The sequence below is a fragment of the Castanea sativa genome, chromosome 4 (genome assembly GCF_040712315.1).
Source record: "Castanea sativa cultivar Marrone di Chiusa Pesio chromosome 4, ASM4071231v1".
Lineage (NCBI taxonomy): Eukaryota > Viridiplantae > Streptophyta > Magnoliopsida > Fagales > Fagaceae > Castanea > Castanea sativa.
Window position 1 is genome coordinate 43,470,232 of NC_134016.1, and position 144,179 is coordinate 43,614,410.

At 33.9% G+C, this 144,179-nt stretch overlaps 9 protein-coding genes and 2 long non-coding RNA genes across 16 annotated transcripts; 3 read left to right on the plus strand and 8 right to left on the minus strand.

The window, feature by feature from the left end:
- Positions 1–5,360: 5,360 nt before the first annotated feature.
- Positions 5,361–12,197, minus strand: LOC142630670 (uncharacterized). Its single transcript, XR_012843396.1, has 3 exons — positions 12,078–12,197; positions 11,499–11,575; positions 5,361–5,499 (listed from the first exon to the last, which is right to left on the minus strand). It is a non-coding gene; the product is annotated as an uncharacterized LOC142630670 (long non-coding RNA).
- A 17,780-nt stretch (positions 12,198–29,977) lies between these two features.
- LOC142632969 (uncharacterized) lies at positions 29,978–39,782 on the plus strand. The gene is made up of 11 exons (XM_075807278.1): positions 29,978–30,328; positions 30,812–30,959; positions 31,101–31,363; positions 31,847–31,961; positions 32,239–32,425; positions 32,657–32,799; positions 32,930–33,096; positions 36,766–37,068; positions 37,164–37,207; positions 37,586–37,800; positions 38,119–39,782. Exons 1-11 carry the CDS (start codon positions 30,122–30,124, stop codon positions 39,273–39,275), a joined length of 2,949 nt encoding a protein of 982 aa, XP_075663393.1. The 5' UTR covers positions 29,978–30,121; the 3' UTR covers positions 39,276–39,782.
- A 939-nt stretch (positions 39,783–40,721) lies between these two features.
- On the minus strand, positions 40,722–49,432 carry LOC142631575 (glutaredoxin). Of its 2 annotated transcripts, XM_075805772.1 has the most exons (5): positions 49,381–49,432; positions 49,221–49,286; positions 43,166–43,254; positions 41,113–41,211; positions 40,722–40,971 (listed from the first exon to the last, which is right to left on the minus strand). In XM_075805772.1, the coding sequence occupies exons 2-5, from the start codon at positions 49,250–49,252 to the stop codon at positions 40,886–40,888; spliced, it is 306 nt and encodes a 101-aa protein (XP_075661887.1). In that variant the 5' UTR covers positions 49,253–49,286; positions 49,381–49,432; the 3' UTR covers positions 40,722–40,885. The 2 variants fall into 2 exon arrangements, with proteins under 2 accessions (XP_075661887.1, XP_075661886.1); XM_075805771.1 differs by lacking the exons at positions 49,221–49,286; positions 49,381–49,432 and adding an exon at positions 43,840–44,086.
- Positions 48,964–50,722, plus strand: LOC142631576 (uncharacterized). Its single transcript, XR_012843635.1, has 2 exons — positions 48,964–49,437; positions 50,060–50,722. It is a non-coding gene; the product is annotated as an uncharacterized LOC142631576 (long non-coding RNA).
- Positions 50,723–56,416: 5,694 nt separating this feature from the next.
- On the minus strand, positions 56,417–63,651 carry LOC142630721 (rsm22-cox11 tandem protein 2, mitochondrial-like). Its single transcript, XM_075804754.1, has 12 exons — positions 63,430–63,651; positions 62,365–62,633; positions 61,979–62,052; positions 61,769–61,863; positions 60,730–60,827; positions 60,331–60,414; positions 60,082–60,162; positions 59,857–59,943; positions 59,666–59,761; positions 57,579–57,661; positions 57,115–57,203; positions 56,417–56,968 (listed from the first exon to the last, which is right to left on the minus strand). Exons 1-12 carry the CDS (start codon positions 63,560–63,562, stop codon positions 56,628–56,630), a joined length of 1,530 nt encoding a protein of 509 aa, XP_075660869.1. The 5' UTR covers positions 63,563–63,651; the 3' UTR covers positions 56,417–56,627.
- A 1,090-nt stretch (positions 63,652–64,741) lies between these two features.
- LOC142631920 (uncharacterized) lies at positions 64,742–70,405 on the minus strand. Of its 3 annotated transcripts, none has more exons than XM_075806277.1 (5): positions 70,096–70,405; positions 69,415–69,481; positions 68,286–68,419; positions 66,382–66,752; positions 64,742–65,470 (listed from the first exon to the last, which is right to left on the minus strand). In XM_075806277.1, the coding sequence occupies exons 2-5, from the start codon at positions 69,439–69,441 to the stop codon at positions 65,412–65,414; spliced, it is 591 nt and encodes a 196-aa protein (XP_075662392.1). In that variant the 5' UTR covers positions 69,442–69,481; positions 70,096–70,405; the 3' UTR covers positions 64,742–65,411. The 3 variants fall into 3 exon arrangements, with proteins under 3 accessions (XP_075662392.1, XP_075662390.1, XP_075662391.1); XM_075806275.1 differs by having other exon boundaries at positions 66,309–66,752; positions 70,096–70,371; XM_075806276.1 differs by lacking the exon at positions 69,415–69,481 and having other exon boundaries at positions 66,309–66,752; positions 70,096–70,260.
- Positions 70,406–75,166: 4,761 nt separating this feature from the next.
- Positions 75,167–88,612, minus strand: LOC142632314 (protein MODIFIER OF SNC1 1). 3 transcript variants are annotated; one of them, XM_075806752.1, is made up of 11 exons: positions 88,323–88,612; positions 84,347–84,422; positions 82,661–82,762; positions 82,518–82,562; positions 81,980–82,355; positions 80,403–80,484; positions 79,878–79,958; positions 78,425–79,754; positions 78,067–78,325; positions 75,467–77,993; positions 75,167–75,381 (listed from the first exon to the last, which is right to left on the minus strand). In XM_075806752.1, exons 2-10 carry the CDS (start codon positions 84,364–84,366, stop codon positions 75,549–75,551), a joined length of 4,740 nt encoding a protein of 1,579 aa, XP_075662867.1. In that variant the 5' UTR covers positions 84,367–84,422; positions 88,323–88,612; the 3' UTR covers positions 75,167–75,381; positions 75,467–75,548. The 3 variants fall into 3 exon arrangements, with proteins under 3 accessions (XP_075662867.1, XP_075662866.1, XP_075662868.1); XM_075806751.1 differs by having other exon boundaries at positions 79,872–79,958; positions 88,323–88,462; XM_075806753.1 differs by lacking the exon at positions 82,518–82,562 and having other exon boundaries at positions 79,872–79,958; positions 88,323–88,462.
- A 7,476-nt stretch (positions 88,613–96,088) lies between these two features.
- On the plus strand, positions 96,089–99,252 carry LOC142630586 (putative apyrase 7). The gene is made up of 2 exons (XM_075804601.1): positions 96,089–97,796; positions 98,511–99,252. The coding sequence occupies exons 1-2, from the start codon at positions 96,650–96,652 to the stop codon at positions 99,056–99,058; spliced, it is 1,695 nt and encodes a 564-aa protein (XP_075660716.1). The 5' UTR covers positions 96,089–96,649; the 3' UTR covers positions 99,059–99,252.
- Positions 99,253–100,988: 1,736 nt separating this feature from the next.
- Positions 100,989–102,995, minus strand: LOC142630442 (uncharacterized). The gene is made up of 2 exons (XM_075804437.1): positions 102,728–102,995; positions 100,989–101,662 (listed from the first exon to the last, which is right to left on the minus strand). Exons 1-2 carry the CDS (start codon positions 102,922–102,924, stop codon positions 101,209–101,211), a joined length of 651 nt encoding a protein of 216 aa, XP_075660552.1. The 5' UTR covers positions 102,925–102,995; the 3' UTR covers positions 100,989–101,208.
- A 1,117-nt stretch (positions 102,996–104,112) lies between these two features.
- LOC142630782 (CRAL-TRIO domain-containing protein C3H8.02) lies at positions 104,113–108,516 on the minus strand. Its single transcript, XM_075804834.1, has 7 exons — positions 108,283–108,516; positions 107,300–107,452; positions 106,757–106,903; positions 105,963–106,115; positions 105,245–105,367; positions 104,744–104,868; positions 104,113–104,415 (listed from the first exon to the last, which is right to left on the minus strand). Exons 1-6 carry the CDS (start codon positions 108,415–108,417, stop codon positions 104,791–104,793), a joined length of 789 nt encoding a protein of 262 aa, XP_075660949.1. The 5' UTR covers positions 108,418–108,516; the 3' UTR covers positions 104,113–104,415; positions 104,744–104,790.
- A 23,166-nt stretch (positions 108,517–131,682) lies between these two features.
- On the minus strand, positions 131,683–132,906 carry LOC142632970 (protein ASPARTIC PROTEASE IN GUARD CELL 2-like). The gene has a single exon (XM_075807279.1). The coding sequence runs from the start codon at positions 132,904–132,906 to the stop codon at positions 131,683–131,685; it is 1,224 nt and encodes a 407-aa protein (XP_075663394.1).
- Positions 132,907–144,179: the final 11,273 nt, after the last annotated feature.

The following is a 144,179-nucleotide window of genomic DNA, read 5'->3' on the forward strand; positions in this document are numbered from 1 at the left end:
AATAGATCAGATACCGTAGCAACTCTAGTGGATTCCTTGACGTCTAGCACAAGTTTTCATACACATGGTGATGATGGGATCATTGCCTCCAACATAGAAACTAAAGATCTTTGTCCAAAAGCAGAAGAGGCTTTTAGGGAAAATGTTTTGAGAACATTAGGGACAAGGCTTGACTCGGCTCCACAAAGTTCAGTGCAAAGTACATCCCATTCAAGTAGACCAAGTAATATTCCCTCAAAGAGATCAGATACCGCAGCAACTCTGGTGGATTCCTTCACACCCAGCACAAGTTTTCTTGCACTTGGTGATGATGGGTTCATTGCCTTTGATGATGAAACTAGAGATCTTTGTCCAAAAGCTGAAGAGGTTTTTGGGGACAATGTTGTGAGAACATCAGGGATGAGGCTTGACTTAACTCCACCAAGTTTAGCACAAAGTATGTCCCATTCAACTCAACCGGGTTGTATTCCCTCAATGAGATCACGTACTGCAACAACTTTGGTGGATTCCTTGACGTCTAAAACAAGTGTTCATACACATGGTGATGATGGGATCATTGCTGTTGATGGAGAAACTGAAGAGCTTTCTCGAAAAGTTGAAAAGGTTTCTGGAGGCAGTGTTGTGAAAACATTAGGGACAAGGCTCACCTCAGCCCCACCATGTTCAGCTCGAAGTACGTCATGGTCAACTCAACCGAGTCCTATTCCCTTTACAAGATCACGCACCGCAACAACTCTGGCAGGCTCCTTGATGTCTAGCTCTAGTGTTCATCCACATAGTGATGATGGGATCATTGCCTCTGATGACAAAACTGAAGAGGTTTATCCAAAAGCTGAAGATCTAGAGGTTTTTGGGGGCATTGTTCATACAAATTCAGAAGCACCTTTTAACCAAAAGCTGTTTGGGAAATTCAGATTATACTACACATTGCTCGAGTCCTTAAGACGCGTTGTGCTAGGGACTATGACTGGTGTCTATAAGGATCACTGGCCTTCTGAGATTCCCACTATAATATTGCTATGCATCACTTCTTTTCAGCTCCTATTCCTTATTCTCAACAAGCCATTTATTAATAAGGCAGTTCAGTTGGTTGAGATCATTTCAGTTTCCAGTGAAGTATGTGTATTTGCTATTTGTTTAGTTCTCTTGGAGAGTCCGTCTGCAGCCCAGGATGAGACTATAGTTGGAGTGTTCATGCTTATAATTTTCCTATTGGGATTTTTACCACAGATAATGAATCAATGGTATGCTCTCCAAAGACAGATAAAGCAACTGGACTCTAAAAAGAAGCGTTTCCTAACTGGTTTGAAGATAGTTTCAATAGGATTAGCTGTACTTTTCATCTCACTGGATTTTTTGGAAAGCGAGTTCCCAGGAATTTTTGGGGATGGTGACCAAGGGCCAGAAGAGGATAATGTCAATATTGATGACGAAGGAAAGGAAGAGGCTAATGACACTGGTGACCAAGCGAAGGAAGAAACTAATGACAAAGGGGAGGAAGAGACTAACAAAAGGAACTCTAGGAGTAGTAATAGAAGGAACTCTAAGAGAAGGAACAGGAACAAGAACTCTGGGAGTAAGAACTCGAGAACAACTGTGCCAGAAAAATCATGGTTAAACCAACTAAGAGAATTGGTAAAGGCTGTTACGAACTGTATGGGATTGCCTAAGATAATTTGAAGATGGCAGCCAGCAACGTGACCCGTTAGAGATGTTATTTGATTTAATATTAGGTGTTATCTTAGACTCTTAGTTGCTTAGTTGTTATATGAGAAGCGTATAAGCTATTATAAATGCCTGTGAACAATATATTATACTAGTTGCAGATCCACGCGATACGTGGGAATATATTATTACTTTGAAATTGTGGTACGATATATAATATGTTCTCTCTAAAAATAAAAATAAAAATTCTAAAATTATTTTTCATTTATCCATCTTTACATATATATCATTTTAATATTTTAGGTGTGTTTGATTGAAATTATTTCTTTTTGAGGTGGTCCGTATTTTTCTAAATTATATTATGGTACGTTGTGTTTTCCTTTTTTTTTCTTACAACTAAATTCTTTAAGTTTTTTACTCAAAAAAAAATTCTTTTAAGTTTCAAATATAATATTCAAATTTCTCATTTCTTAAATAAGATATCATGATTTTCAAAAATCATCTCAAAATTACACCTGATATTACTCAAATAGTTGAGAAACACATTCAAATACATAGCGAGATTGTATTTTTATAAATTCTAATTTTCACTTTCAAAATAAATAAGTATTATGTCAAACAAAAATCAAACAAAAACTATAAGAGAGCGAGAGAGAAGGCTTGTGATCATGCACGGAGCCATTCATGGACTAGGGGGGGGCAAGGCCCCCCCCCCCCCCTAATTTTTTCTTTAAATAATATAATTATATAACTATATATTTAGGTACTAATTTAAGCAATTTCATTCAATAAAATTACTTTTTGTCCCCCTTATTGATCATTATAAGAGAAACTAGTAAGTTTCCCGTGCGATGCACGGATACTATTGTAATGTTTTATGTAAATTTGATTTTGAAAATATTAGACATATATTATAGCATATTTATTATAAAACTTTGTTAGTAATGAGTTCATCATAAAAAGTAACAATTATAAATTGCTCACATATATTTATTATAATTATTTTGTTCAAGTAATGAGCAATAATTAAAACCACTTGGAGTAATATTGTACAATAAAAGTTGATAAAAGCATATTAATTCATTCTATATTATTGATTTTTATTATATGATGTAATAAAAAGCTTCATTACGAAATCTTTTTTTTTTGTTTTGTTTTTGTTTCTTCAATCTTTGTTATTAAGGTATGGTGATACTTGTTATCATCATCAATTTCTCTATCTTCAATGTTTGAAGTTTAGTCCGTCCATATTTGTTCAATTTTTGAGCTTTCATCATTTTTTTTACTTTTGTTACATCATTTGTGTTAATCACTAATGAATTGGCATCAAGAGATTCTTAATTGGATCTTATAAAGTTTGGACTTTGTCGCTAAGATTTTTCATAGTATTTGCATTTATATTAAATTTCACTGATGTTACAATTTTTTGTAAATATTTTTATTTTTTATTTTTGTTAATTTTGGAATAGTGCAGCAAAAAGAATTAATATAGCATATTGAATTGTGTATTTTTTTTTTTTCTTCCATAACTTTTTATCATTTGAAGGTGCATCAAGAATCTTAACAACTATGTAATTTTCAAAACCATCCTTTAGATTGAATTAATTCAAATGAAGTAGAGAAATACATTTTTTCCTAATTTTTTTTTTTCAAATCACGTGGAATTCGTTCTCCAATATCAATATTTTTACAATAATTTAAATAAGTTGTACCTTAGTTTATTTTTCAGCAAAATATCTTGTAGATTCAATTAGGATTTTCTCGACATCTCAATCAAATATCACAAAATTTGTTTTGATAGTTGTATCAAAAACTTCAATTTGAATCATGTATCTAAAGTAGTTTGCAATTGTATATATATATAGTAGTTATAGTGAGATAAATATATTATAAATATTTGAAGGGTATATAGTTAATGTGAGTGCCTCTAACTTTGAGATAGAAAGATTTATTTTTGTTTCACATTTTGCATACCAAAATGATTTTGCTAGTGGTTTGACATTCCTTTCACAAAGTACGCATAAAATGTAATATCAACCTATTGTTGTATCAATATTACTTATTATTGCAATACCCTAGTAGTTTACATCTTGCAATGAACTTTGAAGTTAATATGCATTCTTTTTTTAATGTAAATAATATGATGTATGATTTTTTTTTTTACGTAAATGATGAGTATAAATTGAAATGATTAACAAACCTGTTTCGTAGGATCTCATTCAATGCATTTTATTTTTACTATTGTCTTCATAATATTTAAAGATAAATTCTACTATGAATTTTTTTTTTTTGCATGTATTTTTGGTATTTCTTGTATAAGATCATGTTTTTTACCATTCCTATCATTGATTTTTTTAAAAGAAAATATTAAGTTAATGGCATTTTGTGAGATAGTATATGATATTTATTAGACTTTTTTGTTATTATAAATTTTAGAAATATGCACTTGTCAATTATTTCAGCAAGGATCTTAGGATTTATATATATTTTTGTTGCATTGGTTGATGACAGAAAATTTGTCTGCATAAATTGCATAGAACATTATTAATAAACAAATGCATATTGAATTGAAATTGGGGAAAAATGAAGACATGATTTCATGAGGATGAGATTTTCTAGAAGTATCACCTATACGTGGGGAAGGAAGAAGAGAGTTTGTAAGAGGGTAAGAGTTTTTCTTTTGATTTACACGTGAGAAGAGTCAAACTTGGGTCATAATATGTAAGGTAAGAACTGGCTTGAATTTTTCATAAGGTTTGGTCTACTTTTAAAATGTAGTTTATTTTATAGTGAATTAATTTTGGTCTAATTGTCAAGAACAACCCATATTTTATATAATAGTAAAAAGAAGTTACTATGATCTATTGGGTAACAGTAAAAAAAACTTAATAAAAAGAGATAAAAAATGCTAAATTTATATAATAGTAAAAATAAGTTACTATGATGTATTGGGTAACGGTTAAAAAAACTTAATGAAAACAAGTAAAATATGTTAAATGCAATTTTAGAATGCCACGTGACAAGACAGTAAAAAGAAGTTACTATGATCTATTGGGTAACAGTAAAAAAAATAATAAAAAGAGGTAAAAAAATGCTAATTTATATAATAGTAAAAATGAGTTACTATGATCTATTGGGTAACAGTTAAAAAAATTTAATGAAAAAAGGAAAAAAAAGTTAAATGTAATATTAGAGTGCCACGTGGTAGCACCTCATGCACTCTCACATGAGGTCTCTGCTTTTATATATACTAGCATTTAACCCGCGCTATGCACGGGATCATTTTATGAATTAGAAAACAATCAACTTAATATATTATACTTAATGTGATGGTAAAATATAGAAGGGGGTGGATGGTTAGTTGTTCAGATATTTATTTTGCTTGAAGGTACTATGGTTTTAAAATGGATAAAATGACTTTCTTTCTTTTTTAATTTTTTAATAAACAACAATCTTTACTAAAATGTATCTAAGGACACAGAATATCAAACAAAGGAGTAACTACACTAAAAATACATTTGTATGAATGTATCTACATGTTTGGAATCTCTAACCATACATGCCTAAAAATGTTTCTAGATTGTTGGAAAAATAACAATATTTTGAATTTGCTTAATAGAGACACCTTTTGTGTGTGTGTGTGTGTGTGTGAATAAAACTATAGTGTATACTTTATTAATAATATTATCATTAAGTAACAGGTACATCACTGTCTATTAGACTCATAATACATGGAAGGGACTCCTCTAGCCAATATATTACATCAATATAGTACTTTGCTTCATATGCTGCTTCAAGGAAGATGATAACAGAAACATTAAGGATCTGGGCAATCTGCAAATTAGTGGACCAACTGATTTTAGTTCATCTATCAAATTTTTTACTACACACTATACTTCAACTTCTTGAAGCCCCAAATTCACAAAGCACTACACTTTGTAATCTTATATCCTGCACTTCAATATGGTCATTCCCTACTTCTAATTTTACACACATTGCTCATATACATTGGCTTGCACTATCACGAATAGCTACCTCTAATCCATACAATCTATTGTTATGCGGTCCACACAGATAAACATGTAAAGATGATGCAAACTCAACAAACACACAGTAAAGTCAATGCTTATTACACATTACACAAACACAATCTCTAGATAAATGCTAAGATAGATGATCTATCTTTTTTCTTTTTCACAAAGCTCAACACATCATACTTATCACTTTTCAGCAACATCACAAAAGGGGAAAATGTATTTATTTTAATCATTTGATCATGCTGTTAAAAATGACAGCAAATTAAGTATCAAAAAAAAAATATTGTACATTTGTACAATAGAAATACAACTTCACATTTTGATTCCAACTGAAAAGCTTAAATCAAAACTAATTCATATTTCTTAGTTCATAACCAAATCAAAGGGAAAAAAAACTGTAACATTCAATTTCAATTGAAGAAAATGCTGCTTGTGGAGGTAATAAACTGAGCCTATTAGCCTGAGCAGTACAGAAATTAAAAGAAACAAAGTCTAACAGAACAATTTTGAAATATATGAGACATTATTATTAACACAAAAGGAAAGCGTAAGATGCTCCAAAAAAATAAAACATAAACAAATAAGTACTCTAGTAAATCAGAGACGTATATCAATAAAGAAATAATAGTAAAATTGAAAATCAAGAAGGAAAACAACAAAGGAAAAGCTTCATTTATTATTACCTCCAAATCATGTCACTCTACACTCTACAGGCACTCATATAAAAATGAAAACAAAATTTGACCTTTCAAATTAATTCAGTAATTCTTATTGAAGTATAATAAATGGTCTTATCATTGAGAGGACCCTTTGTAGCATTAAGTAGTTAGAAATCAGAAGTTCAAGACTTAGATAAACTGGGAAAAAAAAAAAACTTTGATTTAGTAATCCCTTTAGCATGTAGCCATCGACAAAACATAATCCGTTCAAGAAAACTAAACAAAACAGAACTCAAGAAATTGGGGAAAAAAAAAAGGAAATTAGGGAAAAAGGTAGCCAAACCTCAACCCTTAATGGACACATATAATAAATATAACCTCTGTTAGCAAAGAAAGTAAAACCTAATATGTGACCCCTTCTTTTGATTCAAAATGTCGTATTGCTAAAGCACATCCCTAAGATTCAATTACTCATCAATAGAAAATCAGTCCACTACAAAGAAGGCAGTAAATAATTAAAGAATATAATAATTCCAAATTGTAATGTTAGTAAAGTAGAAAAAACAAAGATTACAATTTGAGGCCAAAACATTGAAAGAGAGAGAATAAACATCCGGATTTAATTCAAATTCGAATAACAAAAAGTAGCGGTAAGGATGTGAAATAAGTAAAAGGGAGAATTGACTTAAGAAAGTAAAGACAGAAGCTGGCTAAAACATGCAAATCAAAGCCAATTGAAACAGAAATAGAGAAAATGAACAAAATGTAAGCCGAAGTATGAGATAAGTAAAAAGAAAATCAGCATTCAAGCAAACTATAACAATAAAGATCCATGAGCAAATAGAAAACATTAATTGAAGACAATTAGTGAATTAGTGGATCAATAGAAGTATGTGGATTTTTTTTTTTCATCTTCATATCCTTCACGTTTTGCTAGATTCTATTTAATTTGTCTAATTATTTAAGCAGTTGACTTAATTTAGGTTAGTTTGGAATCTTGGACAAATGCAAAAACAAATACTATATTGCCTAAAAAATTTGGGCCTGCTATAGTTTTAATCTAAATGTATAACTGCCCCACTTCATTTTATATATATTTACTATAACGAATCATTAAACAGATAAATACAAAAATAAAAAAGTTTAGAAACTCTCATTCAATGATGGCAGGTTCATGCATTTTAAAGGGTTCTTGAGGCTTTCACAATAATTTTGTATGTTATATAGTAGCTTCTAATTGCCACAAAATCTGAAGCATTTAGATGGCACTTGCAGCTTTTACTGGACAGCTATGGTATATAAACTATAAACTAATAGCAGCAACTAAAAGTCCATAGCTTTGAAATTTGGAATTAGAAGATTGCATAGCAAAGATCACTTGCTAAACCTCTGTTTCGAAAATAACATAAAAAATACCAACATTATGATCAAATCAAGACACAACAAACAGCCCTAATTTTTTTAGAAGGACCTGCAATTATTTGCACAAAGCTACCCTTTATAACAATTCCTAAACCACCAACATTAGTATTTTGCAGAAAATGAATAGCCCAATATACTTTAAATCATATAGCAAGTGGTAGATTCCATCTACTCATACCTAGCACTGGTAATAAATTAGTTCTGCAATCTAATTGTGATAGCCACCACTATAGTAGAATGTTATAAGTTATGGGGAAACAGGGACCTTTTTTTCAAGCAACTAATGATATTGTAACATTAACATTTTCTTCAAATAAACTTTGTGCTTATGTTGCTTCTTAACACAAATAAAGTTTATTCACGGAATTAGAAACAGCCATAACAAAATATAATTTATCATTGAAACTGTGCATCTTTTTTTGAAGTATTGAAGGAACTACTTGAAATTGAAGTATTGAAACAAACAACATACCTGCAGAGAAAATTACTTCAATCCCAGCCCTAAGAATATAGCAGTTAAGCTTAGCACTTTTTCATGACAAAACTTTTATGGCACCACTACTAATTGACAAATAATAATTTATAAACTAAGGAATCATTTAAATAGCAACAGGGGAATCTAATTGGTGAAGATCACTTGCTACATTGTTGCCATATGTTACTTTGTACCATAATGCAAATATAACTAAATCTTATCTTTTATAAATCCATGAAAACTAAAGTTATGTCACTTCTAGAATATAAAAATGTTTTGTATGAACCAGAGGACAAATGATCAAAGACTTCATTACATATTCGTTCCCAACTGCCATATATGCAATAAGAGAAAACACACAATAAAGCAATGCAACTCAACCACCAAATACCGTGCATGTACATATTAAGTATATACAACTTATGTCAACCCCATTACACCTTTATTCGCCTTGATTAGATCATGTTCCAAATTCCAATGCAGCAATGGAAACATTAACTAAAGCAATAATATAGAACAGTACCAAATTCATTTGGTAGTGGAGGATACAGAGAATTTACTGTGTTGCATGAGTAGAGAAGATTAAATTTAAATAACAAAAAGTTATTTAGAAATTATATTAAATAAATATGCAAATTTCTAGCATAGGAAAATAAAATTTAAAAGTGAAAAGGAACAGAAATGTAAATATAAAGAGAAGGAAAGCAAATTGATTGAAATGAAGAAAGGGACTAAACATACGGCTTTTCGGCATGGGCTAAGGAAGACCAATAGATAGCAAGCAAAAAACCCATTGCCTAAGTTTTCTTCTCTGGTGTCTTAGAGTTCTCTAATGGTGTCCTTTTTTTTCTCATCTTTCTAACTCTCTCAAAGGGGGTTAATCTCATTACCAGAAAAGATTACAATCACAAAAACCATCAATTTTCCCTTCTTTCTTTCCCAATGTCAATCATTAAGCCTGGGCGTAAATCTGATTATCTTTGGCCACAACCAAGCAGTATAGACTCAAAAGTGCTAATAAGTTCTCAACCAATTTTGTATGATAATGCTTTTACCTTCAAATATTTTGTAAAAAACAAAAAAACAAAAAAAAATTGTTCAATGTCATATGACCAGTGACTTTTATGAATTAGTAAACTTAATATACATTTTCACTCATTCTAAATCCCAGCAACAACCAATAGCCAAAGGTAAATTGTATATGCCAACCTCTTAAGTTTTAAATCCAGTATCATAACACATACAATTACATAAAATATGATTTGACCATGTCTATTCCATTTTTGAGAGTTCAGTGCTTTAACTTAATTCCATGAACTTACAAATAAATGTAGTCACTATTCTACTAACAAATGTGCAATTCAACAATTAGGAAAGAAATACACCAAAACATCAAAACAAAGAACCATAAACTTTGCATATGAAGAAGAATCCAACAAATTTACACAATATTTATACATTTTCGTGAAGATAGATTCAGCTCTTACAAAAGATGATCTTGAACAACATTGAACAAACAATTATAATTATGAAAACAAAGAAAGTATTTTAACAATAAATAAACAAAAGGCAGTTGAACCAACAAAACAAAATTGCATGTGAACCGCTCTAACCAAACAAAGAAAGTATTTACACTAACATAACTGCTTAATTCATTATTCAGTTTACATCATCCCACTTCAATGACTCGTCTTAGTCTGAGTGAACGAAGTATGAGATAAGTAAAAAGAAAATCATCATTCAATCAAACTATAATAATAAAGATCCATGGACAAATAGAAAACATTAATCGAAGACAATTAGTGAATTAGTGGATCAATAGAAGTACGTGGATTATTTTTTTATCATCTTTATATCCTTCAGGTTTTGCTAGATTCCATTTAATTTGTCTAATTATTTAAGCACTTGACTTAATTTAGGTTAGTTTGGAATCTTAGACAAACGCAAAAACAAATGCTATATTGCCTAAAAAAATTGGGCCTGCTACAGTTTCAATTCGAATGTATAACTACCCCACTTCATTTTATATATATTTACTACAACGAATCATTAAACAGATAAATACAAAAATTAGAAACTCTCTTTCAGATTCAGATGATGGCAAGTTCATGCATATTAAAGGGTTCTATGAGGCTTTCACAATAATTTTGTATGTTATAGTAGCTTCTAATTGCCACAAAATCTGAAGCATTTAGATGGTACTTGCAGCTTTTACTGGACAACTATGGTATATAAACTACAAACTAATATGGAAGGGAAAATATGCTAATTTGGATTATTGAGAAAACAATGACTTATTTTTGTGCAAGTGCATGAAACTGTATTAGGAAGAAATTCCCCAAGTTTAAATCGTGAAGATCATCATCTGGTTTCCCAAAGTAATTCCAAAGTATGTGTTTATCGGCTGGTTAAGGCTAACAGTTGACAATAGAATGTCCACAATAGATTAAGTCTGTAGTGATGGGGTACTAATCTTGATACTCAGTGTGTTCTTTGTAAAAAGATAATTGAAAGTAGGTATCACTTGTTTTGTGATTGTTCATTCTCGATGAATATATGGTGAACCATAATAAGCTGGTGCCTTAAAAAAATCTCAAAGTTCTGTTGGCAAGAGATTATGCTCAAGGATAAGAATTGTGTCTAGATTGGCATTCTGCTCTACTATGTATCATATTTGGTTTCAGAGGAATGCTAGTATTAATCAAGGAAGACTACCTTCTGAAATGGCTATGGACAAAATGATTAGGTGGGAAGTGAAGAACAGAGTTGAATGTAACAGTTATTGAAATTCTATTCAAAACAGAAGAATAAAAAGTTTTATTCTAAATATTAACAAACTAATCGAAACATTAATGTGTACACCACACAACAGTCTTTAGGAATTAATCCCTAAATATTTAACGACATAATTTTAAGCAATATATTGGCTATTTAATCAAATACAATAAGGGAAAAATAAAAACATAATATACTGTCAAAAAAAATTCACTGATTCTTTAAAACAAATATACATTCACAATCAAACAGGGAACATGATTTTTTAGCACAAACAGTAAAGAGAGAGGAGAGGCGGCAATTCAAAGAGCTTGAAAAGTCATTAATTAAGTAAACGAACGTTCAGAAGCACAAAGATTAAAAAAGAGATAGCGGTCTACATAGGATGCATTTGTGATTTGGTTCTGTCAAGTTTAAAAAGTTTTCACTATTATGCATTTGTGAATACAGAGAATTGATACATACCTTTCATTGGTCTATGTTTAATTCCGATTATGCTGGTCACTGAGTTGCGCCGATCTCTATCTACATATCTCGAATACCTAAATTGACAGCAAACCCAAAGAAGACAATAGGGTAAGAGATTAAACCAAAGCTAACCGTCTATTTACATAAATTAAACAAAACTACTCCTAACCAAAAAACCTAAATCGTAACAAATCAAACCAAGTTGTATTGCTTAATAAGCTTTTTCCAGACTTATAAACATCCAAGTTGAAATTTGGCTATTAAAATCAAGGGCGAAATCCCTTATGTTACCAGTACTTAAAACTGGAAATTATAATTTTTGCATAAAAAAAGAAACAAACCAATCTATATTTCAAAAGGAATGAAAGAAGAACCCTAGACAATTCGGTATGAAAAAAATTTGAAATATAGATATATAGAAAAGGAAGATGGTAATTCTTAAAGTATAAACATCTGGTGTTAACCTAAAAACATATACATATAGGAGATTTAATATGCTAATTCGAAAAGGAAAATCAATGGTGAAAAGTTTCAGAAAACCAAAACAGTCTTTGAAGAAGCAAAGAGTATGCTGACCTTTAGAGAAACTTGGTTGCAGAGGAGAGATGAGACAGAGCAGCAAATCATATAGCGATGGTCAGCCGTACAAATCTCCACCAGATCGCAAGTTTTTTTTTTTTATCCTTCCTTTCCTTTCTCTGTGTCGCAATATTGGTAGGCGTTTTCTTTTAGAGAGAGAAGATGTGAAGCATAGACTGATGAAAAGAAATGGCTAGGGTTTTTTTAATTGCAACGTGTTTTTTATTTTTTATTTTAACTGTTTTTTTTAATATACCCAAAAAAGCAATGAAACGGCGTTTTTTTTTTTGCAAGTGTGAAAGAGTTTTTAAAGACCAAACATGGTGATGTACGGCTGCTCCACTTTAAAATTGTATACGTGGCTAAATTTTAGATAGGCAGTTATCTTATTTGTCAACACGTCTTTAAATGCAGGAACTAACTTTTTCTTAGCTTCGTCTATAGATATAGATATAGATATTGATGTCACAGTTACAGACTTTTATACAACATTTTTACAGACTATTGAGGCAGTAAATTCTTACTGGTTTGCATCTGGGTCCATCACTTACATAACTTTTTTGCTTACTAATAACCACTAATCACAACAAAAATTTGTATATCTAGTATTTTCCTCCTTTTAAAGTTCATAACAAATTTATAGATCTAAAATCTAAAATACACACACACACACACACAAGCCCAAAATATTAGCCCAGCAATAAAAATTACCAATAGGCAATAGCAGTGGTTAAAAAAATATATATATTTGAGACTAATCAACCAATTTTACCAAAAACAAACAACTTAGCCTGTACAGTTTTTAAACCCCTTAAACACTAACAGATTAACCTAGTTATTTAGCCAAGTGATTAATTTAGGTAAATTATTCAGATTTAGATTAAAATAATAACAATCATATCATGTAAAGTAGTGCGGAAAAATAAATAACACACTATATAATAACCCAGGAAAACCAAACCGATAATAAACCTGAGGAGGATTTAACCTAGCTATCCTCAAGGTAAAACAGGTCCACTATGAAAAAATTGAAGTTTTACAATAACGACTTAGGTCACTAACATCCTATTGCTATCTCAAGTAGAAAACTTACTACTACGACCACGTGACAGCTCCGAGACTACTTCTTTCTCAAATCCACAGCATCCACAAGTATACCACTTCTATATCTTTAAGCTCTTTATGCAGCAACTGAAACGATCACCAACGTCTCGACATCAATCTCAATCTTGATAACCCTAAGTATGTATGAAGGCAAACACCTCTAAATCTCCCAAGAGATTCACAGACACAACATAAACAACAACATAAAAACATGGATAGGGTTTTTCTATTTATATGAAACATAAAATATAAAACCCTACACGTCAAACATGCTTGGGCTGAGTTGGAAAATTTTGCAGAAAAACAATCTGCACGAGCTTCAATCGATCGAGTCTAATTTTCAATTGATCGAGCCTTGCAAAAAGTAAACAGTAATTTTCTGCAATTACTCGATTCCAACTTTACATTAAAACAAACATTGAGCAAGTCTAAACTTAGACTAAATGTTTTGATCATGGTTTGCCAACACATTATATATTGAAGTTTTAATATATTAGTCCCTAAGGTCTTAGAACCTAACATAGCCTTTTAAAAAACTTTAAACAAAATAATTTTTTCATTACCAACAAAAGACACACTCTACACACACATAAAAATAAAAATAATAATAATAATAATAATAATAATAATAATAATAATAGAAAACTTTTGCTGGCTAAGCAATAGAGCTGAAAGCCAAGCCACTACATATAGCTAACAATAAAATCGCCCCCCTAACTCCAAGTCCAAGCTCTCCCTGCTTGTGATGGAGAACTCAAAAACACACATAAAATTGTATATTAACCCAAAATAGTGTTATAAAAAAAATAATGATTCATCACCAAATAAAAAATATAGTCACACCAAATTATCCAAGTCATGTTATGTAATTGAATAAATTTATATTCTTATATTCTATCTTAATAGTGCAATATGAGAGAATTTGACAATAAAAAAAAAAGGAAAAAATTACTTGAAAACACAAAACCAAAAAGTTTGGAGCGTGAAATTCAATCCTATTTATTTTTTGTAGTGGTATGCATCAACTTAAAATTGAGTTTTAAAGAACACACAAATTCATCAACCTAAAGTAAAGATATAAAACATTAAAAAAAAAATCCACTCAAAAAAGAAAAAATATATATGAGAAAGAGAGAGGGAGGGAGAATAATAGTAGAGTTCTAAAGAACATGTAAATTCATCAATATAAAGTAAAGATACAAAAAATATTTTAAAAAAACTACCAAAAGAAAAGAAAAACATGAGAAAGAGAAAGAATAATAACCTTTTTGTGTGATAAAATATGTATAGAGTGAAAGAGATTAGCAAATTTATATTAAGAGGATGGGGATAAGAATAGTCAAAATAAAAGGGAGATGAAGGGATAAAGGAAAAGTGATATTAATGTTAATAGTAGTGGGGAGATGAAAATGTAAAAGAGAAGAAGAAAAGTTAGAGAAAATGTAACCGTAAACTACAAAATTAATAAATAAATAAATAAAGTCAAAAAATAAAAAGAGAAATTATTGAAAATAAGTAGGTGATATAGCCACTGATGTGGCTCAACAGAAGCGTAGCAACAATAAATGCTACGCTTCAGCTTTTATATATATAAAAAGAAAATATATATATATATATATATATATATTTATAGATTATCATAATGATTGTGAGGAAAATCAAGCTTATATATGCTTGTTAAGAGGTCCCCGTAACCCCTTGATGCATAATCATAAAGAAAATTTCTGACATTTACTTACTTTTTATATTTACTTCTGAAGCTTAGGCTAATGCAACATAGGTTCTAAGTGTTTTTAAAACTAATCAACTTAGTCCCTAAACTAGTAAACCCAACTAGGATCCCAAAATGTTACTCATTTTCTCTACTCTCTCATAGTGATTGGGGATCAAGCGGTGATAGAGCCAAGAATTTAGGTCAAAGGAGACAAGATTAAAAGTAAAAAACTAATCTAAAAGAATTAATCAATATCAATAACAAAATAATGTAATTGTCATACAGAATCTAACATAAAATGTAAACTTTAATTTATTTTTTCACACCTAGCTTAATTTACTTAATTCCCTTCGACGATTTTTCATATTTTGAAACCGCTGCATAATTTCTTTACACTCATATATCTTTCTCAATATATGCGACTAAGCAATCATTTGTCCATTAATCTTCCATTGAATGCTTTTAAAATCTCAACTTGAATGTTTTTAAAAACTCAACAGAAACTCTAAGGTACAAACTGTATCAAAAGTTTTTTTTTTTTTATGGGAGCCTTAAATTTTTTTTTTTTCCTACCGTGTAGCAGTAGGTTGTTCTTTTTTCTTTTTCTTTTTTTAATCATTACTAGGTGGAAAATTTTTTAAAGTTCAGGTGTGCCAACTCCCCCCTCTCCCTCCGCCCCTGGGATCAAGTGAGCTAATACCCCACATGGAAAAAAATGTGCAGCTCCTGGCCGGCCAAGGGGGTCATAACAAGGAGCCAAAAATATGACCTCTCTGCCTTTGGTTCAACGACGTTGATCGCTCCACTTTACCTTCTTTAAGCTTGAGCTCTCAAATGATATTGGTTTGAGCTTCTTGACAACGCCACATTCTTCAAACAGGACTGAACAGTAATTATATATGTTATTTTATATTTTACATTAAAAAACAGCCTGTCTTCAAGATTGACCCTTTCAATCATCTTCTAAATTCTAATTACATTCACGTTTTTATATGTTGTGCACAGTACCCAACTAAGGAAATTATCCAGCCAGATATTCCATTATGGGCTGTTTGTTATGACTTATAAGCTGGCTTTTGGCTCTTTGTAGGAACTAGTAAGAACTACGTTAGAGCCGATGTGAAGTTGGCTCTATTTTATGATTGGCTATTCATTGATGAAAGAGTGGATAATATTATTAACATGGGTCCCGTTAATGTTAATAGGATTATATTAACATTAACAAATTCATTTTTAAAAATATTTTATTAAAATTGAAAAAATTATTAAATTTTTTTTTAATTTTCGATAAAATTTAAAAAAAAATAATATTCTATAGTGTACTCTACGACCACAAGTTAATATAATCCAATTAACATTGAGCCTGCAATGCTGTTGTTGGTGTATTCCACTCCCAAATACATAGAAATGACCTTTCTCCAGTTTTTGTTCCTTCTGGTGGACAACCATGATGTACGACGTATTGATATTATAGAAATTAAGGGTGTCTCGTCAGCTTTCACTGTACTTCTCAGAAAGGAGTGATTCAATCAATGGATGCTTTGACCAATTGTGATGCACCTTCTCCTGCTATAATGGTGAGACTTGGGAGTAGTTTTATGGTATTTTCAGAGCACAACTAACGTTGTTTTGTTTTTCCTTTATATTATATTTACGTAGAATTTATTTATTAAATTTACGGTAAGGTCTATTATAAATATAAAAAGAAAAAATATTATTTTACTATACTCCAATGCTCCTGGTCACCTTTTGACACCTTTGAGCTTGTCAAATTCTTTTTTTTTTCTTTTTTTTTTGTGGGTAAAAGACGATTTCATTAAACAAACCTAAGAGATTACAAGAGGGCCAGGACAAAACCGGTTCAAACAGACTCCATTACAGTCATCCTCAAACACTTTTAATACATCCACAGGCGGACTAGTAAAAGCAATACAATCTGCTTCTTGGCTGTAACTCATCTTAGCTAAGGTGTCTGCAACTCGATTCCCTTCACGATAGCAATGTTTAAATTGAATCTAGTTGAATCAGGAGCTGAGTAACCTACAGTCATCCAATATAGGAGATATAAAATTGTTCACATACTGATTATTACTGAAGGCATCCACTACAGCTCTAGCATCTAGTTCAACAATAAGAGATGCTATGTTAAGATTGCAACACATAAGAAGACCCTCCCTTAGGCCCCACATCTCAGCAATAAAACTATTGGTAATTCTTATGTGCTTGGTGAACCCAGAAATCCAATTCCCACAGTCATCCCTTATCACTCCCCCACAACCAGCCACTCCCATACTACCAAAAACCGATCCATCTGTATTGAGCTTCATCCACCCAACAGGAGGTTTTTCCCATCTAATCCTTTCAACACATCTACGTGAAATCAATCTAGGGGAAGCTATACAATAAATGAATTCAACAGTTTGATTCAAGATTTCAATGTGAAGCTGCTGGTTTGGTCTTTTCCTTTGAAAAACGAAGTTATTCCTATTCTTCCAAATATTCCAAACAGCAAAGGAGAACAAGGTTTCCCATGGTGGATTCATAGTAATTGATGTGCTTCTTTGACTTCCATTCCTGCTAAGCCAATCCAGTAGCTCACTTCTCCAAAACTTTTAGTCAACTTCTACTCTTCCCAAATGATTCCATACTGCTTTTGCCCAAGGACAGTCACGAAGAGCATGTAGAATTGATTCCTCCTTTTCTTGATAAATAGGACACACAACTTCATCACACACACCTCTCCTCATCAAGCAACTCCTAACCTCAATACTGTTGTGGGCACACATCCAGAGAAATGTTTTAACTCTTGGAAGGGTGTTTGCTTTCCATATCCAGCAAGCACTGAATTTTGGACTCTCTTCATGCCTCATCGCAATCCTATAGGCACTTCTCAAATTAAAAGTACCTTGAGGGGAGTCAACCCATGCAATTTTATCACAACCTCTGCTTGTAATTGCCATAGGAATGGCTTGTATCAACATTTTGATGTCCGAAGGAAGTTCCATCGAAAGACCATTCCAATCCCAGCCCGTGTCTTTCAAGAAATCCTTAACTACCTACTTATTAGCTTCCTAAGAAAGAGGGCCTTGAATAAGACTTTGGAGGGGGCCCTTGCTCAACCAGCTATACCACAGGTTCAGCTTACTTTCCCTTTCAATTGTCCACCTACTACCCTTCTCAAATATGCCCATACCTTTCTTCATTGCTGCTCAGACTAAAGAACAAGGAAGACTGTTGGGGTTTGCAGCACTCAATCTTCTTCCCGAACAGTACTTCTTGCTTAAAACTTGCATCCAAGGCACATCTCCTTCTGTGTGAAACCACCAATTGAGCTTCGCAAGAAGCGCAAGATTCCTTCCTTTAGCCGCTTGCAATCCAAGACCACCTTCTTCCTTCGATTTAGTTACCTTTTGCCAACCAATCCAGTGGATTTTCTTTGAAGAGTCTGAAGACTCCCAAAGGAAATTACGGTTTACTCTGTCTATCCCATCCAATATTTTGCTAGGGAGGTAGGAACACTGCATAGCATAAGCTGGGATAGTTGCCGAAGATGCTTGAATAAGAACTTGGCGACCAACCAAGGATAACATGCTCGCTTTCCACCTCGAAAGCTTCTGTTTTACTCTATCAAGAACAAAGTTGAAATCCTGAAAAGACGAGCCAGGTTTCCTTAAAGGAAAGCCCAAGTATCTACCAAGCAACTAAGTGGATGTAAATCCAAGGATATCACATAATGATTCCCTCGTATCTCTATCCACATTTAGAGAAAAATAAACTCTCGACTTGACTTCACTAACAGTTTGCCCCGAGATACTACAAAACTCATCAAGCACATCTCTAATTGTTGAACAATTAATGTAGTTCGCTTTAGCGAACAGCAAAAAGTCATCCACAAAAAATAGATGGGAGAAGGCTGGACCACTTTGTGAAGCCTTGACGAGTTGCCACAGCTTAGCATTACACTTCTCTTCTATTAGCTGCCCAAGGAAGTCCATGCACAAGATGAACAAATACGGGGACAAGGGGTCTCCTTGCCTTATCCCCCTAGAAGGGTAGATAGGCTCAAGCGCTTCTCCATTGAATAAAATAGAGGTAGACACAGTGGAGACACAGCTCATGATGATATCCCTAAGATCTGGTGGAAAGTTTGCTCTAACAAGTATTTCTCTAACAAAACTCCACTCAAGCTTATCATAAGCTTTTTCCAAATCTATTTTATAGCCATGTATCCAGTATTCCCCTTCTTTCTGCTTAAGGAATGGATAAGTTCTTGAGCGATGATCACATTATCAGTGCCCTTTCTTTCTAGCACAAACGTCGTTTGGAGAGGAGAAATCAACTTACCCAAATACGGTCTTAATCTGGCCACAATGATCTTTGTCAACACTTTATACACAATATTGCACAAACTTATGGGCCTATAATTACCCAGCGTCTCCGGCCCTCGGATCTTCGAAATTAAAGCAATGTGAGTGGTATTAATGTAATCAGTAACTCTCTTTTCAGCAAAAATCAGCTATATTTCCTCCATCGCTGAACTTCCCACCACAAGCCAAAATCTCTGAAAGAACCCTGCATGAAGCCCATTCGGACCTGGGGCATTAAATGGTTTTAGAGACCACAAGGCTGCCTTTATTTCCTCATTCGTGACCCCCCCCCCCCCCCCACTAATACTTTGCTTTTCTTCCTCTGAAAGTCTTGGCTGCCACTGATAGTTTAAATTGTATGTGACAGGGGCATTAACTAAAGAAGTCGAATAAATACCAGCAAAACTACTTCTAATGTACTCCTTAACCACACTTTCCTTAGAAATCCATTCCCCACAATTATCTTTAATGGCCATGATTTGATTTCTTTTCCTCCTGACCAGAGTTGAAATATAATAAAAGGAGGTATTTCTATCTCCCTGAATCATCCAATTTACCCGGGATTTTAACGCCCACAGCTCCTCCTCCTGGCTGAGCACACTATCCAACCCCTTCAACAGCTCATTCTCAAGGTTACACAAAAAGGAAGAAGGCCTAATAGCAATAGATCGCTAGATGCCATTAAGTCTAGCCATTATATTCTTTTTCCGAGAAAAGATGTTACCAAATTGAGTCTTGTTCCATACCTTGGCCCCCTTAGTAAAGGTGTCAATGGCATCAATAAGCCTGGGACAATGCCTCCAGGCTTGAGCAACAACCTTTGGAAAGGAGGCATCAAAAAGCCAGCAGGATTGAAACTTAAACGGCCTTTCTCTTCTATTTGTAGCCCTTGGCTGCATCTCCAACAAAACGGGGCAGTGATCTGAATGGCATCTTGTGAGATGAACCACCTTAGCTTCTGGAAACAGACCACACCAGCTAGGATTTACAAAGAACCTATCTATTCTTTCTTGAATTAGAGCTTGCACTTCTCTTCTATTAGTCCAGGTGAACTGAGGACTAGAAAACCCAATATCGATCATGTTACATTTGCCTAGACACTCTTTGAACAATAAAGACCTTCTGACACTAATAGTTCTCCCCCCAAATTTGTCCTCCTCCATAAGAGGCTCATTAAAATCCCCTGCTACCACCCAAGGCATGTTTTAAAGCTCTGTAACTCTCATGAGGTTATTCCATAAAATCTGCCTTTCAGCACTCCTAGGACTAGCATACACAGCAGTAAATAACCAACTAGAGTTCATAGATCATACCTTAACCACAATGTGAATCTCCTACTCAGTGTTAGCTAAGGAAGATATTTCCACCTTGTCTGCATTCCAAAGAACCCATAATTCCCCAGCATACCTGATAGTCTCCGTGTGAATAGCTCCATCAAAGGGAAGTTTGTCAGTTATTCCTCTTGCTCTTTCACCCCCAACTTTGGTTTCCATCACTACAAGAAGTGCTGGATCATGGTTCTGAACCAGCTCTTTAACATGTTTCTGGAAGGAGGGCTTTAGCGCACCCCTACAGTTCCACATTATAATATTCATCATAAATATACAATTTGGGGTGGGGCAATAATCAATAAGCGGTATCAGCTCCACCATCTCCCTCAAACTCCATCTAGTCCAATGTCTCCTCTCCTTTGGTAATCGTGGCATTCTTACCCACCCAAACTTCCACTCCTCCTTTGGTTTCAATGCAACCACTAACACTACCCACCACAGATTCCTCGCAATCCTCCAAGCTGGGTCTAACAACAGTAGCCATCTTACCTTCGCACCCACCTCCGTCAACAGAAGCCTGCATTTACGTGTTCTCCTCATGATGGTGTTGAAAACCTCCATGGTGAGAAAGTGCTTGACTCGGATCACAGCTTAAAAACTCTCCAGACTCACCACAATTGTGCCCCTCAAACTGATAGACCCCCTATGCCCGACTGGAGTCACCGAACCGAAAATTTGAGGCAGCTCTCGGACTTAGATCACCACCGCTCAGCTTATGAGAAATCCTGGTTTGCACAGGGCGATATCTAAACTGCATTGAAGATGAACTTTGAGCTTTCCTGTTACCATCAGTGCCCTTAATTTGAGATTGAGAATCCTTAAGTTGAGCTAGGGCTCTTTTGCCTTTCACTGAAGACAGCCGTGTGGGCTTAGCTGGATTGTGATCCGAATTTGGCCCAATATCCACCTTAACATCTTTGTACAGGCTTACACTTTGGCTTGAAGGGGGCTGGGCCCGTCCCACGAGCTTATTACTAATGCTTTGGATGGCATTAAGAATCTGGGCTTTCTCTACTACTCTTAAAGGTGAAAGTTTCCTTTTGGTCTCCCTGCTTTGCCTAATACAATTTTCGGCCCTTCCCAGCACATTACTTTCTCTAGCATCCACTACATGCTTACTGTTACTTTTGAACTCTTGTGCCTTTGGCTGTCCCACAAGTGCCCGACCACTTCTGTAGGTTCTTGCCCCATTTTTCTTCCGTGCTACCACCATCCACGACCCATATGTACAATCCTGACCATCCTTTGACACGTCCTTCTGTACCACCTCAGGCCCCACCTCCACAGATGTCCTGCTCTGCTCACGCTCATTGCATGCATGCTCATCTCCCTCTTCTTCCACCCTCGTCTCCACTTCCCTCGTCGGTGAACATTGCCGGATAGAATATGGACAAGCCTCACGTCAATGACCTAATCTCCCACAACCAAAGCATAACTTCTGTATTCCCTCATACGAAACAAGTTGTTCAACTTTCCCAAGAAGTATGGCCGTAACCAACGGTTGCTCAACATCTATTTGGATGCACAATCTAGCAAATCTACCTCTAGACTCAGAGGCCGTGAAAGTATCTACTCGAAGCACCTTGCCAATGGAGTTGCCAATCCGATGTAATGCCTCAGCATAATAATACTCTATCGGTAGCTCATTCAGCCTTACCCAAACTGCAACTGAGGATACATTTGTTGTCGAAGGCCTAAAGTCTGGTTCCCATGGCTGAAGAGACAAAAAATGCCCACCAATGAACCATGGACCTTTCTTCAGGACATTTTCAAAGTCTTCCTTTAAGGACAACCTCACAAGAAAAAATCCATTACCCAAATTCACACAATCCATCCTACCCGCTGGTTTCCACAGAGAGAGCAGCTTACTTTGGAGAAAATGGAAGCCCACTGATTTCCCATAAACCTTAACTATTAGAGCTCTAGCCCATGGATCCCGAATCTGTTGCTTGAACTCCTTTGAGAACTTGACAGCAACCAGCCCCTTCCTAAGCGTCTCTACCTCCTCATCTGACTCAACATCATCCTCCATTAGATTCCCAAAGTTGAAAGCTTGAATATACGCACCTGGAATCTCGCCAACAAGTTTGTCTTTAAAAGACATACTCTGATTCCAAGGACCGAGACCTTTAACAAGTGGTGAGGAGCCCGACTCATGTCCTTCACTAAATCCTACATGCTTCACATCCTTAACTTTTTTCTTACTCCGAGCTAACTCCTCCTGTTCTTCCCTTGAGAGCGAGAGAGACATGACTTTTCCATGGTGACGAAGTGAGCTTGTCAAATTCATGTTGTAAGGAAAGTGGAAAGTGGAAACTGCAACACCCATCACCGAAAGGGCAATTTACTGATTTTACATTTTTCTTACGTATGTATTTGGCTCCAAATTTAAAAAAAAAAAAAATCAGCTTATTTTATTATTTAATTTATTTTTGCTACTATTTATATGCTCTATTACACTTTTTGATATTATTCATAGGCCCAACTCTACTACAACTTTTGTTACAGTTTGCCATGTGATGAGTTGTGAGTGGTATAGATATAGACCCACATGGATCCACCATTTTTTCTTCACTACTCACAATTTATCACGTGACGAGTTATGGCAAAATTTGTGTTAAATATTGTAGTACTAACATTGCTTTGAGAGCATTAGCATCAAGCATTCTAAAAAAAAATGTTATTTTGACACATCAAAAAATTACTTTATCTATTTTAACACATCATTTTACAATATAACCTACATCACATATACCATTCTTGTACCACTTTATTTAAATAATTTTAATTTATTTTTTCTTTACTTTTTTTAATTCTTTTTTATGCTTTATTTTTTGTTCTCAAAGTTCGGTAAAGAGATAAAGGAGTAAGAATCTTTCAATAATTATTAATTAATCTCAAGTTACCAACGGTACTAAAGAGAGAAATTTTTGAATAAAAAAAAATAGTTAAATATTTATACAACATCTGCCCATATCATCCTATTATTAGAATCTCACTCTAGCAAATGCCAAATTTATTTGGCATATGACATATATCGTGAATGTGTTTTTTCATGTCTAGTCTGTTAAATATAAAAATTTAGCATTTAGCATACATGATACTAGTTCTTTTACACAAAACTTACTTTACACAGTGTTACACACACCCAAAAAGTATTTAAAATGGTAATTCAAATCATGATTTCTAGCTTAAAAATCATAATTTTAATTGTTTAATTTTTTTTATATATAAAACCATGTAAAATAACGTCAATGCAACAAGAATAACACTTTGGTTTAAACTTAGCTTAAGCCTAGTGGAACCTCTTAAATAGGTTGTTCGTAGCTCGCTTGTCAATTGAATGAAGTATTTTCTGTTACGGGTGTACATTTTCTTCCACTCATAGTTATATGGGTCTAAGATCCACCCCTTATGAGAGAGAGAGAGAGGTGTAACATGCATCGGTAACATATAATAACTTCTCCTTAACCGGGTGTATTTTTCCTATCAATTGAGTATCTTCTGCCAGGAAACAGAGGCCATTACTAACAAGTCAACATTCAATGAGCTCGGGGACGATCTTTCTCAGTCTGGCAATCATACTTGATCTTCAGACCCATATAAAAAGAAAAAGAGAAAAAGACAAAGAAGGTCTTTGAAAATGATAAATGCTTTACAGTCTTTTCCACAACCGTTGACGCCAGTCTTCGTTGACGCCACAACTGCTTTAAAGTGTTTTCCACAACGGACGTGGCAATGTTTGATTGCTTTCTAGGAGGGTACAATTTTTTCCACGACACTTCTTTTTTTAATAATGATTTTTATTAAAGGAGAATGAATACTATAAAAATATTAGAAATTATCGTGGTTAGCAAAAATATATATGGGTTTTGCTAACGTATAGGGTACACAATAATTAATTATTTTTAAAAATATTTTTTTGAGTATTGAAAAAATATTGACAGTTTTTTCAATTTTTAAAAAAATGTTTTTAAAAATAGATGAGCAATATGTGCGCTACTTACACACACATTAATATATATATATATATATATATATATATATATATATATATATATATATATATATATATAAGCAGCGTTGGATAACGAGTTTCACGCATTTCTAATGTCTACGTTTTTCTCTTCTTCTTTTTTTTTAAGCCGTGAGTATTGACTTTTTTCGTGAACAGTACATCTGTGCATTGTTTACGGATCTCACAAATATCATTTTTTAGTAGTTTTTTTTATTAAAAAAGATTTTTTTAGTACTATTCATATATTTAAAAATTATTTTACTACAATATTTTTAATTTTCAATTATATCTAAATGGATATATTAGAAATTATCGTTGACGACGTTGAGCTACAGGAGTCTTCAAACCGAAGGAGATGGCTAGTATTATAAATTTTCTCATTGTGCTTTGTGCACATTGAACATGTCACTTGAAGACCACTTTCACAGTTTCACCTACTACCATTTGTGAGATTCATTGAACCAGTGTACTTCTAATTTACGCATGGAAGTCTTTATTTACTTATTTAATGTAAAACTAGTGTACTTTTTTAATAGAAGAAAGTTGCATATCTTGAGCTAAAACAGTCAATCATACAAGGGACTTCTTCTAAGTTCGAACAAGACTACAAAAGATTCTTTTCCCAAAAAAAAGAATCAATATAAAAAATAAATAAATCAAAGATTGTATTAACGTGTGTCCTAAAGGCACACAATAGTATATTATAGTTTGAAAAAAAATTTGACAGTTTTTTCAATTTTTAATAAAAAATTTTCAAAAATAAATTGTTAATGTATGCCTTCAAGGGCATACATTAATCCAACCTATAAAAAAAAAAAAAAGATTCTTTTCCATTTTGGAAGAATCAATATAAAAAAATTCGTTCACTTTACTATTATTGTCCTTTTGCTTTTTGAAAATTCTAGGTTTACCATGTGGATCTTTTTAAATTATAAGTGGCAAGTGCCTAATGGTGATGGAAAATTCTAGGTTAATATATTTATATATATATATATATATATATATATATATATATTGATAATCATGGCTACCAAATATAAAATAACCAGAAAAGTAGCTTTTAACTACTTTTTTTTGTCGTCATTTTTACCTTCTTTTTCATAGTCTAATTCCGCGTTGTATAGTGGAGGAAAAATTTAAATTATTGAGTTGTTTTAAGTTTGATACTTCTATGAAAGTGCACCAACGTTAACCTTGTCAATTAAAAATTTTTGAGTTGTTCTAAGTCCATACTTCGATGAAAGTGCACCTATAGTGACCTCGTCTTTAAAAACTATCAATGATGATCAAATGGTCCCTCTATATATATATATTGATAATCAAGGCTACCAAATATAAAATAACCAGAAAAGTAGCTTTTAACTACTTTTTTGTCGTCATTTTTACCTTCTTTTTCACAGTCTAATTCCGCGTTGTATAGTGGAGGAAAAATTTAAATTATTGAGTTGTTTTAAGTTTGATACTTCTATGAAAGTGCACCAACATTGACCTCGTCAATTAAAAATTTTTGAGTTGTTTTAAGTCCATACTTCGATGAAAGTGCACCTATAGTGACCTCGCCTTTAAAAACTATCAATGATGATCAAATGGTCCCTCTCTTGATAAAATTATTGACAAGGTAGGATGAAGCATGAAAATAACAACAAATGGAGCCTATGTTCTTTGCTGTTTACAACTCTGCTACATGGTTTAACTTGTGAATTAAGAATTTTGAAAGTTTGAGAAATTAATTGGAAATGTAAATTACAGCAAACAAGGATTGATCTTTGAAATATAGTTGGAAGATTTTCTTTTCTTTACTTTTTGATCCCTCAAGCAGTATGTGTAAGCATTCTTTGTTTTATTGATTAAAATGCCAAGGGTTTAGTTGATTCATAGAGCGAGTGAGATTCGTTGTGCCAAGAAAGTTCTTGAAATCATGTATTGCAACTTTCCCATTTATGGATTTTTGTACAATATTGATAAGAATGGACTGTTCATAATCCAAATTCTTTTTAACTCTTTTACTTTGTAGCACTAGTTTGGGCAACACATAGATACATGCTTGCCATTACAAAGATTATCAATTAATATTAGATTTAGAATTGATTTATAACACAAACCAAAAATATAATCATCTGATTTTTGAAGTGCTTATAAATTATACCATTAAAAGAGAAATTAATTTGAATATACAAGAAAGAAGCACAAATAATATTGGAAAAACTAGAAAAAGAATTGATCTCAATAGTAGGCACATAGCAGATTAACAAAAGAAGGCATTTGATTGCTAATATTTGGATAACAAAGTGATACACAATAAAGTAACAATGTATTAATTTGTCTTGCTTTTTATGCCCTTTCAACAATTGTGAAAATTCCAAGCAGTATTTTAGAAGATAGTTCATTTTTCAAAGCGTTGTTATAATGGATTTGAATTGTAATTTATAAGTTGTTCAAGATATTAAACATAGTCAATTAGTTTTTCACTGTCTTAAGTTAATAAGAACCTTACATTTACTTCTTTTTTTTAAAACCTTAATCCAAATACCAACAAAAAAGAAGAAGAAGAAGAAGAAGAACTTGCCACTATTAAAAAAATTATCAAGCACAACGCATGAGTTTGTAACTAGTTTCCTTAAAACTAGACAAATTATAAGAAATTCTACTTTTTTACTTAAATAAATGAGGATGGCTACTTCCAATCAAACCATAGATTACATGTATTATATTGTAGTGTTCCAATCATTAAAATATATATTAGCAGAGGCCTCATGTTGGAGAGTATGAGGCTATTCCATGTAGCGCATTCCTTGAAGTTCTCTTTATTTAGTTTTCTACTTCAACAAAATTTGCATTTATATTAAAGTATTAATTCATTGAATTAGCCAATAGAGTAAATGCATTAGGCATTTCCCCGGGGGGGGGGGGGGGGAAGTTATATCCAGTACCGGACTGATGATAATATTATCTATTGTTGTGCATTAATTATTTATTTTAAATGAATTTATATAATTATTTTTATAAACTTTATATAGAAAATAATTTTTAGTTGGAATAATAATAAAAAATTTAGAATATGAAATCCTTACTCATGTTTAGTTGCTTTGACAAAAATTGTCTCAAAAGCCATAAAAAAAAATTAAATATTTATGAATTCACTAAAATTAATCTTTATCCTTTAAATTTTCTAACTCCTTTGTATGTGTGTGTGCGTGCATACGCGTACACATGTATATGTGTGTGTGTGTGTGTGTGGGGGGGGGGGGGGGAACTAACACTGTGGTATGTATTCTATGTAATTAGATATATTACTAATAAATATAATAATTATGCTTATTTTGTTATATTAATTATTTTAAGCATAATGAAATTTTAATATCATTTTTCTAAGATTTATATGAAAAGCAATTGGTTTTTTTTTTTTTATGTGAAAAACAATTGATTTGAAATATGGCATCTTTACTCAAATTTAGTTGTTTTTGCAACAATTGAAACCACGTCCAACAAAAAGGGGGAAAATTTTAGTAACACATTATCAAGAATGTAAAAAATAAAATAAAATAAAATAAAAATAATTGAAGGATATATGCATTTTTTAGTAGGCATGAAACATGCCTATCTATATTCGCTACTATATCACGCAATTTTCAATTTGTAAACATACACACACACACACACACACACACACATATTTATATATATGGTATGATGAAATCACTATACTACTCTTAGTGTATTTCTATTTTGTCTATATATAAAATAACTAAATATTACAATTTTTTACAATGAAATTTACTGAAATATCTTTTTTATACATCGATAATTGGGGGTGGGAATTTGAATGCTGAATATTTCTATTGAAAATTGAGGTATCAATCAGTTAAGCTATAAGATTTTTGGTAAAACTTATTGAAATATTGGAGAAAACTAATAATAAATTGCACTGCATATCGAGCAGGAACTCAACTAATTTAATAGAATCGTTAAAATAAGAATTATGGTTCTACAACTGAAAAGAGAGACCCCTTGTCCACATAAGTAAGCTAGAACCAAGTTGCAGGTCTTCAATTGATCAATACAATATATGAGAACTAAGGCCATATCCAAAGTCCATCCAAGCTGAGCTATGAAACAAAGCTAAAATACAATGTTTTCCTAATTAATGCCTTTTGATACAAGCATGCAATTTGTACAGCAAAGTATAAGTATATTAATTTTTCATCGAGAAAATATACCTTTTTTTTTTTGTTGAGAATGAACAGCTCAAGGGCAACACATTTATAATCCAAGTAGGATACAAGGAATTTAAGCTAAAAAAAATTGAACCAAAGCCAAGGCATGCTTTGTATTTATTTTCTTTGGAAACTAAAAAAGCAGCTAATTCAATAAGGAAAAGTCTAAAACTACAAAATTTTCATAACTTCTTGTCACAACTGTAACGTCGTAGAGTGTGATTGGTAAAAAAAAAATGATGGGTTCATATTTAAGTGATAGTTAACCACTCACAATCTGGCACATTAGAATTGTGGCAAAAAAGTTGTGGAATAATTTGTGGTCCTAAAACTACTCATTCAATAATATCGAAACAAAATAATAATAGATAATAGTTATGAACTTTAAACTAATAGACACCTCATGAGTTGCAGATTATGGGTAAGAAGAACCGAAAAATAGTGAAGAACAAAAAATAAAAATGAATTTCTTAAATGTTAAAGGAATTATAAGAAAATTAAATGAAAAAATAAATAGAAGAAATTTTTTTTTAAAGCTGATGTGGCTTATTTTTCCATTTAAGCAATGATATGACCACTAAAATTTAAGCAAGTCAACATCTCATTTAATTTTTTAATATTAAGTGTGTTATCCGTATAATTCGTTTGTTACCTAAGTATTTTTTGTTAGTAAATTAATTGGGTAGCAAATTAGCCATAGATTAAAAGTAATGTAAACTAAATTAACCGTTATTAAAATTTAGGGACAAAACTAACTCTAGCTCCAAAATATAGAGGCTATCATTATAATTTTTTTTTTTTAGAGAGATTCAGAGAACCTTAAAACTTTTATTTCTCAACTGATTTAACTAATTTTAAATTCCTGTGAGCCACAAACATACTTGAAAACAGCTGGCTGCTAATGTTAATCTTATCTTATTTGCTGTGTACTTATTTCCCTATAAAAAGGAAAACATGGTCCTGTCTCCTGACATAGTTGCATGTCTCATGTCTGTCGCTTACTTTTCTTTTTATAGTACTAACAAATCCTTGTCGTTGCTCCGTCTGGAAAGCCTTTAACTTGCACTGTTGGTCTAATGTGCACTACATCTTTAATGGAACCTTCATCATCTACTAAACAGTCCAAAACTCATTGTATAATCTATTTTCTTTTCCACTAATCTCATTTTCAATACTGTTTCCGTACTGCACTCACTGTTCAAAATTGTTTTCACAAACCCCACAAATGTGTTTCTTTTGGTGTTAAATTGTTGGCCTTTACTTCTCTCAGACTTCAATTAAGGTTTACTCTGAATGGGCTTGCACAAGCTTCCATTGGTGGTTTTACTTTTCTCGGTTTTTTCTCTTTTGAGTTTCATAGCACTCTGTGATGACTCAGAGCTCACTGTGAAGTTCTTGAAGACTCCCCATGCATTCTCAAATCTCAACTCAACCGTATTCGTCTTTAAAGTTCATGTGGGTGGGAATGGTGCTTGCACCAATTGTAATATCACTTGCAAGGTACGTTAGGGTCTAGTAATACTTTGAGCTTGTTTTACTTGGCTTTTTTTTGGGTGCTCTACTCTCTCTCTCATGAGTTTATATGTTTCGTGGTTCTTAAGTTAATGTAAGGGAGTTGGTTAAAAGAGTAATTAGCACGTCTTTACATTCTGTAAGGATGTAATGTGCTTGAATTTTCTTTTAGAGTTCAGACTAATCAAGAAAACTATTTGGAATTCTGTTTATTCATATGTACATATTTTTGTATTTTTCTATAGTTGATAAGAATGAACGATTACTCATAATCTTCCTGGTTCCAAGCTAAATTATTGGAATTTTTTTTGTTTGCTGCTTTGTGTGTGTGTTTTGCTTTCCAACTCAATGGTAAGTGGGAAGTGAAGAAGCTGCATCATGGTTTGATTTATTGGGAAAACTTTGGTTTTTCTCTTGATGTTCAGTTGGATTGTTCCACAAAATAATAGGTTAATAAACTTGTTGGTGCAGTTGGATGATGGCTTTGTCCGCATTAAAGCTTCTCAATGTGAAAATGGGACTGTTTTGTGTGAAGGCCTGCAGGATGGAAATCATAAATTTGAGGTTTGCCCCAACTGGACTCAAGGAGTTGGCTGCAGTAGCTATAAATGGACTGTTGGTTAAGAACCTTCCTTTTATTCTTTTTCTTTTTCTAAATTGAATAATCTGGACTGTTTATGTAACTGTCCTTGTCTAATTTGATTGATTGGTTGATTGTTGTCAATGTGTTCTTTACATGCTCTGTTCATTAATTCTACAGATAGACGAAGTATCAACTTAACTACTCACGTTCCCAAAAGGCTACTTCAACTTGACGATGGAACTAGACTGGTGCGAGCAACTAATAACTGTACAAAATTATGGATCTGTTTAACCTTTCCAGAGCCCGTCCACAACTCAACTAAACAAGTCAGAAATTCTCTCAAACCAGAAATTTTTTATTCTCCCCATATGAGTCAGGGCACACTTCTGCGTCTGAACATCAGTGAAACAAAACGAGCAAATAGCAGATTTGAATTTAAGGTCAGATGGTTCTCACAATCTTATTTTATTTTTTCAGCCATGAGAATAGAAGTTGGTTCATAGGTTAGGAGCCTGCTTAGTTGTCCTATGAATTTGGAATTCATTTATATTTTGTATAATATGTAATGCACAACATCATCTTGAATTGGATCACTTAGAAACATTGGAGCCATTTATTGTATTGGGAAAATATATCATCCTCAAAAAATTTTCATGGTTGCGCAACTTGAACTTCCCCCCAATATAAAATGCAAAAGGGTATTGAAATTAAGTCTTTATTATGCATCATCCATACACACTACCAATTTCACATTTTAAATGTGGACAGCCTTAACAAATATGGCTATGGCATGTGAAATTGTGGACAGAGTGTACGGAGTGTACATTAATGTGTGTGTGAGAAGACTTATTGCTATTTATATCTCTAGGACCTATATTTTGCATACCTTTTCTTTCTTACTCATTTTCACTCTCTCCTTTCAGGTTGCTACATGTATATTTGACACTGCTATAGTCACAGTAAGCGTTGATTCAAACTCTATAATAAGCACACAAGGGACTCCATTTTCCCCAGTTGAACCATATACTTTCTTATACGGTACGATTAACAATAGTTTACAAGCGTTACAAAGAGAAAATAAATAATTTGTTTGTGGAATCAAAACTCTGTTTCAATATTCTGTTACTCAACTCTTTCAATATAGAAACTCTTCAGATAGAATACAGTTATATATATACATATATATATATATATATATATATATATATATGCAATTAGGCGTATAAAAAAAGATTATATGCAATTAGAAAACCTTTATATTTAAATGTCTATTTGTAGGGTGTTTCCACCTGATAGATATAAATGTGACATTCAGATTCTCTGAGGCCTGCAGTATATTTGAGTATACTACCGTCTGAATTTCCGAGGCCTGCTGTAATGTTGCATACACCATCTCATACTTGGACAAGAGAACACAACATTTATATGTTGATCAAATTCGAGAAGCGTGTATTTGGCTTCAACTCTTCTAAAATATCAGTCACAGGAGGGCATTTAAACAGGCAAGTCATTTCTGGTTATCTTCGTGTTTGTATCAATGCATGTTAACCCTTACATGAACAAGACATCACATAAATAATGCACCCACATACAAATGAGAAACCATGACGATGACCTTTTTACGCTCCATTTGGGTTCTCCATGGAAATAATATTTCAGTTAGTATGGCATATTTACTCTTTAACATATTTTCATTTTTGTTCCTTCCCAATGATAATCATTAACATTTTCAGCTTTAAAGAAATACATAAAGGCATATATACTGTAGTGATAAAAGCAGACCAAGATATTGTATCTATCAATGTTCCCGAAAACTTAACTTGGGATGTTAGTGGAAACAAAAATCTGCCTTCCAATGTTCTACAAGTAAGGCACTGTAAGTATTCTTACTCTTTTCTCTTGTTGTCAGCTCAATTGTAGTCCAACATCTAAGCTCTGGATGAAACTTTTTAGCCTTTGATTTTCTCATTTATTTACTAATGTAAGGTTTTAAAAATTATATACAGATTCTGTGCCGAAAATACCTCGTGTGATTCATTGGCTTGTAACTACTTCAATTGTGGTGACATTTATTCCTGCTGTGGTGGTTAAGGTTTCAATAGCAAGCATTCACTCCATTGGGGAATTTTCAAGTCCATTTTCTTCTTTATCTCATCCTGGGAGTAATCTTTTTGTATGATATCTAACTCAGTTGAACAGTTATTTCATTAATTGATTATTTAGTTACACCATGATAATAATAACAGTGTCATGAAAACTGTACAATTTAATTTGCTTATTTTTTCTTTGTGGCTGATCCAATCTTTTCCAAGGTTTGAACCAGAAGTTAATCAAACTTTACCTAGCAGGTCATTGCACTGTGATTATATATAGCCTCTTGACAATCAAGTAATATAATTAGAAAAACTGTGGAATAAATTAACCTTCTCCTCTTCCTATAGAAATAATACACTCCTAGAATAATTTTCCTTGATTTTTATACATATAATTTAATATATAATTGGACTCTCTAAATATTTTGGTTGGTTTTGAGCCTTTTGACCATGTGGTCTGACTTCTTGAACCAATGGCCCTACTGAAGCCTGCGGAGCCTATTGGTACTTCTTCCAAAGATGGAAAACTAGGATTGACCTCTTTAGAGTGGGATTTTGTGGGTTGGGATTTTATTCTCTTACTAGTTGCACACCCTCATATTGCTTTTTAAGTAAAATATTATTTTAGCCTCTAAACTTTATAAAGGGTTAAAAAAAATAGTTTTATCATATTTTTATAATCTTGTCTATAACATTTCTTACCATTATCACATATTTACTGATTGATGATTGCATAACATGGTATATAAAGATTATGATTATATATATATAAGGTTAAATGAAATGTCAAAAAATGAGATTATAAAATTTCCCAACATTATTTCTAATATAATTTCTAAATTACTTAAGAACATCTCATTTTTTATTATGATAGGAAATATAATTTCCCTAGTTAGAATTTGATTAGTTTTAAGTTTAAAATTTATATTATTATATTTAATTGTTGATTATTGATTTAATTAAGTGAATATAACGGTTGATTTTATTGCATTATAAAGTTTTCAATGTCCTCCATATATTCATTTCTATTTTATTTTTTACTTCTCTTGACCACTTTTTTATTTTCCAAATAACAGTTACTAATTGACGTTTGATTTTATTCAGGGACGGAAGTAGGATTCAAACCTGAGGAGGGCCAAAGCTTCAAACAAATTTTTTTATGAAAATAAAAACTAACATTTATTCTATATGCAACAAAATACTACATATAAAATAAATATTTCTTAAACATTTGATAATATAAAAATGTTAACAATGTATAAGATATAAAATAAATGTTTCTTAAATATTTCAACACATTTATCAAAATGAAACTCAACGCTATTTCATATTCATCAAAATATTACATACAAAATAAGTGTTTCTTAAACATTTAATATTATAAAAATGTCAACAAAGTATAACATATAAAATAAGTGTTTCTTAAACATTTTAACACATTTATCAAAATGGAATTCGACGTTATTTCAGAGGAGGTCCAAAAATATATATTTAAGGGCAAATCTTAATTTTTCAAATTACAGATATATATCAGTTTTTTTTTTTTTTTTAATTGGGGGCTATTAGGACCAAAATTTAAAATTTCATCACATATATATGCACTAGCCCTTTTTTTTGGGGGGGGGGGGTGTAGGTCCTTCCCTGATTTCATTTTTTTTTTTCTTCCTTCATTTATTCTTTATTACTTTGTATATTCCCTTGCTAATTGTAATTTTTATGGTTATCAATAAGAAATAGATGTCATGGATGACTTAAATAGTTAGATGTAGTTATGTTAGTGGTATGTCCAAAGGTTTTTATGTCAAAGGATTTTTTTTTCCCCTTGAATTTTCAAGGAAATATTAAAAACATTTCTCTATTTTGGTCTCAATCAATTAAGACATCCATAATATCTTAACAGAAGCAATAATGAGCCTTAAATTTTTTTTTAATGTATGAAGTGGTTAGGTTAGTGGCATGTCAAAGTAAAAATAAATAAATAAATCCATGGAAATGTAAAAGGTCTTTTCAAAATATAAAAGAAAAAAAAGAAATGGTGACTTTTTGAATTGTAGAAATATGATTGTTTCAATTATCTTGTTTATAAATTTCATTATTTATTTATAAACATCTAAATTAAAGTAGATGAATATATAAATGAAAAATTATATGTAAAGTTACAACCACACAAGATAAATATGTATAGATTTTTTTTTTTTTTGGTTTTTGATTATTAATGAATCATTATTTCATTGTTTACTTATAGATATCTAAATTAAAGTTTTTTTTTTAGAAAAATCTAATTAAAATAGATGAATATGTAAAGGAAAAATTAGATGAAAATTTAAAACTATCCATGATGAAAGTTTAACTACTGGTAAATATGTGTTTTTTGAAGACTAAAAGTATGCTTAATTACTTTAGCTGGAACTATATAACTATGCAAATATTGTTGTGAGTGATTCCATCATTTGCAAATTATCAAGTTTGGTAGTCTTATAGGATAGATATTAAGACTTAAGTTACCACATTTGGTAACTATAAAATACGTCAATGATATAAAAAATAGAAAAGGTTTAAAATTTTTAAAATGCATTTTTAGTATATTGTAATATAAAACTTTTTTTTTTCTTTTTTTTTATGTTACTTTAGATCAATATTGTTGGCATCCTTTAAAGATAATACATAATATTTTTGAGACTATGCTAACACATAATATAAAATAAAATTAGTGTATCTATGATAAAGGTTTTTATCTAAATGATATATAGTAGTCCATATTTTTTTAGTCTCGAATCAAAATGTCCATTCTCAATAGCCTTTTAAGTTTAAAAATTGCTTGGCTTAGACACATTCAAAAGTACTATCTAAAATATAAATTATATGACCCTTTATCACACAAATATTTTGATTTCCCTAAAGGAAGGTAAGTGTGTGTCTAGCCATTTTCTTGATTTGTGCTGCATAATTTAATAGTACGGAGGATATGACTGAATTTAAATGTTGAATAAAATAAGATGAAAAGAAAAAAGTGTAAAAATAAAATATATAGTAATATACATCAAATTATCCAAATCATGCTATGTAATATAATAGGAGCATTATATTATTATATACTATATGTAAAATGCGTAGGATAATATTTAATAATCAAAGAGAATAAAAATATAACAACTTAAAACACAAAACTAAATCACATCAACCCAAAGTAGAATTCTAATTAACACAAAAGTTCATCAACCTAAAATATGAATAAAATAAAAAGAAAAAATCAAATTAAGAGAGAGAGAGAGAAGTAACATTTTTTGTGTGAGAAAACTATGTATAGAATAGAAAAGAAAATGTCAATTTATAGTAAGATGTTAAGAATAAGAATAGCCAAAATAAAAGAAGATAAAAGGGTAGAAAGAGTGATATTAAGGTAGGAAGTAGTAGGGAGATGAAGAAGTAAAAGGGAGGGAGAGTTCTGGAAAATTAATAATAAAAATAATGGTTAAAAGATATTTTAATTTTTAACTAATGAAGTTTTTAAGTTACCTAAAATGAGAAAATGTTTTAAAATATATATTGTAAAAATTAGAAACCAAAAATATAATGACGTGACTGCTAACGTGGCTCAACTAAAACGTAGCAACAATAAATACTATGCTTCAGTTTTTAAATATATTTAGATATAGATGGGCAGAAAGAGTAGAACTTATCAAACCTTATGAACTGCATCATTCTTGTAGAACTAACTAGCATTTTTTTTCCTTTTCTCTTTCATACAGAGAATTGCATGCCATCTTCAGGTCTTTGCACTATCTAGATGGTTGGCAGTGAGACTGCCAGTGGAGTATTATGAATTTGCAAGGGGTTTACAATGGAGCATTCCCTACTTTAGTCTTCCATGGGAAACTGGGCACATTCCCTACACTTTCACGACAAAAAACTCGAGTCTCCCTGTCAACACACATTCCTACATGTCTAAAATTCCTTATTCAGGAATCTTTCCGGGTGAGCAGCTGAAACCAAAGAGTTTTAACAGGGCCGGGTTACCGCTGGCTGCAATGGAATATGAATCATTCATTCAGGTCTGAAACCTCTACTTTTTCTGTGACGCTTGTTTTTTACTTCTTTAATCTTATAATGAGTAAATTTTTTGATTGAATGCATTTTACACCTGCAGAGACCAAATGCTGAATATGCTTTTGATCCACATGTTCTAAATGGGTAAGTTACGAATACTCTTATTTCTATTTATTACATGAACTTGCATATAGATTTTAGAGACAAAACAAATGGAGAAAATATTCAATACAGATTTATTTTATTTTATTTTTGGGCTTGAAAAATATTTAATATAATGCAGCAAAACTAATGTAAGTGATAAAGGAATATTTCGCCAATTTTTTTTAAAGTCTTCAATTTAATTTAAATATTTGCTAGTTATCTAAATGTAGAATTTTCTATAGGTTTTATGAAAAATTGAAGTTATTCATGCTTTGAAATTTTGCAAATTATTGATCAAACCAAAAGGAAAAACCTGATACCTAGTTCCCTATTATTCAATTCTGTTTAATATCTTATACGAGATTTTGTCTCATGTAGGTGGAGGGATTTTTGTAGAAACATGTTCTGGTTAGCTATAATTGGTGGCACTTTCATACAGCTGCATGCTTTACTCCTTGTCATCCTAAAATTGAGGAAGCGAAATTCTGAAATGCAGAGGGGTTATGGAGTACTCACATTCCCAAGATTTGAAATATTCCTTGTAAATCTTGCGCTACCTTGTATTTGTGAGGCCTCGGCCTCTCTAATTAGAGGTAACTTAGACAGTTTGTTTCCTTCCCCACAAATGAATCCTTATCTATGCATTTATCATGCAAAATTAAAGTTTCGAAAGATAATTATGTTGCAATGAAGCTTATGTTTCACTGTTTGGACGTTGACTCAATTCACTTCTCTGTGCATGACAACATCATAGCATAGTTATCTAACTGCATCGTATCAGAATTACGCTATCTAAAACCAAGATTCACAATTTTTTGCACAGTCACATGCTCTTTGTCATTGGTTTTAAGGCTAAGAACTTCAAGCACAGAACTATGTGGCTTAATCATCTCTCACTTTTGTAAATTAAGGAGGAACGGCATTGGGGATTGTTGTTGGCGCTCTGCTTCTGGGTGCTGTGTCTTTTGTACTGCTGGCCTTGCTCTTGTTCCTCTCTATAGGTATTACATTTGAAAAGCTACTTCAATACAAGGAAGTTCATCAAGAGGGCAGGGGTTTTCCCTGGTATCAAGAAATAGTCCGAGTATTTTTGGTTTCTGGTAAGAGAGGCCAGTGGACATGGAATAACCAGCAGAATTCTAATTACTTAACCATCTTAGGGCCTCTATTTGAAGATTTTAGAGGCCCTCAAATGTCCAATCTCTCACAAATTTCTGGGGGCAGCTCCCATATACAAGATGCAATTCACGAAACTGAAGATGAAGCACCTTTTATCCAAAAGCTGTTTGGAAAATTCAGAATATGCTGCACATTGCTTGAGTCCGTTATCCCAAAGTTGTGTGGAAAATTCAGAATATACTACACATTGCTTGAGTCCGTGAGACGTGTTTTGCTAGGGGTTATGGCTGGTGCCTATATGGAGAACTCGTCTTCTACGATTCCCTCCATAATCTTCTTATGCATCACTTGTTTTCAGCTCATCTTCCTTGTTCTCGAGAAGCCATTTATAAAGAAAAATATTCAGTTGGTTGAGATCATGTCAATTTCCAGTGAAGCAAGTATATCTGTTATTTGTTTTGTTCTCTCAGAGATGGAATTGCCAGCCAAGGATGGGACTATAGTTGGAGTGCTCATGCTTATGGTTTTCCTCGTGGGATTTTTACCACAGATGATGAATGAATTGTGTGCTTTGTATAAACAGATAAAGCTGCTGGACACTGCTGAGAACCGTTTCCTAACCGGTTTGAAGATAGTTTCATTTGGATTAGCTCTGCTTTTCATCTCACAGGAGTTTTTATTAAGCGGCTGGTTCCCCCATTTAAAGGATAATATTGCGGACTCCAACTCTCAACCAACCTCTGCTGCAGAAAAAGATACAGCTACCCCACATTTAAAGGATAATATTGCAGACTCCAACTCTCAACCAACCTCTGTTGCCGAAAAAGATACAGCTACCCCACGTTTAAATGATAATATTGTAGACTCCAACTCTCAACCAACCTCTGTTGCAGAAAAAGATACGGCTACCTCTACCTCTGATCAATTCAAATCTCGACATCAGGATTGAACTCAAATTCATATCGTGGATAAAGATAACTTCAGATTATGTAAATCTCTTGTTATACAGGGCTTTTATCAAACTGATTGTATAGAAAGAGCTCTCAAGATAGTTTACAGAGAGCAAATAGTTTTCTGCAAAATAACCTGAACCATACATATGTTAATGGGGATGAAGAGACTTGTCCTTGTGCTGAAAGTAACATAGGAACTCTGGGAGTAGGAACAATAACAAGAACTCTTGAAGTAAGAACTCGGGAACAATGGTTCCAGAAAAATCATGGTTACACCAACACCACTCTTTGATTTATTAGGTGTTATCTTTAGTTGCTTAGTAGTTATTTGTTAGGAGGATAGACTTGTACCCTTTTATCCTTGGCATTGTTTTAGCTTATCATTTGTTTTAGTTCAACTCAACTTTATCTCATTGTTGAGTTAGGTATTCAAGCATGTAAAGCATCTGTAAAAACCTATGAACAATAATAATAGATTATTATCAGAATGTTTATGAGAAAAATCAAGCTTATGAAATTTCTTTGACGTTTACTTGCCATCCATATTTTTCTCTGGTCACCATAACCCCACTTGTCAAAAAAAGGTGCAGCTCGCGGCCTAGGGGTTGTAACAAAGGCTAGCTTTAGTAAAAGATGAAAGGGGGCTCCAAATGATCCATCAACCAGTCATGCAAGATGGAGTGTGTTCTGGGGCATGCACTAAAGGTAGTGGAAGCCCTACTTTAGATACATCTTCTGATTACAAGTGAAAACAAAGCGGAATGTACAATGATTTAGGAGCCATTTTTGCATTCAAGTGAAATCAGAACACATCATTTGCATTACTGGTTTCATTGCAGTTCTTTATCCATTCCAACAGCGGATGCAGTGCTGGCTCCACTACTTTTTGAGAAGTAATGAGAAATGAGTGATTGATTAGAACTGTGGAGATGGGGCTGTAACCCTTTTTTATTTTAAGCTGCGACCCATTTGCTGGGCTCATAGGAGTAAAATTTTGGCTCTTTTGCATAGCCATGAAAGTTAGAATTATCAAAAATTATTTTAAGCAAAAGTTGGAACTTGTTTGTGTTTAGTTGTAAGTGCACATGTGCAAGAATCAAATGTTTTAGTTGTAAGACTGCAAACATGTATGATCTAGGGAAATCAAGTTTGCTTCAAATTAGATCTAAAAGCTTTATTTTTTACCTGATAAACAAGTAAACTAGAGTAAAAAAAAAATAAAAATTATTGATAGGCCAATTGTAGTTTGATTATCATTCTTGTTTCCTCAGAGTGACAGAAGTTGTGTAAATTCACACTCCCTTCAGTGTTTTGTATTCACTAGTTTTGAAGACTTCAGTAGTTTCCCTTGGTGCAGTCACTAGATTCCCTTTGTCAGCACTGTATCTAATCTAATATTTGCTTACATGACAGCACACCAACCATACTCATCAAGAGACATGGAGCTTGATCACCATATTTCATTCCTTAACCACATACTAACATTTAGCCATTTAGGCGTCTAGGTTTATTGTTATTATAAAACAAACATGTAAGTGATCTATTGTCCTTGCTTGTAGTTTCTTCTCTTCACATTGTTCACAGAAACATCTGGTATCTACATTATTCACAGCTGAGCAGAGTTATTGGCAATGGCACCAGCTTCAGTGAGAAGGGGAACAAGCTGACCTGCCTGGTACTTCTCTATGATAGCTGCAATAACAGGAAACAAAATACAGAAAAGGGTAATTATTCAGTCTATATATTGTTTTTTTTTTTAGGGCTTGATAACAAAGAGTCTAGGCATTTGATTGTGATTAAAACTGAAAAGAAGCAAAGAAACAGGTGGCTTACTATCACAGCCCCCAATGTGTTTTCCCCCAATAAACACATTGGGCACAGTCCTCTGACCAGTCCACTCTGCTAGAGCAGATTGAATGTCGCTTCCATCACCTTCAAAAAGAAATACATCAAAAACGTAAGTTCCTCAAAGATATGGTACAATGTATAGCTATTAAAACCTGTTTGGTTTAAGCTTGTTTTGAGTGATATCACTGAAACTCATAACTCCCTGATGAAAAAACGTAGAACCCACACCAGTTTGGTTGCTTGGCTTGATTTTCACCTTGGGTTTTTGTCACTCAAAGCTCACAAATTTTGAATTAGAGTGATGAAAATAGGAAACACAAAAATGGTGTTTTCAAAAACTGAGATACAAAACTCAGTGACACTAAGTTAAATATTCGGACTCTGTGGGCCTCATAAGCTTCTGTGTTGTCTTGTCTGTTTAGTGTTGTTTGGTATTACCGTTGCAAAACAACCACAGCAACCCACCAAAACACAAACCCAGCACCACCACAACCGATCTCCGCCGAAACACAAACCCAACACCATTACAACCGATCTCCGCCAAAACACAAACCCAGCCCCACCCAGCGCTGCCACAGCAACCCAACGCAACAAAAAACCACCGAAACACAAACCCAACACCACCACAACCGATCTCTGCCGAAACACAAACCCAGCCCCATCCAGTGCTGCCACAGCAACCCACCACAACAAAACACCAACTGAAACTCAAAAACCCAATCTCAAACCTGATCTCCACCCTGACCCATAACCCGATCTCCACCAATTCAAACCAACCAAAAACAACTAAGAAAGAAAAAAAAAATCAAATACAAATTGAAAAGGGGAGAGACTGAAAAAGCTGAGAAAGAAACGGAGAAGAGTGGAAAAAAAAGAATCAGATATAGAGTGAAGAGGGGAGAGATAGAGAAAGAGAGACAGACAAAAAAAAAATTGATAGAAAAGAGAGTCAGAGAAATGAAAGAGGTGAGAGGATGCCTGGGAGAAGTAAGGGAGGAAGATTTTTTCTTAATGAAGCGTGGGTAGCAACAGTAATAACACTGGGCAGTGTCAGTGGGTGGGATCCACGGTTTTAGCAAAAAATTGTAGAGATATATAACTGAGTTATGAGTCCAAACAGCCGTTTTGCAATTTTTGAGTGAAGATGAGGTTTGAGTAGAGAGTTATGAGTTTTGAGTTAGAGTTATACGTTTTGAAAACTGAGTTATGAAAACTGAGTCACCTCTAAACCAAACGTGCCCTTAGTATCTCATTGTTATGAAAATAGAGAGGCGGATAGGTCATTTGAGCTAGTCCCTCTTATAATGAGGTGGAAAGGGTTCAAAACCTAGCAGGCTTTCAAGAGTCTTGTAGCTCAATTAATACTTCCTGATATTTTCAATGAACACGTCTAGAGTATTAATCCCCATTCTTTAACATTGAATTATATATAGTAATAAAATATCCCCCTTTCTCAACGTTGAATTATTTGTAAAAAAAAACATGGGGGTGCAGGTGGTACCAATCCACACGCACAGAGTAGCTCAATATGGATATTTAAATTGATCGCGCAGGTAAGAATAAAATGGATGCAAGTATATGATAGTAATTGAACAATACTTAATGTTCAGAACATTCCGATTAGTGTCAAGTATTTGTACTCTCATTTTGCTATTAGAGAATGAGCTTTGAAGAACTCAACATGTTTGCAAACGATTGCATAAATATCACACAACTCAGAATCTATATAGTGTAACTTATAACTCTATTTTAACAACCACAGCTGCTATAATGTATTCCATTAAATGAAACATGTATAATAATTGTTAAACAAAATTCTTAAGTCTAAAATTCTCACATAGTGCATTGTAAGATAGCAAGGTAACATATAGAAAGGACATTTCATAACAAGCATTGTAAGATAGCAAGGTAACACATGGAAAGGACATTTCATAACAAAGGCAGCAATGGAATAATTAAGTATCAACCAGGACATGTTATTACTATAGCTACAGCCTACAGAAATAGAGATATTACAAGAGTAATATGAAACACTTACGTTCCTCATCCAGCTCAATAATCTTGTAACTTGCTCCTAGCTGTATGAACAGCTGCTTGACCCTCTTGCAATAGCCACAGTAAGTTTTACTGCGATTTTATGAATACCAAACCCAATTAGTACATAGCTACAGAGAATAACAGAATCTGAAGATAACTAAAACCAAGCCCTCATATAATGAAGGCAGTGACAATATATATAAAAATAAAAAATAAAAAATGAAAGCAGTGACAAACATTTACAGTTATTGGCATTGCAGAAACAAAAACTGATGTGAATGTGAAAAGAAATCAAAAGTAGACACCCCAACAAATCAAACTATAATTAGCTTTCCAAGACTTGACCCATTGTTCACAATACTCAAAAGAATATGACTATATCATTTATAATATGACCACAACTATTGTGCCGCATGAACCCACTTTCTCTAACAATATAAGCATATTCTTAGATGGAAATTCTCGTTCTAAACATTAAAATTTAAAAAAAAAAAATTTTGAAAATACCCATCATCCAGTTCCAAAAAAAACATAGATTCAGAATTGCTAAAAGCTCAAACTTTATCCGGTAGTGAAGAATATATAACTTTATCGGGTAGTGAACAATATATATATATCTAGTTAAATAGAGTGTGCATTTATGATGGAAAGAGGTATAAAAGAAAACACAAAAACCTGAAGACAATAACAGGATTGGAAGACACAATCTCCTTAGCCTTGTTCAACGCCATTTCTAGCTCTTCTTTGCTCATTTTTGAGCTGAAAACCGATCCCATATCTCTTTATTTGTATGAGAGAGAAAGAGGTTAGAGAGAACAGGTGTTGGAAGCTTCTTTGGTGTGATTTTTCGGTGGCAAAGCTACAAGAACCACAGGTGTTAAATTTTGAAACTGTTTGCTGGCAACGAAATGAAGGCTGATTTTTTTTGGATAACTAGCTAAGCTGGTCAACCATATACAGTAAGAGAGAGACACGGAAGTTTGGTTTGTTTAATTATTGCGTAGATTTCTTTTTTTTTTTTTTTTTTTTTTTGAGATTCTATTTCATCGTTTCTAGAACTATTCTATTACAACCTTTGCGTTGTTTTTACGAAACGTATTTACTAATTTTGTTAAGGATAAGGATCTGGATTGCCCTGTCGCCTTATTAGATACCTTTTTGGTAGCAATCTGAAAAGTTGGGCTAGAAAATCTAATCTACTACGGCGACAATTTTTTTTTTTTTTTTTACAAAAGGGTGTTCAGACATTTTTTCAAGTATACAGCAACATTTCTTTTAATTATGTAATCATATTATATTAAGATTTAGTGTTCATTTAGAATGCACTTATTAACCAGTTTATTACTTAATTTTCCTACTATTATGAGTTTCAATTTCCAAATGAATCACCTATTTATTTTATATAACTTGGCTTATTTTCAGACTATTTGTGAGTTTCATCTCACATGAGTCACCTACTTATCAACAAAAAGACTGCAATATAAGGAATTTGTAGCTAACAATGGGGGGTAAGTTTGACATTATTTGTTCTTCTTTATATAAAAAGAAAAAACATGTTAAATATCATTTCCATCTCTTATCACTGGGAAATTCAGTGCAACCAAATGTGAGAAAATTATTTTTTGGGTCGCAACCAAACAAACAAGGGAAGATGAAATCATTTTTTGACAAAAAAAGCAAAAATCAAAAATGTACACCAAAACAAATAATCTTAGATACCAATGCTCCTATTAAGACAATACCAAAGAAATTGGTGAAGATCAAGAAGATCTCATCCCATTTCATTCGGATGATAGCATCCAACTTGTAACCTCCCTCAAAAAAAAAAAAACAAAAATTACACCAAAACAACTAATCTTGGATACCAATGTTCCTATTAAGACAATACCAAAGAAAGTGGCTCAAATCAAGAAGATAGATTCGGATATATACTGAGGGACGAAACACAGATGGAGATATGAACGTTGAAACCCATAACTTCCATCTATGTTTCACCCCTTAGTGTACATATCCATTTTGTCCAAAACATCTTCCCATGTGTTTCAAAATTGAAACACTTATTTACCCTTTTAAACTCCGTAACCCACTACTAAAATTGTGTAGTACAAGTCGGTACAACCTTTTTCATGTTTTTTAATGTGAGTTACACATTCATAAATACCCAATGATATTAACAAGTTAGAACAATAAAAATAAATCTATTATAAAAAAAACAATAATAAAATAAAATAGATGACTAGGAAAAAAAAATTATACACATTAGAAAAATATCAAAAATAATGGTTGTTGACCATCAACCCACCAAACAAGTCAACCAAAAACCCACCAAACAAGAGTGTGGGCATATTATACGTTCTTTCATCTCTTCCAACACACCGGTAATCAAATACTGGCTTTCATCTTCCAAAAAATTTTCATTAATTTTTTTTTTTTAAATAAAATAAATCATTCATGGCCAAAATCACTTCATATTATGGCTGAGTTTGGATACAGCTTCTTCCGCGTCTGCGTCTGAGTTTTTTGTTTTTTTTTTTTTTTTCTTCTTCTTCTGCTGCAACAGCACGGGTCAAGGGGGACAAGGCTACTGTTTATGTTACTGTGCATGAATAGTAGCCTCATTTTGCTGACTTTCAGCACATTTGTGGGTCCCGTGTACTGTTTATGGGACCCAAAAACTTCACTTTACTTTACAGAATTTTTTTATTAAAAATGGGTCTCACGGTACTATTCACACATTTAAAAATTATTTTACTACAGTATTTTCAGTTTTCAGTTTTTAGCAATAACTTTTATCCAAACAGACCCTATGTATTAGATACTTGCTGGGCTTTTATATATATAGCAGCAACGAAAAGCAAACATAAGATAGTAAGAGGTGCAAACTATTGCAACAAACAGCTCAATACCTTTTATATTTGCTTTGCTACGGATACAAAAGTCTAGCATCTAATAAATAATAGAAAGTAAATTATAAAAAATAAAGATTTATTTGCTTTTTCTTTAATTCAAAATTAATTAAATTTTTTTTAAAGATGAAGTCACCATTATTCACTAATAAATTAAATTTAAGTATTGAAACCCATCACATCACTCCAATGTTTGATCATTTCTCAATATATAATCATATCCATTCTCTCCAATATTTCTTTCAATACTTACAAAATTTAAAAACTTCTTTATTATTTTTTATTCCATATCTATCACTAAAATTGCGTGACGTCTAAGTTTTTTAAGATTTTCAACAATCAATGAATATGGTACACCACCATAAATACCTGTGATGCTAACATGTTAGAACACAAAATCTAAATCTATTAAAAAAAATAGAAGATTAGAAAAGTTAATTGTGACAAAAAAAATTATATGAAAAAATCTATATGAACTAAAGAGTTAAAATGCACATACATCATATTGGAAACATAACTAAAGTAAGGTCCCCACCAACCAACACCACAGGTCCACAACAACTAATGGCTTATGAGAGAGTGAGCAGATTATATATTCTTCATCACTTCAAATCACTTCAGATATGCCGATAACCATCAATGTATACAACTCTTTTGAAAAGTCCTTCCAAAATAGTATAATATCGATCAGTTGAAAGAGATGAAGACAACATAATCCACTCACACTCTCGTCAACCACTGGTTGTTGCATGTTGCATTGTTGGTTGATAACCATTACTTTAGTTATGCATTTTAGTTTTTCTATTTCATATCGTTTTTTCATTTTTATTTTTGCCACAATTAACTCTTTTTTTTAGTCTACTATTTTTTTTAATAATAAATTTAGTTTTTGAGTTGTAACATATTAAGAGCATCTACGAAGGCATACCTCATCTGACCAATAAAAAAAATTTAAAACTTCAACCCCACGCAATTTTATTGGTAGAATAAAGAGTCAAGAATAGTTAAGAGGTTTTCAAATTCCATAATTCTTGAGGAAGATATTTTGGAGAAAAAGGATATGATTAGAGATTGATCAAAGTTGAAGATAATGAATTTCAATACTTAAATCTGCTATCAAATTATTGGTGGTGAATGATCTCAAAAGGTAATTATACTAAGAATAGTTTGACTTTTAGTACTTACATTTAGAATGATTTTCTTTTGATACCAAATCAAATTAATTTAAGAAGAAATAAGTTAGTAATAAGATGCGACTTTTTCAATATTTATTAGTTCAACTCTTAATTATCTATACTACTATTTAAGTGGCTTTTCCTGTGTGGGATCCTCATTATTTTGGTTCAAAAACACCCCAACACCCTTATGTTTAAGTAGAGACAAAACTATAGGACAATCCGATAAAAATACAATCGTAACTCCTACTAAAACATTGCCTAAAAAATAGGGTCACTCTTCTATTGATTTTCAAATTGTTTTATTTACTTACTAGCCTCATCACATGCACGGCTTTCTTTTTTTTAGTGGAAGTAGCAAAAAAAAAATCTATGTTTTTTATTATATATATAATTTTTATTTTGAGAATCTAATTTATAAGTGGATAAATAAATTTGAAAATCAATAGAAGAGTGACTCTATTTTTTAAGCAATGGTTTAGTGGAAGTTAAGATTGTATTTTTACCGGATTGCCCTTTAGTTTTGTCTCCACTTAAACATAGGGATGTAGGAGTATTTTAGAACAAAAAAATCTCATCCAAACAGTGAAAGTCCCTTAAATAGTAGTATAGATAAATTAGATTCTCGAAATAAAAATTATATATAAAAAATAAAGACACTGGTTTTTTTTTTTTTTTTTTTTAACTATAAAATAGGACCACTAAGCCCAATGATTTCACTTCTTTTTTTCTTCGCCTTTTTTCCCCCTTATCAAGACTTAAACATTTCTCTCTCTTTTTTGCAGTTTCCTTTCTTCTAAATTCTATTCTCACTTTTTTTTTTCTTAGTTTTTGTTTTTATTTTTTCAAATCTCTTCTTCTTTATTTTTGAATTATTAAAAAAAAAAAAGTGATTTTTAATGTACTCCCTTTTTTTTCTTTTAAATGATTTATTTACTAATTTATGGTGGTGTTTGAATTGTTTTCTTTTCACATCTATTTGTACTGTTTTTTTTGTCATTTTAATAAATGTATATTCTATGTCTAAAATAAAAATCACTATGCATGTGGTTTAATAAGATGGAAGAGCCAAATATCTCAAATTGACACACTCTTCAAAGTACCCATATGGATTGGGGTCCTACTAGCTGGATTGAATACTCTTCTACTCCTTGGACTGCAATGATATGGTGTAAGTAGGCTAGCAGTGACTAATATATTTAAGCTCCAAGCTAGTTCTATCTACCTATCTTTCTTGTAATTTTATAGCTCTAAAGTGGGTACGTATATTTATGGTTGGTAGATAAGGAAGCTGGAGGGTGTAATTGGCTTGGGTTGGTTTGTAATTTTTGAAAGATGCTTGAGTTGGTTGGGTCACGGGTTGGGCTTGTTGTAAGCTTGAGTGAATTTTCCAGTTGGGCTTGCAATTTTAATTGGAATGGAGGTTTTGGTCTAAGGGTGATTGAGGTTTGGGCTGGTGCAATTGGGTTCAGATGGGCTGAAGGCTTAGAGCTGGATTTTTTCCATTGAGTGGGCTTCAAGGTTTCGGGTTGGGATTGGTTGATCAGATTGGGCCCAGGCTGAGCTTTGGGCCTGGGTTCACGGTTTGGACCAGACTTGACCCAGTCCACCTTATTCTAATAAAACTACTTCTACCAATCAGGACCTAACTCACCTCTAGTACAACAACAACATTTTGACACCTCACCACCTTATCCCATCTCCTTATTTTCTTTTAATTTTCTTTTTCTTTTTCTTTAACCCCGTCATTCAAAATTGGTATTTTCTGATGTGGGGTTTTGAGATTGTTTCAGATGTGTTTGAAATCCGATGTGTATGTATGTATGACAGTATGAATGAACATGTGTAGTAGCCGTCTGTGTGTGTCTTGTGCTCATATTTACACTTGAGGTACTACCATTAACATGGGAGCATGCATTTCCAAAAAAAAATAAAAGCATAGCATGAAAATGAGATGGGAAGTAGAAGATGCTACCCATTTCTTTCTGTTGTTCTCTGTTTTTCCATTCTCTTTTGTTTGTGGTTCCATGCTGAGTGTTGCCTGATATTAGACACAGAGCAGAGTTAGTCTTTGAATCCAAAAGGGTAAATGAAATGCATAATAATAAAAAAAAGAACAAGGCTTTGTTATGAACCTGTTGGATGCTGCTCGGCTTCTTTGTTTTTCTGCTTGTCTCTCTATTTCCTAGCTTGTTTGCTGCTATGAAGCACGGGTGCGGCGTTTGGGCCCGGACGCGGCGACGCGCGGGCGACGCCACTGCCTGCGCGTCCGTGCCGCGTCAGTAAATAAAAAATCATTTTTTTCGGCGCGATTCGGGCCGACGCGCGCGAAATCGGGCCGATTCGCGCTGATTCGGCCCGAATCGGTCGGTCCGTATCGGGTGAAATCGGCCGATACCGGCCGAAATTCAAAAAAAAAAAAAAACAACAACAACAACAACAGGTGCGTATGGCTGAAGAAAAAAAAAAAAAAAAAAAAAAAAAGGTGCAAACGCACCATTTGGAAAAAAACCAAGACCCAACCCTCTCACTCGTCATTTTTCTTGAGCCTCTCTCCCACTCTCTACCTTCACTCTTCAGCTAGGCTCTCTCCTATTCTCTGTATTCTAGTTATTATTTACCATTGCTCTTAAATTTGGTATATATTTATATAATGTGAAAAAAGTATATTTAGCAATATATTAAAAATATAAATAAAAATATTTTTAATAATTTTTTAATCGCTGCACCCCGCCGCACCTGCACCCTACTTTTTCAAAAATTGCCGAGTCCCGCACCCGCACCCGAATCCCGAAACGCACCCGTGCTTCATAGGTTTGCTGTCTGTTGCTGCTGTTTTGTTGTTGTTGGTTGCTGCTTGAAACTGACTGTATTTGCTGCGTAAATGGAAAAGGGAGCTGGCCTTTAGGGATTTTTTTTGGTTTTATGGAAAAAGGATGTAGCTTTCTGTGTTTTTGGACTGGGGAAAAGGGTTCTCTTTTGAGGGTTTTTGGTTAGTTGGAAAATGGCTGTTGTACCGGATTTTGGCTGTGTTTTGTTGTAACTCTGTGAGGCTTTCGGTATGTGAAAAAGGAAGAAGCCTTCTTGTTTTTTTTTTTTTTTTTGTTCTGTCTTTGGGCTGGAAAAATGATGGATTTTTTCTGGGTTGTTTAGGCTCTATTTTTGGAGCTCTAAAGGGATTGGAGTAATTGCAGCTATTGAGGCAGGCTGTTTGCAATTTTGGGTAGGTGAAAAGGAGGGATTTTTCTGGGTATTTTGGGTTATGCAGGGAAGGTTTTTGGGTGTTTCTTTGAGGAGCTCATGTGATGGTGTTTCATGGTTCTTTCTCATGTGGATTTTTTTTTCAGTGGGTATTTTGGGGGTTATGTTAGAGGTTTTAGGTGGATGCTGGACAGTGAAAGCCCTTAAAAGATGAAGGGACCAGCCGTTGGGACAAAGGGAGATATTTTCTTTGGGTTTGTGCTGTGCCTGCGCTGGGCTGATTCGCCCGTCCTCTCTTAGAAAAAGATGAATATATAAAGTTCCCTTACGCTATGCTTGGTTGTAGACCGGGAAAGAGAAAGAGGAAGGGAAGGGAAAGAGAGTAGAAAATATTTCCTTTAATTGTGTTTGGATATAAGAAAGAAAAGATAAAAGAAAATGTGAAAGTTCTATCTCTGGAATTTTTTTTTAAATAACTATAAAAGCAAAATAATATTATTAGTTAGTAACGTTTTCAAACTATTTAGGAAACTAGCAATTCGAGTTTGTTAGACTCTATTTCACGGTTGCAAATCAAGTTCAAGAGACTCTATTTATGTGTGGGGCATCTAACATGGGCATCTACTTGAAACTCGAGTCTAAGAGACTCGAGTTCCTATAAACAGTTCTTTCTCTCCTTTCTATTTCTCTTTTTTGTGTGCGGGCATCCTCCGTTCTTTTTCTCCTTTCTTTTTTTTGGTTCTTTCTCCATCTGCTGTCCCAAGACAGTTCTTCTCCAGACAGTTCTTCCTTCTTCTTCTCCTTCCTCAAACACCCAAACCCTTTTCTCAAAATCTCAAACCCAAAAATCACGATCTCGAAATCGGAGCAAAAACCCAAACTCAAAATTCACGATCTCAGCACCGAAGTGCCATGGGTTTGACGATCTCGACACCAGAGCGGCTTGGGTTTGTTGATCTCGGCACCAAAGGTCTGTTTTCTGTGTTTTCTGGTTTGGTTTGTCTCTTGATTCATTTTATATTTTTTTGGGGTTGATGTTCTGAGTTTTTTTCTTTTTTGGTTGATCTGTTCTATGCTATTCTGGGTTGCTACATTTTCTGGTTTCTGGCTGTTCTAGGTTTCTGCGTTGGTGATTTCTATTTTCTGGTTGCTGCATTTTCTGCGTTGGTGATTTCTACTGTTTTAGGTTTTCTACGTTAGGTGTTATGGGTTTTTTCTGGAGGGAACTCAAGTCTTAGAAACTCAAGTTCCACGTGGATTTTTTCAATCCACCTCAGCTACGCACCTCATGGAAATCAAGTCTATAGGACTCGATTTGCTACAGTGAAATCGAGTCCAAGAGACTCGAATTGTTAGTGTTGTAAATAGTTTAAAAACATTGCTAACTGATAAAATTATTTGGCTTTTATAGTTATTTAAAAAAAAATCCTCTATCTCTCATTTGTTTGGTTTTTATAAGGGGAGTAATTATACAGCTTTTATAGTGGACCACGTCATTTGTTCACTATTTCAGTAAAATATTTCTACCTATTTAAAATTGTTGAGTCAATATTCAGTTTTTATTTAAACTTCCACCATTTTAAACAAGTGTAAGTTTTTTACTAAAATGGTACATCACATTACTTGTTCAGCATGAAGTCCTTATAATTTCTTTTTTTTTAGTAGAAAGTTCCTTATAATTTCTTGGGAGAAAGGAAAATTGCATGCTTTTACCTTTATGCCCTCATTAATGATGGGGAAATTCATATATTACTACCCTTGTAATTTCTTAGAAGTGTGAAGGATATATTAGTCATTTACAAAATAAAATGGTGTACCCTAGAAAATTAGTTCTATTCTTTCCTGTCATTTCTGCCCAAATTGAGTTGATACCAAAACAGTGGGCTCCATGGTAAAAGCAGCACTCCTCCTCGTCAATTTTTCTTTTCTCTTGAACAACCAAAGTTACCAAACAGTAGAAATGATTTACCTTCCCCTGCTTTTCTCTTCTTAGCTTTTTCCTTCCCCCTTCCATAGTATTAGGGTTTAGGGAATGTAGAATAGGAATGGAAATTGATAAAAATGTGATGACTTTTAAGGTCACTGAAAATTTACTAGCAATTGGAATAGACCTTAACTCACTGAATTAGAATTTGGACTGCAATGCACTTAAAGAATTATACTTTAAATCAACAATGATGAATAAAACTTGACATGCTCATTCATAAAAAGAAATTAAATTGACCCATTATTAAGTCACATGTATGACTTGATAAAAATAAAGGACCAAATGTGGACCTAGATAAAAATAAGACATGCAGTTTAAGAAAATCAGTTAAATGCCTTAAGCAATGCTCAAAATTAGGCCAGTCCATAGGTCAGGGTTGGTTTGGTTTTGGACTCAACCCGAACCTAACCCGCCGGTGTCAGGTGGAGGACAGAGGGACCCAAAATCAACCGCCAACATCAATCAGTTGATTCGGTTTCGGGTTCAGATGGTGCTCAGGTCAATTTGATCGGTGGTAAAAGTCGTTGGAACCTACAAACATCACCGAAGTTTGCAAACAAAAAACAATTGTCGAAATCTACTCTGAAATGGCCGAAATCTGCAAAAACTCTCTAAAATCTACTGGGATTTGGTTAGATCTGGCTAAATCTCACCAAATCTAGTCAAGATCTCGCCGGATCTAAGCTTGATCTTGCTAGAGTTGGCCAGATTTCGTATATAGCATCGGTTGAGTTGGGTGGCTCGGGTTTTGGAGAAGAAAACCCACCACTCGACCCACCGACGTCAGTTCTTTGGAGGCAGAAACCCATTGACGAACGATGGGAGCGTTAGTTCGTCTGGTGTTCGTCGAGTTTGGACACCCCTACTCAAAACTTAATGGCATGCTCAAATAAAATTTTAAAAAAAAAAATTTTAAACTCAAATAATATATTTAGTACCAATTTTCCATGAAACTTACACCAAAATCTTAGCACACTTTCCATAGGAAATTATGTACTATTTCCAAAATTAAAATGCAATACTAATAATTCCATTCAATTAATGAAATCTCATTCCAACCAACTCTAATTTTCATCCATCACTAATCAAATTACACGGAATTTCATGATTTTAAATATAACATCAAAATTAATCTAATTACATGGCTAAATTTCAATTGAAGCTCAATCAAATTTAGTCAACCGCATAAAAATTGATAAAAGTAAAAAAAATAAAAAATAAAAAATGAGGTTTAACCATTAAAACTATGAAATTCTTTAATTTAGGTCTAAAACTTTATTAAGGTCCAAAATATTACAAGTATTGTGTTGAGGCCTAAAACATCACAAATATTGAAATCTAAAACCCAAGGGGGCCCTCAAAGAAATGCAAGGCCTAATCCGCCAACCAAGGCCCACTTAAAATAAGCAAGAGGAGACCCAAACCCATGAATGATCAAGCTTTGAGCCTTTGAAAAGAAAGGAAAAGGAAAAAGGAAGCTCAGACTAGCCTTTGTGAGGAAAATTTCCTGGAAAGCCCAGATTGGGACTAGACTAGGATACCTTGGGACTCCCAGAAACCTGGGATCCTTAGGAAATGCAGAAAGGGATCAGCTAGGATTAGGACAGCTCAAGGGAGCATGCTCATGGACACAAGGAACGTAGATAGGCATGTCCCATCAGCCGCCTATGATTCAAAAAAGGGTTGATGACTTAGGAATCAACACTTCATGAAAAAAAGTCTAGTACATTGGGGAACGCAAGAAGGTGGACCATGAAGGAAGGTGGTTGGAAATCTTTCAGCCTAATAAAGAAATCTGCCCATTTAGAGAAAATGACAAAAGGTGAAGCAACCAAAAAGGTGGACCTAAAAAGGAGCATCTAGAAGTTTTAGGAAAAGAAGATTAAAAGGCAACTCTTAGAACCTCCTCAAAGAAGAAGGTCAATTGGGGACTTTTTTAGGGAAACCTCAAAAGACAAAAATAGTGAGAAAATAAGGAAGACATCAACCACCCATGTTGCTAACACAACATTGGTTCTAGTACCCAGGACAGTAAATTAAGGGAGTCGGTAGTACACCAAAAACCCTAGAAATGTACTATAAAAGGGGGTGAAGCCACCAACAAAAACTAGTCAACAATAGAGAATTAAAGCAACAAGATGCTTTGAAAATTTTCTTTAGAATTCAAAAAAGGAGAAAAGAGGGAAAACACTATGAAGGATCCTGAGACAAGTACTAGAAGATACACTTGGATTCAAAGGGATTCAAAGGGATTCAAATCTCATAAGCCTTAAAAGCCTACAAAGAGCTATCTAAATATGTGACTTTTGAACTTATTTGGACCTTGTGACATATCTCAATGGAGAAAGGACCCAATGTACTAAAACTCTAAAAAAATATTGAAATATTATTTATCATTCTGAGGATTCCTAACGTCTTATTTATTTATTTATTCATTCCTTACTGTTTCTTATCATAAATATGTATATATTTTATATGTATAAATGTGTATGTGTTATAGGAATTATGTTTTGTGCATAACTTGGTTCATAATTAACCCCAAACAACTGCGGTGAACCAAGCTCAGTCCACCAAACCACAAGCATAAGGCCCAGAATCTCTATTTCTACTTGGACCTGGGTACTGTCAAAAGAAAGAACCCACAAACTTTTATCGAAATTTAAAACCGGACAAAATACAATATCAACACAGTGTAAATTTACATGATTATTGTAACAATCACATATTTTTATACAAGTTTGCATGACCAAATGTGAGTGAATTTTGAACTTGATTGACTAAAATGTAGTCATTTTTCTACTAAACAAGCACTTGGTGCTTTAAAATTTTACAAATACATATTTTAATAATTTTTTTTAAAAGTAAATGTGTAAAATAGAAAATACAACATTTATACTAAATTAAATATTAATTTTTGGCCAATACAATGTTCTAAAGTATACTGTAAAAATGTATATGTAAATTAAATAAAATAATTTTTTAGTGAGGTAATATATATATATATATTTTTTTTTTTTTTTGGGTACCCCTAATAAATGGTTTTAAATCCAAAACACAAAAACCAAACCTCATATTTGTGCAAAACAAAATAATTAGGCAAGTTGTGAGTGATGGTGTAAAAGTTGACAAGTTGTGACAAAATTATGGTAAAAATTGTGATCCTTAACATTACTCCTATAACAATGGTGAACAAATAGGAAAATGTCTTTTGCCAATTCTTTTTTTTTTTTTAAAGGTAATTACAACATGATACTAACCTTGTAACTCAAACATTTTCCCTCCTAAACCCTCCTAGTACTTTATGCCTGAAGAGGTTACCGTGTACTGAAAAAGGGGTCACAAGTCCAGCATATTAAGATGTGTGCTAGTGTATGACAAAAGCCATGCTAGTCCTGCTTTGATATCTAGCATAATGTTCCTGTTTTGTTATGAAATACTGTATCTCTGTTCTGAAACTCGATTTCTAAAAATAGAGTTTCAATATAACTCACTTTTTAGAAAATTGAGTTCTAGGTAAGTTCAATCACTTAAATTTTTTTGAAAATTTAAGTAGAACTAGACATCACTAATGTGGAGTGACTTAAAAATATACACAAAATTCGATTTTGAAGATATCAAATTTTACACAAAACTCGATTTTGTTAAAATCGAGTTTCAAAAACAGAAGTATTTTGCTAAGTAATTTCAAAACAGGGGTATTTTATTGCATAGTTTAAAAATTAGGGACAAATACCCATTTTTCCCTGGCTTTGATACCACAAGAACATAATAATCAGCTGAAAGGCTATGAACACCTCTGATATAGTGACTGTGGTCATAGTGAGCTTTAGACAGCTTTTATGCAAGAGGACCATTTGATTGATGATTATTACAAAGGCCTGAACAATCCAAATATTCTTAAAGATTTTATAAACACCACTTTGTATAAAAACGACCAGGCAAACTTGTCATTGAAACCAAAAGCAAAAATATTTTGAGAAATAGATAAAACAAACCTGACTTCTGTAGCTTACCAAATTAATAGAATTCACTCATTTTTGCACATTGAACATTTGTTATATTGTATGCATCCATCTAATCTAACCTTGTCGTCGTCTAGAACCATATACAAAATGACTGTTAAATATGAATATAACACTCGTGGTTTACATTTTCATTAGTATTACAAGGGCAAGATACATCAAAGAATTTATCTCAGAAGGGCCACAAGTCACCCCAAAGAGATCTTTTGGCCTGATGGTGTAATGTAGGATTCTTACTTTGAGTGACGACCACACGCTCAAACGAACCCTCTGAGCCATCTTGATTGGTTGATCGACAAACGTCCATCGTGACATGCCTGCCCCGTCGAACAGGTGAAAAAATAATCCGGCCCCAACCACCCCCAAGATCAGCAGAGGTTGTTTCTTCTTCCTCCTCATCTTCGTCATTCTGGTCAGCAGCATCAGTATCCATTACATCAGAATCATAGGTAGCTGGATCCACTTCTTCGTATGGAATATTATCAGCTTCTTGCTGTAACTTGATTAAGTCCTCTATCCAGGTCAAAAGAGAAAACTTCAGAAAGACCAAAAATGAAGTTCAAAAATTCCCAGATCGCACTAGAATGCAAGCTGATTAGCACATGCATGCTAGGAATCAGATTATAGCAAAAACATGCGTTGAGAGTATTCAGATGTACCATAGTCAATTTCAAGATCTTCCGGATTTCTTTTTGCATGTTGTTCCTTCAATGTCTCAAATTCCATGCCATCAAGGGGCCAGGGTTCACTGATTAAATTAAACAGTCATGTAAAATATTTACATAAGGAGCTGCAAGGTGATGGAAATATAAAAAATTAAATTAAAGAATTAAAAATAATTTTAGAAATCATATTTGGGCAGTTTTGACAAATATACTCATCATAGAGTGATAGAAACTAGGAAGAACGCATGATGAAAAGTCACTTAACTAATTAAGAATAAATATGTAAAAGAATCATTTTTCATTCTGATGGACTTCAAAAATACCATCAAATCTTCAGTAATTTTTTTAAACAAAAATATAAAGTAAGCTTTACTATTTTAGAATTGAGCTGTTGATGACTAAGAAAATTAATGAATAAACAGCCCCATCTCTTTGAAAGCAGCTCTTCAAATACTCACCTTGGTCTTTGTCCTCGTCTAAAAGCAACAAAAGAAAATTTCTCATCCTCAAAGCCACGTAATGGCGGTTCCCCCTTGGCACGCTACAAAAATGCCATTGATTAGAGAGATGGTAATAGTGATGGCATAAATTTCCTAAATGCTTTCAATTTACTTATATACATACTATATATATATATATATATATATATATATATATATATATATTCTCAGAACTAGAAGAATCATAGGAATAAAAGTGCCAAACAACTTCCAAATAAGAAGAGAACAACACAATTTGTATGGTTCTTTGACACATTTTTTTTAAGGGCACTACATTACAAAAGTAACCTGCAGGGTTAGGACTTGTATTGACCTATGATGCACGGACACGGACACGGACACGGACACGGACACGGATACGGCGATACGGCAATTTTTGAAAAATAAGGACACGACACGGCGTGGACACGGCAATTAAATAATTAATTAAATTTTATATTTGGCACATTTTTAAATATTTTTAGACATAAAATATGTTTATATCTAGAATTTAAATTATGTACTAATTACAGATAAGTAAACTAACACCCAAAATAGTACAATAATACACATAAAATGTTTAGAGTACAAACCAAAAGTTTAAATAGACTACATTTAATATCAAACTAAAAACATAAAATGAAATAAGCAAGACACACAAAAATAAAAATCACTAAATTCATAATAAACATTATAATTTATAAGACAAAGTTGAGTAGAGAAGGAAAAAAAAAAATACATATATATATATATATATATATATGTATAACAGTGAGTGGGATTTAAAAAAAAAAAAAAAAAAGTTTTGATGTTATAACTAAAAACATAGCACGCCAGTACACCAAGTGAAGGGTCAGTAGATGAAAGAAAAACAAAATCGCGAAACAGAGAGAAGAAGAAGAGAAGATCAGATCTGTCCACGCCGAGAGAGAGAGAGATCGGAAGGAACAAAGGGAGCTCGCCGATCGGTCTGATGTAGCTCCGGCGAGGGACAGAGGGCAGCGGGCAGAGGGAACTTGGACACCGGTGGGTTTCTGGGCTGTGGGTTTCTGTTTTTTTTTTTTTTTTCTCCCACTGCTAGCGTGTCTACCGCGTCGGGGCGGTGTCGGAGAAGCGAAAAAAAAAAAAAAAAAAAAAAAAAAAAAAAAAAAAAAAAAAAAAAAAAACGATACCGCTCGGACACCGGAGTCCGGCGAGTTGTACCGGTACCGGTGTCCGACACGTGTCGGACACCGGTACGTTGGCAAAAATGCCGTGTCGGTTCAACCTAGGTATTGACACCCATGATAAATCATTTAAACACAAGGATCTAACACCCACTTCACAAGAAACTCTTGAAACATGCTTGGAACATCTGTCAAACAAATATGACATTGCATGCATCATGTTTTCATACCCAGACTTGACAGGCTGATCAGACCAGGTTAACTAGTAACCAGTGTCTACGCTGATACAGTCCAAAAAAAGGGCAATTTAAATTTTATTCAAAAATGGTGAAACCTGGAAAACCCCAGAAACAAAAAAATGCATCACAAGCATTATATTATTATCATCATTCTTATTAAACTAAGAATAAATGAACTAACTTTTCAGTTAACTTAAGAATGCTATGCCCCAAAAAGATTAGCCCATGAATTCAACACTCCACATACTTGAAGGAGGGTGCTATTTATAAAGGAAAAGGTATAAAATTTCCTTTATTTTTTTAATGTGGGACTTGTAATACTTCTTGTTAAAACCTCACGCTTATTTATGAAGGAAAAATTATAGCATCTTCATTCTTTTAATATGAAACTTGAAATACTTTTCAAATAAAAAAAATTCATTCATTTTTTCAATGAAACTTGTAATTTTTCCATGTTCTTTAATTATTTATGCTGGTCTGACTTCAAAACCATGAACTCCTTTTTTTTATTCTTTTCACAGTTCAAGTTTTAAATCCATGGCACGCATATCAACATGTAGCAGATTGGCCTACTTACAGATGATATACCAAATGGTTAACTAAGCAAAGGAACAGTAGCCACATGGGGTAGACAGAGTAGGATATGGATTAAGGGAGGAACCTTGTATGCACGTTGTGATGATGTCCTCTCCAAGCGTTGGACAAAATGACAGTATTTACTAGTTCTTGTCAGTGGACATTGTCCATCATGAGGGCACTGCATCAAGAGAACCATATGTGAGAAAAAGAGAATTGGAAAGACCAAAAAAAAGAAAAAGAAAAAAAAGAGGGGGATATGACTGTAATACTCACAGGGGCAACTATGAATGCACCACTTTTTTGAGCCACCACCAAGTCCTTTGAAGTTGTATTGATTGCAGCTTTAGATTTACGGAGTTTCTAAGAAGTCATGAATATGGCACTATACATGAGAAGGGTTAATAAAGCACAGTAGTTAATCAGAAACACAGGAGTCCTGCAACAAATATTGAATCAGTACCGTAACTAAAATATTGTCCTGAAGAATGAACAACTTACCCTTTTCTCCATCCATAATATATGAGATCGCATTTGAGATATTACATTAAATCCATGAGGTGTTCCAGGTTCAACCAAAACCTACTCCACATTTGGATTTCAAAAAAAAAAAAAAAATCAATGGAGAAAACTTGAATGCTGAAAAGTGTATAACTATAAAATCAATTAACACAACCAATAATGTAAGATTTCTCAATTCCATGCATGAATGCGACAAAACACGAAACATTCCATAAGCAGGTATCATACCAGAACATCCTGTGTAAGATCCCAAAGCTGGCGTACTATAGTGATTCTGTCCTTCAAAGATGGTATCTCTCCAAGCACGTAGGACTTCACCCCATAGACAACAGACAATAAACATCAATTAGTACCAGGAAGAGGCCACAAATCCGGATTTTCAAATAAATATTTGTATGCTCTCTTATAAATCAAAAATAGTAATGGAAGTCTCATTTGTATTGTATAAATGGGCTAAATAAAACCAAATAAAAATAATAATACACATTTGATGAAAGATTCCTTAGGTGCAGTGGTTTAAAAAAATAATATATCAAATAGAAACACGATATTTCCTACATTCATGCCAAGGCTCAAATAACTTTTGGGAAAATGTTTTAGGAAGAGACCAAGAAGAATGCAACTTACAGCAATCACAAGGTCATGTCTTCTCTCTGACTTACTGATGCTTTTAGTAAGTGCCTGAATGCTATCATAACTATGAATAAGTGGCAGATTCTTCATACCTAAAACAATTGTAACATATAAATATTAGAATTTTGTTTTGATCATATGACTTCAACCCCTTTTAAATTTGTACGGGAAAAGAGGGAGTGGGGAGGGGAACCAGGGGATAGTCACATAGAAAAACCTATTGATACTGCAAACATACTAAACATTTCATAAAAAAATGTCAATGAGGCAACATAATTTCAATGCACACAATGATAGCATGTCAAATGAAGTCTAAATGTAAATTGCTCCTAAAAATAAAAATTAATAGGTTAATCAAAGTCTATCCCCCCATTTCTTAACAGGAATGCTTAAGCATTATTTGTAGCCATACCTCATGTATTTAGATTTAGAAGGAAGCATTAGTGGAGATACTTTGGAATAATAATTAATCAATGGAAATAGAGGTTAGGCCACATCACAATGATACTTCTAAAAGAATGCAGCAGTATTAGAATATTCTTGCAGAATGAAGATCTATGGGTTCTGGTACCACTTTAGATTCCATTTTTAAAGTTTTAATAATATTATGACATATGATAGTTGCAAAATGATATTAGGATCTATAAAAAAGTTCACTGTGCACAAGGTTTTACACAAATTAAACTTGTTATAGCATGCATATAAGCATCATATCACACACCTGGTGCAAATCATACCCAGTAAATTTCATTGACCTAAGTTAATTCATGATTAAGTCATAAGCTATTGTTTTATAAGGTTATTCTCTACATGAACACTAATTTTGCATGACTTCCAAATCCAAGACTCCAAACCCACACAGCGGAACCAATACAATTTAGCACCCAGCCGAAATACATAACAAAGAGTTACTATATGGTCCCTTCAAACAATAGTAATTTTTCCTCTAATTTCCAACTGCTCTTTGGAATTTTAATAATACAACAATCTCACAGAAAGATCAACTACTTGAAAAGAGAAAACTGTCAGTTACCTTGTATAAGGCTCCGGCCAGCACGCTGCATTGACTGGGATGGCTCTACTAAATTGACTTTCTCCAAGGAATGTGGCCACACTTCTTGCAGGGCCCTACAAAATTTTGTTCACATTGACGCAAATGCAGCTACTAAGAGATAACAATAAACCAACATGCATTTTAGTATGCAGGTGACTATATTGGGAGATATTAAAATGAGCCTTTCACCAGAAAGCCGAACCCGTGCCAGCACCAAAATCCAACACTCTAGCTGGAGAGAAACCTGGTAGCCTTCTACGAACCTAAACACCCAAAATATACAAAAATTATAATGAAACAATAATTCAAATTTTCAAATCCCAAAAGCTTCATTTGCTTTCTAAGAACACATACAGGGAAAAAAATATTTTAACTCAAGGGCACTAAAATCCTTCACCCAGTTAAGCCTAATTCAACTCTCAGACTCAGTTAAGCTCAGCACTTCATCTAAGTCTCAAATTTTGGCAAGCAAACAGAAAAAAAAAAAAAAAAAAAAAAAAAAAAAAAAAAAAAAAATTCCACACACAAAAAACACCCATTCAATTTCTGCTTTTTCACTTCTATTTCTATACTACCTCCTTGAGAACTCGGTAACATGCAGAGAACACAGCAGGCATCCGAGATGCAACATAAGCGGCACTCTCATCCTCCATATACTTGAAACCGATGTCACCATAGGAGCTCTTAATCTTCCACCGCTGCTTCGAATGCTCTACTGTTTTCAACGGATCCTCCACCAGCTCCCTCGACGTTGTCATCACCATCTGCGCATTCACATCCTTGATTGTGTTCAGAGACTGTGATAGCCTCAGCACCTTCCTCTTCATGTGCGGCTCCTCAAGCTCTGTAACCCCAATCCCCCACCTCCAAAAATCAAATGCTTATATATAGAAAGAAGCATACATACATACATACATACATACATATCTGTAACCCCAAAAACACTCCAAAAATCAAATGCTTATACATAGAAAGAAGCATACATACATACACACATACATACATGCATGCATACATGCATGCATACATGTAAACCCAAACCCACCTCCAAAAATGAAATGCTTATACATAAAATGAATCATACATCCCTATCTATAACCCAAACCCACCTCCAAAAATATATAACTACACATACAAAGAAGCACACATATCTGTACCCTAAACCCACTTCCATAAATCAAATTTTTATACAAACAAAGAGTCCAACGATACATATCTGATTAACTACCACTTGTCCCAAATGCTTAAGCTATTAATAAATGGTGAATTTAATCATTTAATCATAATTCTAATACTCCTCCTCAATAAATGGGATCCAACACATGGAAACGAACATAAGCAAGCCTTTTTCCCAAGCCGAGTTCAAGCTATTCATAAACAACTTGATTCATTTGCAGTCTTAAATTTAAGCTATTAAGAAATGATAAATTTAATCATTTAACTAAAATCACAACCCAAAACCCACCTCCAAAAATGAAATGCTTAAACAATCAAAGAATCAAACATACATATTTCTAACTCCAAAAACCAAACCCACCTCCAAAAAAATCAAACACTAATACATACATACATATAAGTATGCATATCATGAAAAAAATTCAGAGAAGCATTTGGGAAATGAGTAAATGGGTAGTAGCTACCTCGGAGATATTTTTTGATGGCTCGGCGGAGACGAACCGGAACGACGAGGCAGCGCTGGGATTGCTTAGCGGCGGCGCGGAGGTTTTCTGGGGTGAAGATTTTTTTAGAGGTTTCGGGCAAAAGGGTCGCCATTTTTGTATGTTGGTGGAGTTGTGACTGTGAGGAGGAAGAGCTGGTTTCTTCTCTGGGTGAGAGAGTGAATTGAGTCTGGGTGTGTGGGTTTATGGATGCAGAATAATAGGGTTTTAGGGGTTTTGGGCTTGATGATGGGTTTATCCTTTTAGGCCTAGGTCCATTCCAAGCCCAACTCCACTGTTATTCTTCCTCGATACAATATTTACAAATGTGATAGCAAGTTATATTTGCAAAATGTTTCACAACTGACAGGGTGGTAAGTTATATTTTCACAAATATTTCATAACTACCGATATGGCAAGTTGCTAACAGTAGATAATAAAGTGATGTCAATAAAAACCAATAAAAAAAATGCTGACTTGGGTATTGTGAAAATTATTGCAAAAACTGTTATGTCAATAATATTCCTTATCATTTTTACCCTCAAAAGCATTTTTTTTCACCCTATATGATAGGGATGTTATATATGCTAACTAGCTGCTACACAATAACATAAAGGCTAAGGTTCGTTCCCATATGAGAGAGAGGATACATGCACTAGATGTAGGGTAGATTTTCTCGAAAAGAGAAAAGACTCCACCAGAAGGACATAATAACCTCTCAATTTTTTTATTTTTTGCTAATACATAATAACCTCTCAATGTGCAGACACTAGAGGTGCTAGAAACCATTAGTTATTTATTACCCATTTCCTCCCTTTTCTCTTGACCTCTCCAAGAGGAATAGCTTTTGATGCAAGAAAACAGAAATGGAAAATAATTATTTGTAGGATGCTATAGCATAGTAGTTAGCAGCAAAGCTCCAGCCAATAATCCTAGCACTCATAGAAATTTTGAAGAAAGCAGTTGAGATGGGATATAGAAATCTGCTGATTCTGACAGAGAGCAATTGAAGAAATGCTGCACAGATGAAGGAACCATGGTTTTGCTCAATAATAGCAGAGGGAAAAAACATACACTTGGCAAAAACGTGATTCGCTGTGCATTTAAGGGGAAAACTAAAGACCCTAGCCATTCGCTCTGCATTTATAACTTCACTCAAAACCAAAGAGCAAGTTCTTGTTCATCTCAACAGACAATGTAGAAACCAAAGGCAAGTGGAAAATGATCCCCATGTCCCCAACATCACAGCAAAATAGGGCAGGAATAAAATGAAACATTAATGACAGTACAGTACTAGAGTTTGAAAGCACTTTCCATCTCATTATGGAACCTCAAGAGTACATTCGCAGGTAGTGAATACAAAAAAGGAAATACATTAATAGGGATCTCATCCAAGAATACAAGCACCACCCTAAAAAAAATTACAGGAATCGAACAACTCTTTCTGCTCAGATACACGGCCAGCGAGAGACACCCAGAAGAACCCAGTCTAAAATGGGGTTGGCCAACTACAAAAATCTCAACCCTCTATTGAAACATATTCAGAATCAACTCTAATTTGAGCCAGTTTTCCTCACCCAAAAATTTACTCAATCATAATTCCAACATCTAAATGAGATTAGCTCTCTTTAGGAACCTAATTGTCTGACAGTAATATGGCCATATTGATTCCACATAATCAAGGTATTTCTCCATCATCCACTCTTGCAATTCTTTCAACCTTTTTCTTGATAGCTCTTTGTAGTCTAGGTTCTTTATGTTCACTACAGGTTGCCAGAATCGAGAATGGACGTCTTCTGTAAGCTTCCCACGTGCAACATAGCTATAGGCCACCATGTAGTAAGTGGGTAGGTTTTTAATTACTTTGACAGTCTGCTTGAAGCTGAAGACATAGAGAGCGCACAACCAGCGGAACATCTTGATGTAGGCAGCTATAATAAGGGGCCCAAAAACCCACAAAGGAGTCAACTCCTTTGAAACTTCAGCTCCATAAATAAAATTAACCACCAGGTACAAAGGGATGCTGCAAATTAAACAGAGAAATTAGAAGCAGCAGAAATGTGTATAGCATTATTGCGTTTTCATGCATTTCAATTTATCAGAACTATGCGATACAATATGAAGTGCATTCAAGAGATGCCTCGAGTCACTGTATAATGCCAAAAGACTGCACTATATGACACTGCAGATGGTTGTGCTCAAGTTAACGATCAAGATTACCAATAGAACTGCAAGTTAGAAGTCGTCCCTTATGATTATAATTAATTTCATCCACCTTTTTCCCAATTCAAAAAAATATTGCAGTCAAAATTTTCAATTTGAATTGGTTAATTTTATACCAGTGACATTCAGTAATAAGCTATACTATGCATTAATGCAATTTTCCATTAATATAGCATGTATCCTAGGCTCCATATATTGCAGGCGACTCCAATGGAACAAGAAGGAAGCACTAATTCAATCAAAGTTACAGGGGCAGCAATAATTTTCACTGAGCTAAAAAAGAGAGAATGTGTTGGACTTAGGAGACCTTGACTAATGTTCCGTTCATTATAAAGTAGGTATAAACAGTGCCTAATTGTGCCTGATTTCTTTTTATTTTTCTTTATCTTATCCTTAGTATAACATATATGGCCTACATTCTATCAACACTACACACAACTTGCTTTTAGTATAACTACCAGAAAAGTAAAATTGGTAGAAAATCATAGGAAAACAGACAAATTGACAGTTAAACATGCACCCACATTCCACACCCACGCACAAATCCATCTTAAGACATAATCCGTAATGGATAAGGATATCTCAAGTCAAGCATATCAACAGAAGAGAGATTGATGGACAAAAACCAATATACTTACAATATTAGTAAGGGTATCTTTATTGTTGCATCCAGACCCAGAAAGTGGCACCAAACCGCCTTTAGAATCTCACCTCTTTCCTTCTTCTCAGTCCCATGGTGAGTCTCTGATATCTCTGTTGGAGGTAGCTCTTCTCCCAAAATTCCATCCTCTACTTGACTTGGTGATTGTGTGCGCAACATTGTCAACCATTTCTTGAATAGCTTATGAATGGCAGGGGATGATGCAATGCTTTGATTCGCTTCAGAGGCATAAGAAAGTGGAATGTCATTCGCCTTTGGAGATTCTGTTATGGTATCCTCACTCTCTTTTAGTTTAACTGAATTCTTTGGTACTTTTGATCCATTTACTCTGCCTGCTGATTCACCATTTTGGGCACTGCCTTTGAAAGCTGAAATTCTCAAAGACTTAAGTTTTGTTCCACGAATGCGAGAAGCCCCTACACTGTGGAAAAAAGTGTAAGAAGAATTACATCTAATAAATGACGGTGAAAAATTTTAACGGCTATAAAATGAAGAAAGATTTATATATATTTTTGATAAGTAATAGTTTTATTGATAACAAAAAAGAGTCACCCAAGTATACAGGAAGTATACGAGGACAAAACAATCAATTACAAAAGTTAGATAAAGCTAGCAGATCAACAACTGAAAATAAAGAATGACTCCTCAAAGCTGACAACCAGTCTAGTAAAGTTCTAAAAAATAATAACTTGAGATCAGGCATGGCTCTCACTGTATCTTCAAAACTCAGGCTATTTCTAAAATAATACACACACACACATAAACATATTACTTCCAAAGTATGAGAAAGAAAAATTGTTAGAATACCACCCACAAACGTCAGTATACCAAATTATTAAAAATTATAGATAATTTTAATCTGAAAAACTACACCTGTGTAACTCAAAAGCATAGAAATGTACAAAGAATCACTGTAATATGCAGATACAGAAGTTCAGAACAAAATTATCCCTATCACCAGATCATGGAAGAAGCAATCACCCCCCACCCTCACCCCCTCTCTTAAATTTATTTCATATGTTTTAACATTTATATTCTTTTTGAAGCAATCATTTTATTCAGGAGGAAAGGCTAATGTACACAAGATGTATACATAAAACTCTCTTAAAGAATTCCAATCTAAAAGGAGAGCCTATAAAATCTACAATAGAATGCTCATCGCTTCTTTGGAGAGTACAAGATTACTCAAACAAAGATCTCAACAATGAAGATTTCAACCACAACTGGAATCTCCACACCATTAAATGCGTGATTATTCCTCTCCCTCCATAACTACACTAGACAAAATGGGGCTATGTTCCAAGCAAATTAGCATGATTACTAAAATGATCCCTCCATCCAAAAAGCACACCCACCACTCTCCTGCACATCACCTAGTGAACCCCAAACATTAAGAAAAATAAAGGATCATGTCTCATGGGCAATAACACAGTGAATGGCTTTTGAAATAACACAAATGAGTTTTTTAAAGAACAATACCACTTTCAACCCAAATAAAAGAGTTTGACCACAGACAAACAAAACCATATGCAAAAAAATTCATTAAAGCTTGTCCAATTTTCATCCTAGGTATATTTCATGATTTTAATGCCTACCAAATAAGTTGAATTTTTTTTGGTTTCTTACTTCAACATTTTTTTTTATTATTATGATTGATAAATCTGCGTGAAGTCTGAGTCTGATACGCAGGCCTACCAATTAGTTACACAAAAAGGAGAGGCAGAATGAAGATATATAAGAGAAAGATGTATTTGTGTTGTGAACCATTATCCAATCGATTAACTGAAAATCCACAACTGTAAATCCAATAACTAATAAACATGAAAACATAAAACATTAACAACTTGAGGAGGCAGACTCCTTAAACCATCAAACATACAAGTCATATTTTCAATTCTCCTAGTTTTAAATGGTATATTGGCAGTAGGACACACTTAAGAAGGAAAATTCTCACCTTAAACGAATATTGTACTTTAATAGGCAACACCTATCTGCTTTCCCAACCATCTGAAGTGTGGCTGCATAATGCTTCAACATCATCCCTTTGCTCCATGATATTGGCCTCAGGGGAAATGTTGAATATGAATTCTGAAATGCATAAAACAGATTAAAATTTTCAGATTTCAAAATATTTATAAGTCTTTTTTTTTTTTTGAGAAATATTTATAAGTCAAAATATGAATCTAGGAATTAGTGAAAACAAGATGAGAACATTTTACAATAACTAGAAACTATCACACAGCAATAGTACATTGCATGTTTATGCAAGATAACATGTCAAAAACTTTCATGGATTTTAACTAACATCACATGGACGTATAGATCAAAAGTTAGGAGTCTATTTAAGAGTCTCAAATAATTGACATGGCTGACTGAAACTCATGCTCCTTGGCTCATATGGAAAATATTGCAAGCACATATATGAGCAGAGTTCTTGCACATGATTGTTAACTTATCTATGTTCATGTTGTTTAATCCATGTAAAAAACATTGACACCATCCATTAGCTGACTCATTTCTCTACCAGGTTATGCTTATTTAGATGCTTCCTTGCATTGCAACCAGTACAAGAATTTAAAACTAAGAAAAGAACAAGGCAACATGTTAATGACATATGGATTAAGTGGCTCAGTATTTTAATAAAACTAGTATGGGGGCAAGAAACATAGTCAGGCTTGAAACATTTATGAAGTGAATAAATAGATTATCTTCTTTCATGTTTTGATAAGTATTTTCTTTTTTCATGTAAACTTGAATTTCAGATGTATCGCACAAAAATCAATTTATTGAGGAAGTTTTTTCTAAATGCTGAACATTAACATTGTCATTTAGCCCAACATCTACCATTCTTTTGAATAGAACAATTGCATTCTTGGACTTCTTAAACTGGTTCTTTCCCATAACCAAAACTTATTATTAAGAGTAGAAGATTTCTATACATGTAGACATATGAAACCCATGTAAATAAATGCAGGTTACACGTTGATTGTCGCTAACTATTGTGTCTTTTAACCTCAAATAACTCTGTTTTTCAAACATCAGACAAGCATATAGATAAAGTGATCAACGCTTTCTTACATTACCTGCATTTGATGGGTTACCAACACCATTGTCTCACCCTTAACCACCCAATCATTTACTTAACAGGGCCTATTCAACCAAAAAAAAAATGACAAAATTAACACGAAATTTATCCAAAGACAGAAGATAATAAGCCAAGTAAAATCCCCATAACATAATACAAAAAGTTCACAATTTTACAATAATATAATACAAGCAAGTTCTACAGAAGTAAAATTCACAATCACCCATCTATATAAACTCAAAACCAAAGAATATTGAAAACCAAATATTCCAAAATCTGTAAACAAAATCTAAACTTTCGGTCAAAAAAACCCATAACATGGCTATCTTTTACTAGGAAACAACAACACACACTCTCTCCAATACCCAACAAGGATTGACACAAAAAATGGCGTGAGAATTATGCATCCCCAATTATTAACAGAAGAAAAGCTAAGTTTTTCATTTCCTTATAGAAAAGAAGGGAAACCAAAAAAAAAAAACCCAGAATGTAACATTTTAAATTCAATTTCCTTTCCTTTTTTCCACAATTTTCTAGGCCACCAAACAGAATCAAATACATTTCCAGCCAAATAAATAAATAAATAAATAAGAAAAATAAGAAAGACCCAGAAAGCAAAAGCCTAAGATAGAGCGAAAGACAACAACTTTAGCTTCAAAAGTTGTAAATTTACACTGACCTGTGCAGTTGAATTCATGAGCTCCCCAAAAACCAAATCTTTTTATTTTTTTTCTATATGGGGGTGCTAAAAGAACAGAACTTGATACAATTATGATAAGAATAAGAGCACCCTTTTCTATCTTTATCCTCTAATTGAATTTCTATTAAAGAGAGAGAGTCTGGGTGATTGAATTTAGGGTTTTTATAGGGACCCTTTTTTCACAGTGGATATGAAATTATACGATGATAATGAAGCACCCAAAAAAAAAACATAGAGGGTAAGGTAAAGAAAGGCGGTTGAAAAATAAAAAATAAATTATAATTAAAATGAAAAATTGGGAATTGGGAATTGGTGGTCTCTGTGGCATGACCCGTTTTGGTGATTCGGGTTGTGGGTCTAGTGAATTTAAAAAATATATATTATTATAAAGAAAAGGTAAAGGATTTGGCCATGAAACACCCACGTCATGACAAAGAGGTTAAGAAGTAAGAAGTTTATCATTCTTGGACATTACACCTCCCTTGAGTTAAGCAACACATTTGGACTTTAAAAAATGCGATTCTCCTAACATTTTTTATAATAAATTTTAAGTGGTAAATTGTTATTAGTTGTTATTAATGGGTAGTAAAGTAATTTTAGTAATTAGTTCAATTTAAAACCAATAATAACTTACTATCTAGAATTTGTTGTAAAAATATTGTGAATATAGAACTTCTCTTTACACTCTAAAGACCTAAGGTGTTATAAGTAGTATTAAAGTAATGTGTTACTTGTTGGTGGATGTTATGTATGTCATGAGTTGGATGTGTGAGAAACTACATATGTAGGACCTTAATAGAGTCTCACGTTAATTAGTGATAGAGAAGTTGAGAAGTTTATAATCCTCACCCCTTGGACACTCTTTTCATATTGGCCTAATCTTTAGTACTCAAAGGATCATTACATGTAGTTATAAATATTTCTAAAAATGATTATGAAACATTCAAAACTCGAGGGTTTTTTTTTTTTTAAATGATAGTTTGAAACAAGGGTTGATCTATAAATATTTCTAAAGATCATTATGACACATTCAAAACAAGGGTTGATCTCAAATCATAAGTTGTAATCATGACTCCTAAATTTGAATTCTTAAAAAGGAAGGAGAGGATTTTTATTTTTATTATTTATAATTAGAATCTACGAATGATTGACTGTATGTTCTATAACTTGCAATATAGTCAAATTTAAGGACATTTGCTTTAATAATAGTCTACCATGGATTAAGGTCCACACTGAAGAGTGTGTGTGTATATATATATATATATTCTTACATTTATTGCTAATCATTGGATAATTTCTAAAAAATTATTGAAGTTTAATTTTTTTTTTTAAGTTTTTTCAAATGTTTTTATTATTTTATTTTTTAACTTTTCAAATACTCTTGATCTTACCTTTCTTACTACGATAAAGGGTAATCGAAGAGTTAAAATATAAAAACAATAATAATAATAATAATATTAAACCATTTGCATAGAAAAGAAAATAGCAAGACAGAGATGAAGACTGCTCAGATGAGCAAGAGCAACAACGATAGCATGGTAAAACAAAGATTCATCCCAAAACTGGACTCAAACAAAGAATGGGGACCCAACGAGCAACTCAACCATATTCAAATGGCTGCGTTGTCCCATCGATGCCTCTATCAATGCAGACTTGCCGACTTGCAGTTGACAAAATGGAAATCAAAATTCATTGTCAAATTTATTTATTTATTTATTTTGTTATAAAATAAAGAAAATATAAAGACAAGGCAAAGAAATATTAGAGTAAAATTATATCTTAATTGCTTATTTTCTTTCGTGGTCATCCACCGTATTATATCATTTCTAATGCTAATATATCTCTCTCTTCGCTCTCTATATTTTTTTTTGTATCTTAGTATTTTTCCTTTTTTATTTATATCTTACAATGAGAACATAGGTACATATATATATATATAGATGAGAGGGAAGAAACCTCCGTACGAATTTCTATGCGTGGGCCTTTTTGTGATATTGGATTGAACTGCCTCCTGCTATACTAGGCCCAAATGTTCTGAATTGGAGAGTTGAGATCGGTCCAATTGCAACCCACCTTGGTCCGGCTTGTGCACAAACTATTCCTCGTTTGTCAAGCTTTAATCACATACCCATAATAGGCGAAACTGCTATGGGAAAGTTATGGCAGTTAGATATAATAAAGATAATAAAGGAAATGCGTTCACTATTTAGACAGAATAAATAAAGGGGAGTGACAAAAGACACCCGTATATAAAACCGCAGAAATAAATGGGGAATGAGTAGTAAATAGTAATGGGTTTGTTGAATCAAAGAGGGGAATATCAGTCTACCATGCCCAAACTATATTACAAGGCTGGAACCAAGAATGGAACCATTTCCTTAATGCAAATAATCTCCCTCAAAAGAGATTAATTGCTTTGAGGGAACGGGGCTAAATAACCTATGCTTAGAAGAATCTTTTTTTGCCTTTAGCAGAGAACAGGGCTTTAAAAGGAGAGAGGGGATCAACCTATTTGGTGCATGTCTACCATTCTATGCTCTCTATTTTTTTTTTTTTTTTGTTCTTTCTAATTCTTCTTTTCTTTTCTTTCCTTTTCAGGGCTTGCTTCTTTGTTGTGATTCTCTCCTAGAGGTTACTATTACCTTGTTCATCCTCCCCCAACTGTGCACGGCAAGGGTCCCTTATATAATGCCTACCGCGGCTGACTTTTACTATTTTAGCCTTTAACTACCTTTGTCTAGTGTGGGTGTCATTGCCGACCATCACTAGTTAGTCAGTTGCCCAGCCAGTATCACTTACCTGAACTGGCTGTGCCACTCCATATCACCAGACAAAGAGGACTATTTTGTTTGTTTGTTTGCCATGACATTCTTACCTACTTTAGTGTGCGTGCTTTCTCTCTCCATCCCTCATGGCATGCATCTAGTGGTTCCAACTCATCCTTACTTCTTTTGGGCAGTATGTCATCCTAGTAGGACATTTCTCCCAAAAGAGCCTGAACAGGAACTGTAGAATAGGTTTTCCCCTCTCCCCACCGCTAGATCATGCCCTCTTACCTCTGACCCATGACCCACCACTTCCTGTATTGACTAGGTACAGGCTGGTGATGTCTGGGCCTTGCTCGTGCTTCACTTCTATGTATGCCCAAATCATGTCTACTGCTTATGCTTTTGTTGTGGTCTGGAGGCTCATCTACACATTTTGTCGTCCATCCTTGACTTCTTATGGCGTGAGCTATTTTTTGATTTCCCATTCTTTATGGCTTGCTCCCTTAGGGGCTGGGCCTTACTTGATTGTGGGTTTTTCTTCCTTCAGCCCACTCTTTTGCTCATTCCTACAGTCTTGCTACAATTTCCTACCGCACTACTCTGCTATTCTTACTGTGATGTCATTTGACCCAAGCCTATTGGGCCTCTTTGAGTCTGCAGCTTATTCTTCTTTCAATGACTTAGTATGATCATTGGACTTTTTACTACATTACTTGCGGGCTCCTGTGTCCCATTTATTTCCTTTTGGGCATCCTTGGGCCATTTACTTTCCTTAGGCATCCTCGGCCCTTTCTAATTCTGTGTTCCCATGGGTTTTTATTAACTCCTTGGGGCTTCTCTAACCCAATTACTCTATCCTTCATCCTTGGGGCTCATAGACTTTCCATCGACCCCTTACTTTCTTTACTTATATTACTTCGAGTTTGTTGTGGCTCATTCTCACTTTTCTACATCACATACTACCCATGGGTTTGCTACTTCTCTCTCTCCAGGCCCCTTTAGGCCCGTTTGCTTCCTCAAAGTCCATCTGTTTGTTTTATGGGCCTATGATATATTATTCCTGCTGTTTGGGCTTAATGGTTTTTCTATCCAATTACTAACTCTTTTCTGCCCATGTTGCTGGGCTTCTTCTTTCTACTGGGGCTTCCCAAAATGAGCATCAACAAAAAGCCTCTCAAAGGGTGTGGATTTCACGAGTGAATGGGCTTCACATGCTGTAAGAAGCCCATTTCATGAAGCGAATGAACTAGATAATTACTAGTTTCACAAAACAGTTCAACAATATAGTCAATTAGGAGGGCTGTGTAGTTATCACTGTACATCATTGGCATAATAGTCATTCCATAAGTATAAGTTCTTATAAGGTGAAAGAAAGAGAGGGGAGTAGAGAGCATCAAGGTTCAAGTCTTTAGAAATGAGTTTCATACATATATATTTAAATTAAGCTAGAGTAAGATTTTCATCTCAAATTTAAATATATAAAAAAAGGGTCATGCAAAGTGATAGGTTGTTTTTTCTTTGGATTAGATGTCCTTATTACTCGATTGAACTAAAAAATATACTTACAATAGTTGTTTTACACATCCCATCTCATGAGATTTTGGGATGTGAGATTTCTTCCATATTGTATTTTTGCAAGTTTGTATCTTCATAAAACTTTAAATTATATATATTGGGAGTATTTATTAATATTATAAATATTTCATTTATATTGAACTATTTTTAAAATGAACTTACAAACCATAAATATTATTAAGTGTTTATAAATAGTTCAAAAACACTAATTTCTATAAATTCACAAATAAAAATCATTATATCTAATTAAATGAAATAATATTATTCCAATTATAATTTAGTTATCAACTATTAGTATAGATTTATAGAGGAAGGGGGTACAAAGTTTTAGTTGTAGCGTTTACTTTTTATAGGAAAATCAATAATTTAATCAAGACTGTCAAGTAGCTTGTAAATAAAGAAAAATGCCTTGGTGGTTTGTTTGATCACTGTTGACAGTGTTATATATTTAATAATTGGTGGTTTGTTTGATCACTGTTAACAGTGTTATATATTTAATAATTGAGGAAAGAGGGATTTAATAATTGAGGAAGGAGGGATTTCAACCTTGTGCGTTTTTGTTGGAAACACTAGTCGACTACTTGGCTATTAATAGTTAATACACATGCTTTTTCAATTTCTAAAGCATTAAGCTGAACCCCACAAAGAGGGCTGGCAATCCACACACACCAACACTGGCGCCACAACACAAACCGAAAATTGCGATATACGAAGGGGAACCAGAAAACTTCACTTCTTCCTCTCTCGTGTTCCATAGTAAAGGGATAATGGTCACTAAATACAAGGCTTAAAATGACATATTGAGGGTTCCACAGCAAACACACTGTGACCAAATTACAATGCTTAGATCAGATGCATTTGCAAAAATATGAGAGGAAAACTAGCCACCTAAGATCACTTCACATCAAGTTTGCTCCAAGCCCTGCACAACATACAGCCATCAGTAGACAATTGATTAATAAACAAGTTATAACTGAAAAGATCTACTACGTAAAAATTAGTATTACCTGAAAACATGAGGGATCAATCCACTACAAATTATGGAGTTGTTTATAGTCAAACAAAAACCTGACCATGGAATTTCTACTATCACAACTCATAACCAGCATCTACTCGATCATTGCCACTTTGCCGTCCATAAAAGTTCCCCCCACCACGCCTTGAGTGACTCGGACCTCTCTCCCTGAACCTCGGACCTGCATTATGAGTTCCATCTTTAGGTCCTTCAGCATTGTTGGACTTGTTATTGTTATAGGGGCCCACTGGCTGGTACTCGTAATGTGAATTGTGCCTCTGCCTTTCCCAGTTTACAGGCTGGTTGTTATGTTTGCTATCTTGCCCAGATGAGTTCCAATCTCCACGAGATTCATTCCCTCTGCCAAAACGGTTATTGTTTTGGTTGCCACTCTTGCGGAACCCTGATGATGACCGTTGCTCATGTCTAACATCAATATTTGCAGGAGCATTTTCAACTGGGCTAACATGAACTTGATTCGGGGAGTGGGTTCGTCCCTTTAGCGAACCTACTTTTCTACCTCTTTTAGCCTCTTGATGCCCTACATTTAATGCTTCTTCTGCAGTGCTTTTTGTAGAGGGAGACTCATCATGGTGAGGCTGGGGTACAACCTCACCTGATCTCTTTTCTTGTTGTGCTGCCAGAGGTACTTCACCCTGGGGAGTAGACTCCTTTTTGTTTGTCCAAGCAACTTCACCATCTACACTTTGACCACTGTTGGTTCTGCCTCCCCGTTGATAATTAGCTGAAGACATCTGAGATTTGGGTTGCCAATGAGCAGTTGACCGGTCCCCAAGACCTCTATTTTCTTTTGAAGTAGGCAAGTCTGACTGACTCATTTCAGAGGCTGAAGAATGAGTATTTATTTTCTTGTGATCAGAATCATTATTATTCCCCATACCTTTCTGTCCCTTGAGTGGATGCCGTTTCGTTCTGCCTGTTACTCCATGATCTTTTATGACAGAAACTGCAACTGGTGGAACTGAATCAGAATTGTTGGGAATGTTCCATCCATCAGAAGCATTACTTTCTTCAGAATATTTCGGTTGCTCTTTCACTGAACTCACGTCAGGCTTCTGAGGTTGGAAATCCTCAATTGATTTTTGAACATTCCGATCAGGGTATGAAGAAGGTCCCTCCTGCATACTTTGCATGCCGACTGACTCCGTTGAACCCCGTTGCCGCCAAGACCCATGTGCTTTGCCCTGCTTATTCTGTCTACCATCCCCATTCCTGGACTCCAAGGGAAGCCCAACTTTTCCACTAGCTGAACTAGCAGGTTGACTAATTTCTGTGAATTGAGAACTAGAATCTGCCTTCCCAACAGTCTCATCTGATGTATTCTGATTGATTGCAGATGCCACTGGTTGTTGAATGCTTCCTTGCTGAGCCATTTCCTTTGCTACAGGCTTTGGTATGTATCTCTCCATTTCTGCCCTCTTTTTGGAATTGCTCTGGACTTGATGATCACTCTTGATGGATGAAATACTGGACTCAACTACATTTTTATGACTGGCTTCATCGATGTCAGCTTTATTCTGTGACCGCACTGGTGCCCAAATAGCATCGCTCTGGATTCTCTCTGCGGATCTATTAACATGTGGATTTCTTGGTGTCCTGCGAGACTGCTGAGATTTCCCCTGGCTATTCACTCTACCATGATCTTCACTGGGTAAAGATAAGCGCTGTTCTGGTAACTGATTTGCATCTTTGGAAATAGTTACCGACTCAATTGAATTAGGATCCATTTCAGACTCAGAAGCCTTTGGCCTACCACTTTCAACAGACGCATTAACAAGATTTGTTTCTTTTGATTCTGATGATTGTAAAGCCGCCATAGACGATGCCGACTCTGCTTTGTGCTTGTTCTTGACACTTCTGTTATTCTTCTTTCTCTGATGAACGGACGACTCGGCCACGGCATTTGCATTCACAGGCAAGCTTGACTCACAGCTCAAAGCACTTTCATTAGCAAGTCCCCCAACTGACACTGTGACCTTACCTGCCGCATCAGGATGACTTTTCAGTGCCTCATCATTACGGGTGGAAATTGACTTCTCATCAATTTTCTTTTCTGACAGAATATTCTGCTTTTGTTTGTAGTTCATACGCTTCGGCTTTGAGGCATTACCATCATGAACATGAGGAGCATTATTAACATGAGCTACATCAGCACAATCAGCATCACGCTGCAAGGACACAGACTGGTTTTGCACTAAAGGTTCCCTGTTAGCACTCTTAGGTTTCTCTGGAGGTAGCTCACTGGACAAAACGCAGGATTGTTCCACTCTACCGGTGCTACCCTCACTAATTTGAGGAACTACATTCAATTCTTGCTTATTCTGGATAGCACCACTTAAAGCATCTTCTGACTGTTGATTTGAACCATCCATCGATTGTTTACGCTTATTCAACTCTTCCAATTTTGCATGAGCCTTGGCCATCTGCCTTCTTGTCCGTTCTTCCTCCTCCTCCTTTAGTTGTTTGGCACGTTGCTCAAGTTCTCTCAACTTAGGACGCTGATGAAGTATACCAGTACCATAAGACACAAAAGCATAAAAGCTAGAAGGAACATAAAACAAGATATCTTACCTGTGCTTGATAATCACTTGGATCAGAAACAGGAGCAGCAGATTCTCTCTCATCCCTTGCTACAGGATATGGTCCAGACTTTGCAGAAGCCTCAAAAGAGGTATGGTGGTCATGCACATGAACGTCAGAATGTGAAGCTAATACAACGCTTGGAGAGTCTACCACTGGAAATTTTTTCTGCAACCCATCAACCTCTTGGCTATTGAGTGCTCCTCTACCACGATTACCACCTCTGCCTTGCACACCATGTGTAGATCTCCTGCGAATCTGCAAATCAGTATTTTACGAACACAGAAATAACTACTACATTGTTAGTGAAAGCCTGCAAGGTACAGAACAGGAAAAAAAGAAAAGAAACCTGGAGATGGTTGTTCCACTGACTACTGTAGATTCAAGGCTCTTATCTCCAGCAGAAAATCCCATTTCACGGGAGGCAGAATTTGTCATTCCAGTGGTGTGGGTTCTCTCAGTATATACAAAACCACTACCACCTTCATTTGTAGAATGGTTAGCCTTGGCATTCTGAACCTGAAATTTATCCTTTCGCTCCTCCAAACTGGAAACAGATGCAATATCATGCCGTCCATCAGAAGCCCGGGCTTTTGCATTTAATCCCTCAATTTTTTGAATCAGAGAGGAATCTTTTGGAACAGCTGAAACAGGACCTTGAACTTCTTGTAAACCAGGGGATGCGTGTTCCAAATGTGTCACCGAAATGTCATCCACTACCCTCATACTTCCCACACTTTCAGGAGACTTTACTTTTACACGGACAGAAGAATAAGACCGTTGGTTGTCGTAAGTCTGACTCGAAACTTCTTGACTGGTTTCTGTTCTTCTTAAAGCCATCTCCTCATCATTTCTATAATCTGACCTCCGGTCATTTTCCCATGAAGCAATTCCTGGTTGGTCCCCCTTCTCAACATATGCAGCATTTGTTGCAACCGTACCCTCCCATTTTTTCTCTTCATTCTTTCCCTCCCAACAATTCTGCGGCTTCAGAAGAACTTTGTATGGTCCTCGAGTATCATGATGATGACCAGATTCCACATGTTCTGCAGCTGATGTTTTGCCAGTAGAACCATATCCACCAGATCTTCCCTGAGAATTGCCAGGCTCAGGAACATTTTGGCTTGGGTACCTGTTATAAACATGGGGGCCAGCTGCCATTCCCATAAATGGAACATCTCGTTCATTTGAAGCGTGGTAACCCATCGGTGGACCATAATAGCCTTCATATGCAACTGGACCAGGGAAAAAGCCAGGCCTCATTGGCATACCTGGGCGAATGTAAGCATCGGGCATATGAGGTCTATACAAATCTCCATTTTTAGGATGGTGTCCTCTTGGTGCGCCTCCTGGTGGGGGACCTGGCTGTGGATTGGGAAGAGAAGTAGGTGGGATTTGAGGACGATAATAAAATGGTTCCATGGGAAAGCCACCAGGAGCAACAGGAGCTCCATATGGAGGACCTCCTGGAGGTCGGAACCAACCTGGAGGGTTAGTTACTGGAGGACCATGCCAAGCTTCAAAATGTTGAGGAGGAATACTAGGATTAGGGTATGGTTGGGGATCGCCCTGCCACCTCTCCGCACCGGTTGTGACTCCCTCATCACCGTATGCAGGGGTATCTCTTACCCAAGAATTTGCAGCACCGCTTTTCACATTTGCATTTACAGAAACATCACCTGAAATATGAAAATACCTTTTTTGAATGAGACAATGCTAAACCTTAAAACAGAAATTGGCACAAGGAACAAGAACCCAGCATCTTCATTAAAAGCATGGGAATTGACTGCATGTACACAAACCAACTATAGAAGCCCCACTCCTCTCTTTGGGAAGTGCAATTCCACCAGAAGACGAGCCTGGACGCCTGTGAGAACTATGGTCTGTAATTCACAGTTGATCAAGCAATCAAGAGAATTGCATAGAATATTCCACTAAAACAATTGAACCGCCACAATAAGCCTCTTCTTTCATAAATCAAAAAAACAGTGCAAAAGTAAAGCAAACCACGCATAACCATAATTACTAAAATTGCTCCATAAAATTTAGTTTGAAAAAATAGCAATGCAGTTAGATTCTTCATTCTTCAAAGCTTTATAAAAGAGGCAATAGGCATGACATCAGCTTCAGTCCTTCAGGTAAGTGACTATTTTTAAAGTTAAAGTATAACCAAGAAAGGAAGTACATAACAATGACAGAAAGTGGTGTAAACCATCAAATTAACCCTTAACTCTGATGATAGTAACTAATAAACATAAACATGACACTAAAAAAATATTAAGGAGGCAATTGAAGATAAACATAACCTTGTGACTCGGTATTCTTACCAGATATATCCTTCTCCGAACCAAGTGTTGGAAAATCTCCAGAAGTCAGAGAAAACGCATCCTTCTTGGGTGCTGTTACTCCCTGCAGGTATAACGGTGGATAACTAATATAGATCAGGCCATACAGCTGACACAAGAGAGAGAACAAATATAAACTGCTTCAACAAAATAAGAATAGCCAAGCGTGGGATTTCGTAGAGTTGAGTATACGGTATAAAACTCTACCCAAAAACCAATCCCAACCATTATGTGTAAGACTATAATACCACACAATTGTTACCCCTCAACCTACTGCAACTACAAGTGGCAACAAAGTAAGAGACACTGAGAGGGGAGAGATTCTACATGAACAAAGGAAAAATACATTACCGACAAAAAATAGGGATACCACACAAATTGTAATTTAATTCAAGATGTCCTTGACACTATTCCAATAAGTGTGAATCATGATATGGTTATTGATATCACTAAAACTAAAACAAAAACAAAAACAAAAACAAAAAAACGAAGGCCAAGAATACCTATTTTTGTTATAATGCGACAGTTGAGCGTGGGGGGATTTGAACCTTGGATGTCTTTGTTAGAAGCACTGGGAGAGGCTAGTTAAACTACAAGGCCCTTGGTAATGAAGACCAAGAATACATTTCCATTGAAGATTTCGGTATAATCAAGCAAGAAAAAGAAATGCTTCCAATATATTCCTCAGATTCTTCTTTGAATCCAACAAAGAGTAGTCATTGCATTAATGATATTCTAGATTTTTTTTTCCTTTTTCTGGCAAGAACAACTCACTCACCCGTATGGTATTGAACCCATGACTTATCCTCCATCCCTAATTGAGGGAGGAGATGGAATCTGGTCCAAAGACCACAACCTCGCCCCCCCCCCCCCCCCGTGCCATTTTTTAATTCCTTTTTTTTCATTTGGATTAATAATAAAAATCCGCTTAAAGAAAAGCGCAAAGTGGAGCAACCCTAGTACACAGGAAGTATAAAAAGGAAAAGCCACTTTTACTTCCTCTATAGTTTTGTCGGAATATACTAGATAATTAATAAATAGATGCGGTACATGATGCTCCAAATTACGATCAGTTGACACATTGTTTATCACTCTTAACTGCAAAATACTGTCTGGTTTTTTTTTTAATGTTTATTTTGTAGTATGCATAAAATTGAAGGCAATGAATTATTCAGTACAATATTAACTAATTACTGTAAGTACAGCAAAATGCACTGCCCACCAATCACAGAACTTTCAGTGAAACCGTGCTTCATAAAACGGCCCTAACACAAAAAAATTATTGCATTTCAGTCCTGCATATAGTTTGCTTAAACAGTTCTTTTTATAGGAATACAATAGCAGTAAATGGTGTTAAAAAAGGATTTACGTACACGTCCAGCCCACATAACATGCTAAATATAACATCCATAACATTTTTTGCACAACTTTAATGAAGAAACAATATACTGTTACTGCAGCATATCCTTCAGTAAGAAAACTGAGCAGGAAACTTCTTAATTTGTTAGTATTGTTAAAATGCAAAGAATCAAACAATGAGCTTACACTCAGAAATATACCAGTTTCTCTGCAGTCCCAGCAGCACTCCATGGCCCAGGATTTTCGGATGATTGTTCTGCAAACCGGGATAACTGTGAGCTACCAGGTCTTGTTTCTGCACTGCGAGGACGCAATGATGTTAGTGACGTCTGACTAGATGTCAATGCACCAGAAGCTGATGATGGCCTAGAGTTTTGACCCCATGCATTAGCAGTAGGTTCATGAGCTCTATCGCTACCAGCAGTTGACGGTCGTGTGCTGCTGCCACCAGATGAAGGACGGCCACTAGCATGACTTGGTGAACCAGTACTACCATCAGCTCTTGGAGACAGTGCTGAAGAACCCCACGCATTTGACGTGGAGGAAGATGATCTACTGCCCCAGCTAAGGGTGCCCCTGACAAGTGTAAACATATATACTCAAGCACTGCTTTGGCATTTATAATCAGGACATATAGTGACAGCATTATAATACTATATGGATACGCAAACAAATCATAATACTGACACACACACACACAGAGATGAGATACCCTAGACTGAGGGATGTAGTAATTACCTAGGAACAATTTCCACACTTGGGTCCAAGCCATTATTTTCTAACCTTAAAACAACAGAGAGATGATGCAAAATCTTAGGGGGGGCCAAAAACAATTCATGTCTGTAAAGTGAACCATAAAGAATTCAGCAGGAACCAAATACCTTTGACTTGGTAAGTTTATGGGTTTTGGAACCGTGACTTTCGCGACTTTCCCTAAAACAGTCATGCCACCTCTTCTGGCAGAGGCAGAAGCAGCCCCCCACCTGCATGAATTATGGCACCGTTATATGACAATGTGAGGATGTATGTCAATTACAGCATAAAAGAATCTAAGAACCAGATTAACCAACAGAATCCTCCAGCACAAACTCAAAAAGGATAATAAGAACAATTTTCACCAAAATCCTGAAGAAAAATAAACACCCGGTAAATTAACAATAAAAAAAAATAAAAAATAAAAAGTAACACGCAATAATAAAGACCGACAAGTGACAACATCATAGTTCAAATTTAAACTAAATAATCCAACGCCTTATCCTAACTGGATATTTACATGCATAATAAAGAAGGGAATGGGGATGCAGGGGAACAAAAACTAAAGCTGAAACCATTGACATGCAGTTACTGGAGATCAAAATAATAATAAAAAAAAACAAGACTAAAAAATTTAACACACAATAGCAGAAAATTCTACTAATGATATTTCTCTAATCAGGAAAAAACATAAAAATGAACAAAAATAGATCTACTGACATGAGATGGATATGCTACCACACTCTCAGTTTTCTACATCTCTTTCTAATCCCATCCCTCATGGTACTCGATTATTTTCATGTGATTAATTCCTTTTATTTTATAGGTAACAAAAAATTTTATTAAGAAAAAATAGCCAACCCAAGTACATTGGGGATGTACTGTGGGGGCAAAAATCAAGAAACAAAATTACAATGATCAAGTAGAACAGGAAGGAAAAAACAAGAAAAATGCAACAAAGCCACACTCCATACAAGGAGAGTAGTAGACTCAAACATTTGGATACCATAGGGTGACCAGAAAAATTCATAAACTCAGGAGATGTCAATGAAACTACATCAGACCATAGGGGGTGTAGATATAGTTGTGTAATTTTTTCAACTATGTCAAAATCCATAGGAAGTTGGCAAAATTTTTACTGCCTATTAATTACAGTCTCTCCTATTAGCACAACTCTAGTCAATGAATATTCACGGGATATCCCCATTTTTTTTCAGCTGACAACCCCCCATACCCATCCATGCTATATAAGTGAAATTACAGCATAAATTCCCCTCCTTTTCATTCTTTTTTGCTTTTGATGAAAGGAATTAAAGATACAGTACATTATCTATAGATTTTTTATTATGAACACATTATAAATTAATTCTCACCCCCTAAATATCTGACACTACACTCTCAATCCATCCATAAATGCTAATAGAAATGCTTAAAGTTTTGGGTTCTAAAAATATTAAAAATGCTTTACTGCTCGCTATTAGTCTACTGGTATACAAAGTCTGAGCTGTAATTTTTTCATGAACTAAGAAAATAGGTATCTTGTTCAAAATTTTCACGTCCATAACATTAAAGTGCCTCACAGAAGATGCTTCTTATGCATCACATGGGCTATAACTTAGCTCTCAGGCTTCCAAATAAAGCATGCAACCCTGAATTTGGCACCACTTGCCGTAAGTATGTGCAAATCGAGAAAAGAAGAGTGAGTGACAGTTTAGATAACTATAAAAGAGAAGCATTCAAGATTTTTAAGCGACAAGGACCATGACTACCAGGAAGATATTAGAGGGAGTTAAAGGGAAATTAAAACATTATACCTTCTCTCTCCACTCAGCATACTTGATGTTATAGTCTGACTGTCCTTGCACGATCATTCAAACAATTTGAGACAGCCTGGGAAAAGAAGGAAAAAAGCGTATTGATCAATTCAAGATGTCGTAGTAATGGATGTGAATTTCAAAACATACATAGCAATTACAATATTATGTATAAACATCTTTATCCATTCAAATATTACAAAACAATTTTTTGATAACATTCAAAAAAAATTTCTGGTAGTAACGTGTCAAGTATGGGGGCTTCAATTGATAGCCCACGGTAATGGCATCTTTCCTGGTACCTCATATCTATGGTTCAAACCTCACCTCCCCTCTCCCCCACTATCTACCAATCAAAGAAAGACAGAAGAAGTAATGTGCCCAAGTACAGGATCCACCCAAATAGCAATTTTTTTTCCTACTAGCAATAATTGTTTCTACTTGATGGCTCTGATGCACACTCGACAGTGTCCAATGTAGTTTTCACAAGCTTGTGGAACCACCTCCCAATCACGGATGTTGTTAGTTTCCACAGCTAGATGCCAACTGAGGCAGTCAATGCCGGGATTGTAGTGGCCGCCAATTTGGTGGGGGATTCCTCGGCATGTTGATATAATGGTGGCAAGGAAGAACAATGATAAAACTTTCATGGTTATTTGTGAGGGAAAGAGCTAGAGCACTTTGTGCAAATTGACAGACTTCATTGCTTGGTGCCTCTATTTATAGGCTCTAACTCTGCAAAGTGGCCTTACTTAGGGATTTAATTTACTCAAACACCACCAGTCCAGTAAAAGATCATTTCAATTGAAAATTCATACACTTGCATGATCACACCATCATTAAAAAATTTACTTGGCTTTTGTTAACAACTTAAGAAGGAATCTATTTGTTTCTACTACCAATAATTGTTTCTAACCACCCTCCCTCATTGTAAATATTGTAAAAGCTAGCTTAACCACATGTATGTGTAAAACATAAAATGCCTTTGGTCAAAACCATAGAACTAACATATATATATATATGCCAAGACCTTGTAATTCAACTGTCACTTCTTGATATTTCCAATAGACATCTAGGGTTCCTCTTACCCCTAATTATCAATACATATATGAAGTGGGGTACATCTTAGAGACAGACTTCCAATATTAGAAATTTGCAATGTCCTTTAGCCAAATTAATACATAAGCATAATCCGTTTCAGCCAATGAAAGGAGATCTCATGTTCTCATCTTCTAAAGATTTGGTCTAGGGGTATGCATGGGACGGGACAGAGGTTTTATGAATTCTTTATATGGGCGGACAACGGGCTCAATGTTTTCTTCAATTGAGGGGTTCCTAGATTTTATGGACTACCTAGGCTCTAGCTAGTTGTTTTTTTCCCCTCTTTAGGATTCTTGTATACAACCTGTGTACTAGATTGTCATTTTTTTAATAAATTTATTTACATATAAAATAAAAATTCCCATCACATCCCAACCCCTCACATGTGTAGAAACCAATCCAACCCACATGGAACAAGTTGGGTTGGGTCAGTGGATTGTGCTTACATATTCCATGGCTTATAAAAATTTATACTTTCATAAACTATTTAAGCATTTTTTTAATAAATTTTTACAATTCACATAATATGCCTAAATCATATTCCAAACTCGTCAAAACTAATTCTTAAAATATTAAAATAAATCAAACTAAAAAACTAAAATAACCGTAATCAAATGGGTTGGAAAACCTACCAACCTAAACCCAACCAAACTCAAGGCTCAAAATAAAATTCCAACCCAACCCAAGACATTGGGTTGGGCTGGGCTGGTTTTGTCAAGTTAGTGGGTTGGCCCACTTCAGCTTCATACCTTAAAGCATTGACCCATCATCAATCAGTGACTTCTATTTTGTTAGGATGCAGACACGATCAAATATCTTGTATAATTAGTGTCAAGGATAGTAACAGTAGAGACTGCAGTTGGCAGCCTAAAATGTTGAACCCCAACCATAGATCACAATGAAGATAGTAGCTAAAATTGCAATAGCGCAGCCTTTTTTTCTTTATTAGCTATAGAGCAGTTTCATTTTTGGGGGGCTTCAACTTGTACTACATCTCATGGGACTCAAATGTAAACCATATCTTTTTTTCTCTCAATTATTCTCCTAAACAGAGTATTATAAAATTGGAATCCCATGCGAACTAGATTTCTACTGTTTACCACACCTACACTTCTTTTTTGACCAAACTCCGTCCCTTCAGTAGTAATGTTCCTTCAAAATACGAAATCTTCAAACAACAACAGAAAAAATTGTAGCAAAAAAAATTTCTGCCCATACTCTTAACTACTTGTTAAACCTGATTTCCTACCATGATGCCAACAGTTACACAGTTCAATAAATTCTCTTTAGAATTCAGTTCTTTCAGCCACTGGTCCGCTTTCTTAAAGATTTCCATACTCTCTAGATGCCAGATGGCATGTTCTGCTGTGCTAAAAACAATAGACATGGTTCTAATTATCATATTATATGTCACCAAGACAACATATTTTATCCTAATATTCAAAAGAGCCAGCTACAATGGGATTCAAAAACAATCACTATCATGTGTTTAACTCGGCTAATAATTCCAATTAAATTGGGATTGCCTTTTTTAGAAAAAAAGAACATTCAATGATGAGATGTATCAAAAGTCATCTCAATTCCCAACTAATTACAAAAGCATTCCCAAAATTCCATTCAACAGATCAACTATAAGAGCGACCTACTTTCTTTTCTCAGTTCCTATGAATTATGTTCTGTTTCATTAAACCAGTTCTGCTAGGCACACGAGTACATTATCGGCTTCTCTATTCACACATCAACAACAACGCTCTGGACTCCTATTTGCCCTCTCCTTCCAACATCCTTTTTGCTCAACTCAGCTCAACAAATCATTGCCTCAACTATGCTGGGTTGGTTACAAAGCCCTTCATATCACAATTCCACTTTATACAGGAACAAAATTTCTTTTAAAAGTCCGCCCAACAAAAGCTCCTTCTTGTCTTCCCCATTTCATCTCACAATAATTGAACCTAAATCATAGCAATTATTCATACTAGTCTCTGTTTAGAGTTCCTTTTTTTCCCAGAAAGTATTACAAACAAATTTTTCAAAGAAATACCAAACAGGTGCTAAATATTATTTCTTCTTAAGGCTAAGAGAAACTTTTAAATTACAAGTATATATTGCACATTGCCTAAAAATTCTACCCTACATCCAACTTCTTCTAAATCTCTTAACAACCACATTCAACCTTGCACAACAAATCATTACTTCCTACATTTGTATTAACCACCTCTCCCAGACTCGACAGACTTAAGAGCGCCTCATGCTCTGGATACGACATTATTATAACTAGTGATCTTGAACCCACAACTCAACCTTCACCCGCCTAGGTTATATCCATTGAAACAAAGTAACATCTGAGCTACACCTTATTGGGTTCCTACAATTATATCACAAAGCTTCCTATATAACTATGGGATTATTAAGAGACATTCATCGAAACCCATTTTACAGTATTGATCACTATAACCATCCTTTCAATTTAATAACAATAATTTCAAATAATATTGATCCACAAAGCGCAAACCCACATAAACAGAAACATGTAAACCAATAACGAATAATGAAACAACACCAAAAACAATTCAATTCCAAAGCAAATACAAACCATTTCAAATATAACATACAAAATTTAAAAAACCAAAAAAAAAAACCCAAATGCTCCGTTTGGTTGCCGAGAAACCACAAGGAAAAAATAAATAAATAAATAAACAAGCATTTGGCACATAGTTTATCTTGGCCTCTAATTCCATTTATCAATTTTTTTTTTCCTTTTGCGCTATTTCAAATTTTTTATATCTTCCGCTTCGATTTCTTGTGCGAACGAAATAGCATCGAAAACTTGAAAAATAACAATAATAAAATAGTTTCTGAGGAAATTTAGACTTGCCTGAGAAAGCTAGGTTCAGAAAGGATTCGTGGAAACCCTAGAGAGAGAAAGAGAAACGAAAAAAATCCGAGAGAGTATGAAACACAGAGAGAGAAAGAGAGAAAAGTGATGAGAAATCGGAACCTACGCGAGGGTATGAAGATCGCGATGAAAGTTCCGAGAGAGAGAGAGAGAGATCTGAGAGAGTTGAGAGAGAAGGATTTGAGTGCGGTGAGGGTTTTTTTTTTCAGATCGGAGAAGAAGAAGAAGAAGAAGAAGAGGAGAGAGAGAGACAGAGCTGAGGAGTTAAGAGGATTTTTGGAGTTGGCCTTGTGAAGATTATTAATATGCACACACAACCTTTTTTTATCTTTTCTCACACCCAAATTGAAATTACACATTAATATACATGTAGAATTGTAGTTGTAGATTAATTATTATTATTATTAGTTTTTTTATTTTATTTTAGTTTTTGGGGGATTTCTACCTTTTGTCCACAACCAAAAAAAAAAAAAACAAAATTTGTGATTTTCGTTTTATAAAGATAAAGTTTTTTTTTTTTTTTTGGGAATGGCGTTGTGGGTAATCTATATATAGAAAAGAAAGATGTTACACCAACCATTGTTCAAAAAAAAAGTATAAGACCTCCTTTGGAGTATGAGGTAAATCTAGGAGTCTTAATTTGGGTTCGTATTGTACCAAGGTAGGGGTATTTGATTAAATATCTTAACTCAAATCCGACTTATTTAATAATCATGTCATGGCTCTTCAACCTTAACTCGACTGTTAATGAAGTCGGTTGACATGACCCAACCCACTTGACACGCTTAATAAACAAGTTATATTGGATTGACACAAATGTAATACAACTCATTTCAACCCACTTAATATTAAATACAACATTTGTATAGAAACAAGTTTTTTACATCCTAAAAGTAATGCGTTCACTTTCAGTCTTCAACCCACGTTCAAAATAACATAGTTCAAAAAAATATAACATCCATTTAGAAATAAGTTTTTACATTCTAAAAGAAGTGCATATACTTCAACCTAAATTCAAAATAACATGGTTCAACAAAAATATAACATACATCGAATTCATCAAGTGCTAATTATCAATATTAAAAGAGTTGGTGCAAACAATAGACTATTATGACTAAGGTTTTTAAATTTTCTATTTACAATTATATCACTTGTAAGTTTTTGTAATTATTCACTTTTTTTTTTAAGTTTAAAATAAAAGTTAGATATAAAAGGTATTTGACAAATCTAAAATAAAATGAATATTTATTTGTTACAAGTTTTAGGGCTTAAGTACAAATTTTACTCTCTCTCTCTCTCTTTATATATATATATATATATATATATATATAAGTTGAAAGTTTTAGGATTAAGCAAATAAACTGTAAAAATTTTAATGTAAAACTTATGTACAATTAGTTTAGGTTCTAAAAAAAATGGATTATAATTAACTTAATTGAAAAAGTCATTTGTTGTCGAATAAAATATACGGTGGTTTGATTCTCACCTATACCAAAAATTCAATTAGTGTCTTGCTTTAATAATAAAAATAACCATTAGGAGCGGTGCCATTAGAGTCTAAGGTAAATCTAGAGGTCCCAAATTGCAAAAAATAGTTTCAAATTTTAGGGCTTAAGTAAAATTTTTAGTAGGGGGTGAAGCTTGTGTCCAATGCCTTTTGCACTAGACATGATACGATTCCGGATACATGTCCAGTTTTGGACATGTATTTACATCTTAGCTTGTCCATTGCAAAAAAGTACTGGACCGGATACAAGCTGTATCAACAAACAACAATTGAAAGTTTTAGGGTTAAGCAAATATATTGTAAAAATTTTAAGATAAAACTTATGTACAATTAGTTTAGGTTCTAAAAAATATATAAATTCCAACCAGCTCAAAAAAAGTCGTTTGTCATCAAATAAAAAAATGGAAGTTGATCAGTGTCTATACCAAAAATCTAATAAATGTCTTAATCTGATAATAAAAAATAATCATTTAGATGTCATAGGTTGAAATTATCACTAAAAAAAGGTTTTCAATTAAATTCAATAATATGATTATATTGATCAATGCATATACATGGTTTAATTTAATCACAAACCTAACATAAAAACATTTTTAACAACTCTATCTAAATTTTTTATGGGGTGTTTTAAAAAAAAAAAAAAATTATGGGGTAAAATATTTTTTAAGTTTTTAAATTAAATTCAACCGTATGTCACCACCGTATACTCTTGGTGCGATAGTCACTCCATAGGTATAAATGCTTGTGAAGTATGGAGGGTAAGGGCCGGGATTCAAGTCTCCAAGAAGGAGCTTTACATACATTTACACTTAGATTTGGCTAAAATAAAAATTCTATTTTATATAAAATAAAATAAAAAACTGTATGCCCATTCAATCGATAGAATATACAAGCAATGTTTTTTTTTTCAAATATATATAATAAACTTAATTAAAAAGTACCAAGACAACTGTACATATATTAATTTTCAAAGTATGTTTAGCATTGTTCGGAAGTACGAGTCACTGCTGCACTGCCGCAATGGCAAAGTTGCAATATAAAAAATAACAAGAGAGAGAGAGATGTGTATGAATGATACAGTAGTTGTACTTGTCATGGTCCTATTGGAGGATAAAATATCTCTTTCTACGGCAAATCACGGCTTTCAAATTTTCAATGAAACGAATTAAATAACAACGACTTATAGAGAAATGATCTAGTTTATTATGGTATAATATTTATATAACAACGACTTATCTAATCTAATAATATATTTTTTTTTTTAGTTTTGAGTAAACTCTAATGGTATAATTCTTTCAGCAAAAAAAAAAAAAAAAAAGGTATAATTCTGTTTTACTATTATTTTCATCTAGATGGGCTGGCTTGGCTCAATAGTAAAATGACAAGTCCACTGGGAAATAAAAAACATATGGTCATTTTTGTCACTCACTGAAAAAAATTGGTCATTTTTTAGTATTTATTCCAAGGCAATCGATAAGAATATATTTTTGTGGATACTAGTTACCTCAACTGACAAAGTTTATTATTATTAAATAAAAAATATGAGGCTCGATCTCCATTTTCACCAAAAACTAAATGATGTCTTAATTTTATGACAAAGAGCAATCGTCAAAAATAAATATAATGACTGGTGGAGCATAAAATAGAACATTAAATATAAAATTTTTATTTCAAGGAAAATGTTAACAAGCACTGTTAAGGTGCAAAAAAGACCAAAAAAAAAATGTTAGGAGAAAGTCAAAAAAGACATCAAGTAGTATTTATAAAGCTGTAAAAAAGACAAAAAAATATCAAAATTTTTTAAAAAAAGTTGTTAATTAACTAGCGATACTCGTTAACATAACCCTTAATTCAAAGCATTGCATACCAACCAAACCATTATAAAAAAAATAGAGATAGGATAACATTGTCATTGTAATTTAAGGACAAATAGAATGTTAAAATAAACAAATATGTGGAAGGGTAAAACTGTAAATTGGTATTTATTGATTAAAATAGGTGATTTCACTTATCAGATATTGAACCCCATTCACGATGATATCCCTTATCCTTTAAGGATTAATGAGTTATAAACAAGTGCGCAGGTGTTGCAAGTCAAAAAGTGAGTAACAAAGTCCTAGACCACATGTCCAAGACCTGTTGGTTCAATTGGGGTTTTCTTCCCCAGAAGTAAGGTCCAGGTTAGATCTATCATTTCTAACTTTTAATCTAACAAACAAACAAAAAAGTCCTACACTACAAAGTACAAAAACCATTGCAGCAAAATACAATACAAGTGCCCATTAGAATCTGTCCTTTCTATTCTGTTCACTGATATTTGAAACGGAGGGAGACAAATCATAAAAGAGAAGGATGAAAGAACAGTAGAAGAGAAAAGTGATTGAAATATACAAAGAAGAGCTAATTTTGTTTTACACAGTTTGACACACCCTCAAAAATCAACTAAATGATTTTTAAGTTAGATATCGTAATTTCAATTGCTTTTTAGAGCGTGTATAAAACAAAAGATGTAATAAACGTTGCTCTAAAAAACCAAAAGATTGTGGCCACACTCTATTACACTCTCCTCCGGTCTCTTTTCATCCACTCTTATTGCTAAAGGTTGCAATTTGTTTATGTGGTCAGATTTTGCAAGGTCTCACCATTATCCCCAATGAATTGGATTCTTTTTTTTTCCTCTCTCTCTCTCTCTCTAAGAAAAAGGCATATTGATAACTTTCAAACTGTAGTTCAGCTTGAGTTATTGAAAAATAACTCTATTGATTCTTTCTAATTGAACAATATAAAAGCTTAAAATGCAACTCCATTTTGAGCTGCATTTTAAGCTTTTGTATTGTTCCATCTTTTATATTATAGTTTAAAATCAAGATATTAATATGAGAAGTAAGACCATGTTAACAAAACAATTTTAAATAATATAGGATTATGCAAACTGCAAGGACCAATCCAAACTAATTGTTCTAAGTTGGACCAATCGCCTCCAGTGGTGTGTTAGGAACTTATGGATAAAACTCACCTTGAAAAATTGACTTGCAAGGGGAGAGTGCCCAAGAGCTTATAAAGTCATGATTGAATTTACACTTAAGTTTATGTAGAACATTAAAATCATAACATGGTGCCACCTAGATCGACATCAATAGTCAAAGAAAAAACCAAATCCTTTAGCATGAAGTCAGTAGGTGTTTTCTATATACATATGAATATCAAACCGGACAATATAAACTATAGAAATAGACACATTTAAAATTATCGTCTTTAAGCCCAGGCTATTAACATAACCCTGATAAAAACTATATATGATTGAAATCATGAAAGGCATTAAGGTAAGGAACACATATACTAAACCATTATTTCAAAAAAAAAAAAAATACTAATCCATTATTAGAGCACCAGCATTGACTGTGGGATATGCCAAATGTAAGGCTCTTATCCCATTTAGTCTCATTTAAGCCTAGCACTAGTTGTGGTAAACTATCATTATTGTAAAAAAAAATAATACAATTGAGCTACAATGCGGTTCTAAATGTAGAACTGCACTGTAGCTCCAATGGTATAAATTTTAATCTATTTTATCCATTCTTTTCTCTCTCTTTCTCTGTACGTCTTCCAGCTCTTCTCTCCCTTGTTCTTATTCTTGTTTTGCCCTCTCTAGATCGGCATGGTGGGTTTCCAGATCGGCGGTGGTGCAACGGCGTTTTTCCTTCTCCGGCAACTCTCTCTCTCTTTCATATTTCCTTCTCCGAGTGGTGGGTTTCTAGATCGGCGAGATCGACGGTGGTGGGTCTCCGCTTTTTTCCTTCTCCAGCAACTGTCTCTCTCTCTTTCATTTTTCCTTCTCCGTGTGGGTCAACAAAATCAACTTCCTTCAAGCTTCCCAGCGGCGAATCTGCTTCCTTCGAGCTTCAACAAAATTGAGCTACCCAGCGGCGAATTGAGCAATCCGGTTTTCATAAATTTTTGTTGTGTTTGTGGGTGAAGATTGTATGGCTTCGCAATGGTTAGCGATGGAGATCGCGGTGGGTTAGTGTTGGGTCAGGTGGGTTGTGTGGGTCTGGTGGTGCAGCGGCGTGGGTTTACTGGTGATGGCTCCGATGGGTTGCCGTGTTTGACTGTAGGTTGCTTTTTTTTTTTTTTTTTTTTTGTGGTGTTGATGGTCGGAGAGGGTGGTGTTGATGGTCCGGTTTTTTTTTTTTTTGGTATTGACGGTAGATTATGGGTTGCCGGTGGTGGAGGTGGTGTCAGTGTCTGTAGTGCAGCGGTGGTGGTGATTGTGTTGTATTGTAAATAAGGGTGATTGGGGGATATATTATTTTATTGTGTAGATATATTATTTTATTGTGTAGATGTATTATTTTAATGAGTAGAATAGAAAAATAAAAGTTTTGATGTTGAGGTATTGTAAAATGGTATGGTATAATTGATAAATTAGATTTTTGGATGGTAAAATAGGATAGAATTAGAAAAAATGAATGTGAATGCTCTAGTAGCGAAGGAAAAATGTCACTGTCCCACTTGGACTAGTCTAGCCCTATGAAGTTTTTTCTTTTGAAGAGGGCATGGATTTTGCCTGTTGTCCCATCTTGTTCCCACCCCACCCCACTTCATGTGTGTACAATCTCTCTCTCTCTCTCTCTCTCTCTCTCTCTCTCTCTCTTAATCTTTTTTCCCCTTGTACCTCTAACTCTAATCACACCAAAGGAATCTCATTAAAAATACCAAAGTGACTCCACCTTACTCCATTACAACCTATCCTACTTCTATTTCACATGGGTTTTTCTAATCTCGAAGAAGGCATGAAATTGGGATGAGCAGATAGGATACTCATGATCTTGAATTCTTATTTGATGTAAGGATAACATGTGTAGCCTCATTTACATTGTTGCAACCATTATTCATATTACCAACTCTCATGATTTGGCCTATGAGGGCGTTTGGATTCAACTGAAAAGGGCTGCGTTTTGCGTTTCAGCGTTTTCAACCTTTTTTTTTTTTCCCCAGCCACAGTTATTGACCAAGTCTTTCGTGAACAGTGCATCCGTGCACTGTTCACGGACCCACAAATTTCACTTTTCAGCAACTTTTTCATTAAAAATGGGTTCCGCGGTACTATTCACACATTTTAAAATTATTTTGCTACAGTGTTTTCAGTTTTCAGCAATAAGTTCTATCCAAACAGACCCTATGTCTTTGTCCCATTGTCATCCCCAATTATTTTAATTTCTTTTTATATCACCCTTGATTGTAACTAGCAATAAAGTCAGGGTCACAACAAAAGTTCACAACACCCAATTTGTCTACCACTTCACACATGAGTTATTAAAAAAATCAATTGGTCTATTAAAAAAAATTGGAGATTATGATGGGTCCATGTTTGAGGTGGTAGGAAAATTGGAGAGTGTTGTGAAATGAATAATGATAGGGACAGTAAAATTTTACTATATAAACCTTACAATATAATGTGTTACCAATCACAAAAAACAATTCAAACATTCGTTGAAAAAAAGATAGTTTTAACAAATGACGTCTTTTGATGGTTGCTCCTCATCATCATAGCAAGACATCAATTTTTAGAGATTTTGCAAGTTGAACTAATTGAAACTCACTATTGCCACATTAGTTTGTAGTACATTTAGCATTGTCCTTGTGAAATATTAGTTAAGAAAGTCGAGATATACAACTTTTATCACAATTCTAGATTGTGATTGGCCGAGAAAAAGTAGTGACTTCATATAAAAATAATTGTACATCACTTAAACAAATTACGATAAATGATTGCTACTTGCTACTAAAAATAAAGTTAGGGGTACAACAAAAATTCCCAACAATTTAAAAAGATTCCTAAATTAACTTGTAACCTCATACATGTGTTGATGTGCCCATCACAGTTTGCAATTTGAATCTTTCTTACGAATAGATATGTTAATTTATCATCGTGTACCTTTTGTGTGGTGGTTACTCTACAAGTATAAATGTTTGTGAGGTATGGGAGTCAAGGGCTAAAATTCAAGTTTTCAGGAAGAATCTTTACATACATATATATTTAGATTAAATTAGAGTAGAAATTCTATGTTGTATCGAAAAAAAAATGTTAATCTGAGAATATTGTGAAATTAAGGTGTGACACGTGACTTTGCTGCTAACTGTTTATGTTTTGTTTCTAAATTGGCACCTAACTAACTCGGCACGTGCCAAACAGCAACTCTATTTCAGTGTTTTTTTTTGTTTTTCCCAAGAATACGATTGAGATGCCAAGCTGACCCGACTCTCTCTGGGTCACACTCTCTGTGATCTCTCATCCTCATCAGAGATTCGCAGGGACTAGTACAGTTTCCATGGTTTCAGAGACCAGCTAGGTACTCTATTCTCTCATTTCAATTCCCAGGTCACATCTGAGCACATATAATCACGCCCTTTTTTTATTAGTCAAAGTTGCTATATTCTAGGTTCTAGAAAATGGTGCAAATTGTAAACTTATTGTTTTCATATTAGTTACACAAATTCGTATTGTGTGTGTGTTTTTATTGGCTCAATTGGGTTACAGTTACATAAACTAGAGGGTTTTTTTTTTTTTTTTGATGCAAAGATGAAGTAGGAACTAGAAAGCTGTAAGATTTGGCATTATGTGATATCTGAATTGAGTGGTTGTGGGTGTATTTCATTAATGCTTTTGCAAATTTATAGACCCATTGGGGTGTTCTTACAATTAGTAATAAATTTAGCAAGCTTTTGAGGGCAAAAAAGAAAGTGGGGTTCAAAGAGTTAGTAGGATTTGGCATGGATTTATGTTGGTAATAGTGATATGGAACCCAAATCGCCATCGAAACTTAAGCTCTCAATCACGGGATTCACTCGGTATAAACGCGTGTTGAAAACAAGTATCATTGTTTTGGTTGTGGTGCTGTTACTGGTTGGTGTTTACTTTGTATTTAGCCCCGGAAAAGGCCGAAGTGTATTTAAGGAGTCGTATTTTTGTGTGGTTGTGGACTGTGGAAGCTCGGGGACACGAGTGAATGTGTATGAGTGGATGTCAGAAGGTGAAAGTAACATGAAATTTCCTCTTTTGTTGCATTCTTATCCTGACAATACAACCAAGAGTTCACTTTGGAAGAATTCATGTCAGTATCACTGTATGCAAACTGAGCCTGGATTAGATAAATTTGTCGGCAACTCATCAGGGGTGAGAGTGTCTTTGGAACCATTGATTTTATGGGCAGAACAGGTGGTACCTCGTGAAAGACATGCAGACACTCCAATTCTTGTTTTAGGTACTGCTGGGTTAAGAAGGTTGGCTATTGACAATGCTAGGCAGGTTTTGGAGGATGTAGAGGCTGTTGTGAAGGAGCATGCATTTTTGTATAGGAAGAATTGGATAAGGGTATTGAGTGGGAAAGAAGAAGCTTATTATGGCTGGGTCGCTCTGAACTATAAAATGGGGAGATTTGGAAATTATTCAGAGTCACCCACTTTGGGACTTATTGACCTGGGAGGTTCCTCGTTGCAGGCTGTGATGGAAATAGATGATACAAGAGAGGACACACACTTGGTGAGATCAAAGATTGGTTCAACGGAACATCAGATTTTAGCATACTCGTTGCCAGCTTTTGGTTTGAATGAGGCATTTGATAGGAGTGTTGTCATGCTCAGCCAAGCACAATGGTTCAAAGAAAATACTCATAATACATTAGAAGTCAGACATCCTTGTCTTGGTTCTGATTTTGTACAAAACTATAGCTGCTCTGGTTGCTTAGGGCTTAATTCTAGTTATCAGAATATTTTCAGTGGACAAACATGGAATGCTGAATCTCCTTCTTTGCATCTGGTTGGAGAACCCAATTGGGAGCTATGCAAAGGACTTGCAAAGGCTGTCGCCATCAATTCAAGCAGTTTAGATTGGTCACAACAAACAGTTGGTACAAACTGTAAAGCAGGCTCATCCTCTTATGGTGGTGAGTACTACTATTACCATTCATTCTTTACTCAGGTCGAAAAAGTATTTATTCTCGACATATACTGATCCATGTGACTTATCAACAACAAAAATAAAAAATAAAAATAAAAACCTGATATCCATGTTTTGGAGTTTACTAATTTGGTCTTGCTATGTTCTGAATTTTCTTCTGATAGCCTTAGGAATTCAATAGATTTTCCACGTCTACAAAGTAAATACTTAAAACATCATATTTCTTGAGATGTATTAAGTATTGAGAATAATAGGTTTAAGTTATTCACCAAATGAAAAATTATGCACTTTGGTTTATAAGAAATTTTTTTTGATAGGTCACTTTGGTTTATAAGAATTAAACTCTAAGCGAAGGATGGCATAAGCCATCTGAGATTCTTTTGCTCAATGATTGCTATTTTCATGGTCATAGCAACTTAATTGTTACTCAAGATAGGACAACTTCCAAGGCACCACATGTTTGGTGAAGTTGAGACATAAAGCTACCTTCGTTTATAAGTATATTATTATGTACAATGTTAAATTGGCATTTTCCAAATATTATTTCTTATGATAATAGATGGCAGTTTCAAATACCAATGAGTAGAAAGGAGTATTAGTTTTCCTTTATGCACTATGTCTCTTATACAGTTGTTCAGTTCTTTTCATAAAGGGATTTGTAGTAAGAATTCACCTTTTAAGTACCACTTGTGACATGCAGGCGGTGACTTTATTAATTTGACAGCTGCCACTTACCCCTCTGCACGCTTTCATGCTTTGTCTGGATTTTATGCTGTTTACAACATGTTAAATCTGAATCCAAGAGCTAACTTTACAAAGATTTGGGAGGAAGGTCAGCAGTTATGCTCAAGATCGTGGGCTAACTTGAGCAGTATTTCCAGGAACCAAAAATATGCTGGACAATATTGTTTCCATGTACCTTATATGGCATCTCTCATTGAGGATTCTCTTTGTCTTGGTGATAAAGAGATAATTTTTGGCCCAGGGGATGTTTCTTGGACATTAGGAGCTGCATTGGTTGAAGGAGAACAATTATTATTCAGAACTACCAAAACTGAGACTAGTATTTCTACCTTAAAAAATATGGGGATCATGTCCTCTCCAGTTGTTCTGTTTGTTTTACTTCTATGCCTTCTATTTATCATTTATCGTTGCCAAATCAAGCTGCCGATGCCAAGCAGGAATAGTGCTGCTGCTGGGGTGTCTCTGCCATCGTATGTTGCTCATCCAAAACGCCGACCTAACTAATATGCAGCTGCATGCACAAAGTATAATGGAGTCTTTGTTCATTGTTTTATTGTTCTTATACAACCACAATTCATTTATTCTTTTAGGATGGATTTGTTAGAAAATATTCTGATTATAAAAACCAATTTTGTTGTGTGGATTGGATAAACTAGTTGGCACATTCAGCGTTGGAAATCGTCTGCAACAATTCTATCCTGTCACTTGACTTTACTTGAGTGGCAATATTGGGCCAATTTCTGAACCTGGGCTGGAGCTCACTCTTAGAAGTTGATATCTGGTCCTTATTCCCAAGCTAGACCACGTTACTATGTTAATCTTGCAGTTCTCTGGACAAACTTGTTTACAAAAAAAAAATGTATACTTGATTTTGATATACATCAATACGTGTGAGCCCTGAGAATTTTACTTAAAATAGCTCCTGTCTCACCAGATGACCATACTTATGCACTATAATGCATAGGGGAAAAAAAACTTTTGTTACGGGGTACACTGCAATGTCTGCAACACATGGGCGCTGACACTTGCACGGTAGTGCTATGTGATACTTGTTAAGCTAGAGGCATTATATTGACTTGGCTTAGAAGCATGATCTAGGTACCAGTGAAAAACATGAAGGAACTAACTACACTCGAAAATAATTGATTTCAATAACAATAAAGCAATAGGCAATCACTCCTAGCATCTTATTTCCATTCGGGTTATAAGGTGGAATTTTGCGAACATGGCCCTAAGGTGTTAGCTAGGGCTAAAAGACTAGAATTCAAGATCGCATGGCTCACTAAAGACTACACTAACCTATTGAAATTCAACATTTACTCACTTGGTACTTTTGATACAACTTGCTTATTTTTGTTTGGGAATTGCTTATTTTTGTAGTTTATTTGCATAATGTGAGACAAAAAGCTAAAAGTTAGTTTATTTTCAAAAAACTAAAAGTTAGATTATTTGAAATAAAGATAAGACAAAAAGTAGTGTGAAACCCATAAACAGTTGATAATTTAAGCAAAAAACTAGTTTTTAATTAGTTGTCAAACACACATTTGAAAATTGAGTGCTTAATTAACTAACAATATTTTGGTCTCTCATTATATTCCAATTACTTTTAATCCTATGTTTGGATGGAGGGAGAGAGGGACCCTAGGAAGAGGGGGGGGGGGGGGGGGGGGTAGTTGAGCCAGATATGGCTGGATAGGTGCATGGAGAGAGGGAGGGAGAGGTGGCTGGAAGTTAGGTGCACCTCTCCAACCACCTCTCATCTATTCTCCTCTCTCCCTCCATCCAAACATACCATAAAGGACACATATGAGAGAGAGAGAGAGAGAGAGAGAGTACAAACCAGGACAACTGCATTAGAGCACTAGTATTGGTGGTGCTAAAAAACTATGTTGCTATTTTTAGCACCACTAGATACCAAAATGTAGCTACATTGGTGGAGCTAAAGCCATATTTTTTTGACTTCACAAATACTGCACAACCATACTTTTGGCTGTGCATGTAGCTCATATGTAAAAATATATTATTAAATTGTTGTGTTCACATTGCTTTTTAAAAAAAATAAAAAAATCTCTTTTAGTTGTGTTCACAAGTGCTGAAATCTCTTAGAAATCTCTTTTTAATATATATTTTTTTAAATCTCTTTTTAAAAAATAGATATTATTAAATCTCTTTTGGTTGAAATCTCTTTTAGTAATATATATTGTAAAATAAGAAGATAAAATAGATAAAGTAGCTTTCACCAATGTGGACGCTCTTACAAATTTCTAAGATCTCAGATTTCAAAACCGCATGGTGATTTTGGCAAGCCCATTGAGAATAATTCAGCTTGACATTGGTCATCAGATTTTACCCTTATTTCTATTATCCTCATTAGAAGTAACTAATAATTTTCTGTTGGCAACTTGACGACATGGCAAAAGCCCGGAGTCACAAATTACAGATAACTATCGTATACATAAATTTTATTTATACACAAGCAAGTAATGAAGTCAGAAGCACCATAGTTTTACATATTAATTATAATCATATATACAGGGTTATTTTTGGGGACATAAAATTACAGATATAGGGAATTCAAAACACAGTAATTTAAGTATTAGTAGCTCCAAGCACATAATGCAGGAACTTGCAGTGATGCCCACCCACGCCACAGTCTAGTATGTTGCTACCCCACTGGATTTACAGCCATCAAATTCTGATGCATCAACATCCACCCAAACCTCATTTACACGCCCAATAAACCGGAATGGAGAATTGTACTGTGCAATTGAGTAGGCATAACTACTTTCTGAAGAAGTTGCATTTGCCCATGGAGACCTGCTCAAGCTAATGGCAAGTTTCTCTGCCTCTTTAACAATGTTACTATCCCTAGCAAATCCAGAGAATTTCCTAACAGCAATACACTGACTGTCCCAAGCATAGGGTTTCAGGTTCAGCTCTGGGAGTGGGAGTGGAGGGCTAGCTTGGAACTTCACAGGCAAGTAAAAGCGGACAAAGTAGGCTGATGAGTGTAGAGGGCCAGCTTCTGGGACTATGCTAGTCAGGACAGGAGCTGTCATTGCAATCCGAGAGAAATTCAGATTGGCACCTTGGATATACTGGAACAACCTGTGAGATTAACAAAAAAAAAAATCTTAGCAAAATGAAAATCTGTGGAAATTTTTATTTTTATTTTTAAAAAGAGTACGCAAAGGATTTTATGAAAATTTTGAAGGAAATGTGGAGGATCCAGAATGGGCATTTACACTATACCTATAAACAGATTTAAAATGCTTATAGACGTCTTGCACTATCATAGTAATTGCAGTAAAAGGACATGATAGATTCTATGTCCATAAAAAAAGGTCAATAAATTGGTTTTCAAGTTTTGTCCCATGTCCTCACTCTCCACCCATTCTTGTGGGAGGAGAAAGCGCCATTTAAGCCCGAGCTTTTTGGCAAACCATATGTTCTCTATTAACACATGTTTTGATCATTTTGATGTGAAACAAAATCTGCATAAGAAAGGTATCTATGAAGCTGAAGGAGGTTGCAGATTGTTGTGATGTCGATATTGGTTTTACTAAGGAATGCTCTGTCTAGCTTTTAGTACTAATTGTAGTAAGAGGCACCATGAGAATTAAAATGCTGCCAATAGTTACCATTAAACAGGATGTTTTCACATTTATTTCGTCTCCTCTCAAAAACCATCTCCTTTGGCTTACATTAGTTTCAGATAATTAAAGGTTCAAAAATTACATATAATACTAGTTTGGTTCCTAAGAAAACCGAATCAGAGCAAATGCAAAAGCTGAAAAACTAAACTGAATTGTGAATTATTACATGATTTATTTTGATGGGGTCCCTGAAATTCTAAACCTTATCTGATCTGAATAAGCATTATAAGAGTCAGACAAGAAACCAAGGATCAACTTCTTTCATTTATCCTATAATTTCTCAGCAACCAATCAGAAACTGGAAATTTCACCTCGATTAAATCAACCAGATATATGAGACACAGCTGAACATATTAGACCCCAAAATACAAAACAGAAAAAGAGACACAACCCCAAAGAAAAACCCAGAACTTTACTTTGATTCCTGTTTTGTTTTCCTTCATTTTCTCATCAAACAAAGAAAAGGGTACCTAAGATTACTCAAAATCAACATGGTTTAAGAAGAAAGTAGCAGCACCTGTGGAAACCAAATTTGGTGGCTTTCTCAAAGGAGATGTCTTTAGATGGAGCAGACATCCACGTGGACTGTCTGTAGAGTCTGATCTGGAAGTCCGATTCCGAGTGAACCACAGTGTACTGTGGCGATTCGATAGCGTGGCAAAGACCCAGAAATCCAAAACAAAGAAACAGTGATATCATCCTTGGATTCTCCATTCTCTCTCTCTCTCTGTGTCTCGGACACACACACACACAAGGTGTCTCTGACTTTTTGGACAGGATTTTTGTGAGAGAGAATGACAACGTGGGACGAAATTGTCAATTTACGGTTTTGTACATGTGTGATAAACGTTGTGATGTGAAGTGAGAGTGGATTAAATTGTCAATTTGCGTTCTGTGTACTAGTAGTATATTCCATGAGATACGTGTCATGAATGTTGAAAATAATATTATTATAATAATCATAATTTTTTTTTATTATAAAATAATCATAATAATAATTTCTCTTTACTAGACACTCACATTTGTCATTGAGATTAACATTTTAAAGCTTTGACAAAAATTGGAAATATGTATTGAAGAGTTTATCTTGACTCATATTATATTTAAAAAATATGTTAAAATTTAGTTATCATTCTTGGAGTTTGGGCAAATGTCAAGACTTTTTAAAACTGATTAACTTATTCCCTAATCATGGTGAGAGAGATGAGAAAAAATGAATAATGGTGTAAAGTCCAAGTTGAGTTTAGAGATCAAATTGGTCAATTTTAAAATTTTTTGGACTTGAGTGATGTTACCCTAAAAAATATTAACTACTCATTTTGGTATACAAATTTGAGAATGACTAACACATGTTGATGAAACAAATATCAAATTCAGTCACATACACGTGGCTGTTACTTGTTAGCCGCTTTGGTTGACGTTACCTCAGTAATTTATGGATCATATGTATTTTATACCCAAGCAAGAATCTGAAACTTGATGTGGGCATTGCTTGCATCATGGGATAGCAGGAAGGTCGGACACAATTGTGGTGGAGGTGAATAGAATTTATCTTGTCCATATCAAAGCATGAATGTAGATTTACTCAAAGCAATCCTCTATCCTAGTAAATGGGTTCCTAGTTCCTACATTAGGATGGATGAAATTGAATTTCAACTCAAGCCTGAACCAGTTGAATACAGAAATTGGGAAGCTTTATGGTGCAAGGCTAAAACCGCATTTTTTGCCATTTCGCGTGTTGCTCAACAGAACTTTGCCAAACATCATCCTTGCTGGAGAGGATTTGAATGTTCAGAACCCTCTGAAAAATGCAACCGAGGTGTTGAATTGGACCATAGCATCGTTAGTGAATGCTCTTAAGCAGTTTTGTTGTTGGAATTTATATATTGGAGATAGAAATGCTTGGCAGTCCACAATTTGGCTTAATAAGCCTTTTATAGTAATAGATTTGAGCCTATTTTCATCTCAGACCTCTAATCCTTTATCCTATTTAATACAATTTTTAATAAAAAAATAAAGAGGTCAAGATCAGTTCTTTTGTCCTACTTAGCACAAATCTTCAAGAAAGGTATTTTTCTGTCATATTGGCTTAACAATATTCTACTGAAGTGCAGGACTAGGAAGAATTGAATAAGCTCAACCTGTAAAATCCCAGTCATCCTGAACAAGTTGTGAACTATCTCCACTGCAGTTCTTCTCAAGTTCCTGCATATAAAGTGTAAAACAAAAAAATAGTTCAGCAAAGGGTTATCAAAATGTGAGATTGTAACAAATACGTGTATCAAAGCAAGGGACTGTTCATTGGTGCAATAATTCCCAACTAAATGGGTTGAGATTTGGGAATGGCCACTTATGCACAAATTGTTAGACCTGATTCAAATCAGCCCTCCCAAAAACTGTGGTTTGGCAAGATCAACACTATCCCGCCTTTTTACGGTTCATTGTTTGCTTCATTTTAAGAGGAGTATTGCACAGCAAATGCAGCAAAATAAGATTGAAGTTGCGTAATTAAATGCATCATTCTTTTACCCACCAAATCATGAAACGCACAACTAAAAATTTGTATTTTAATAAGCCATTTCAGTCTCTAAAGCAAGCAGGCAATGTTGCTTCTGTAAAATATTCCTTCCTGACAATATCCACTGAGCAAAATCTCACCTACAAAAACAAATACATATATGAAATAATACGACAATAAATAAACAAGGGCAGAATGAAGTACAAAACAGCACCATGATTATTCATCTGAAAGTTATGCTTCAGATCAAGTTCAAATTCAGTGATTTGATGTCCAGGTCTCATTCTAGAAACTTGAAAAAAAAAATAGAGAATAAAAATTTGAAGAGGTGCTAAACCCTCAGCCAAAAAGGACATCTGATAGCAGCCTCAGAATTCAAGAACCAAAGATAAGTTGGTGAGTATCCAACTCTGTAATGCAGCATAAGAGTTCCTCTTGAGACTATATATTTCAAACATAAACTTACAAAGGATATCTACGTCCCTTGGAAACAACAAGTGCACAAGAAATCCATACCAGAGAAGCATATGATTTCATCATGGGCTTGGCAAGCTGCCAGATTGGCTGAAACACAAATGGAGCTTCCACAAAGAGTACTTGGCCCAATCGCTTTGGATAGTAATAGTAACACAACTCAAACTGCCAAAAAAAAGAGAGCGATGAATAAACACAAAACAAGTATGTGATTTCAGGTTCAAAAACAAAATAAAAAGTAAAAGTGATTATTTCCTTTTGATTTTGACATTTGAACTGATCAAGTATATGTTTGAGCAGCAGCAGCAGCATTGAGTAGTAGAATAGTCAATGTCAAATAAATACAAAATGAACCAGGATTTTCCTTTTACCATTTAAAAAAAATCATTCAGTGCCATGGCTTTGAAGTAATTCTTAAATCATCAACTCAACTCTCAACAATGGATTCATTGCAAGCAAAACCGGTAACAGTTGCAGTAGTATGAGTACAAGGACAAATTATAGAAAATTGACAGCAAACAGCAGCAACCTAAGGAATTTGGAAGAATACAGGGAGATACGTCTCTGCACTTGTTCACAAAAAGTACTAAGAATAAATGAAAAAGAACTCATCGGATGAAACGGATGCTTTTTATTCTTATGTGTTTTACTGTGATATATAACTTATTTGATAGTGTAATTTCCGCAAGAGAAGCATCACATGTATCCAAGTTCAATTACCCATCTAGAACGTAATCAGCAGCTATTGCATAAAAATTACCAAAAAAGCCAAAAACTTAATATCTGCATTCTTGGTGCCAAAGCCCCGAAGATCAAATATTCCGAGCAATTCTTCTTTCCCAGCTGGAAGCATACCCAATGCTTTCTCAATCAGAAACACACCGAGCTTCTCATCCTCTACAGGATCCTGCATCTATAAGTAAATGATTTTATGTTTATGACTAGAAACTAAAACCCATGCCAGAAATCAAATCGATCATCAAAGATTTTTAGTTAGAGTTTGTAGTTCTAACAATATTTTCTTGACTTCAAAATACCATGTATAAATAGAACAATAGCACATATGGTGATCCTTGGTTTTGTTTAAAAAGTCACTATAGTTTGCAATAGACTAAAGAAAATTTAGAGGAAGGGGGTTAAGTGACATTAACTGATCTAAAAAGAGGCAAAAATATTCTATGAGAGATTCATACACAAACATATTCTCAGGTACTCTTCATTCTCCCATTTGGACTGGCCATCCCTGAAGTTACTTGTTTCGACAATGACTTATGTTCTTGTAGTAAATCAAAGACAGAAAGCATGTCATGAATGGTTTATAACTGTGGGATCATGGATATAGAGACACTCCTCTAGAGTTGCAAATATGTATTCTCAGAAAGTCTACCTCATCATACCACAAAAAAGTTTATACTCCATGACAAAAACATAGATTGTAGGGTCAACGACTATATTCAAATTTTCAAGATAAACATAAAATTAAAAAAAAAAAAAATTTCTTTCAAAGCCAATATTTGCAGATTAAGAGAGTGGTACTTCAAGTTTTAGACTTACTCCAGAAAAATGCTTGGATGCCACTACTATAATCACAGGTCTGTCATTGACATCAAGAAAATCATGCACATAGCACTTTCCAGTTTGAGCTACATTTTTCACTGACTCTTCAGACAATTCAGACACCTTGAATTCTTGACGCCATTTCTTGTAAGGTACAGAAAATTGAAAAGAGAAAATAAAAGTTCATCAAAATATCCATGGTTTTTCATTCTTTTTTAACTCAAACAAATCTTCCAATGTAAACTTCAAGGGCCACATTTAAAAAAAAACCAATCAATTTTTAAGCAGCAACTAGGGATGTTTTGGAGAAAAAAATTCACAAAATAATCTTGAAAATCCAAACAACTTAAAGTGCATTTTTCTAAAACAACTGTCTCCTTGAATGTCTTGCAATTATTTTCAGACTCCATTTGCCAAGGAGTTTGAACTTTTCCAAAAAACAAAATAGTTGAATAAAATTCAAATTGAAACACCTATGCACGTGCACACAAATGCAAACATATGTTAAACTTGAGAATTTTGCAAGATTTTTGAGGATACAATGGCTTTAGTCAATTTTGCAACAGCATCTTCGATGGAAAACCTCCGGTCCTTGAGAAACCATAGGATCATATCTTCATCATCTCTTCCATTTTTGCCAATAGGGAGACTCGGGTACTCTTTTTCAAGCCTCTCTTTAACTTCCAAAACTAGCTGCATATTAGAAAACATATTTTATAAAAAATTTCACCATCATTTTATTTTATTTGATATGAAGAAACAATCAAACATGGTGCAATATCAGAAAATGTAAACACACTAATGCAATTAACCAGTTTTAGGCTCCATTCAGTTTCAGCCTCCATTAGTCCTCTCAGTCAACAGAATAGCAGTAAAATACCCATATAAGAAAATGGGTTCCTATATTTTTCTTGGGTAAAACTTAGATAGAATTCTTTAGGTATTGTACATTAAGTTCCCCAATTAAATTCAATTATATGGTTGCATTGACCAATGAACCACATTTCTGAATTTAATTGTCCTCGAAAAAGATAACATTGCTTTTGTTGTATTTGTCAATACAACTATATGGTTGAATTCAATCGAGAAACCTAAGGTGCAGCACCTAAGAAACCATACCAAGTTTTGCGCTTTTGTATTTGTCATTCCTTATATTTCCAAGCTCTATATGATTGTGAACTTGTGATGGGGTTAGTTGAATGAAAAATTTCCTTTTTTGGGACCTAGATAAACAACAAATTCAACTTGGACTAATAACACTTTACTTTTAGCACATTTCTTAAGCACCCAATAGGCAGTTCATCCATTTGGTTCCTTCAAAAACTTTAAAAAAGGAATCTTTAGCATGCTTGTAACATTTTTTGGTTTCTGGGAAAAATAGTTCACACTTTATGATTCAGAGACATAAAAGCTAAAAGTTCTCAGTAAAATATACAGTACTGAAAGCTAAAGTTCACAATGGAAAGTTAAAAAGCATGAAAAGATAGTAGAGAAAAAAAAAAAAGAGGGTATCTGAGGAGAACCTTGCGTGAGTGTTCGGATTGTGGCATAGCGATAGAGTTGTGAACAGAGAATCTGCGAGTTGGAGTGGCTTTAATGGAAAGATTACTTGGAGGGACAAATGGGTGTCGAAGTTTTTGATAAAGACGAAGTGCCATTTTAGTTCTCGAAGGTATATTTACTAAATACTTTTGTTGTTCTATCTTTCTGTCTGGGTGTCTCTAACTCAGCCTCTGGCAAGTTTTCGATAAAGATTTTGATAAAGGTGATGATGTTTGTTGTATTTGTATTTACTGGCTAATAATAAGACTACGTCGGTTTTACTTAAAAACCCACATTATTATTCTAATTTATTACAATTATTATGTTTTACGAAAAAGTTGCAAAATGAAATTTAGACCAAAATGAATCTTTGACAAAAAAATAAAAAAATGGTTTTGTAAATTTTTATAAAAGTTTTTTATTCTTAAAAAAAAAAAAAACAACATTGGTAGAACATTTTACTAAAACACAAATAGTTGGGAAGTCAATCTTGATGATTTTTATGCTTGAAAAAAAGGAGCATAGTAGGTAAAATATTGAACAATTAAGGCGATGACATATGACCTTAAGGTGAAACGATAAGGTCAGGCCTAATGAAGTCTTTATAATCACATTGCCATGATTGTTATTAAGACGAGACTTATTTTGTTCCTGTGAAGCTTTGTCAAAATAGTCTGCTATCATTGGGTACGTACATTTGTAAAGACCAAAATAAAACAACGAAGTAGATATCAATGTTTGGGATGCTGGTTTGCCGGGATGGACTTAAGAATGAGTCCAAATCTTCTCACCCACTTTTTCTACTCCACTTTATACTCCATCAATAAAAACTTGTCATGTGTTTACCTAATTAATTAAATACTGCTATTAATTAATAACGGTAGCATTAATAGCTACCGTTAGCATTAAATAACGGTAGCATTAATAACGGTAGCATTAAATACTGCTATTGATTTATTAATGCTACCGTTATTAATTAATAGCAGTATTTAATTAATTAGGTGAACACATGACAAGTTTTTATTGGTGGAGTATAGAGTGGAGCAGAAAAAGTAGGGCAGAAGATTTATACTCCTAAGGAATTAAATTGAGAGGGGGGGGGGGAAATATGAAAAAAAAATTAATGGATACTCAAAATTAATGGGTATCTATTCTAATTACTTTATTTACTCTCTAAATTGATTGGACTAGCTCTTGTCTAGTTAAAATTTCACTCTCTTAAATATATTGGTTCTTAAAATATTTTGGGGTTCAAAGTATTATAAAATGAGAATTAAACAAAAGCTTTCATTTTTGTTAAATTTTCTACATGTTTTTATGACTACGGCATTAGAGCACTCATTATCAATCTATGTATAATAGCATAAGAGCATCTCCAATAGCTTGTCCAGGTATTTATACTATCTGGAGAATAAATAGTGACATTTACTTTTTACCTACCTACTTTTTTTAAATACATTTTCCAACGGATTCTTTATCATTTCTCTATCTCATTTAAATATTATTTCTTTATTAATTCTTTATTCTTTTTTAATCTTTATTTATTCTTCCTTTATTCATTCTCAACAATTATATTTTTCAACAAAAAGTGTTACATCCACAATATTTTTTTGCAATACTTTCACAAAAATCATAACAAAATCTTATATGGAAAGTTGTTACTAGTTCTAATTTGAACTCATCACTGAAATTATTTTTTTATTTACCAATATTAGCTAATAACAATATGTTACTTAAGATTTATTGTGAAAATATTGTGGTAGCATTTTTGAATTGTCATTTCTTATTCTTTATATTATTTTTCCTTTCTTTCATCCATTTGTTTTTTTCCTCTCTTGTTTTTTCTCCACCACACACGTATACCCACTCATATCTCCATCCTCCCCTTTTTTTCTCTACTTTTTCTTTTTCTACTTGATTCCAGAACCTCTCTCTCTCTCTCTCTCTTTCTTTCTCCAGCTCTCTCTTTTTCTACTTTTTTTTTTCTTTTTCTACCTGATTCCAAGACATTCTCTAGCTCTTTCTGTGATAAGAAACAAAAAAGAGGTAGAGAGAGAAAGAACAAGCGAGAGATCTTGTTTGCTCCACCATTGATCGAAGGACATAGGCCGGCGAAGAATCGGCGATCACTGTGCCAAGCCCCGCCCGCTTGTCTTCCTACTCAAAGGAACCCAGATGGATTAGATGGCTTGTGGCTTTTTTTCTTTTGCTTTTATTGTTATGATTTGATTAGTTTTAAGCTTGTGTTTTTGAGTTTGTATTTTGATTATACTTGAGTTTAGAGATGTTTGAAAGAAATGATTGTTGTGTTTGTAGCCGTTGCAAATGTTTGTAGCCATGGTGAGAGGAGAGAGAAAGAATTGTTTTTTTTTATTGAGTTATATGATTTTTTTAAGTAGAAAAATTCATTTGGAGTTGCTATAGTTTTCTTTAGATAAGAGCATCTCTAGCAGACTCTCCAAATTTTTGTACTGTTTGGAGAGTGAACAGTTACTTTTACCATTTATCTATTTATTTTTTCAAATACACTTTCTAACAGATTCTCTATCTTTTTTTTATCTCATTTAAATATTATTTCTTCATTTCTTCATTATTCATTCTTTAATCTTTCTTTATTCTTCTTTTAATCTTTCTTTATTTATTCCTAACTATATTTTCTAACTCTCAATGGGTAAAATTTTAAAATTGTGGTTGGTTTTTTTTTTTTTCAATGGATCTCTTGAAGCACTTGAGATAACAAATAAATGGTCATGAGTTGTTAGTTTCTATTTATTCATTATTATTCACTAATTTATCACAAGATTTTTTTTAAAAAAAATTTCTAAAATGAAAAAAAAAAGTGATACGTCTACAACATTTTTCACCACACACGTACCCACCACTTTTTACAACCCATTGTTTCCACCACACACACACTCCACTATAATTACAAACCAATTCTCCACCACATACCAAAAGTTATAGAATAAAAAATATCTTCATCTTAAACTCAAAGATTCAAACAGAGAGAGGATTTTGGCAAAAAAAAAAAAGAGAGAGAGAGAGAGGAAGACCAAGCGACAAAGATGGCAAAGAAGACGATCATGGAGATGAGGTGCTAAAGGAGGCTGAGGAAGAGGATGAGGAGCGTGTAGTTCATGCAGTACAAATTGGTATTTCTCCACAACTGATTTGCTGCGCCTCCATAGCCAGTTGTCCTCCTCCCTACCGCTGACAAAATGCGGTTTTTTGCTTTTGTTGTTTGAATTTCATTAGGCTTATGAGAAAGATTGTTTCTGTGTTTCATATCTTTCGATTGGGTTTTGTATTTTTGTTTCGATTGTGGTATGTTTTAGTTTGTAACTGTTGAGATAGAGAAGCAAGAGAAAGCGAAGAACGAAAGAGAAAAGGGATGAGAGAGAAAGAATCATTATTTTATTTAGCCAGTGATTATTTTAAGAGTGAAATATATTTGGAGTAGCTACAATAATTGCTACAGTGCTCCCTAGCTCAAGAGAGCTACTATAGCAACTTCAAAATAAAATTGGAATAGTTTTGCTTTTAGAGAAGCTATTCAAGTGAGTTTTTGGTGTGTTTGTTCTCCAAAATTGGTTTTAGGGAACTTATTGGAGATGCTCTAAAGAGCAAATTTGCATACCCAATTCCAAAAATCACCGACATCAATCCATGTAAACTTGTGTAAAATAAGATAAGTTATAGTATTCATGTAAATATATATAGTTACTATTCATATGCAAATCTATGTTTTAATACTTTTTATCATATATTGAGTGAGAGAGATGATTTGAGAGAGTAATAAAAAATTGATCAAGATATAATATTTTAAGGAAATGTAATATAAAATAGATAATTTGATGTAAATGTTTTAACTTTTAAGAAGTGGTTAAATAAAATAAAATAAAAATTCTTACCTTAAAATGGACAATTTTTTTTTTTAAAATTTTATTTATGTAAACTCTTAAACTGTGTTAGTGTATCTCAGGTAAGAGCATTCTCATCAAAGCTTTCAAAAATTTTAGCATTTAGTATCTCAAAAAATTACTTTATCAATTTTAACAACTTACTTTACAATTCATTCTACATCAAAGGTTTTATATTTTTTTCCACTTCATTAAAATATTATTTTTTAATTATTTTTTATTTTCAATCTCATCTCTTCCACTCCCCACAAATCTACTGTCACTGCCCACACCCATTGCCACCACAGCCACAGCCACAGCCATAGTCACCACAACCACCACCACCATCCACAACCTTAACCCTAACCACCATCAATCACCATAAACCAAAATCCACTCACCCACCCACCTACCACCACCGTAAACCCCAACCCAAAATCAACCCACCACTAGCCACCACCACCACCACAAACCATACCCACCATCAACCACCATCAACCAAAACCCACTCACCCACCTACCTTCCATCACCATGAACCCCAACCCAAAATCAATCCACCACTAGCCACCAACACCACAATCCATACCCATCCACAACCAACACCTAAAGCCACTTCGATCAACCCATGAACCCAATCACAAAAATCAAATCCCACCAAAATAAATCAAAACCCAACAAAATTAAATTCATTGATATCAAATCACAAAACTCACTACAGCCCAGCCATTACAACCTAGCCCAGCCACACTGAAATCAACCTATGATCCATGAGGAAGATGCGAATAGAGATGCTAAAATTCTTGTTGGTATAGAGTCCGTGTAGTCGTCGGCCTTCCCAATGCAGAGACCCACGATCCACGAAAAACCACTACAGCCTAGCCACACCTAGCACTACAGAGTCCCACAAACTGGAGAGGCAGTCAGGCATAGAGAAAGGGAAATGGAGGGGTAGAGAGAAAGTGACAGAGAGCACGGGAGAGAAAGTGAAAAAAAAGGAAGAAAATAATAAAATATAGTAGCATCTTGCTACAGTAAGGTCTCGTTTGGGAGGAGGGAATGGAAATGAATGAAAAGAATAATTTTAGAATATTTTTTCCTTCCCTTGTTTAAGAGTTTTAATGGAGGGAATGGAAAACTCATTTGCTTGTTTGAGAGTTTAAGTGGGACGGAATAGAATGGGTAGGAGGGAACACACATTACTCTCTATCCCTTTAAAACTTCAAATTTTCATTCCCCCCAAAATTGGGAGGAATGGGAAGAAATGAAATTAGATTTAATGATTTTTTTTTACTAAAACTCTCAAATTACCCCTATATATTCAACCCTTTATTTAAAAATATGGATCTAATAGTAATATTGTATAAATGATTCCATTCCATTCCCTTCATGTTGCTCTTAAACAAGATTACTTACATTCCATTCATTTTTATTTATTTTCATTCCTTTATTTTAAAACATCCAATCAAGGTTACTTAATTTCATTCCATTCCATTCTTTTCCATTCCTTTCCCTTACTTAAATACATTCCATTCCATTCCATTCTTTTCCATTCTCTTATGATCATTTCATTCTATTCCCTTATCAACTCCCAAACGGAGCCTAAGGTGTTAGTAATAGAACCTCAATGTAGCAAGTTGCTAAAATTTTTAAAATTTGGCACCTTTTTTTTTTTGATCAATTTGAAACCCTTAATAAAGACGGGTTTTTATGATTTGAGTTGCTAAAAATGCTAAAAAAAATATCTAGCATTTTTAACACCTTTGATGAGAATACTCTAATAACTCTAAAGGGTTCCTTCTTGTGGGCTCAAGCCTAGGAATGGCAACGGGCTGGGTTTGGGCTGGGGTTTTTCATACCCGGCCTCCATCTGAGGGCTCGGACCTACAGCCCGAACCTAGCACGTTTATTAAACAAATTTTTTTTTTTTCCGAGGCCCAAACCCACCCCACTAGGCCCTGTTTAGGCCAACCAGATTTGGGCCCAATTTGCGGCCCAAATCGTGGCCCAACCGAAAAAAGAAAAGAAAAGAATTGAAGCCTAAACAGAGCCCTAACGAAAATCTAATCACAGTTTAGTAACTAAAATCATTCAAAAACCTCAAAATCAAACTAAAAACCAAAAAATACATTAGAATTGAATCAAAGCAACGAATGATTAACTCCAAACTCAAGGAAATTTTACTCAATCAAACTATTCCAAAAAGCAAAAAATCGAATAGAGCTAAAGAATCTATCTCGAAGTTAATGCTGAACATGCAATCTATCATAAACTCTAACGATTCCTCTTTTTTCTCACACTTTCTCGGTAACCAAACAAAGCTAGAAAATCACGATTCACAAACCCAAAATCACAAACACAGAAATCCTAAAATTCCAAACATAGAAATCATTGAATATACATGTTTAAATAAAAATAATTACAACAGATATTCTTCAACCACAAGTTGTTCGGGGGTTTGGTGGCTTTGAATTCGCTAAGGAACAGTGGGGGTTTCGATCAGAGGGTGAAGGACATGTTGAGTACGAAATGTCCATCGAATGATGCTGCACCTGCATCGCCTGTGTACGGGATTTCTGGGCTCGGTTGGGGCTGTTGTGGTGAGAAGAGAGGAGAATGAGTGAGACTCGGTTGTGGCTGTGGTGGTTAGAGGAGAGGAGAGTGAGTGAGAGAGAGAGGGAGAGGAAAGTGAGAGAGAGAGAGGGAAAGGAAAGTGGGGCGGCTAACAAATGTAAAATGATATGAGATGGTAAGGTTTATAACCACATATATATATATATATATATATATATATATATATATATATATATATATATATATATATATATATGATGGTATTTTAGTACTTAAGGATATAACCGACGGGTTTTTATTAAAACCTAGACCCGTTTCGGGTTTTTTTAAAATCCAAACCCGAACCTATTCTTTATTGGGTCGGGTAAAACTCGACCCATTAGGGTTGGGCCGGGCTGGGCTGGGTACCCGCGAGTCGGGCAAAAATTGCTATCTCTACTCATACCCTGTCATAAATAAATGGTTGATAGACTCATGGGTGTGGAACCATGAATGCCATGCCATCCACGTTGTAAAAGTAGCACTTTGGGCCTATATTTGGTTTTCATAGCAAATCTACATTTACTGTGCAAAGTCACACTCTCCTTTTGTGAGGGGGCCATAGCTTACTGCTAAGGAGATTTTTAAAAGGTCAGGGCGGCCTGGGCCCTCTTAGGCCCCCCCTATATTCCGAGGCTGTATCTGTTTAGGTATAGCAATTGCTCCATCTATTTTGCAAGCTGGATTTTTCAGTTGTAAGGTGTACCTTTTTTACTAGTAAAAATATGTTTCACATTGTCAAAACAAAATTCCAACATTTTATAATAAAAAGATTAACAGTTCTAGGAAAAAAATTAAAGGTAAATTACGTATTTAGTTTCTATCATTTACACCACATTTCAATTTAGTTTCTAACATTTTAGTGTCTTGACTATTTAGTCTATGCTGTTATTTTTTGAATGAAAATTATTGACATGACAAGCGACAAAAAAAGAAGAAGTTTATTGTCATATCAATGGAAACTAATTTTTTATTTTTGTTATTTGCTATATCAGCTGTAAGGACCAAAAATCATGCACAAGCCCCACAGCCTAAAGGAGGTCCAATAATTCAAGGCCTAAACAATAAATTTGTAGAGAGGGAACCAAACAACAAAGATATTGACGTTCTGATAAATTCACCAAGATCAACAATACATTCTCTCAGACTTTCTCTCTCAAGAACTGGCCCTCCTCCCCCTTCTTCGTTTCTTCCTCTCCTATTTATACTCCATGCTCTTGCTATCTCATCCCTTCATCTCTCACCTTACTAGCCCCATTTGCTGACATTTGTCTATTCATTTGTAATCGGTAATGGAAAGAAGTTCTAGTGTTGTGCCTTGTACTGTTCAGGTCACCTCCACATTAATGCAACAGATAAAGCTGATGCTCCCTATTCAATGCGGCTAGAAAGCTTGGTGTAGAGCATTCAATGCGGCGTTCACAGTTACCTACCCTCAATCCAGATATTTTCAATACCTTTCTAATGCATCACCGATTTACCCTTTGTGTTTCTCCCGGTAATCCTACTTCCACATCCTCGGACCCTCGGGTCTTTGACTTCCATCCTCCTTATCATACCTTTTATTCCTTAAGCTTCACATTCGATCCTCGGGTCCTCAGGTCCTCGGGTCCCCACATTAGCAATTTCCATCCAAAATATAACGGTAAAGACTAAATTGACACTGACATTATAGTTTACCCAAAAATTAAATAACTAGCTAAAAGGAATGATAAAAAAAATTGATAAGCATATGAAAAAAATTATATATTAATGGTTATAAATAAAAGAGTTAAAACTTGAAATGCAAAATAAATGCATTTAATTCAATTAAAATATTAAGTTAGTATATGGATTTGTTTTTATTGATGATGTATGATATAATCCTATGTAACATTTTTGAAGAACTTTTGAAACAATTTTCTTATCAGTTTTTTAATTTTGGGAATTTTATAGTATAATAAATTTTTTTATTTCTTTGTTTTGAAGAGATTCTAGGCGCAATTTACTCACAACTGAGTGAGATAGATATAGTGTCCTAACTTCTAGAATATTTCATTATGTGAGATTTTTTTTTGATAAACAGACTAGAACTTTCATTAATATAAAGCCCTTGATACATCGAGGGGAATAGCTTGTCCAAGAAAATAAGGGCTCTCTTCAGTCCAAGCTAAATATTCAAAGGCTTCAGCTTCAACTTTAATAGCTCCCAATGGTACCAGAAAGTTTTTACCGTAACCCACAATGAACTTGCCTTCATGATCACGAATAATAACACCTACCCCAACTGCATTTTGAGAGGAAAAAACAACCCCATCCGCATTAACTTTGTATTTGTTTGTAGCTGGTTCTATTTTGCAAGCTTGATTTTTCTATTGTAAGGTGTAGTTTTTTATATTAGCAAAAATATATTTACTTTAAGTAGCAGGTCCAAAAGATTCTACCTTAACGATGTTTCACATCATCAAAATAAAAAAATTCCAACATTTTATATAAAAAAATTTAAGATAATTCCAGCAAAAAAAAGGGGAATGATTAGAACAATTGATAAACATATTAAAAATAAAAAATAAATAAAAGAATTAAAATTTGGAATGCAAAATAAATACATTTATTTCAATTAAAGTTTTAAGTTAGTATGTGTTAGGGTACTTTCTTTTTTTACACCTAACTCTATTTGAGTACCACCTATTTATACTACCAACAAGTTATTGGGTTTTCCCAAATATTTTGCTCAAATATTTTATATCTCATTATCTAAATTGGGTCATGATACAAACTATCACAAAAAGTCCAAAAACTCATATTTTATCCAATTTTATTATCATTATCTAACTAAGCCCAAAACCGGCCCTATGAACCCAACACGCACATCATATTCTATTTAAAGCCCAATGATACTTATGCTTGATAATATTTGAAAAGCCCATGATTCAAGTCTATGGAAAAATAATTTTATCAATGGAATTCAAATCTATGATCAAAGCCCATGATTTAAACTCATGACTATCCATGATCAAAAGCCCATGATTTAAACTCATGGCAATATCCAAAGCCCAATTTTCATTGGCAACATCAAAGCCCAATTCTTATTGGCAATATCAAAACTCAGTTCTCGCTGTCAATATTTAAAGCCCAATTCTCATTGGCAATATCAAAAGCCCAACTTGCGTTGGCACTATTAAAAAACCCAAGCTAACTACTTGACACTATTTTATCGAAAGTTCAAGATTATCAATACTCGGCAAAATACTACATCATTATTATTTCACTTAAAAATACTTTAGATTCTTAAACCTATTACTATAATATTACAAGCTCATGAAATTCATGAATTATCTATTCTCAAAACCCATGGCAATCATCTTATAAAAATTCATGGAAAGTTATGATTATTAGACCTATGACATTTATTTATTTCATATTATAAACTTATGATCTATCTTACATCACAACATTCATAATATTTATTACCAAAACTCATGGTAATTATTCATCCTACATGCCTATCATGATTATTTATAGAGAAACTCATGAGAACATCACATTATCCCATTATAGTGGTTGTTACCATATTTATTTAAAACCCATGGCAAATATTATTCTCAAGAACAATATTGGAGGTCATTATTTAAAAAAGCCCCAAAGAAAATATCATTTACAAAGTAATCCATAGCAAAATTACGACAAACTATACAAGTTGTTATTTAAAGCCTATGGAAATTAATACCCAAAATCTATATTAAAGCTCATGGATTCATTTTATTTTTACTAAACAATTAAAGCCCATGAGGAGTAAAATACCCATGGCAAAGCATGTCTTTAATGCCCATTTTGTAGGACCAAGAATCTCATGGAGTAAGGAACAAGCCCATGCAAAGAAAGGGTCATGTGGCCCAACTAAAAGTGTTGAAATGGAGCAAAGTTCCATCCCAAAAAGGTCCTAGCAAGAGGCTTGAAAATGGACAACCAGCCCTTGTTCATCCTTAACCAAAATACAACTAGAGACCCCTACAAGAGAACCAAGCCTTTGAGGATGAACTAGGGGCTGTCCCATCAGTTTTTTGCCACCCTCTGCCTGACGTGAACAGTGCTTAAGAGCTATCACATCAGTTGAAGTTTAAAGAATGAAGGAACTCCATCATCTTCCTTAAGACTGCACCTCTAGTGGAAGGAGAGCTAAAACCAAATTATCCAAACTTCAACAAATTGATGCTATAAATGTTAAAAACGTTCAAGACATTATTCATGTACCAAGCCCATGAATCCTAAAGGGGAAAAATTGGGAACATGTGGTTTGGAGGGCATAAAAGGATCTCCAGCGGAACCCCCTGAAGTGACTAAGAATTTGACACTTGGCTTGAGGTGTTGAATCTTACTTTTTGGGGACCAAATCTCAGTTGCAGCATTAGGATTCGTTCTTGATACTTGCCTTAACCCCATTGGCTGAACACAATCTCAACAATCTTAGCATTTAATGCAAAAGGTTCTAAAATCCCATCATTACCCAAAGAAGCAAGACAACCCCTCAAAGTGGATTTTCCTACTTCTGATAAAAAATCCCAGGAAAATTAAACCTTGATTTGTCACCCCTGATGAGTCATGTGTTTTTTGGATTCTTGTCAATCAATGCTTCTCTAAACTCCATTATAAAACATAAGCACCTCAGCCCAAAACGGGGGGCAGCTACCCTCTCTGAAATTTTGGGTTTATTTGCTATCTTTCTCATGGTTTAGCCTCCCTCAAGCTCACCACTCATCATCCTTAGCCCACACTCATCTAATCTCTAATGTTTTCTTCCCTTTTTCACACCGATACAACCCATAAATGTCTCTCAACTAGTCATAAACATACCACTCACAAAAAGCCTTGATCTTGGTGTTAATCCCATCTCACTCATTCAAAATAGCCAACCTCATTCATGCCTTATAATTATACACTCACCAAAATCATAGCTTAATACTTGTTGCACTGAGCCGGGGATCTTTCTCTCCCTTCATTCCATTCTATTTTTCCTCTTTTATTTGTAACTATGGAGCCATTAATCCTTGTTTATTATTATGATGAAGGATGTAATGTATTTGTAACAGGGGCGGAGCCAGAGGGGGGCGAGGGGGGGCACCTACCCCCCCTGACTCCTAAAATATCATTGCATATGTAGTAGTCTGCTATAAATTACTCCCTGACATAGAGAAAAAAAAGAAAAGGAAAAAAAGAACTCCTACTTGAAAGTGACACAGGAAAAAGAAAGGAAAAAGAAGTTACTCTCAAAAGACCAAACCATGTACCTTTTCACCAATTCACTATTCTTATAAGCAGCTTTTGTCTGTCCCAATGTTGCACCTATTTCACTATTTTTTTTTATATTTAATATCATTATTTTCACAATTTTCACTATGATATCTTTCACAGCATTTTATTATTGAGTGATGGTAAAGATATTACAAATTTTACTACTTATGTCTTACAAATTGGCATCTCACCAACAACCAAAAATAATTTCAAACATATATTCATTATATTGTTTAAGTAACACTAATCACATTTTTACCATATCAGTTTGTAAAATTTGTAGTAGCTATGACTATGAATTGGTTAATTTTGTTTATTTATTTTAATAATATGAAATATATTCATATTTTCTTGCAATTGTTTATTTATTTTGTTATTATTATTGATTAATATTTTTTAGATTAATTTTAATTTTAATATATATATTTTAAATTTTATCCCCTCTAAATTAAAATCCTGGCTTCGCCACTGATTTGTAACAATTGATTTTTTTTCCCTTAACATTGAGGTAATGATGGTTAAAAGTACTATAAATTCCCCTAACCGAGACACACAATGACCCCAAGGACTGAATAACTTCATAAATCTATTTAATCATTAATTTCTAGACTTTTAAGTGAAATTTCACCTTTACCGCTGAAGGACTGATTTGAACTAGGATGTTATAAAAATGACTAATAATATAACAAACTAACAATAATAACATGTTTATTGTACTTTATTGTTGTCTTCTTGTTAGGGTGCAGCCTCTCTCTCTTGCTTGGGCGGACTTAAACAATACCGAAAGTCTTTGGGCTTCATCTCAAAGAGCCCATAGTCAAGTTTCGGCTTGGCTACCCTATATTTTATTTGAAAATATCAAAATTTTTCCCTCAACAGTATGTTTCTCAAAAAAAAGAAGTTAATACATGGAAAAAGTCTAAATATATAATATGTGGCCGGCCCATTGTACATAAGATTCTTATGTTGGGTTCACCAACTCCTGCCTACCGGATTGAATTAATCCTAATTCTAATTGAATTAGAATATTCTAAGGCCGGTTGGTTTAATATAAAAACGAAAAGCTTTGTAGTTTAAAAAAAAAAAATTGTTGAGAAGATTTCAGATAAATATTTTCTTTTGTGTGTGTGATTGGTATGAAAAAGTCTAGTACCACAAATTTTTTTACAATTTCTTGTCACAACTGTGACATGATAGAGTGTAATTAGTGAAAAAAAAATGGTAGATCTATGTGTACGTAATAGTTAATTACTCATAATTTATTACATCAAAGTTATGACAAAAAAATTGTAGAATAATTTGTAATCTTAGAATTACTCAATTCATATTTGCTTTTGTGAAGAAATAGGTGTTGAAATTTGTGACGCATGAGGTTTGCATGTTTGGAATTCTGATTGTCTGATTTAGTAAGCATCACAAAATTTGCTGTGTCTTGAATTTCTTTTGAATATGAAAACTAAAATATATATATATATATATATATATATATATATATATATATATATATATATATATAAAATATATGGGTTCAAGTTACACCCGGTGTAACTCTAAAAAGTTACACATTTTCTAAACCATTGGATTTGTGTAAATCCAACGATTAAAAAAGACACTAATTAATGCTAATATTCTGATTAAGATCTCATTTATTATCTCTTATTTATGACATTTCATACTTATTTCTAAACCCAAAAAAATGTATATGTTTTTCTCTCTCCTCCATCACTCTTCCACTTCCACGGCCTGGACATTATCATGTCTTCTTCAGTCCAAAAATAGTACAGTCTAATGTCCTGCGTGTCCATCCCATCTATCCTCAATCCTCATACTGAATTTTTTCTTTCCCATTCTTGAGGCCAGGCAAGTTGTTAAGAGGAGCGGACAGAAGCAAAAATTTATCAACATCCACAGAATAAAACAATTAAAAAAATCCAAACCAAAAGATGACTCCAAGAACATCCACAAAAACAAGGAAAAACCAAATGCTTTCTTGTACTCAAGCCTTTAAGGATCTATAAAAGGGTTGGCCGAATTTTGTTTCATCACCTAAAAATAATTATTTTCAAATCAAACTTAATCTATGTCACGCTTGTCCCAACGTTGTTGTTATCAGATTCACAGCTTGCCTTCATTTCTATCTTGTAAATTTTTTTTGAAGGAAAGGAACTAAAAAGGAACCAAATCATGTACATATTAATATATCACAATCTTACGGCAAATAAGTAATCTGGTCTTGGGCGTTGGTGTTTAAAATGTGATCCCTAATGAGACCTGATGTAAGTTTGTAACCTTTTTCCCATTTGAGACTTGGAAAGATTTTACAGATTTTAATTCGCATGTCACTTTTCCTTCTTCAACTGAGCTTTCCAAAATTCCAATGGCATCTTTGAGGGATTTGAGTGATGGAGGAGAAAAAGAGGGCAGAGAAAAACGTGAATTATGGAGGAGAGTGAGAGAGAGAGAGAGAGAGAAACGTAGACCTTTTTTTTTTTTTTTTTTTTTTTTTTTTTTTTTTTTTTTTTTTTTTTTGCTTTAGAGATAGGTATAGAAGGCAATAAATAAGAGATAATTATTGAGATTCTAATCAGAATATTATCATTGATGAGTGTTTTTTTTTAGCCGTTGGATCTATTTAAATCCAATGGTTTAGAAAATGTGTAACTCTTTTAGAGTTACACCAGGTGTAACTTGAACCCATCTCTATAAAAAAAAAGAATAATGATAATAATCACACTATTTTCAAGTTTAAATTGTGGATATTTTTTCTTTGGTGTTTTAAATTGTGTATATTAATGCATCAATTGTAGATATTGTATTAAATGTGGACTTTTTTTTTTGGCCTTTAAAAATGTGTATATTAATGCATCACTTGTAGATATTGTATAAAATAATGGAGCTAAAATGAGTGTAATAGAATTTTTTTTTTTTCAAATTTTAATGGTGGCATTTTTTAGAACTGTCCAAATTTTAATAAGCTTTTTACAAACTGAGCCTCCTACTATCTTTCTACTCCCCAACACATTATTACTCAATTCTTAAACAAACACACTATACTCAATTCTTAAACAAACTGCATATATGCATGTGATACAGTGACGAATTGAGCCTATTCTTTTGCATCATTACAATACAATTGATACAAAGTAACTAGGATTAAAATAAGAATTACACAATTAGGACTACATGAACTCTTTGTATATAAAGGTCCTTTATATATAGCTAGCTAACCAGACTCCACTTTCATTAAGACTTCTTCTTCTATCATTCCATTTCCTCACTTTGTCCCCAACACAGCCATCCCCCATGATCAACCCACTCAAACACAACCATTGTGGCACAAAAGGTAGCCGTGGCTTCAATATATTCCACTGTACCACAGAGCTATGCTTTACATAGAGGATTTCAACCTTACTAAGACCACTAGTCCCAAACTTTTGGATCGAACTCAAGGCTCGCCGACCATTGTCCTTTGATCATCATAGTTAGAAGTAGTGGACTTAGTAAGGTTGAATTCCTCTGTGTAAAGCATATATAGATCTGTGTTACAGTGGAATATATTGAAGCCACGGTTAGCTTTTGGTGCTACAATGGTTGTGTTTGTGTTTGAAGAAATGGAATGATTAGGAGTAAAAGGAAAAAACATGATAGAGAAGAAGATAACATTGTTAACGAAAGAAAAGAAAACAAGCTCTTAATGAAAGTGGAGTCTGGTTAGCTAGCTGTGTATATATATATATGACTTTGTATCCACTTGTTTGTAATGATGAAATAGTGTGTTGGGAGTAGAAAGAGAGTAGGTGGTTCAGTTTCATGGCATGAAGTTCATCACAGTGCGTTTTAGAAAGAGAGTAGGAGGTTCAGTAAATAGTTTAGTAAAATTCTGACAGTTTAAGAAAATGGCACCATTAAAATTTGGAAAAAAAAAAAAATTCTATTACACTCATTTTGCCTTCATTATTTTATACAACTACAATGGATGCATTAATAATATACACATTTTAAAAGGTAAAAAAGAAAATTTCCACATTTAAAACAATATCTACAACTGATGCATTGATATACATAATTTTAAAAGGCTAAAGAAAAAAAAATATCCACATTTAAAACTTGAAAGTATGTGTGATTATCATCACACTCTCTCCCTCTCTCTCACTTTTTAATTATTATTTTTAGTTTTCATATTCAAAAGAAATTTATGTGCACATAAATTTTGTGATGTCTGCTAAATCAAACAATGAAAATTCCAAACACACTAAATTGAGATTTAAAACTATATTTACAATTCTAGCTTAAATATTTTATGTTCTTTTTAATTATTTTCAAAAGATGAAAATGAAAATTTGCCATATTTATCGAGTTCACATGTATTGGGCTTTGATCAATTTGGTAAAAAGGGAACTTGCACAAATATACTCTATTTCAGTGGAGATTGTGTGACAGTCATTGATTGTATAACAATATCTCTTTTAAGTAAAATTATTAGTTTTTTTGTTGTTGTTGGGATTTTCATGGAAACCACCCACAGTAAGGTCAAGTTTTGAGAAAATGCACATTGGAGGAATTGAATAAAAAGGCAAGTCTAATGCTCAAGTCCTATAGGTTAAAAGCACCATCTCCTTGAGAGGTTGCAGGAGAGGTGAGCCTAATTTCTAACCACCTACTCTCTACTCTCCCTCCATGCACCTCTAGCTTCAACCACCTTTCATCTACTCCCCCTCTCCTTCCATCTAAATATACCATAAATGAGAGAGAGAGAGAGAGAGAGAGAGAGAGAGAGAGAGAGAGAGAGAGAGAGAGAGAGAGAGAGAGAGAGAGAGAGAGAGAGAGAGAGAGAGAATGAATGAATGAATGGGTGATTCCTAATATACTGAAGAACCTTATTACAAGCCAATTTATTAAGACAACTACATTAGGAATTTCTGAGTGCTGACCCTCTTAAGTCTAGACTATCTAAGATTTCAAAACCGCATGCTGATTTTGGCAAGTCCATTGAGGATGCAGCTTGACATTAAACATCATATTTTACCCTTTTCTTAGTTATATTATTCTCATCAGAATTAACTTATAATTTTATGTTGGCAACTTGGCATGCATGGCAAAACCCCGGAGTCACAAATTACAAATACCTATTGTGTACATAAATTTCATTTATGCACAAGCAAATAATGAAGTTAGACGCACCACATTAGTTCTCAACCAAAAACGAAAAAGAAAAATTAAAATTAAAACCCACATTTTTATTATTATAATTTATTACAATTATTATGTTTTACAAAAAAATAAGAATATTTGACAAAAAAAAGGGTTTTGGTAAAAGGTTTTGTAAATTTTTATTAAAGGATTTTTTTAATATAAAAAAACCTTGTTAAAAAGTTTTACAAAAAAACACAATGGGGGCTGCCGATTTTTGTGATTTATGCTTGAAAAATGGAGCATAGTAAGAAAAATATTGAACAATTGAGGCAATGATTTATGATCTTAAGGAGATGGCGATCATGATAGGTCTAATGTGGTCTTTATAATGACATTGCCATGATTGTTATTAAGACAAAGCTTATTATGTTCTCGTGATGCTTTGTTGATAGTCTGTTATATATACATGTGCTAAGATCATAACAAGGAAGTGAATGAGTGTGTTTAGGATGTTGGTTTGGAATTGAATCAACCTATAGAATTTGAAGGCATGCAGTTATAACACCTTGCTAATAATAAGGCAACTTTTGTTTCTTTTTTTTAACATTCAATCGGGGATCTTCCTTGGCATTAATCATTAACTGCTATGTTTGAAGATAAACTAGGAGTCATGTAGTGTATTATAAGGTTGTATTTGTTTGGGTATAGTAATTGTGTACTCTGTTCTGGAGCATTGATTTTCTGTTATAAGGTGTATTTTTTTTTTTTTGTTGCTTAGTAAAAATATATTTACTTCAAGGAGTGGATCCAAAGGACCCTGGCCTAATGAGGTTTTTATGTTATAAAAAAAAATCAACATAAGGGGTTCCAGTTAGCTCAGTTGGTAAAATCTCTGATGATTGTATAAGAGATCTGGGGTTCAATCCCCGCATATACCAAAAACTGATTGGTATCTTGGTCTGATAATAAATGGTTATTATCAGGAGCGGACGCCATAAGTTGAAACTCTCTCAAAAAAAAAATCAACATTTTATAATTAAGAAAATTAAACAGTTTAGCAAAAATAAATATATAATCTTCTATCAGGAACGAACGCCATAGGTTAAAACTTTCAAAAAATAAAAACCTCCTAAAAGGAATGACTAAAAAAATTGATAAGCATATGAAAAAGTTAATACAAATGATTATTATAAAAGAATTAAAACTTGAAATACAAAATAAATGCATTTATTTCAATTAAAATTTGAAGTTAGTATATCTGGCCGGCCCATTGTACCTAAATTACTTATGTTGGGTGCAACAACTTCAGTCCACCAATTGAGAGGTTTGTGGGTTTTTATTTTTGGGTTGAAAGAAGATCTGAGAGAAAGATTGTGTTATTGTGTACGTGTGGTTGGTATTTGTTTTTTTTTTTTTTTCGGTGAATAAAGAGAGTAAGTCTAGTGACACAAATTTTTTCATAACTTTATCACAATTTTGTAACATGGCAACTTGTGAGTGGAGAAAATAAAATAGTGAATCTTTGTAAGTCCATGATTTCACCATTTACGAGTCGCCACGAAACAAAGTTGTAGCAAAGTTGTGAAAAAATTTGTGGCACTAGATTTACCTGAAGAAAAAACGGATGGAAAGTGTGAAGAAGTTAATGTTTATTATTATGATGAAAAAAAATTAAAGGTAAATTATGTATTTGGTTTTTGTCCTTTATATTATATTTTAATTTAGTTCTTAACCTTTCAGTGTCCTGTCAATTTAGTTCATGTTGTTATTTCTTGAATGAAAATTACTGATATGGCAACCTACCCCAATATTAAAAAAAAAAAATTATTTCCACATCAATAAAAATTGATTTTTTATTTTGATTGTTTGCCTGCAATTTTCATCCAATAAATAACGACAAAGACTAAATTGACATTAACATTGTAGTTTACCCAAAAATTAAATAACCAGCTAAAAGGAATGACAAAAAAATTTGATAAGCATATGAAAAAAATTAAATATTAATGGTTATGAATAAAAGAAATTAAAACTTGAATTGCAAAATAAAGGCATTTATTTCAATTAAAATATTAAGTTTTTTTTAATAGCCTAAATATATAATAGGTGGCCGGCCCATTATTTTGGGTTCACCAAGTCCAGCCCACATGGAATCAATCCTAATTCAATTAGGGTAGGGTTTTTTTTGAGAATAAAAGGTAGAGGAATTCTAGGGAACGTAGGTGGGTTTAATATATAAACAAAAAGGTTTGTGGGTTTTGTTTATTTATATTTGGTTGAGAGAAATCTTGTGTTCTTGTTGTTGTTGTGTGTGATTTTGTGAAGAGAGAAAGGATGGGAAGTGTGAAGAAGTTAATGTTTATTATTATTATGATGAGCATTCTCTTCTTGGAATTGTCTGTCTCTTGGGGTAGCGTTTTGGGGCAGGGACAGAGTAATGAAGAAGATAAAGACAAGTTGAAATACGAACCAGTTATTGTTGTTGCTCCTGCTGCTGATCATGGCTCAAGAGTTTTCGAACCCAGCTCAATGTATGTCCACCGCCGCCATCGGAGTCTATCAGCAGTGGTGCCTAGGGCTTGGACTATGAGTTTTGCTTATCCTAAAATATCTAGAACTCGTATTCCTCGTGGAAGAGCCAGGCTCTGGTACGTACCAACAGATAAACCTAAACCTAAACTTCTCGCTATGCAGTACGTAGCTACAGATAAACCCTAAACCTAAACCTAAACTTCTCGCTCTGCAGATTGATGGGGTTGGCATTATGGTTATGGGTTTTACGGTTTCAATGTAATCAGATTTGATATTAATAATATTTTATGATGAAATATATATATATATATATATATATATTTTTTTTTTTTTCTTAGCATGACACACACAAAAGTTTGTGATGAATTTTTTTTTCTTTTATTTTTTGTGAAAAATATTTGTTTCTATTGATGATGTAAATATCTGAAGAACTTATGAAACAACTTTCCCATCAATTTTTAATTTTGGGAATTTTTTAGTATAATAATTTTTTTTTTAAAATTTCTTTGTTTTGAAGAGATTCTAGGCAATTTATTCACAAGAGATTCTAGAAACCAACAATTGTCAAATTGTCATTGTAAATTTGTAACTAAAATGTTAATGATTGAATTTGTTAGAAGGATGCTAAATAAACCATTCGGAATATTTAAAAAAAAATATTGAATATTGTAATAATATTAAACCTGAATTTTATTAGGGTATCTGATATGATTATCTCCTCATCAATTTTGAATTTTGGATTAGAAAGTTTAGCTACAAACTTTATTATAACCTAATTTCTCAGAGCATTTACATTGAGAATGGTATATGCCATATATTGGTTTAATTTAGCATAAAAGACCAAAAATTCTACTGCATCCGGACTTGTAAATGTAGACTACAGTAGAAAAATTCACTATTGTTAGTACAATGGTAAAACTAAATAATAGTTTTTTATTCAATCTGAATTTTTCTATCTCTTTATTTTTGGGTTTTTGTTTTTGATTTTATTTGGGTTTAATATTATTTAATTGTATAAAAATATTATTTTAATGTGTTGTATTGTAAAATTAAAGTTGGGATGCTGGGAGTATTGTAAAATGGTATGATATAATTGATAAAGTAGTTTTTTAAGATGATAAAAAAGAATATGATAGAATAATGGGATGTAAATGCTCTTACTACACATGTTTCATATGGTTGCCTTAGATAATGCATTGTTTGACAATAATTTTAGGGAGAGACGAAGGATACCAGACAACATTTTTAGGGAGAGATGAAGGGGTATCTGTTTAATCTTGATATTTGACCATCTATTGGAGAGTTTAGCTTTGCTTTAATCAAGTTTACCCTTCAACTACTTTTCAGTTTTCTTAGTCTCTTTGCTATGATTTTGATCTTAGTGTTGTTTTCACTCATTTTGCTTGGTGTTTTTGGGTGTATTGGATTATAAAGTGGGGAGTTAGCAGTGATGAGGCCCTAGCCCCTCGGTAACTCAATTCCTCTTTTAGCTGCGCTTATGTTAATTATGCCAACACTTAGGACGATCTGTACTAAGTACTAACACATTCAATTCTTTTGTTTCTTCATTTTCTTTTTAATTTGGTATTGTTATATATGCAAGAAAGTGGAAAATCTGTGTAACATCTGCTTATTCATTGTACTTATGAGCATAGATTATGGACTTTGGTGTGTTTTTTTGGTGTAGTGTCCCTTGGGTGATGCCTAAGAGAAAATAATAGCGCATGCTAAAGGAGAAATCATTCACTAAGAATTTTTTTTAAATAATTTGATTGTTAAAGGAATTTGAAATGTGGATAATTTAATGAATTGTCACGTAAGATTTCTCCAAATCAGTTTTGGAGGAAAATTTTGTTCATTTAGCTTTTCTTTTTTGAAGTCATTTATGATACAGTTTGTATTATTTAAAAAAAAATTGATTTAGATTGGAATTGTTAGAAATTTTATTGCTTTATGGTGGTTTAAGGCATTTTTCGACTTTTTTTTTCTTTCTCTCTTTTGGGTATGTTTGTATTTGTTGCAGGGGCTATTAGTTGGAATATATATATGTGTGTGTGCAATAATAATAATAATAATAATAATACTCATAATTAGTTGGGTTCAAGTTATACTTGGTGTAATTTTAAGCAATTGTTACACTACTTAATAACTTATTATTGAATTCATATTTTGAAAATGCTTTATACATGTCAAATTTTATGCAAATCAGATATTATTTACTATTCGATCTATAAACTAATCTTTTATGCATTATTTCAAACTACAAAAACTTGAAATTTAAACAATTGATTGATGACATGACTACTAATCTTTGATCATCTTAAAATTTTGCAAGCATGGAGAATATATGAAAATAATATAATCTAATGGTAAATTTGTCAATATTTGCATCCAATTAAAAACTATTGGTTGGTGTAATATTGCTTAAAGTTATACTAGGTGTAACTTGAACCCAACCCATAATAATAATAATTTTTCTATAAGTTAGTATGTAATCAAAATTATTAATAAATGAGACCAGCATTAATTGTATAACACACTATTTTCTAGCTGCTTGTTTTTTTTAGATACCTTTTTTAAGTGTTGGGTTTCGTACTTTTTCAAATGTAACCCATCTTAATTTTCTCAAATTATAGAGTAGCATGTGCAGCATGCCACTCAAACTAGTATAGTCATGAACCAAGAACAACCAAATGAAGTAGAAAACAATGTGGACAACTTTTCATTCTTTTCTCTTATCAAATGTGTTTCGAAAACATTATATTTTTGTGGGTTTTGAAATAATTAGACAAACATATTTATTGAGTATCTTTTTATTTTTTAAAATATTTTTTACGTTACTGATGAGTATGTTTTGAATATTTCACCATCATTATTTTTTATATTATTTCATTTCAAGTGACTCAAACATTTGAATATGTGTGTCTGTTTTTGAATACAAACTAGTTTTATATATGTATAACTTTTTCCGAACTTTGCATAGGTGTAAATGAAAGCATTTGGCTTTTTGGTTGACTCCTTATACTGTCATGCAAGCTTTTGAAAAATCCACATATTTCCATATCATCATATAAAATATAATTTTAGTTTTCTTTTACAGCCTGTTAATTAAGATCAATTAGAACCAATTGTTTTAGTAGGATAAAGAAACTCAACATTAATCAAATTTTGATAAATTATGTTGGCCTTTTCTACATAAATTCTAAAAGTTAATTAATTACGTTGCATATTAAATTCTCTATGAATAGGATCATAGATACTATATATATATATATAGACACACACATACATATAGTTTTATTGAGTTAGCAATTAGTTTTATTGATATTTTAAACTCCAAAAGGGATAGCACAATTGCAATTTGCAGACTAAATCTTATGTAATGGAGCTTAATGTGATCTTTCCTTTACTTTCTTTTTCTTAGGGCCAAACTCACTCATCCATTTTTGAAAAAATAAAAATAAAAATAAAAGTCCAAAACTTCCCTCTTGTTAAATTGGTAAGAGGTATAATTAAATTATAAGAACCGATGAAAACAAGATTCATGCCTCACTTTTTTTTTTTTCCTTATACTTTGTGAAGTACCATACGCTTTGTGCTAGGTTTTCATTGAAGGTAAGCAGAGAGAGAGAAAGAAAGAGAGAGAGAAGATATGGATGATAAGAAGATGCTGGACAGAGACAACTAAATTGAGAGAGAGAGAGAGAGAGAAGCCTTGTAAAAAGAACAGATATGGATGATAAGAAGATGCTGGACAAAGACAACTAAATTAAGCCTTAACATTCATTCATTACCATGCAAATATATATTTTTCCTTTATAGTAGACTTAGTAGTAATAAAGAGATAAAGAGACCACCGTGAGGTATGAGTTCATGACATGGAGTTTGTCAACCAGAACATAATTAACATTAAACAATATATTAAGCAAGTAAACTAGTTAGTAACACTCATTGGGTGTTAGTTTGAGATTCATGTTGATCAAGTCATAAGTCTGTCGTGTACCCTGGAGCTGCTTGCTGCCAATGATTGTAAAACCAAAGCCGAGACCATAATGGAAGGCAAGGCAGAGCATATCAGGTTTGTTTTGAAGTGAATACCTCCAGAACAGCTGCTCCATTGTTAATGTGAGAGAGTAGGTGTTGGTGAAGTGAAATTTGACTTCAGGGACACTTCTGGATGTGGATCTGGTTGAGAAACAGGTGTCGAATTGTATGGAGTCTGGGGGTTTCACCTGGATCATATTGGTGAGTTGCACGAAATTTGAACTGAAAATTTCATAGACTTGTGTCGGCATCCAACTCACTGAGGCTCCTGAATCAACCAAGACACCACCATCAATATTAGATTCGGGGTTGGTGCTGAATTCCCAGTAAGATGATGGAATGGGAACCATTTGATTGTTCAAGCTAATTCCTTGGAAACCAACAAAATAGTGGCTGGGGTGAAGCGGATTCAGAAGCAAAGGTACGGTGATGGTGGTATCCTTTTCAGGCTCGGTGTAGAACATGCCACTCGTTTCTTCGTCGAAGTGTCCTTGATTGTTATTAGCGCATCCCACTAATATGTTCTCCAAGGGCCTAACGTCCGAGAAAAACCCCAAGGTCTCTATGATTATTTTACCGGAGGCACTAGAACCATCAGTATATTCCATTTGAAACCTGCAATCCTTTTTTGAAGTTCTATCAATTGTGGCATCGCAACTAAAGATATAATTTTCGTCATGGTTGCATAGTGCGGAGTTGCAAGAAATCTCTCTGTAAGAAGAGGATTCTTTTGGATCGAACTCAAGGTCGTCGGTTTGATTAAAACAATTAATACATGGTTGACACTGCACCCAAAGTAGGTCACTGCCGATGTCTAACAGTAGTGCTTGGCGTTGAGGAGGGTCACCAACCATGAAGTATGCCACGTAAGTACCGTGTAACCTGTCATAGAGGCCGGTGGTGAACGTTGTCTTTTGAGCATCATAGTTGGAACTAGTGGCCTTTGTAAGGTTGAATTCCTCTCTGTAAAGCATAGCTCGGTGGTACAGTGGAACACTGAAGCCACGACTAGCTTTTGGTGCCACAATGGTTGTGTTTGGGTGGGGCTGAACATGGGGGATGGCTGTGTTGGGGATGAAGTGAACAAATGGAATGATTAGGATCAAAAGGAAAAACATGATAGAGTGTTGAGGAAATAGTGAAGAAATAGAATGATTAGGAGCAAAAGGAAGAAGCAGAAAGAAAAGCTCTTAATCAAAGTGGAGTCTGCAGGTTAGCTAGTTACATATATAGGACTTTTATATACAAAGAGGTCATTGTAAGTGCACAATTGCACCTGGACCCAAAGACAACTACGGGCTCAGGCCCAATGAACCTTAGACAATAAAATTTATAGAGCGTGGGCTTGTAACCTAGATTAGAAGTGCTGAAAACTTAATAACGGGCTAAGAGTTACAAACACATGTAAATAACAAACGATAACTGAGAAAAGGCCTCCTCGGACGTAAGCCGAGGACCACTTCTGTATTATTGATATTTCTTCCTTGGAAGTTACAGCTCTTAGTTTCTTTCTTTTCTCTTCCGATCCCCCTTCCTTTTTGGCCTTTACCCCCCTTAAATACTTCCTTCCCTGATACTTTTTGAACAGTGACTAGAAGTTTCCACCTCACTGTTCAGGGGTCACTTCCCCATTAATGCGGCCAGGGAGGTAAGTGCAGAGCCTTTAATGCGGAGGTGGCAGCCTTTGCTCTTGATATTTTCTTTAACATTGGTGCATCTAGAAGGTTCAGGGTGTCCCCCTTTAACCATCAGTCTTTCCAGAGTTGTGCCTCGACCTTCATAATCAAGTTTTGAGTTCTCTTGGATCTGTCCGAAGAGAAGCTCTCCCTCGGCTGTATCCTCGGATCCTCGGCGTATGGGCCAATTCGTAGAGTTTAATTCTGGAGTAGGTCGACCCTCCATGCTACAGTCCAAAGGCCCATATGCCCACTTGGGTCCTTTTACTCCCCACAGTCATGTAGTCCTTGTGTAATTCTTATCTTAATCTTAGTTACTTTGTATCTAGTTGTGAGCATTCATATCAGTTAGTGTATAATAGAAAAAATAATGTAAAATTATATAGTTTTGTCTAAAAATGATTTACATCAATCTGTGTATAATTGTGTAAATTTACAAATTTATTATAATAATCGTGTAAATTTACACTAACACTATTCATTTTATAGTTAATTTTTTATTATTTCTTTATGTATTTCGAGAATGAAAGATGCGAGTGGATGATGGTTAACGAAAGAGAAACAATTAAAAAAAATAAAAAAATTTGATATTTTAATGAAATATAATGTGAGGTATTTAAAAAAATGAGTATATAAAATAGAAAAAATAAATTTTTATATGAAAATAGATAGAAAATTTTACACAACTGAAGCCAATTGTATAATGATGCAAAAGAATAGGCTTAATTCGTCACTGTACCACATGCATATGTGCAAATAATTGACTAATAGTGTGTTGGGAGTAGAAAGAGAGTAGGAGGTTTAGTTTGCAAATCGTTTATTAATGGCATGGAGTCCATGACAGTGCATTTTAGAAAGGGAGTAGGAGATAGGCTTAATTCGTCATTGTATCACATGCATATATGCACAGAATTGACTATTAGTGTATTGGGAGTAGAAAGAGAGTAGGAGGTTCAGTTTGTAAATAGTTTATTAATGGCATATGAAGTCTATCATAGTGCATTTTAGGAAGAGAGTATAGGAGGTTCAGTTTGTAAATAGTTTATTAAAAATTGGACAGTTTTGAAAATGCTACCATTAAAATTTGAGAGAGAGAAAAAAAATTCTATTACACTCATTCTACCACCATTATTTTTTACAAATTAATGTCAATATCTACCAATGCATTTATATACTCATTTTAAAAGACCAAAAGAAAATGTCCACACTTAAAACAATATCTACAATTGATGCATTGACATACACATTTTTAAAAAGCCACAAAAAAAAAAAAATCATGTTTAAAACTTCAAAGTAGTGTGTGATTAGCATCCTCTCTCTTTTTTATTTTCATTTTTTTTTAAAGTTTGAATATTCAAAAGAAATTCAAGACAGATACATTCTGTGATGTCTACTAATATATTTTGGGTTCTTCTTAATTATTTTCAAAAGATGAAACTGAAAATTTGCCATATTTATCGAGTTCACATGTATTGGGCCTTGACCAATTTGTTAAAAAGGAAACTTGCACAAATACACTCTCTTTCAATGGAGACTGTGTGATAGTCATATATTGATAGTATAATAATATCTCTTTTAGGTAAAATAAAATTATTAGTTTTTTTCTTTTTTTTGGGGGGGGGGGGGGATTTTCATGAAAACCGCCCACAGCAAGGTCAAGTTTAATTTTGATACAATGTGCATAGATGGAATTGAATAAGATGGCAAGTCTAATACTCAAGCCCTATAGGTTAAAAGCACCATATCCTTGTAAAAATGATGTATTTTGATTAACGTATAATAAAAATCATGTTAATAAGATTCTCAAAGAAAAAAAATGTTAACACTTACATGAAAATAATGTTTCATCAATTATTTCCGCTTAGTACGACAATTAATTTAAAAATTGTTGTGAAAATATGTGTTACTAAGTATGGGACCAGTCACATAGCAGGGAATAACTTATATGCCATCCTTGCGTGTCACGCCATTAGCATTTTTTTTTCTTTTTTTGAAATATTGTCATCATGAACTTTAAATTGGGGAATTTGAGGAATTGGCTTGTACTAGAATGAAGAGGGCTTTACTCCATTTGGATAAAGTCGGAAAAAGAAAACATGAAAAACCAATTGGAGATTTCATCAAATGTCATGTTCAGACTTATCACTACCATTAGTCTTATATTCTTTTATGTAAACCCATGCTGACCTTGTCAATCATACCTTATAAAAATAACCTAATGACCTTGGTTTAATAACCTAATGACAATCAGCATCCCCAACACACAAAATTCAGATTTAAAAACTCACCATGCAATTATTCAACCATTTACAATTCCATGTTATCAAAAAAAAAAAAAACCATTTAATATTCCAGCTAATATTTTGTGTTCTTTTTAACTATTTTCAAAAGATGAAACTGAAAATATGCCATATTTATTGAGTTCACATGTATTAGGCCCCTCACCAATTTCTAAAAAGGGAACTTGCACTGATAAAATCTCTTTCAATGGAGATTGTATGATAATATAACAAAAGACTAGATACCATTATGCATGCTAACCTATTAAAATTCAACATTCACTTGCTTGGTATTTTTAATATAACTTGCTTATTTTCGTTTGGGAATTGTTTTATTTCTAGTATCTTATTTGTATAATGTGAGAGAAAAAATTAAAAATTAATTTATTTTCAAAAAGCTAAAAGTTAGATTATTTGAAATAAAAATAAGATAAAAATGCAAACATTAGATAATTTAAGTAAAAAACTAGATTTTAATCGGTTGTCAAACACACATTTAAAAATTGAGTGCTTAATTAACTAACAATATTTTGGTCTCTAATTGAATCCCAATTATTTTTAAGCCTATGTTTGGATGGAGGGAGAGGGGTGGGGTGGGGTTAGGGGGGAGTAGAGATGAGAGGTTGCAGGAAAGGTGAATCTAATTTCCAGTTACCTCCACTCTACTCTCCCTCCATGTACTTCTCCAACCTCCTTTCATCTACTCCCTTCTACTCTCCCCCTCTCCCTCTATCCAAACATACCATAAAGGACACATGAGAGAGAGAGAGAGAGAGAGAGAGAGAGAGAGAGAGAGAGAGAGAGAGAGAGAGCTACATTAGGAATATCTGAGTGCTAACCCTTTTGAGTCTAGACTATCTTAGATTTGAAAACCACATGGTGATTTTGGCAAGCCCATTGAGAATGCAACTTGACATTGGTCATTAGAATTTACTTTTTTCTTAGTTATTTTGATGAGAATAATATAATTATATAATTATATTATTCTCATCAGAAGTAACTAATAATTTTATGTTGGCAACTTGGCATGGCAAAACCCGGAGTCACAAATTACAAATAACTATTGTATACATAAATTTTATTTATGTACAAGCAAATAATGATTCTAGAAGTGGGTTCCTGTTAACTCAATTGATAAAGTTTTTTATAGTTGAGTAAGAAATCTGGGGTTTAATTCCCGTCTACACAAAAAATTGATTGTGTCTTGGTTTGATGATAAAGAGTTATCATCAGAAATGAATGCCAAAAGTTGTGAAACTCTCTTAAAAAAATAATGAAGTTAGAAACACCACTTTAGTTCTCAACAAAAAGAAAAAAGAAAAAGAAAAATTAAAACCAACATTATTATTCTAATTTATTACAATTATTATGTTTTACGAAAAAAGATTGAAAATGAAATTTAGATCAAAATAACTCATCATTATTTTAATTTAAAATTAAAAAAAAAGAATATTTTACAAAAAAAGGGTTTGGTATAAGATTTTGTAAATTTTTATTAAAGGATTTTTTTTTATAATAAAAAAACCTTGTTAAAACATCTATAAAAAAAAATAGAGAGAGAGAGAGACAATGTCAAGAAGAAGAGAATGGTCCAAAGGATTGGCTTCGGATTACCCCTTCTTTCTTTCTTTCCACTTTAGAAACGTAGGCTGGGTTTGAAAATGGCTACCCTTAAATACATACAGAAAATAAATAAAATAAAACTTATTAGTAGTATTTATCCCTCTCTTTTTCTTCACAAATCATGCCATTAATTAATGGGTGCGAAATTGACAACAAGAACAATTTCTGCCAATGACCCTCAAACACTTTTAGTATTGATAGGTGCTAATTAAGCTATTAGGCTTTTGACAAATAGACAGATTTTTTACTACAAATATATATATATATATATATATATATATATAAATATATCATATCATATATACATAGTACATACAAGTCAAAACAAAAACTTCTTCTAAAAAAAATGTAAAATATATATATATATTGAGGCTCAACCATTTGGCGTGTTTCCAATGGATTGACATGTGACAAATTTTTTTGTATAGGATGATTACAATATACAATGCCAATAGTCTATAACCTGTAAAATGTACAGAAAAATTTATTTATTTATTTTAAATATGAAATTTAATAGTTATAATAATTATTAACAAAGATGTATATTTTATTATTTAAAAAATGAGTTGGAAAGATTTTAATAGAAGATTTAAATATAGAAAAGAATTTCAAATAAAAAATATAATAAAATTCTGGAAAAACTTTTAGATTCTCCCAGAATATATAAAACGATGTTCTCTCCTCTTGCATTCATGGTAGACCCTACCATGAATTTAATGGGTGGACCTTACCATGAATGTGAGAGGAGAGAGACCATTTTCTATACTGGAAGTACCTAAGAATTACTCAAAATTATGAGGCTTTAAAAGTATATGCATTATCTTCTTCTTTTTTTAATGTTCACAGAAAAAGTTTTTGTAACAAAATATTACAAAACCACCCAAAAGTTAGACATCTTCAATTATATATATGTGTGTGTAAATATCCCTTGCAATTGACTATGGGTGCAATCCCTACAATGTGGCTTAGTTTTTTTTTTGGGGGGGCGGGAATTCCTGGAAACCACCCACATCAAGTTTTGACAGAATGCACATGGGAGGAATTGAATAAAGTGGCAAGTCTAAAGGTCAAACCCTATAGCTAGGTTAAAAGCACCACCTCCTTAAAATGGTTTGACACATAATCGCTATGCCAAAAATACTCTTGATTTAATAATAAAAAAAAAAACTTTTTCGGCATGAAATGTTGTACATAATACGTTTAATGACACCCAAAAAATAAATTCATAAATTTTTTTACAACTATTTGAGATGATATATTGTGATTGACGTATAATAAAGATCATGTTTACAATTATATGAAAATAATGTTTTATTAACTGGTAAAGTCTTTGATGATTGAATAAGATATTTGGGGTTCAATTCTCGTCTATACCAAAAATTAATTGGTGTTTTGGTCTGATGATAAAGATTTATCATTAGAAGCGAATGTCATAAGTTAAAACTCTCTCTCAAAAAAAAAAAAATAGTACAACAATAAAATTAAAAAACATTGTGAAAATATATGTGTCACTAAGTATGGGACCAGTCATACACAACTGGGGAACTTGTATGCCATCCTTGCGTGTAACCATGAACCTTTTTTTTGGGGAGATAGTGTCGTCATGAACTTTGAATTGGGGAATTTGAGGAACATCCACGCTTTTTGTTCCTACTTTCGCTGGAAGATAGTGAAGGAATAACACTTACATGCAACTATTGACATGAAATTAGAAACATGCCACCACTGGCAAGATATTTAGAATATTATATGTACTAATTAAGGGATATAAAGACTCATAGAACCTATAAACATTAATGCAATATTGTCTTACTTGTTCCAAATAGAAAGAAGGCAACTTGTAGATTACTTGTTAAGCGTTGTTTCTTAACACAATTAATGCCAAGTTTCTTCTTCTTTTTTCTTTTTTTAGAGAGAGAGAGAGAGAGAGTAAAAGAAAAAAAAAAGGGAGCTGTTAAGGATAAGGAGTGCTTGACCTATTTGAATCAAAGGCGAAATGGTTTAGTCCAGTCCCAGGTTTTGCATTTTTTGGGACTAGACCTATTTATTTGGTCCCATAAAGCCCTGGACCAAACCTGGCAAGACAAGTAACCGGTTTCAACCGATTTGGGTCCAATTGGTTTTGGTTAATTAGCTTGGTCCAAAATTTTGACACCGACCAAACCAACCACCAACCATAGAAGGCATAATCTGTTCAATCCAATCATCCTCTCCAGTCGATAGCAAGTTGAGATTTGCTCTACCCAATTAGGTTGGGTTGAGTGCTGGTTGAGCCCAAACCCAATCCGACTCTCGTCAACAACCCTATTCACCACACTTTAAGCACCATCATATAAAATATAAATGTAAAAAAAAAAATTCCACTGAATTTATTGATATATTTCTTAGTCACAGCACAAGTAGGTCACATTAAGAAGACTAAATAGTAAATTTGAGATTACATCAAATGTATATACATTATACTAAAAAAATGCCCCCTTTTAACTCCGGACCCTAATAGGTTAATGGTTGTTTTATCTTACATGGTTGAAATAGTCATCTTGTTGGTACTGTCATAATCTCTTTCTCAGAGATGTTGACATTCATACATTACCTATTAAAGAAAATGTAGACTTTAATTTTATTTGAAGGAGCTAATGGAAAATGCGAGCATTACTTTTACTCTTTTCGGACAATTAAGATGATCATTTACGTTTCTTCCTTCCACTTTTTGTTTTTGTTTTTTGTTTTGTTTTGTTTTGTTTTTTCCTTTGATATAATTAAAATTTATGAAGCTCCCCAACTTTTTACCGATGGCCATTCTTCTCTGACAAGGTACCAAGAGACTATTTAGAAATCTGTTCACACTAACACCTACCCTTATTAATTGGTAGTACTAATTAACATGGGCTATAGAATTGGATGGCTTATGCGCCTAGCTTCTAGCTAGTATTTATATGTAGGCTCTATAGCTTAACAAAATCATCAAAAACCAGTGAAATCTGTTTTCGTCTTTCTCTCTCTGATTGAAAAAAACATGTTTTCTTCTAATTTCTCTCTTCTGCTTGTCCTAATTCTCATTCTTATTTCCCAATCTGCAGACACCAAAACCACGCATTCACCACCATCCCAATCTCACTTGAGCATTCCCTTGTACCATAGGGACATGCTTGCCATGAAAGAGGATAATGTGGATTACAAGACCCTTGTCAATTCATACGAAGGGAGCTTGTACCACACCAGTGTGTACGTACAACCAGTTGGGAGGTGAGTATGTGGCATATTTCTGGGTCGGCAGCCCCCCTCAACGAGTTGGATTTCTTATAGACACCGGCAGTCGCTTGATGTGGTTGCAGTGCCTCCCATGCGACGAATGTTACAACCAAACTGAAGGTCCCATATTTGATCCGGCTCAGTCTTCTTCATACAAAGAAATAGAATGCAACTCAACACAATGCCATCATGTGGAATATATCATTCAGCCTTGTAATGGCTACGATTATGAAGGAATAAGTACTAATAATAGTACTACTGCAGAGGAGCAGTGCGGTTATCATTATGGTTATGCAGATGGTGAAGCCACCGCTGGTAGAATGATCAAAGAGAAGTTAACATTCATCATGGACCAAGAAGCTGTGGAGAATATAGTCATGGGATGCTCTGATTCCTTCGGTGGAAACTACACCGGCAAATACGCTGGCATACTTGGTCTTAGCCATGGTCCTTACTGAATATTAGACCAACTGGGAGTCACAAACTTCTCATTTTGCCTGCCAAATCCTTCATTCAAAGATCTCACTACATTCGACTTCTTCTACCCGGGCCCTAAAAACATCAGTGAAACCGTAATTACACCATTCATGATTCCTAGATTTGAAAAGTCTAATCAATATTATGTCAGTTTCTCAGGAATCAGCATCAACGACATCTTGTTGCCCATCCCTTTAAGTTATTGGCATCGCAGCAGCAGCTCCGGCAATGGTGATGATAATGGTATCTTAATCGATTCAGGATCCAGTTTTAACTTGGTTTCCCAAAGAAGTATATACAATTTTCCGAGATAGTTTCATGAAATTCACCTCAAAGGCCCTGCACCAGTTGGAGCACCCTGCTACAATCCAAGTGAGATTTGACGCCTGTTTCCAAAAACATAATATTTATCAGACTTTTCAAATCTAGGAATCATGAATGGTGTAATTACGGTTTCACTGGTGTTTTTAGGGCCCCGGTAGAAGAAGTCGAGTGTAGTGAGATCTTTGAATGAAGGATTTGGCAGGCAAAATGAGAAGTTTGTGACTCCCAGTTGGTCTAATATTGAGTAAGGACCATGTCCATTTCCCCATTGTCAAGTTTCATTTCATCTCCAATTCCACGTTCACTGCCTCTTCCATCACATTAATCACATCCCAACCTTTCCTTGACATTGACAACAACACATATTGCCTTGCGTTTGCTCCTGCTTCTTACAATTTTACTGTCATTGGCAGCCACCAGCTCTAGGGAACGCGCCTAACTTTCGACCTTTATCACCACAATCTCATACTCTCACCCAACGATTGTTCTTAGCTCAAGAATAATAATAATTGTTTAATGTGTTGAGAAAAATCATGGGCGTTCTTTATGATACAATTGTTATTATCATGTATTGATGATATGATATGGAACAAATATATTCAATAAAAGGCTTTGTCCAGTTTATTTATTTGCACTAATTTTTCGTACCATTCACTTCTATATATATGTTGTCTATTCTGTTCTTTTTTTCCCAGCAATTATTAATAGTTTATTTATTTTTCAGTTTTTTTAATAGGCTTCTTTTTCATATGCTACGGATGAGATGGTATCTCATGTGTTTGGCAAATGAGATCAAGTTATAGTAGTATATTCTTGTATGGGGTCATAACTTATACATTGTCATTAAACTGACACCATCATATAAACAACTAACTTAATGCACCAAAAATTAAGAAACAAGAATGGACCCTATAAGAGCTATCCTCGAATTGGATCGAATTTATCACCTCAAAAGATTAGGCTGAGTTTGGATACAGATGAAAAATTATGCGACTGCGTTCAGCGTTTTTTTTTTTTTTGGCCTTCTGCTTCACGCGTTTCACAGGAGAAGCGGCTACTGTTCATGCTACTGTGCATGAACAGTAGCCGATTTTGTTGACTTTCAGCAAATTTGTGGGTCCCGTGTACTGTTCACGGGACCCACAAACTTCACTTTTCAGATTTTTTTTAATTAAAAATGGGACCCACGGCACTATTCACACATTTAAAAATTATTTTGGTACAGTGTTTTCAGTTTTCAGTTTTCAGTTTTCAGCAATAAGCTGTATCCAGAGGTATGCCAAAAAAAAAAAGGGTCTGACCCCCATCAAGAGGTATGCCAAAAAAAAAAAAAACACTCTACAAAGACATTATTTAGTTATGGGGATTTACATTTAGACCACCGAACTTAGAGCAACTTTAGTAAATTTTTCAAAATTTTGTATTAATTAAAGAGTAAATAGTTTTTTTTGTCTTTTGCCTACCTACTTTTATAAAATATACTTCTTAACAAATTTTCTATCTTTTCTTTATCCTATTTATATATTATTTTTACATTTATTCTTTTTTTAAACATACTATCAAGGACACATGAGAGAAAGAGAGAGAGTCGGCCTTTCAAATCTGCGTTCACACTTCACACACGTTGCCTAGTCCACTCGTGCTCCTCCCCACCTTCAACGACATGTGTCCCCCAGTTGCCTAGATCAGATCAGCATACTTTATCTTCTCTTCTTCTTCTTTTTTTTCTTTTCTTTTTTGGGTTCTGATTTGATTAGTTTTATACGAAAGATTGTGTTTTGTCTTGGTTTTGATTGTATCTCCCTCTTGAGTTTGGAGATATTTGAGAGAGAAAAGAGGTGGGTTTATTTGCAGCTATTGTTATAAAAGTTGAATATTTTAATCTAGTATGTTAGTAATTTTTTATTTTGTTTTATTCTTTCATTAATTAATGAACAATAGCACTTTAATTAGGCCAAAAGAGTGAATGTTCATTAGCCCAAAACAAAAAAGCAAAAAAAAACTTTAGAGGATTGTGTGTGTGTTTGTGTGTTTGTGTGTTTGCTGCTGTAGGAGATGCTATTAATCATCCACGTAATAAATACAAGCATGTTCACGAGAATAAATAAATTTATTTCTTTTACCGTAGGTATGTTAAATAATAAAATTAATTAATACTAAAACTAGGGGAAGAAGTTTGAAGGTGAAATTACACTATTAGTTTTTGAAGTTTATCCTGTGTGCGCAATTAGTATCTCAAGTTTGAGGCGAGTACAATTAGTCTCTTAAGTTTTACAATTGAGTTGTATTAGTCTTTTTACTATCTGCTATTAACGGTGTTACTTACGTGGCTAATGAAACAATAACTTGACATTTTTTTTAATGACATGACACCTTTTTAATTAAAATATTTATAAACTAGATTTACACGTGAGAAAAAAATATTCACCGGTGCTAAACTAGAAGCTTCACGCTGATCTCCTTTATCTTTTGAGTTGAGTGGTGAAATATTGGGAATAAAGCTGCTTCATTAGGCCAATGATATTATCCAATCAAACAGAGTGCATAACATCAACCATGACCAAAACACCCAACAAAACAAAGTTTTGTCAACTCGAGCTCATCAGATAGCAGACAAATACTATATCTATTTCAATCGGAGGTATCGCCACGGGACTTCTAACTAGGATCTGCTGGGTGGCACCACGGCTGCCGAACGAACTGACATAGATGGTCTTCCAGCTGATGTTGACCGAACCGAAGAAGCATGCTCTACAAAGT

Excerpts from the sequence above, each read along its gene's own strand:
- LOC142632969 (XM_075807278.1), top strand. The coding sequence starts at position 30,122 with ATGGGCTTGCACAAGCTTCCATTGGTGGTTTTACTTTTCTCGGTTTTT. Across the intron at positions 30,329-30,811 it reads ATTGTAATATCACTTGCAAG|TTGGATGATGGCTTTGTCCG; the intron begins GTACGTTAGGGT and ends TTGTTGGTGCAG. Across the intron at positions 31,364-31,846 it reads ATAGCAGATTTGAATTTAAG|GTTGCTACATGTATATTTGA; the intron begins GTCAGATGGTTC and ends CTCTCCTTTCAG.
- LOC142632970 (XM_075807279.1), bottom strand. The coding sequence starts at position 132,906 with ATGTTTTTCCTTTTGATCCTAATCATTCCATTTGTTCACTTCATCCCC.
- LOC142630782 (XM_075804834.1), bottom strand. The coding sequence starts at position 108,417 with ATGGCACTTCGTCTTTATCAAAAACTTCGACACCCATTTGTCCCTCCA. Across the intron at positions 107,453-108,282 it reads AATCCGAACACTCACGCAAG|CTAGTTTTGGAAGTTAAAGA; the intron begins GTTCTCCTCAGA and ends TCTAATATGCAG. Across the intron at positions 106,116-106,756 it reads CATCCAAGCATTTTTCTGGA|ATGCAGGATCCTGTAGAGGA; the intron begins GTAAGTCTAAAA and ends ATTTACTTATAG.
- LOC142631575 (XM_075805771.1), bottom strand. The coding sequence starts at position 43,940 with ATGGGATCGGTTTTCAGCTCAAAAATGAGCAAAGAAGAGCTAGAAATG. Across the intron at positions 43,255-43,839 it reads AATCCTGTTATTGTCTTCAG|TAAAACTTACTGTGGCTATT; the intron begins GTTTTTGTGTTT and ends ATAAAATCGCAG. Across the intron at positions 41,212-43,165 it reads TATTGAGCTGGATGAGGAAC|GTGATGGAAGCGACATTCAA; the intron begins GTAAGTGTTTCA and ends TTCTTTTTGAAG.
- LOC142630442 (XM_075804437.1), bottom strand. The coding sequence starts at position 102,924 with ATGGAGAATCCAAGGATGATATCACTGTTTCTTTGTTTTGGATTTCTG. Across the intron at positions 101,663-102,727 it reads ACCAAATTTGGTTTCCACAG|GTTGTTCCAGTATATCCAAG; the intron begins GTGCTGCTACTT and ends TTAATCTCACAG.
- LOC142631920 (XM_075806275.1), bottom strand. The coding sequence starts at position 69,441 with ATGGTGTTGGTAACCCATCAAATGCAG. Across the intron at positions 68,420-69,414 it reads TGGTAACCCATCAAATGCAG|AATTCATATTCAACATTTCC; the intron begins GTAATGTAAGAA and ends TATGCATTTCAG. Across the intron at positions 66,753-68,285 it reads AAGTACAATATTCGTTTAAG|TGTAGGGGCTTCTCGCATTC; the intron begins GTGAGAATTTTC and ends TTTTTTCCACAG.
- LOC142630721 (XM_075804754.1), bottom strand. The coding sequence starts at position 63,562 with ATGGCGACCCTTTTGCCCGAAACCTCTAAAAAAATCTTCACCCCAGAA. Across the intron at positions 60,415-60,729 it reads GACATGACCTTGTGATTGCT|TCCTACGTGCTTGGAGAGAT; the intron begins GTAAGTTGCATT and ends TATGGGGTGAAG. Across the intron at positions 57,662-59,665 it reads CATCACAACGTGCATACAAG|CGTGCCAAGGGGGAACCGCC; the intron begins GTTCCTCCCTTA and ends GCATTTTTGTAG.
- LOC142632314 (XM_075806751.1), bottom strand. The coding sequence starts at position 84,366 with ATGCTGAGTGGAGAGAGAAG. Across the intron at positions 82,763-84,346 it reads ATGCTGAGTGGAGAGAGAAG|GTGGGGGGCTGCTTCTGCCT; the intron begins GTATAATGTTTT and ends TAATTCATGCAG. Across the intron at positions 79,959-80,402 it reads TTCGGAGAAGGATATATCTG|ACCATAGTTCTCACAGGCGT; the intron begins GTAAGAATACCG and ends TGTGAATTACAG.
- LOC142630586 (XM_075804601.1), top strand. The coding sequence starts at position 96,650 with ATGGAACCCAAATCGCCATCGAAACTTAAGCTCTCAATCACGGGATTC. Across the intron at positions 97,797-98,510 it reads AGGCTCATCCTCTTATGGTG|GCGGTGACTTTATTAATTTG; the intron begins GTGAGTACTACT and ends TGTGACATGCAG.